Below are 144,179 nucleotides of genomic sequence, written 5' to 3' on the forward strand. Positions count from 1 at the left end.
TGAAAACAAGCTGGTTTTTAATATTTCTCCACAAACCACAGTTTGGGAACAACTGCAGTGAAGAAAGCTTTGAAAAAAAGGAACAAGAAGAACCTATTGAGTGGGATTTTAATTTGCTTCACTAAGTAAATTTAGCTCACAAATACATCTGCATATATTTTCTCCTTTTTTTCTTCACTTCTAAAATTGTGGAGTTTTGCCAAATGATAAGAAAAAAATATACCTATTGCAAAGAGATTTTAACAAAAATATTTTCTTTCATTTAATTAAGATCAAAGTTGGTTTTTTTAATCTGTGAGTAGGAACCTAAAGCCAGCTTTTATTAATGTGTGTTGGTATACACAAAAACACCGAGTTTATGGTTACATTTCCACAGGGCTTTTTCCTTGAAAAATCATTGAGTCCAGGTTTAGAACTGCTTTATTATGAAGATATATTTAAATACAACACAGATTCAAAATACTGAAAATCAAACTACTGTGAAATCAGTATTATTAAATGTCAATGAAAAAGGAAATATTTCCATTACCATGCATCCCCCCTTAACTACAATAATTTTCAAGAAAATTAAAATATTAAATACTTTGTTCTTACATTCTACTCCTATCCATTTCTCTGGATTTTTACACGCTCTCTTTTACAATTGTATGCCTATCACACATAATCTATATTTCTTATCCTGCTGAAGCTGAAAGATGGGACTCATAAAAAAAAATTGAAGATAAAAGACCAAGACGATGGGACCCTAACGTCTTTGGCTGATGAGCTGCTTTTTAAATGCAAAAACAAACAAACAAACCCTCACCAAAACTCTCAACTTCAGAATTCTACATTCCTGATGTGAAAAAATTGGATTCAAAAAGAAGTGTGAATGATAAAGGTACATTTAGGCCTGCAAGACACGCAGGGATGACTGTTGTAATAAGGACAACTGACAGTACAAGATAAGCTAGAACTATCTATATATAGGTGACAAAAATAACTCCCATCCATTTGGCATGCAAATTTCATCTTTAGGCAACAGGTTTGGGAGCTAACATGGTACTACAGCAGCATAATAAAGATCTTCTCCCAGCTCATCTAAAAGACATATTTAAATTTAGGCTTTTTAAAAATAAATAATAATTAAAAGAATCCAAGACATGGATGATTTTGGGTTTTGGTAGGAAGAAAGGTAGAGCCTTTCCCTCTGGAAATGGATTGGCAGTGGTCTTGGAGGTGGGGAGAAGGCAAATTTTGCCTCATGCTCCAAAACTCCTGCTCAGAAGAGTCCTGTGAAGTAAGAGAAGTTGTGGATTGGCCTTGTGTCTGCTCGTGCAGAAGGAACCATACATGCCATACAGGCTGACCCCTTTGCCTGGGAGTGAGAGTCTTTGGGAAAGAACTGAGTCACTCCCAGCACCTCTCATCAGCCCTTCAGGAGTGTTTCAGGAATATGGACTCCTCGTGATCTCAACCTCTAAGTATGATTTAAGAGACTTAATAAAGCTTATTACTTCAGCCACTTACCAGAAGTGAATGAAGGATAGAATTGCACCTCACATTCTATTCTTTGAAGAGGTACTGATACTTTGCAGTCTTTTATTCTCATTATCCTGGAAGGATCTATGCCCCAAAAGGCCTTTTATACCAACAGATTCTAAAACCTTTTAATCTTTTGAGTAACTCTCTGAAATACAAGCAAAGATGATCAGCTGTGCTTTTAAAGAATTTACTCAGTTCTATTAGAAACTGACCCTCTAGCTGAACAGTTTTCTTTTCCTGATAAAATGCAATGACTTCTAGAAATGTAGTAGCTTTACTCTGATTCTGATATTTTCAGCCAGCTTTCCCAATATTCTCCACTGTCTGATACAGAGAAAATTTTCATTCTTCATATTTATATAGTACCTTTTTTTCATATAACCTATATAAACAGGCGAAGTGATACAGTAACTATTAGAGAAAATTTAAAATTAATTCCTTCTCAAAATGGAATACAATTATAAATGCTATGGGCAAAAAGTAGTAAAGTAGTTGGTTTTAAATTCAGTAACAATAGCAACAAAAATTATAATCATTAAAATTAGCAACTAAAGACCACTAACATGAAAGATTTTATGCTAATTTCAATTATGACACATTTTTTAAAATTTATGTTATTTTAATTATCTTGGTTGTACTTGGCTTTGCCCTAACAAGTAACTCAGCTATCTAAAGTATTGAAAATACTTTTTCTATCTTGCACCAGCTCACTTTCCATACAACATACCCTCTAAAACTTTCAATTTTCAGGCTTTCAAATGCCATTTTTGGACACTGATTTGAAGGATGACATTAGTCAGAAGACACTTATTTTGTGGAATAACACGTTCCAAATATTCAAATAGTCAAGCATCCAACTCACTATACTTCCAGCAAAAATTTTTAACTATTTACTGAGAAGTTTTCACAGTGTGACTACATGGCACTGCCAGGAAGGGGCTAACGATGGTGATGGAGTTTACCTCCAGCTGGCACACAGTCACCAGTGGTGTTCCCCAGGGCTCAGTATACAGGGCCAGTCCTGATTAATGTCTTTACCAATGATCAGGATGAAGGGATCAGGGCACCCTCAATCCCTTTGCAGACAATGAGCTGGGCAGGAACACTGATCTGACAGAGGGAAGGAAGGCTCTGCAGAGGGATCTGGACAGAGATTGATAAAAGTTCATGAGGTTCAACAAGGAGAAATGCTGAGTCCTGCCCTTTTATCACAACTACTCCAGGCAACTCCAGAGCTCTGGCTGGCAGCAGAGTGGCTGGAAAACTGCCCAGTGGAAAAGGACGTGGGGGTGCTGGTTGATGACTGAATATCAGCCAGTGTGTGCCCAGTGGCCAAGAGGCCAATGACATCCTGGCCTGGATGAGAAATAGTGTGGTCAGCAGCACGCGAACAGGGATTGTCCCCCTGTACCCAGCAGAGGTGAGGTCACATCTCAGATGCTGTTCACTATTAAGCTGCACCTTGAACACAGTTTTGGGCCCCTCACTAAAGAAAGAGATTGAGGTGCTGGAGCATGTCCACAGAAGGGCACTGAAGCTGGTGAAGAGTCGAGAGACAAGGGAAGATGGCCTCAAGCTACACCAGAGTAGATTTATGTTGGATAGTAGGAAAAAATTCTTCACTTGAAAGGGTAGTCAAGCATTGGAAGAGGCTGCCCAGGGGAACACTGGAGTCACCACATCTGGAGGGATTTAAAAGCCATGGAGATGTGGAACTTAGAGACACAGTCTAATGAATTGGGCAGTGTCAGGTTAATGGTTGGACTCAATCTTAAAAGTCTTCACAACCTAAATGATTCTAGGATTCCAGAAACCTCCAACACTGCATTGCATTTGAAATCAATGGACTACTGGCCTTTCACATTTCTTTGAGCTATTTCCTCACTTTTTATTTAAATCATCCTTCTGGAGTTGTAAATTACCTTTTAAAAAATTTGTTTAAGGAAGGAAACAAATTTATAAAGAAGCAGATTCCTACCTATGTGGCTCATTGCCATTCAACCCATAACTTACTCCAAAACTCCTTTTATCACTCTGAGGGAAATTCAGACTCAACAGCCATTCCTATCTTAAGGCTCATATGTCAGCAAGCACATAAGTCAGCTGGAATGCTCATGTAGCTGCAATTCTCCAATTAGTTCAGTACTAAACTAAAATCCAGAATTTAATTAAATAAAAATTCTGAATTTAATGGTAAAATCAATGGAAAGGTTCCACTGATGTTAAAATGCACTGGTCAGGCAGGTACTGGTTCTACAGTTTATATTCTGTTGAGGGATTCAATTCAGTTTCCAGCTGTTTGTTGCCAAATATGTGCTGATTTATCTTTGTAAATGCTACTGCTTTTTCCTAGTAGTTTCATCTGTTACAGTAGAAGTCTGGGTCAAAGCCACATCTATAATAGAGGTTTCAAGAAGAACCTTGCAACTTTCTCTTAGATTTTTGAATTTTCACCACATCATGTTTTCTCTGTAACTATGATCAAACATAAACTTTTTTAATTATAGGGAGAATTTACTTCTTCAAATAATACAAATGCCTCAAAAATAAACATCTTTCAAACAGTCTGAAATGTGTATTTCAAATTATGATATTTAAATTAAATACTCAAATTATAATAATTACAACATCTTGGATACAGTAATTACATGCTGGCAGTTCCACTATGACCATCTAGATGAGCTTCAAAATGTAAAGTTGTTCTTTTGCACAAATGTTTGCAGGGAAAAGCAGCTATGGAAAGCTATATCTATTCTGTTGTTCTGTAAGAATCCAGGGTTTGAGGGGGTTTCTGCCTTATGTGCTTAAGACAAGAAAAATAAATTTAATACAGGGCTATAGTATTAATTTTCTAATTAAAGGGTGACAAAGAAATAACAGAATTTGCCCAACAGGAATATTACACTATAAACAAAATGTTCCAAGCAATGCCAGAACAGACAGAAAAATAATCGTTGCTCTAAAAACTGAGAATTTACAAAGTTCTTTAACAACGTTTTATTTTTTTAAATGAGGTTACAAAACTTGAAATGCAGTTAAATTAATTGATTGAGATAAACATATTTTATTCTTAGAAGTTTATTTTGATCAGTGTAATACAATTAGGGTATTAATGAAAAAGTATATTTCTTTAAAACCGAGGAATTTAGTTCACTTCTTTAACTTCAAAGGACTTTGGTTTTGGTAGGAATTTGCATTAGCCTGATTGTTACTTCTATGCAAAAATGATGACATCACAGGAATCTGAGCAAAGTAGTTTTTTGCCCGGATATGCTTTTGTTCTATTTTGTGAATAAATGGAGCTTCATAAGTCTGAAAAGAAAAATAAATTCAAATCCCATAAATACAATTAAAATATCTAAAAATATGTGTTGCTTCATATTTTAGACATTATAAACATTTGGACATATTTTAGACATTATAAATAGTGACCCTTTAATAAACTAAGGCAGATAATTTATTTGTATATATATTTAATGAAATATTTTGTAGTTGTATAGCCCAGTAGTGAAAATTTCTCCTTTTAAAATATTAGTCATGTTTTAAAACCAGAGTAACTTTTTCTATCCATTTATCATAAAACTTCTTTATTTCTTTATTTCAGGCGAGAACATTTGTACTTACATCTGAAATTTAAATAAGGCAATGCTTAGATAGCAACACTTGCAAGGTGAAGACTGTAGGGCATACCTTGATAAGAATCAGAGTCATTATTTTCAACTAATCATGACAGAAAGTGTTTTGCAGTATTTCAGTCAGCACTTGCATGCAGTGGTGACATCTTCCCAAATTCCTAGTTATTAGTAGTAGTTTGGATGATGGAATAAATAACCAGGATATTTAATTGAAAAAAACCCTTTGCTATTGCTGTAGTCATCACTGTGAATAATTGCTATTAAATAAAATCACTATGAATAGTTACTTCTAAATAAATGGCTTAAGAGTCCTTTTCTGTTTCAGTGCATGAAAAATGATTCAACTTTCAACATTTCATCTTTGCCTCATTTTCCTTATTTCACACTTTTCATTTTCTTTTGAAGAAGAAGCAAGTTGAGTCCTCTCTACAACTCATTCACTTCTATATTTGTTGCAAGAGCTAAAGGAAATACATCATAGTTTTTCTGTAGGCTTGTGCAGCTTACCTGTTCTGACCTAACTCCCCAATCCACTGAAGCCTTGGACCAAATCAAGTTAATGGCATTTTTTTACTATGATATCCAGACCCATGGCATCAAAACAGAGAAGTGCTCAATCAGGATCTTCACCTGCTGTAATGCTGGTAACAGAAATTTATGGATGCTGAGGAGCATCACTGGATTCAGACTGTCTGAAAAGCCTTCTTGACTCACAGTGAGAGAGAGCAGTCACTGAGGGGATTTCCAGCTTGAAACCCATTTTACCTTCTAAAGCTAAAGCTCACATAAATGTGTCTGCTTGAAGACACAAGCTGGGCAGTCACACACAAAATATAATGGATGGCAAAATTCCTTTTGTCTTTAGAATTCCCTGATATATTTCATCCATAAAGCAAAACTTTAAAGAGAGTAATTAATTTGCTCTCTTTAGTTTGGTCTTAAGACTTCCAAAAAGAAGAGCAATACAGCTGAAGCTGCATTTCTGATGCACCTATATTGTGTTAAAAATTGAATTAAGAACACTCTGACAAGAACACTAGGCAACAATCACTGCAAATCACTACTTACTGAAAGGTTCACTGAAAAACTTAATAAACATTATTAAGTGGAGGACAAACACAGTTCACAGGATTCTCCTGTGCCTTACAAAACTAAATACTCGTCATATATGATGTTCCGTGGAGTGATATGTCATAGACTAGCATGTTTAGAAACTGAATTTGGGAGGATTGGTGTAAAAAAACAGTTTTGATGATGAATTTAACACTGTCTTAAGTGGTTTTAATTCAGAAGAGAAATTATGCTTCTATTGCTTAAATGCAGACTATAATTACATTGTAAGGGACAGTTAGCTGATATCTATGTAAGAAAGTAGTTACAAATTCTATGACAAATGGATAAGTTATAGACAAGGAACCATTCTTCTGTTTGATGAGAAATTTAGAAGACCAGAAACTAATGAGGCCAGAGCATGTGCAAGAGCACAGGCACACAACTATCACAGCATTTATGTTTAGTATGCTTTAGTATTTAGTCTTTAGTATGCTTTTCATCCAGGCTAGCTCTCGTCTCATCTGACCTGAAGGAAGAGCACACACATGGCACTGCTCTCAGCAGGCAGCCTGGATGAGGCCACTCAGCTTCGTGCATTTCAGGAGGTAAAATCAAGGCAAGACAGAGTTCAGGTACACGAAATGAGCTCTACATGCCAGATGCCTTCTGGATTACTGTCCATTTTGTTCAATAGTACACATGCAATCATTTAAATGCCCACAATGAGACAATTTAAACACAAGTGTAATGACTAAATTTGGCCCAACATAATTAGTCACAGGATTCTATTATGTTTTAACATAATATAAATAATGTAAAAAAATAAAGTCCATTGAAATTTACCTTCTGAAGGTTACACAGCTTAAGATGTGCATCTGCCTCTTCTTTAGTGAGAAGAATAGTGTTCCACGGGGACCACTCATGCTGCTTATCCCACCTAACCATGACCAAATCATACAGGTCATTGGAGGCACTGAGAGCTGACTGGCAGTTCCATATGTTCTCAATCAGGTACTGCATATCTGGAAGCTGAAATGAAAAACAGGCTTAAAAAGGAAGAAGCGTGTTTCATTCTACAAGTCTTTCAGCCATGTAAAAATCCAAATAAAGCTTTGGATAAAAAACAAATTTCTATGCACGTCACATTATCACTTGGTTAAAGAGCATCATGACATACATATATACTTTTTGCATACTTGTTGCAACATCTGATTCTTTGACCCGTCAGCTAGATTTCTTTAAGTGTATAGCTTGCAAACCACCTTTAGAAGTACACCTACAAGAGCTTCAGGGCTGTTTCTTTATGGAGTAGAACATCACATATCACAGGAAGAAGCTGTAGCTTTTACCCTATTTCTCAACCTATCAACAACATGCACAAAGTAAAGGACATACTGTCAAAGCCACTGCTTACTATGAGTAGCAATGCTCTTTCCAACAGTACCTGCACTAAGAAAACAATTTTACTATCATCCTGATAATCAACTTCAGACTTTCTGAGATCTTCTAGTATAAGTCTGTACTTCAGATATGCTTCTCGTTGCCGAGCCTCATTATCAAGCCGGTAACACGAGCGACATCTGCCAATGGTGCGGGAATTTGCGGCAACGGGAAACTCAGTAGATGCTAAGTAATTTTCACAGCTATGACAGAAGTATACTTTTTTATAAAGCTTTAAGGGATCTTGTGGAACCTAAAAATAATAATAAAAAACTTAGTTTACTACAGGGTACCTTTGTATTACTTGTATGTCACTCTAACACAGTCAGGATGCATTCTGCATATCTTCATGCAAGTATTTTAATATGTAAAAGCTAGAAGTATTTATTTTAAAATACCCAATAAAGTGTTGTGATTTTTCTTTGATAAAATACCAAGAGTCACTGTATTTTCTTACTGCATTTGCTAAAATCAGTTATATAAATCATTTAATTCACTTTTAAGCTATATGAAGATCCTAAACATTATGTTCCAGTGCTCTTCCTGGTGCTTTTATGTATGCAGATTGTCAGTTATTCTGGAAAGATAGTAACACTGAGAAAACAGAAACTAAATTCTCCACATTTAATTTTTCTTGTAGAATCTGCCCCTTATGGAAGAGATAAAACCTTGAGTTTATGGGCATATTAATATTTTGGCATAACAATACAAAATCATCACCTACATGTCCAGAAACAACACAGGGGAAGAAAATAGACTAAACTTGATAAGGACCTCCTCATCCCCATATTCCTTCATGGGTTCTGGAAAGAATGTAATGTAGTCTATGCAGAGGGACCAAGTCTGTAACTGCATAGTTTGAGTAATCTGATAATCTTCAGTCTCTGCTATGGTACATCTGCTAATAAACCTAGTGCAAAATTGTCTGTTAGTTGGTTCTAAATCGAACATTTGCATCTAAATCTCACAGATTCTCTACTCCTGAGATAACATTGACCACTGTAGGAGGAATACTCTTCTGATAGATGCAAAACAGACATTGCTACTTAGAGCAGCAACATATGATAGTGAATCATATTTTTATTTGTAATCTGTAGTCAGGAAAGAAAAACACTCCCACAAAACTAGCTACATCTTCTTTGCACACAATAGCAACTGATTCTAGAACAGAGGGCCAGAACACTGTTTGCTTAGGTGCAAGCTCACTAGATATGGGCAATGTTCTTCCTTTCTGGATGCATGGCATGCTGCCTCTTGACCAGCACAAAAAACAGCACTTCCCCTCTCAGTATACTGGTACCACTTTGCTATTACGTTTTACTGATACCGTCCCATAAGTATGGTATATAACTTTATAACTTTCAGATTTTTTATTTCAGACACAAGAGTTCCTGGGCTCTCTCAGTGCTGTCAGCCACTTGTCAGGTACTTATAACCATGTCTATGCCCCATGCTTCCTAATAGGACTATATAAATTTATTTGTGTGAAGCCTTTGTACTTGCTACATTTTACTTTTTACTCTCTGAGGAATTCCTCTAGCAATTCTATAGCAAAATGTAAAATTAAAAAATTGTCAATGTTTTCCATCTCCCCTTCTCTTTAATTCAATGGCCACTATGTCAGGCTGCAAAATAAGAATACCTTAAGTAACTCAGCAACTTCAGGGTTAACCTCTGGAATTTTGATATACTGAAGAAATAATGTACAAATTCTTTTCCTCAGTCCTTCCAAGTTGCATTCATTCACTTCTCTTGACATAAGATCAATTTCCCTGTCAATTAACGCCACTATTTCCTGTGTTAATTTACATTCATGTTCCTAAAAAGAAAGAAAAAAAAAAGAGAAAGAGAAAGAGGAAAATAAACTGCACAACAATGAAGAAGCAAACAAAATCATTCAACGAGACGTGAAAGCAAACTATGCATTCTATGCCCATTACCATTCATACCTCTGTATGTTCATATAAGAACATGTTCACAGAAGAACTCATTAGGATCTCAGGGAAAAATCTCCAATGAAACATCTATACAACTACAAAAGTTCTATGTGAGAATGCTTACAGATTCTGTTTTAAAGAGCCTGAGTATGTACACCAAAGCTGTGAGGAACTGGAAACCTGGAAGCTCTAAAAAATGCTTAGTAGAGGTACTCAACAAGCAAAATTTTAAGTTTTCAAAAGACCAAAGAAATATTTTTTTAAGAAGTTTCCTTTGGCTATGAGATTGGAGATGAAACCTGGATGGGTTTTTAAAAAATGCCACACGAAAACCCAAAAAATCCACCACACAAAAGGCATGGGGGACTTTGACAGTACGCCTGGAAATAAGTCTCTTCAATATTTCGAATGCTTGGCAGGAGATTCTCCAGAGAGAGAGAGACATAAGAGGTGAATGCGTTCAGTGATTTCTCAGGTAAAAGAGAGTTCTAATTTATAGAAATTCACTTGTTCACTACAGCAATATTGACTTATATTCAGATGGGCAAGAGTTCATAAACCAGAAGTGCCCTCAATGCCATAGTGGCTTTAAATCAAATACTGGCACTACTGAAACAAACAGAAAATGCTTGTTTGTTTTAATAAGACCAGGAAGCAGCATTCTATTCTAGGTGATGTCAAGAGTACCATCCTGAAAGACATCAAAACTCATTCTTTTTGTACAAGAATAAATAAATAAAACCAATATGAAAGACTAAAAAAAATGCAACCAGTTTCTAATTATTTGGGAACACTAGCAGCAGCAGTAGGGGTGGGGAGTGAGGGGCAAAGAGAAGAAGAAAAAAATTAGTATTTGCTACCCATAAAACTGGTAATCCAAACCAATAGATAGATAAGGTTTTAAACAGATATTTCAAAGAACTGAGAAAAAATAAATTGTAATTACCACATACATCCCTGCCACTGTTCTCGTAAGATTGATATTAAGTAGTAAACTAAACTTTGTACTAAAATTGTATTATGTATTAATATAAAATGAAGTCTAAAATGATGAAGTTAAAATTGTAACACAACCTGAAGACAAATATGGACATGATAAAGTGAAATATGAATTTAGAGTGTATTTGGAATGTAAATTACACTCACACATAGGTAGTATATGAGGTTCTCTAGCTGCCAGCTCACCATCATGGCACTTACTTGCCAGCAGCAACATTGGTCATGTGTCAACATAATTAAGTGACAGCATCTTTGGAAAGTACAGCTTCAAGCTAAACATAAATAGAAAACTAAACCTTACCTTCACTGTACATTTGACTGTTAGCAGCACAGATGTTCTCTCATCTTTTGGGATGTCCTTTGTGGTAATGCTGCGGTAGATTTCAAGAAGTTCTTTGCCACGGAGCGTGCTCTGTGTATCCATTTCAGTGATTTTTCCATCAAATGCTTTCCACCTCCTAGGTTGTGCACACTTCAGAAACAATTTGTAGAACTCTAAGCTATTAAAATCTGACCACCAGCTGAACAACTGCATTATGTTACATCAAGTTTCATCAGAGCAAATAGGGACTTAACGCTAACGCCTGACTAATGCAAAAGGTTAATTCTAATGTCGATATTGATACAGTGCCTCTTCCACCAAAGCAAACATTTAATTGCACACTTTATTTAAAACTGCAGGTCATGACAATTTCGACTTACAGGATATTAAAAGCAAATAATATTCTCCTACAGGGATATGCTCTACTTCTTTAAGTGAATTTACTGATAGTATTGTTAGAATACATTTGCTCAGTATTTCACTTTGCAGTCATAAATCCCATCAAACTATCAGGAAAAATCAATACCTCTGTTGACTGTGTAAAGATTGCAAATTTAGGACCTTAAAGTCTACTGCAGTAAAAGATATATCCAGGAAACTATTCTATTTATACTAGTTGCAGAAGGAATGCACTTTGTTAGAGCTAGGGCAAGGTATGTGTTTACAGTTTATCAGACACTTCACCCAGCTTCTTGTTTGCTAACTTAACCACATGCCATATGCCTTATGCTTCAATTATCTCTTGGCACAATTTTAACTTTTATAGACAGTAAGAAGTTACATGATGTCACCTGCCCCATGAGGTCTGAAAAGTACAATCATTTTCCTCTTTCCAGAAGACAGGTTTTGGTTGCAAATCACACTGTTACATAAGGAGACAGGTACCCAATTCCAGTAGAAAAAGATTCCATCATTGCATAACTCCATTTCCTTTTCTTAATGGGAGAGGTATTTGAAACCTCATTCTGTGTTTTAATTATTCTCTTTCACTATATTTGGAACTTAAGCATTCACTAACACTCACAAACTTCACCTTGCAGTCTTAGTGTGACCTAACAACAGCAACACTTCATGTAGCATTCACATGCCTAATAGTTTTCTGGACATGACCAACATTGACACAATCATTATTTTGATGAAATGGACTCTTGAATTGGTCATAAGAAATAAAAATACCAAGAATATTAAATAGCTAGAAGAGATATGAGATATTAGTTATCACCACAATCAAAACAGACTTTTCCTAACTTTTAAATAAATAAAGTTAGGTGAAGAAAAGAAAGACAAAATAATTTTCAAAATTATTTAACACCAAATTATCAACATTTAATTATATTATCAGTGGGGGCAGACCTCTAATTAAAGGAGATATTGTTAACCAGAGGTCACATTTCAGAGCCAAAACTAAGAAATTCAATAACAAAACCAGACATCAGCTAAAAAAAAGAACCCAAAACAACCAACTCTTAAGTTGGTGAAATCTTTGAATTTTTGCAAAACTAGAGGAAGGCAATTTTTCCTCTGTCATAAATAGGGAGCACTCTACTGCATCTTCATTTTGTTTCACTATCTCTAGATAGTTTCAAATATCTCTAGAAATAGTTTACTAAAACCCTAAATGAAACAATCCCCCCCCCACACACACTTTCCAAACAATAGTCCAACTTAGAAGGTCTATCATGCTGTCAAACCTTGGTATGTTAGCCTGGGACAAACCACTGTTTTCCAGGTAGTAAATTCAGTACCTACATTTGACCCTCTTCAAGGAAATCACTTAAAATAACAGAGAAGGGTCATTTGCTTATGCTAGAAAGATTCAATGGCTAGAGTAGACCCTAGGAAACAGTAAAATTAGATTCTTCTGATAATTTGCAAACCCAGTATGTGCAAGCAGTCTCGCTATCCCATTCTGCAAATGATCCTTAATACAGACCAATTGGGTTATTATAATTAATTCTTCAAAAATATATCTGTAACTTCTGTATGTTTTCTTACTACCTTATCAGCTGGATATTACATAAAAACAAACAAAAAAACCCCCAGTATTTTACAATAAAAAAGAAAGAATCTCAAGTTCTCTGATTTCAGGACTATTTTTCTGTACTCCAGAAAAAAAGACTGAGAAAAACTGAAACTTTGAGACCTTCAGCCAGTTTTCTCTTGTCTTTTTGTCTGCTGGAAGTGCTGGGGAATTTACAATAATGCTGTTATCTTATTACTTCAGAAAGCAAGGCTACTACAACTACACTCTGCTGCCAATGCATGAAAGCAGAAAAAGCACCTGAGAAGAGAAACACACCAACACAGACACAGAAAAAAAGGTAAGTATAATAAAAAAAAAATCCATAGGATGTGTGCAGAAATACTACAAAGCATGAAAGGTATTACCTGAGTGGCAATTAATAATTACACAATTAATAATTACACAAATTTCTTTAAGTAAATATGATTGCTGTATAAAAGCTTAATCAAATACTTCCTCTCCAAAGTATAAATGCTGAAGAAGAATGAGCTCAGCATAAAGAACCCCCTAGAAGAACATAGTGCACACACAACTAGCAGCAACCTTCCTAAGAGCACACATGCCTGTGGAGTACATGCTTAAAGCAGCAAAGAAGGAAACAAAGGTTTCCATGGAGAAGCAAGTTTCATACCACATTGGCTATTGCAACTTGCAGTCTTCAGATGTGAAAGATGTTATTCCAGCTTTAACTGGCAAATGTCCAGATCGACATTACCAGCTCAAAAGTCAATAAAAAACTAAATAATCCCTAATCAAGCACTCAAATTTTATACTGTAATTTAAAGTGCTTAAATTACAATCATAGCAAACCATCCATCCAATTTTGATATTTTCAAAATTATATTTATCTTTTTAAAAAATGCAGAAATTGTTACTTTTTCTCCCTTTGATTTAGAGCTATCTATGTCAACAGTTTAGAACAACACTCAAAATCGTACAGCTGACATGATAAAAAACCAGTAAAAGTTGCACTAGTTCAGAAGCTCAATAAAACTAAAAATATTACAGTCTCTTGGATGAAAAACATAATTTATACATATAAATAGGATTAAATAAATTCTTAGTAACTGCCTCAGGAGACTGTTCGCTGTTTGGAAAGAAAAAATATCTGTTGTCTCTGATGTGCCTTCTGATTCTCCAAACATCAACTGTCACTGAGAGTTCTTGTGCCGAAGAACATTTTGTTTCTGATTCTGGATGTAAGAAAACTGTACAGCTTGTCAGAATATGTGCTGGAAGTAATCTGTGAAGGACACTGAAAATCTGTCCTTATGGGAAAAGTAACGACAGAGTCAGTGAAGAGAGAAATGTATTTGCTTTGACTTTTCCAGGCTTCTTTTTCTTAGAAGGTAACAGAATAGATTGTAAGTAGAAGCAAATGTTAAGCATAGAAATGTTTCAAGGCTCTGAAAATACTCCTAATTATTTGGTTTTCTGTGGATTTTTTCATTCTTGAAGCAATGAGACAGAAAACAATCACACCACAGTAATCAATGTGGTAACAGTTCCATCAGCATTTCAGTTAAGCAATTTGGTCATAATTAGAAATGTAATAGATTTTATCAAATCATATTTAGAGTATGGTTCCCCTGCATCAGTAATGAAAAGAATGAAAAAAAATCTATTTTGGACAAAACTGCCATTTTTACTTTTGATCACTAAATAGTCAAAAATTTTAAATAATAATTAAAAATTTAGATAGCTGAAAATCATTTTTGTTGGAGTATTTCTTTTCATAATCATGTCAAATACTTTGAAAACAGCCAGAAAAAATAAACTATTGCTTTTTTCCAATCACTGGATATCTACCTAAAAGGACAAAGTTTTTTGTATCTTACATTAAGATACCATTGAATTTAATGCCATTTTTAACCATCTTTGTGAATGCAGGAATTCTCATATTTTTTATAAAGACTGAAGAATGCTTACCTTAATATCATCCCCAAGATTACACAAGAATGAAATCTCAAGTTAAATTTCTAATGGAACTGAATTTAGTGATTTAATAACCGAGTTCAACATCAGATTCAAACTCTTCTTTATAAAGGAAAACAGAATTAATTGCTTTCTTTAAAGACAGACACATGAGGACCAGAGGCCTATGCTCATTTGGGAAATCAATGACAAATTTACTTCCTGAAAGATAATGTGTTTATATTATTATAATTAACTATATTTATTGCTTATATTTTTATAGTTAACAGCCTTAATGATGTACTGTTCAACTTCCAGTCGGTCTGACAGCTATGAAATTCTCAGCTTGGCATAAAAAATTTACTGAATTGTATTGACATGAACAACCACAGCATTAGCATTCACAATTAACTGTTAAAAACTACAAAAGGTACTTTTTGTACTTTGCAGGTGTATTTTCTGTTCCTGTAATTTGGCATTCTGTATGTTCAGCCTGATTACTGACCTTACGCAGAAGGTGCAATATTGATTTTTGTTGATTTTCCAAATTGGCATCGAGTTTGTGCATACCAATGCAAGCAATGAGCTGTGTCTCTTCTTCCAGAAGGGCACAAAGCGCTGCCTTTCTTTCAGCTCCAGTAAGAGTTCTGTTAATTCGCTCAGTCTCCTCCTGCATCCATACTGCAGATACAAATATTTGGGGTATTTTTAACAAGATACTTTCCAGCAAAACTTCTGCTTTCATATTTAAGAAACAACATAATTGACTTTTCTTTCAATATTCACTAAAAGCCAGTTTTCATTTTAGGGAACTGATGGTTATGGCTATTTTCAATACATGCAAGATGGCCTAGAAATGAATGCAAATTATACAGATGTTCTGTGAGAGTATGTGTGTGTATATCAGTTCCAGACTGCCAATTTGTACTCCAAACTCAAGGATGAGTAGGAGAAAAAGAAGCTCTGTGTGAAAAAAAGAATTTAGCGCCTGTGGAAATATATGGTGAAATGGCTGCATCTTACTGTGGTACCACTAGTACTCAGAGTTGAGAATATTACTGCTTCTCCCTGCATAAATGAGTAAAATCTAAAGAAGCTTGAAGTCCTCTAAAACCAAGATAGAACTTGACTGACAGTCACATTTAGCTCTCCAGGTCTTATACTGGATATTGCAGTGGTATCACCTTTTGCCATCCAATGGAGATGAATATGCATTAATAACTCAACAGTCATTGCTTTCCTCTCCCTTTCCTCTTCTACAACATAACCCTCCAAGTAGGTGAAAGTGGCCACAGAAGAAGCCACAGGATGGTCATGACAACAGAACATGGATCAGTACATGCTGCATAAGAATCTGACCCGCTGACACCAATGCTGCCCATATACTGACTACATGGCTTTAGAGAAATCTGCTTGTAAAATCTAACTGTGTTTATTGCCTTTGCATATCCTGTAACAATTCCTGTCTTCTCTGAAGAGCCTGATCCAGTTCAAATACCTCTGGAGTTTTGTAGGGAATTTTATAAGATCCAAAACTTCAACATTCCTGAATAATACGTCAAAGTGCTGTTATCATCCCAGAACAGTTTTGCAAAAGCAAAACCTAGCATAGAAGAAAACCATCCAATATGTGATGCACTGAAAAAGCCTGTAACATCCTGGATCAGGTAAGATTAGAGGCAGGAGGAGGGAAAGGAGAAAGGCTTGTTTTCTGCCTGTGGCTTCTTATCTACAATACCTTATGTTTTCCATTTTTAAATATTTCAATTCCTTTTCTTAAGGCTCTCCAAGCTGTAATATGACAGCTGTCTGACAAGTTCTGAGGAACCAATATATATTTGGTTTCACGATTATAAGCCGCACTGAGTGTAAGCTGCAACTTTTCGTTCTTTGTCCATTCATAAGCCGCACCTGATTATAACCTGCACATTACAAAACAGAGTGTGATAAAAGGTATCTGTTCTATCACCATCTGTTGAGGGTGGGAGCAGTGATCCTTATCTCAACGGCAGATATTCTGCTAATGGGCCATCCATTGAAACCAGGAGGGGCATTGTTCTTTATCTTTTCACAACCCATCCTTCCTCCAGCGAGTCATTGTCTGCTAATGGCCCATTGAGTCCCACTGTGTGACTGATAAAATTACTGCATCCCATTGGAAGTTGCTGCAGCCAGGGGGAAGAGCCCAACATTTCTTACCAAGATAAAAACAGAGGTTTTGGGATACTAAGGGAGCCCCTTTCTCCACTGGACTCCTGAGGAAAACTGGATTTCTCCACATCACCACTGGACCTCCAGAGGGAAACTGCACCTTCTGCAGGAGCACTGCTCCAACTGAATCACATCTGTCACTGCAGGAGGATGCAGCCACCATTTAATGGGACTGCTACCAACACCCTGCCTGACAGGGTGTCAGGTTGTACTCTGACTTTGTCAGGTTTGGAGTTTGTTTCTTTGTAGTACTGTATTTCTATTTTAATTTCCCTAGAAAAGAACTGTTATTCCTAATTCCCATATTTTTGCCTGAGAGCTCCTTGATTTCGAAATTATAATAATTTGGAGGGAGGGGGTTTACATTCTCCATTTCAAAGAGAAGTTCCTGCCTTTCTCAGCAGACACCTGTCCTCCAAACTAAAACAGTAACTTTTTGTTCTTTGTCCATATATAAGCCTCACCTGATTACAAGCCGCACTTTGGGTTCGGACCAAAATTTTAGTCAAAATGGTGCGGCTTATAATCGTGAAATTACTGTATATTTTAAATAAAACCAATTCAGCAAACAACAGCATTTTATAGAATTAATTTACATGAAGCTTTATTATGCCTGAAGGGGGCAGCAACTTCTAAGGTGGAGCTAATAAATACTGTAAGCAAGTTTATACTTTCAGAAGTTAAGAAGCTGTCATTCACCATGGATACTTACCTCTTGGTTCCCCATTTAAATGCAACCAAGTTAAAACACGCCTCTTAGATTATCTGTTCTACAGGCAGAGATTTTACTCATTTTACTAATGACAATTTTTATTCCAGTTTTTATAAAGTAAAATAGTTCATACTTTTCAAATAAATAATAAATGCCTATGCAGACATGCTGAATATATAGATAGATCTCATTTGCACTATTTGTCAGTTTTGTACCACCAGGAATTGCTTGTACTGGCTGACCATGTAATAGTAACCCTGTTGTGATTGCAGAAATAACCTTCACAGATCCCTGGAGGACAATAGTCTCATTCTGTTACTGTCACAATGATTTAGCTTGTGCAAACTGTTGGCACTATAAGAATGCAAAATTGTTCCAGATGTAGGTAGGAAAAACCCCCCAATTTCCTAGAACCATTAAGCTCTATTAAAATGAAGAGCATGACTGCAAGCCTCCATGTAGAGAAGCAACTAGTCAACAACAGTTTACAATAACTAAACAGTGAGACTGATATCAGACCATTATTTTTAACAAAATATTTTTAAAAAATTCAAATACTGAAATTTGTTCTGTTCTGAAGTGGTACATGTCTTTTTCAGGTTGCTTAGATATGAAATTCGTGAACATGCTTGGCTGAAAGTTTTATTATTTGTGAATCCAAAGTCATTAAATTAAGCAAGAGACAGTTGCATAATCATAAATTTCAAATCTAAAAATATCATGAAGAGTAGTACTCTTCCATAACTTTAACTGAACTTGGTTGTTTCTACTGCAAGTAAGACTTTTCACACTTAAAGAAGTGGATCATACATCTGATAGCACACTGCTCTGGAAGTACCTTCTTGAAGAAAATATTGCAGAAAATCAGATGCCAAATAGTAAAACTTCTCATAAGTTGCAAGGAAAAAAGTACTGTTCGAGTACCTTGGCTGTTGATTACTTGGTGGGATACACCTTTAAAAGGGTTTGACACTTAGGAAGTGAAAAGCAAACTATCTACAAAGAAAAAGGAGGGGATAAATAATCCCCCAAAACCCACAAATCTCATGAATATACCACTCCAACAACTGCAAAGTTCAAGACAAGCAATAATTTTTACATTTGTCATGAACAGTGATATTTATAAATCATTTATTCATTCAGACAAAGAAATTTGCAATGCCACGCAAAGTATGACAGCATTAAAGGATTAGTGCATAAATTGGGAACTCTCGAATCGTGATCCTGAGCTCTATGAATAACACATGCCACCAAATTTATGCTCAGTTTACCCCTGAAGAAAGAGCAGAGATGGCTTAAGGAAGGGTAGGTGGCTTTGCAATGAAGTAAGTAATCCATTAGGTCAGTTCTGCTACAGGGACAGCAATATCCAAACTATCAAAGAGCTAGACCATAAAGCACTGTAGCCTAGATAACATAAGAGTTGTTACAAGTCACAGCACAAACTTCTGGTTTTAAAAGACACATTGTAATAAACCAAAATATGTCTTGCTGTTTCATTATATGCTGGTACAAGTACACAGCTTTTGACTGTCTTTATTTTTCTGAAGGACATACTCTAACATTTTTGTTCAATTTGCACCACTAGATTCTTGTGAGGTTTTATGTCAATTATCTGCAGTATTCACATTATTTTTCTGGAAAAGTTTAGAGGTGCTTGCCTGTATTAGACATCATCTACTCCAAGAACAGAAAATGTATGACTTTCAGAATGTTCTGCAGAACTCCTAAGAGATTTTTAAATTTTGATAACAAAGTTTTGTGAAACATGGAATGAACTAGAAAGGAGAAAAAGCATCAGTAGAGGACAACTAAGACAACAGGAATAACTTCTATCATATGTTGTCAAATTCTGTGCAAAAATTTAATCCACTATAAAAAAGTCTATAGCAAATTATGAAATGTGGATCTTAATACTAATTTCTTCACAGAATTGTTTCCAGCATCTTAAATGCAGACTGAAAGATAAAAGTATCTCTGATCTGAAAAAACCCTTTTTGTTCTTCTAGATGACCTAAACTTTAGACATAAATAGATAATGTTAATAAATCTGCCACATAGCACTATTTTACAAGCCAGTTATTTCTGAAAAAGGTGTGCTGGTTTTGGCTGTGACAGTGTTAATTTTTAGCCATAGTAGCTTGTAAGGTGCTGGATGTTGATAACAGGGATGTTTAGTTATTGCTGAACAGAGAATCAAGGCTTTCTTTCTGTTTCTAGTAATACATGAAAGTAAAATAATTATTTTCAAATTAAACAAATTCCACTGCAAAGCAGAAAAACATCATGGAAGTATCTATAAGAACACATAAAACCCCTAAGTTTGTTTTAAACAAATTGTACTATTTTGTTGCTTTAAGGATATCTCTTTAAGAAAACTTACATTCCAAGTCATGGAACAGTAGCTCAAAGTCTTCTTTTGTTTTAGGGTTCAGTTTTTTCTCATACTCCCTTCTCAATTTTTCTTCTTTCTCCCATTTTTTCTGTAATTCTTCTTGTGCCTCCTGTTCCAGCCTTAACCTCTTTTGTTCCTTCAGATTTTGTAGTAAATTCATAGCATGCCAACGACGGAAATTTTTCTGTAATACTATTACCTATATGTGATACAATACCAAAGAATCATGAATTGGAAACAGACCAGCATTTTGTAGCATAGTATTTTTTCTTAGCTGTTCTTTTCTCCAGCTTCCTAACTACATTTTCCAAAATTTTTCTTTTACTGAAACGAATTTAAATGTTACAAAATCAGTCATGTACTATTAGTTTAAGCACTAGTATGATTACTCAGGTAACTGCAGGAATTTAACCAATGAGTGCAGTGGATAAAATAGGTTCAAATAATCAAATGAAAATATAAACTATATTTAAATATCCATTTTTCTTTTTCAAATCTCCCCTTAAAAATTTTTTTGCCATGTACTGTTTTTCATTCTTTTCCTTATCTTACTACCAATTCACAAAGTGGAAATGTAGACAAATTTGCAAAATTTCTTATAAATTTCTAGTTACAAAACTCAACACATAGACACAAAATCAACTGCATTGTATTTGTGAACAAACAATGAAAGTGAAATTACTAATGCTGTTATGACAGAAATGAAAAAAGAAAATTAAATAATCGACCTTCTCAAGCTGTGGCTGTTGAGGACTGGGGAAATGTCTACAATGTTAAGGGAGCATACTGCACAAGCCTCACCTTCTACTGGCTGAGTTAGTACTTGCACTACAAGCAGGTTATTCAGATCAATACCATGAGATACCTAGCATTGCCCAGCATTGAAAGCTATCAAGCACAAAATCATACTAATACACTGTCTCTGGTAATCTTAATCTAAAACTTCTCTTGAATATGTCTTCAAACAGTATTTCAATATGGACCTATACTGCACTGTGCAAATTAATTAACGTGAACCAAGGCCAAGCTGACATCTCTCTACTGTGCATTATTAATTCCTTATGGATAAACTACAGATTTCAGTAAGTGTCACTAAAAGACAACAGTAAAACATATTGGTAGTCCTGAGGAAATTACTCCATACTTGGGTTCCACTTTTACAAGATGCTTATTGCCATCAGATAAAGCTGACCGATTTAATTAGTTCTTACAAGAAAACTTCTACCCAGAAAATTTCAAAGCTCTTGCCAACCATGTCAGTACAATTACCAATACAATTATTCTCCTTAGACACTTGGGGAATCAACTGTTTCTCCATGCAGTTGGATCCAGATTGTCTATTTTCAGCAATCAAATTAATAACTAGAGCATATACAATGCAGTGTCTCACCTAACACAATTCAGGGCATACTTGAGTTGGATATGCAATAGCAGAATACATGGTTTCCAAACAGCAGTGTGGAATGCCTGAATGGCATCCTCTGCACAATGAATGTGCAGAATCTGTAATGTGAATTGCTTTTATGAGGCAACTCAGTACCCCAGGAAACCCCTCAGACCCACTGCCTGTGCTTGAACAGCCCATTTCTACCTTTGTGTCAAAGCAGGGAGCTTGAACAAAATCCAAAATGGATCTGTTTGCCCAAGGTAACCTCCTAAGTCTGCTAAAGAACCCAACCAAATGGACAGCACAAAACTCAAAAGCTGAATGCAGAGCTCCTAAACCCTAACCCCAATACTCCATCTATTTCAAGCCATACGTTAAGCATGTAGCTTGGGTTCTTCCAAAAAGGTAATAAGAATGTTGTTGGAACAAGCTTGTTTTAATCCTTAATGCTCTACATGGAAACCGAACTTTCACTGTAAAACTGGAAACAATAAATTCTGAATTGTTAATATTTAAGTGATTGCAAGATGTCAAATGTCACTAAAACCACAGAGTACACACACTTCCCTGGTATTTGAAAGATGACAAAAGATGAGCATAAGAAGAGATTTTACAGTTCACTTTTAAATTCAGTCTTTGAACACTCAAATATTCAGATATCCTTCACAATATGTTATTTTACAAATTGCTTCAAGCAGATAAGGACTTACTGCTTCAAGTCTACGTTTATGGTATTCCTCCGCTGTAAAATACTTTCCAGGAGTTATTAGTTTGTCAGTCATGTTTGATACATAAAGGCCAATTTTAGTCATCTGTGTCGATGTTGTATTTCTTGTTTGTTGTCGCTTGTTTTTTTCCACAACCGTCTGGGGGAGAAATGCATGTCAGATTAGAAGAAAATACACAGAGATTTTTTTTTCCTCATTACAGTAAGTGGCAAAATTAGCTATTTGCCATAAAAATCACAAGACTAATGATATTTAACCACTAAATATTTTCATTTGCACATTTATCTTGGATTTACTTCCTCTTTCCTATCAGAAATAGTGTAAGCATTCTATTCCATTTAGCAAAAACAACGTTCTAAAAAGACATTACAAAGCCTTTACCTGTGTTTCCTTACAAAATAACTGAATTCCTTTGTCAGATCGTTTTATTGGTTTTGTTTGTGATCCTGCATTATGAAATTCCACTCCTGTTGACATGTTCCTAAATCCACCCAGAAAAGGTTTATTATAGGCAGGTCTTTCAATTTTTACATCTACTTCTCGAAATGAATCCAAACCTGTTAAAATGGAAGCTCCAAAATATAAATATTAATATTCGTTCTTTCAGTAACACATCTAGATTAGACCACAATTATTATATATGTATAGATAAACGTGGAAAACCAGCATTTACCTCTTTGTACTCTGACAGTTATGACATCAGGCATGTGGTAATTCTGTTGAATGCTTTTCCCAGGAAAATGTTTCTGATTCTTAGACTGGACAGTTTCATTAAAATTAGGCCTAGTCTTCTTAAGTGTTTCATTATCCTTAATCATGTTTGCTAAAAATAAAACCAAAATTAATTCCTGAGAAGCTTCTCAAAATAAACAAATAACTCTTTCACATTTACACCAGGATGCTTTTATTATAACACTGCAACACAGCATAATAATAGTTTTTTCCACTGGAAAGACAGTCTATTTGAAAGCTGAATTTTATATATCAAATATCATTAGATATTTCTGATATCTAATGGAATACAGTCACCACATAAAGACATTCCTAGCCAGCTACTCAGAATGAGAGTAGATGAATGCAACCCAGCCAAGAGGAAAGTAGTCAGCAAGTCCATACTAGGAACTGTTATTCACTGTGCTCAGGTGCTGAACAGGACATTCTCTGTTCTGCTCTGAAGAACTAAGAAAATGTGGTCCTGTACTGGGAAGAGGAACTTACTGAAGACACCCAGAACACTGAAGAACAGGTGTAGGAAATGACGGAGCATTTAGGGGACTGCAGGAGAAAGACAAGGCTAAAGAAGGGTTGCAAGTTAGTTAAAGGGGAATCTAAGAAAGGTAAAATAGTAAGGTGATTTCTAAAATATTGGCTAAGCTGTTGATTTGAATGCACATACAAAATATGCATACCTACTCATACACATATCTGGAAATAAGGATCATTCTATAAAATGCCATGTAGAAATGACTACTACAGTGTGAGATGAAGAATACATTTCTTAGCAGTGGAGTATGTTTCATATGAGAATTTAAAAAGTCATGGCAGGACCAAATCCCAGCAAGCATAAACAGAATGAGGGTTGTGAGGGTGCAAGAAACTATAAACCAAATTGAAGAAATAAATACCTCTTTAAACCATTGACGCCAAACATTCTAACAGCTTCTTTACCTGTCTGAGTCCCTTTTTCTGCATTCTTTGGTAGTACTGAATTTTGAGGAGACTCCTCCAACTGTGCAGTGCCTGCAGGTTCTGGAAGCAGAGGTTTCTCTGTTGGGTCCCCAGCCTCTCCGACTGCTGTCCCTTGTGAGGATGCAGGTAATTGCTCTGCACCTGACCCTTCTGATGTAACAATTTCAAAGCCATCTGGTGCACCTTCCATTTCCTAAAGCATCAGTTGCATGCTTTTAACCTTTCTGCAAGAATAATCATAGGATCTATTATAAATTGCATACTGGCACATTTCTACTACTAAAAGTATGGGTAACTTACTGTCCTGAAAAGCTTTTCCTGTATGTATTCCCAAAAGGCCTATCGAGACCAGCATGAGATCTTTGCTTCCACCAAACAGAACGCACTTTTGGCTGGTGTTTACCAAACGTAATACTGGAAGGCAAGTAGCCGACACAGTTCTTTTTACCTCTCGTTCTGTGCCTTTAGAGCAAGATGGTCCAAAAGGTCATTACCCAGAGACAGTACGCCTTTACGGTTTCCCGAGTTGTCACCGAAATGACACGGGCTGGAAGAGTCCTAAGCCCATATTCCTCAGCATAAAACCACAACCAGACCCGCAGCACACGGGACGCAGCTCCCGGCGGGAGCCCGGGGATGCTGAACAGCGCACGGTGCGCTCGGCGCACGGTGGGACCCCGCAGCCTCCCACCCTCGCCAGCCCCCGCCCCAGCCCCGCGGCACCTCCCGGCCCGGCAGAGCTCCGGGCGGGCGCTGCTCGCCCCTCGCCCGCGCGGTAGCCACGGCAACGGCCGCCAGCCCGGGGAGCGGAGCGTGCGCACTGGGAGCGGGGCCGGGCCGGGCGGGAACGTACCGGGGACGAGGGGGCCGGGCCGGGGACGAGGGGGCCGGGCCGGGCCGGGCGGGAACGTACCGGGGACGAGGGGGCCGGGAGGAGAGGGACAGGGAAGCGGTGCGGAAGGACAAGCAGCTCCGTGGCTCCCTCCAGCCCCCGGCGCCTGCACGAAGCCGCGCCGGCGGCCCCAGGGCTGCACACCCGCAGTGCCGTGCCCACAGTGACCCTGAGCAGGCGGTGATGGGCTCTTACCAGCCCATAGCGGCACTAGTGCATGACAACACCTCACATCCTTGGGCTGTAGGTAGTAGCAGAAGTTACTAAACGCCCAGAACTGTTGGATATCGAGAAAGCGTCTGGTGTGTGAATGCTGGCAGCCTCCGTGCAGCGCAGCGTCACTTCGGAGCCGTGTGGCACTGCTCACCCGTGACAGGGCTGTGCCCAAGAGTGCTCTTCTCCCACGAGGGTCCGTGGTGTGAGCACTGAGACCGTAAAGTGGAAACTAAAGACACGTAAATCAGAATGAAAACCATATTTCCTGGTGTCTGAGGTGTTATTTCTGACACGACTCCTCCAAATGTTTTCAGCATTCTACAAGAAAACTGAAGGGACAGTCACATTGCACAACTTTTGGATGTGAAATGTACAGTTCTTTGTTGCACTTCCAGGAGAATCCTTAAAAAAAAACATTTCAGCAGGCATTGAATTTAAATGGATACTTAATAATTGTATGCCATGATGATTGTTACCACGTTTCCCAGACATTGTTTGCACTTGAACGTGGGTCTGCTTCCCATCAAAAGGACAGAAATTTCCCATTACCACTGCTAATGCTGTTTTTTCTAAAACCTTGTTTGAACTCCTAGAATAGGATCACAATCCTACAGAGACTGTCATTTGTGTCACTTTGTCACTGTTATATAGCCGATTAAACATTCAAACTCATTTTCAAGTTGAAATGATTTTTCTTTTTTTTTCCTAATGAAACAGCATATAAGCTTTGAATATTAAAATAATAAAAAGCAGCTTTCACTCATCTCCTATTGGTTTTGGTTTCAGGTTCAGAACACAGCCACTCAGGATAGATTAAGCAGCACAGATGGCAGGCCAGGAAAGACAAAAACCTCAGTACTTGCTCTGCTGATGGGAAAGTTGTGTTTCTGGTGTTACTGGCTCTGTCTCTAGGTCCCCATCCTTGCCAGATAAACTACTTATTTTACTCACATGACTTCAGATAATCTCGAAGTGTTTTAAGGATCTAAAGTTTGTTAACTCAAAGCTTTCAGTGATTTACCTAACCATTTTACAACAGATAATAAAATTCTTTGCATCATCATGTATTTCCAACAATTGAAAGAGAAAAATCAAGCATTATCACTAGTTAGCCTTCAAATTATGCCTTACTAGCATATTCCTCTTGGAATGAATTAGGACCTGTATGGAGGACACATATGTGCATTTGTGGAAAGGAGAAGATGAGAGCGTGCCTTTATCTGTGAAATTAATTTTTAAAAGGCCATATATCAAATTTCAGCAGCAGTGAGCCATGAAAATAACTTGCTCTCCCCTGGATCACAATAATTGAGCTTATAGGAGAGCTGTTTTAAATCACATGACAAATACATCTTTAGAAGTAGAGAAAATAACTGCACAAGAAGAGAGTTTCAGCAAATGGATGAGAGTTCAGTTATGGAAGAGTAGAAAGAACTCCAATAGTTGCTACCATATTCCTTCCCCCCCTCCTCCTCCTCCAGTATTTCATGTCACTGTCATTCATACTAGACTTCAGGTTTTTAAAATTTATTTATTTTATTTTGTTTCCCCTCAGGTCAGCTCAATACTTACTACTGAAATCCATTCATTTTCATTACTCATGTGACAGCATTAGCCCTCATTCAGTCTGTAATCCCTTAATACTTCTCATGTGAAAATTGTGTTTGTTAACTTTAGCAAACTCCTCTTCTGGAATGCCATCTAGTGGTTTTACTCGGGAAAAGACCAGCTTCTACCTTGGTCAAGACTGAAAAATCCTTCAAAACCAAACAATGAAAATAATTATTTTTCACTTTTTAGATTTTCAAAATCTAAAAATTTCTGCAATTATAGTAAAAATAGTTGGAGGAAAAAAACCCAGTGCTAAAGAATGCAATGAAAATAGTTTCTGGAGTGAATACCTTGGGAATACTATTGACCTACCCCTCCAATACCATTGCATAAAATATAAATTTGTAATTAATAATTTCTAATAATGATGTCACAAGTAAACTTACAAGCCTAAAAACAATGAAAAAACAGCTATGACTAATTATGTTGTGCAATGTAAGTAGTGCATATATAAATGCTTACCAAACTGCAGACTTTTGTGATATAGCTATATTCCTGTCTTTAAACTTGCAAGAATGTTACTAATGGTCTGGAAAAAAACACATGAGTAAAGGCAAAAAAGCACAGTACCCTTAGATCTAGTTTGGATATTTTAATTGGGATTTGTAAGATTAAATCTCTAAAAAAAAAGCTTTCAAAAAGAGTCATAGAATATCCTGAGTTCCCAGATCACAGAATATTCAGAGTTGGAAGGAACCTGCAAGGGACCATCAAGTCCGACTCTTAAATGAATGTCCCATCCAGGGACTGAACCCACACCCTGGTGTGATTGGCCCCATGAGCTATCTCAGTGCTCAAACACCCTCTGATTGAAAAACATTTCCTAATAGCAAACCTAGACCCCTCGTGATACAGCTTCATGCTGTCCCCTTGGATCCTGTCACTGGATCCTGTCACCAGATAAGAGTCCCTGCTCTTCCACTTCCCCTTGGGAGAACGTTCAAGACCACAATGAGTCTCCCCTTGGTCTCCTGTACTCCAGGCTGAACAGGCAACTGACCTCAGCCACTCCTCATATCGCTGCCCCTCATCTTCCTTGTGCTCCTCTGGACACTCTCTAAATGTTCTTAATATTTCTTGGGGCACCGAGAACTGTGCCCAGCACTCGAGGTGAGGCCATCCCAGAGCAGAGTGCCACAATCCCCTTGCCCATCTGGCCATGCTGTGCCTGATGCACACCAGGACAGGGCTGGCCCTCCTGGCTGCCAGGGCACTGCTGACTCTTGTTTAACTTGCCACTGACCAGGACTCCCAGGTCCCTTTCTGTGGCACTTTTTCAGTATCTCATTCCTCAGGCTGCCAGTATATCCAGGGTTGCCCCATCCAGCAGAATCCAGCACTTGTCCCTCTTTAACTGCCTATGGTGATGGCCCATCTCTGTAATCTCTGGAGGTCACTCTGCAAGGCCTCTCTGCCTTTGAGAGAGCCAAGAGCTCCTCCCAAAGTAGTGTCATCAGCAAATTTACTGAGTATCCCTTCTGTCCTGCATCTGTCATTGATGAAGATACTGAAGAACACTGGGCCTAAAAAAGCCCTGTGGGACCCAACTGGTGAACAGCAGCCAGTCTGATGTCTGTCTGCCTAGCCATTTACCGAACACTTAACACTCAAGATGTCAATCAATACAAGTCTACACAAAGACTTTCTAAGATCCCAATCCCACAATTATGTTTGTGCCACAGGTGTTATGCCAAGTATGGTAACCTACCCATTAAGAAGAAACCTGTTGCTGCCATCAATTTGAGTCTTCTTTCTCCCCCTCACTTCTCCAATCTTCCCAGTGAAAAGCAAGCCAGAAATAGTTTAGTTCTGTGGGCAGCAAGGTCAGCCAGTTCAGGACAGGGATTCAGCTGAAACCTAAAATCCTGTTTCTTTTCAGAAGCATTAGATCCCTCACTGCAGTATCTTCAGGGCCATTAAGACCCTGTCAGGGAGTAGCAAAAATACACAACCAAAGGTGTGACAAAATCATCATACTTTTCTACAAAATTGGATTTTGACTTCAAGTGTCCTGTAATGTCTGTATTTTTAAAACACAGATTATAAAAAAATTACGCAGCAGAAGGCACAAACACCCAGTTAATATAAAATACAAAAATTAAATAAACAAAAGGTTGCAGGAATGCCAGAAATAATTTTCTTAAAACCATTTTTGCAAGAAATTGGCAGTAGTCTTTAGATTACTAAAGATAAGTGGACAAAAATATATTTTAATGAAGTGATTATCTTTAATTTAAAGACAACTGACAGTAACAATAGATTAATAATTATTTTTTCTCTTTTTACTTTCAAGAAGTTACATCATTTTGAAAATTATATTGGCCATCTCCACTGGTCAGAAGGAGGTTCTTCAACTAGAGGTTCCCATGGTTTCCACTGCATCATTTTTCTTGCCAGGAACAGCTCATTTTCAGCCTGTTAGTAAACACCACACACAGTCTTAAATTCTTTACAATTGCCAAAATATTAAATTATTTCTATTTCAGTTAATTACCTCAGTGATGTCACAATCTATCGTTACCACAGACTACCACAAATTTCACCTATAAATATCAAAGGAACTGTATGGTTTTTTTTTAAGAAAATCACATCACCCCTAAATACCCAAGGAGACATTCTGTTCAGTGAGACATTCCCAATGACAACTCCATGATCTTTTCCACTCAGTTTGGATTACCCCCCATATTATTCAATCCTCTTCTGCCCTTTTCACTAATTTAGGCTCTGTAAGAAGTAATGTAGGTATACATGCATATCTGGAAGCTTAATGCAAGAAACAGTTGTTAATTTGTTAGGTTCTAGCAAGGCCATCCATCACTACATGACAATTTGTTTTCAGGACTTTTTTCCTGTTTGACTGCTCTACAGCAAAGAAAGATACACAAAACTTCCAATTTTCTGAATAAAAGCTCAGCCAAAGGACCACTAAAAAACAGTGCTACATGGGTATTTCATCTCAAATTTCCCGTCTTTACCTGTACAATGACTTCTTCTATCTGACCACTATTCAGTTTTTCCTGTAGTTTTTGCACATCACTCTCCTGTGTGTTCAAATACATATAATATTTTAGTGAGAAGCAGAAAGCCCATAAAAAACATGAAAACAATAATTTAACCAGATTACACTCCAGTCATTCTCTTACTATCAAATTAGCTGGCTTATATCATTGTACATTATCAAAGAAATCTCATACTTATTTGTTACTGAAAAGCAAACATCAAACCCTCAATGATAAATACAAAGAATGAATGCTATTTAATGAATCCAAAGAAGTATTAGCAGATAAGCTTTAGCTTTTATCTTGGAAGAAAATCTTGTACTTAGATTTTTCTAGAATTATTTGCAAGGTTTCAATTATCACCTTAAATAAAGAATACCAGCACTGCACAGTTTAATACAACAAAAAGTGGTTTTAAATATTGAAGGCAAGGATTGTGCTACTACACTGACAACAGTACATATGTTTTTCAGTACAAGTGTGAAAATGACCACTTTCCTATGAATCTTTGAAAAAAAACCTGTTTGCTTCTAATTTTCACAGAAGATCAGGAGGAAATTAAGAATCCCTCTTCATATGCCATCAAAATATCGCAGTCAATAACAGAAATAAACCTCAATACTTCAATTGTTTCTGAACTGATACCTGAAAGTTAAACGTCCACCTGAGAAACAGCCAGGCACTCCAAAAATCACTTTTCTCATCCTACAAAATTTTATGTGCAGCATTAATGAAATAGCACTGTACTTACCTTTTTCACCAAATCAAATCGTTCATTTACAATCTGCTCGGTGTATTTCCTGTAAGCTGCATCTTTGGGAATGTTTTGCAGGACACCAAGGATTTTTGTGTACAGTATTCGCAGACGCTGAAGTGATCACAAGACATGGTTAAAATACGCAACTACAACTATTTAACTTCTTGTCCTATTTTTTGTCCTACTAAACCTACTAAGCTACTATCTATAGACAAAATATGGTACTCAATCCAGAAGTGTAAGATTAATTATTAAGTCTTAGCCACTGAAGTCCATCTTGGGTAAAGCAAAGATTTATCAGGGCTGAAATATTACTGCTGTCACATTCCTCAGAAAAACAAAAAAAAAGAAACCAAAGAAACAAAGACAGTTGAAATCTGAACACACTCGATGCAAAATGAAAAAAACAGTAAAGGCTTTAAAGTGCTCTTTAAAAAACAATTTAAAAAGAGGCAAATTCATGTCTAACCCACCAGACACTGAAAATTTACCTGTGGAAGATACAAAGAGGTTATAATGGAGGCTTTTTTGTCACTTTTCCTCCTGCTGGTGCAAAGTTCTGAGTAACAAATAGCTTTAAATTAAAAATTTTTATTGCTGGATTTAAATGCAGAGATAAAGGACACATTGTAGTGAATAAATTGACACTTTTGTATCGGGTAATTGTATCTACCAGACAAAAAAGAAAAAACAGAAAACAAAAAGACAATTGGCAAAGAATCTGAACTTAAACTAAAATACTGTCCAGTACTTTACTCTTAGATTTAAGTTGCTGAAAAAACGAAAATGAAATGTACTAAGCTCACCCAGAAGTGTCTGACAAGGCTGGAGAATGAGCTAGAATAATTTCTACCAAACAGTAGTGATTTTTTCACGGGTTCTTTTTGACAGCATTCTTAAGTATTGGAGTCAAAAGCATTTTTGAAATAGAACTGTTTTATAATCAGAAATTTGAAAGTGGAGAACTTTAATTACTGAAGTTCTTTCAAAGCTAATGCCCCTGAATAAGCATGATGTGACAAACACACTACTTGAGCCTGAGGAGGTAAAAAGAAAGCCATATATTGCTATGAGAACCACCTAATGCAGGTTCTGAGTACCACTGAAGTACTGCAGTCTCAGCACTGCTTGCCATCACTGGGCCTTGGCATGGCTTTGCACCACATGGCTAGTCTCTATCATCTAACACTAGACTATTCCTTTAGTATAAGTTATTTCAGTACTTGGGTACATAGCAAAGCAGCAAAAATATTTCTGCCTGTGAATCAGGAACTATACTTACGAAGAACTGAATATAAAGAGTTCTTTGTTTTGGCATTACTGATGAAAGAAATCAAATATTGGTTCATAAAGATACCTACACTAGAGAGGTTTTTGAAAACAGTGCATGCCACAAAAAGTACATGTGCAAAATAACCTTTAATGACATGCATTAAACCTTTATCACTGTGGATAATTTTAATTGTTGCATTAAGCTCGCATGAGTTTAAGATAGACTGCATACCTACACATGTAAACACATCACAAAAACCTTAGATCTCACTGAGAGTTTCCATCACTACAGAACGAGATGTATGACATACCTCATGAGGGTTCTCAGCTACAGCCAATCCTACAAGTCCAGTGGTCTGCAGAGAGAGCATAAACATACTTAACACAGCTAAGCATCCATTTCCACACTAATTATTTTGTTTTTGCTCAATATACACCTGACAGGGACTATTCTGTGACACTACCCCTGCTTCCTGCTATATGCCCATTATCCCAGAATTCCAGTGCTCCCAGAGGGAGCAGATCACCTGACCAGAATCAAAATCACATAATATCCTGAGTTGGAAGGGACCCACAAGGATGATCCAGTCCAACTCCTGCCCTGCACACCACCATCCCCAGCAGTCACACCCAGTGCCTGACAGCATTGTCCAAACAATTGAATTCTGGCAGGCTGGTGCTGTGACCATAGCCCTGGGGAGCCTGTTCAGTGCCCACACACTCTCCGTGTGAAGAAGGTGTTTCTAATATCCAACCTAAACCTCCCTGAGAACGTCAGGCCATTCCCTCCGGTTCTGTCGCTGGTCACCACAGACATCAGTGCCTGTCCCTGCTCTTCCCCGCAAGAAGAAGCTGTGACTGCAATGAGGTTCCCCCTAAGCCTCCTCTTCTCCAGGCTGAACAGACCAATGACCTCAGCCGATCCTTACAGCGCTTCCCCTGCAGGCCCTTCACCATCTCCGTTGCTCTCCTTTGGATGCTCTATAATAGCTCAGTATCTTTCTCAGGTCGCGGTGACCAAAAACGCACACAACACTCAAGGTGAGGCCGCCTCAGTGCAGAGCGGAGCGGGACAATGCCCTCCTCCGAGCGGCTGGCGATGCTGTGGCTGCCGGGGCAGCCCCGGTTCCCCGGCTCCGGCCGCCCCGCACCGCGGGCCCGCCGCCCCTGGCTGCCGGGGAGGTGACCCGGGCCCAGCTCTGGGTGCCTCTCCCTCGCAGGCTGCCGCTCATTCTCACCCCGCGGCTCGGGTACTCCCTGCCCTCCCCCCAGGAAGGACGAGCCCGCGCAGGAGCAGGACGCGGCCCAAGGCCCCGGCGGCGCCTCACCTTCCTCAGCGCCCCCGCCATGGCCGCGCTCGCGGCGCCCTCAGAGGACGCAGCGGAGGGCGCCGGGCTGCGCATGCGCCGCAGCGGCCGCGGCCCGCGGGGCGGCGCCAGTGCGCGTGCGCCGGGGGCGCTGTGAGGGGCGGCCGGTGACGGCAGCGCGGAGCGGCGTGTGCACAGGGATCGCTTCCTAAAGAAAAAACACCCTAAAACACAACTAGACAGGATGTAGGGAACGTAATTAAGGTCCTTGAGGTAGAGACAATGGGACAAAAGAGCAATGAAAAGACAGTTTGAATTATTGGTAGAGGGGAACATGATGTTCATTTGAGGATCCCGTTGTCCCTCTATTAAGTCTTAGGCTTGGTTGCTGACTTAAAGAGCGCGCGGTAACACTTTATAATAATTATGTTTATAATAATTTTGTAAGTTTATATGTTATTCTAGACCAGTTTTTTTCTTTATAATTCCTTTGCCCTGCTCTTGAGCTCCTGTTTTCCATAACCAGTAAGCAAACTCCACAAAGTTAATTTCCGAATATCTTTGAGTTCTCCCTGGAAACCAGTCTTTAAATAAAACATGCACTTCCACCAATCTGCAACTAAAGCAAAGTGGTTGATACAGTTTATATCAGCGTTCAGGGTTTGTGTTTCCCTATGCCTGGTTCTGTGGAATTGCAGGGGAAAGAGCTGGAGTTTCTTTCCAAGGTACTGAAATTCTTTCTCTTCCCGAAATACCAGTCTTTTAAAAGTTCCTGCCCTTTTTTTTTTTTTTTTGTTTTCTTTTTAGTTGGATCAGCCCTGTACTTTGCCCTTCTCTCTGAAGGTCCAACCAGATGATCTCTCTCCTGATCAAACGAAGAGACCACAGCACAAATGGTTCTGTGCCTGGCGATCTTTTAACACAGTCAGCATCATTCCAGCAGCAGTTTTGAGGGACTGTTCAGACAGCCTAAGCACGTAGGAGTCCTCGCCACATTCTAACAAAGGGTGAAAAACAGTAGGCCTTGTCAATAAAAATGTTCGTGAAATCAATCTCAAAGTGGTACTGTGGGAAATTCTCGAAACTGGTCAAATCCTGTTTCAATACATGACTTATTTTAAAATACAACAAAGCTGAAATGTACAAAGTATTATCAGTGTACAGCCAACAACCTGATTTTGAAAACAAACAAACAAAAAACCCCTGAACCACCCACATAGCATTTCACAGTTTATTTATTATCTGTTTTACCCTGAGGATTCTGTTAGGAGTATTATACAATGTATTAATATTCAGTATGTAGGTAACCTGAGAAAGTCTTGCCATAGCTCTAGTCCCATGTGTGTCTCACCAATGAGCTTATCTCATGGTATTTTATCTCAAATTGCCATGTGGTTTGGTATCTGGACAAAAGTCTTATTTTTTCTGCATGAAGCATAAGTGATGGATTTATATTTAGTAATTATGTAAGAGTGGAATCAGGCATTTAATGCAGAATACATAATGTTATTAAAAATATCTGCAAATCAAAACAAGACCATTTTTGTAATGTGGATATGTACTAATTCTGATGGTGTCCTTGTTAAATAAAGGAAATTAACTGAAAGTAAATAATTACAACATTTGTGGCTTTTATTTGTACTATAAATACATATTTTTCACTTTTTAATTAGATAAGAGTATTTTTCTGTTCATATCGTCTCATAGCCAGCAGTAGAGCAGGATCTCAGCATTGTTTCTGTCTGTTATACTAGGGTTTTTTAGGGGATTGCCACCTTTAGTTAGATTGCAGTGGCCGAAGATGTTGCAGTGAATATTATTTATCATCATTAAATTTTTTGTTGATCTTGTGTTCAAAGACTGAAATGCATGTAGTGCCTTAGTTAAAGTTACACTTTTATGGTTCTATAAATGCAAGTGAGTCAAAAGACATGGAGGAGTTCACTGTAAAATTTAATTTCATTAGAAAACAAAGACAAGTTGGAGTTTGGAGGGGGTTCAGTTTGTTGTATACCCTTATTGTCTGTTCCTTGTGGTGAAAATGGTAACTAATTGGTTAAAAACAGAACAACACAGAGGTTTTGAATCAGTGGTATTTCCAACTTCTTCCTCACCCATGCCTGGGTTTAGCTTGCTGGGTACTGCTGTTCTTGATCTTACTCTGGGGTTATTCTGTATTTTCATCACTGCTGCCTGTGGTGCCATGCCTCCTGCCTCTTTGTCCAGCTTCAAGTTACTAAACTAGTTAAATAAGTACTGTAACTGTCTGTCATTGAATCTATAAAGCTTTCCATCATGTCAGCCTCAGAGAGAAAGGTTAGTGTTTGGTGATGTAATATGGTGGGATCTGCAACTAGTTAAAGGCTAAATCTTCTCAAATTTGTTGTGATTCATGTAAATATGCTCCCATATGTTGTTAACATGGTGCTTGAGAATAATTGGCAAATAATTAATTTTCTTAATGGGAGTTGTTTAACCAATGAGGGCACAGATAATCCTATATCCCCAGACCTCATGTTACATTTGATGAGATTTTAGAGAAGTCATGTGTAATACTTTCCTGAGGGTCAAGTCTGCTTATGTTACAGTTGTACAAGGTCAGACCTTAATTTATCTAGCAACTGCGTATTTAATTTTAGAAGTATCACAGGACACCTCAGCTTGCAGGGCACCATTCCTGGCTGTTCAAAATGCAGGCCCCAGAGTAACTCTGGCAAGATAATGGGTTGAAATGGTGAGACTGTGGAGTGCTCGCCAATTAGACTAACAGAGAAATACTTTAAAAACGTAAGACTTAAGAGTCTGAGTCCAAATTTAGATTGCTAGTAATTATTTTGTTGCTATGAATAACCTCTGTGCATGCCTAAGGGCCTTCTATTTATAGAGTAAAGCTAAGATTTTCTAGTTTATTTTAAGGATAGGAAATTAGAATAACATTAACTCTCACCTAACTTTATGTGTTTAAAAGTAATAAATGCTTGATACATTTCTTTTCAAGGAACGATGCAACTTCCATTAATTGCAAGTAGTTAATTTTTTTTCCCCTAAAGAAAAAACAGTAATTTAGAGAGGAGAACATTTTTCTAAGTAAAACATCCTGAAGTAATGTATGGCTTTTCAGGTGTGAATATAAAAATCAGAAAAATACCAGGCTACTCAAAATGCTGTTTAAGGAAAATATTCTTCGTAATATGAAAAACTAAAACTCATTTAGCAAAAGGGTTTGCAATTGTTTCCAGTGATGTGTGTGTGGGTCTGACGACTGAGGAACTTCCAAGGGTGAATGGAAGAAGGTTTTCCTGCTGAGCTTTGTAGCCTTTTCACTGCCACATCGCGTAATGTAGCAGCGATATTTCTGTTGCTGCACGGTGTATCAGCCGTGCTGTTATGTTCCCCTGTGATCCTTGTGGAACATCCATGCTTTGCTCAGACCTTGTCAGCCCAGCACAGTGTATTGCCAGCAGTGATATAGCAAATCAGGCTCTTGAAGAGTGTGTAGACCCTTGGCAGTGTGTCCAGGGCTTCTGCTGTGGGGAGCTCTCTGCCTTATGCTTACTCTACCCTATTACAGTTACTTGCTACCTTACCAACTTTCTCATATCACAATATATGAATTGTTGTGGGATAAGATAATTTGAAAACAGTACACACAGCAATTCTGAAACACTGCTCATCAGAGACCTTTCTGGTTAAGTTTGTGTTCAAGAGCTTTATGATACCTGTGGCAGAACCACTCGGGGATTCATAGAATCGGCATAATCAGAGAAAATTTTCTGTGGTGGCCTCTAAACTGATTTATTCCTCTGATCTTTTGGAGAGAAAGGAGTGGTAGAAAGGAAATACATGCTAATGAAAATAAAATATTCTATTACTAAAAATCTATCTTGCTTGATGTTCTTAACTCTTCCTGGAAACAGTGATGATGAGAGTGTATAGATCATCTAGCAAGAATGGACCATATGTGAACATCGTTGAAAAGATTTTGTAATACATTAAACTGACTTTTTTTTCAGAGACTTTGCAATATGAGGTTCTGATCTAAGGTCTGTGTAAATCTTCAGGAGCCTTTTTGGTTCTGGCTCTGGGGTAAATATAATATGATGGGCTGGAATATAATAATTCTCAACTCTCCTAAGGATAGCAACTTCAGTAAGGCTGGCAGGGTAGGAAGGTCCATCCCTGTGGCTCCAATAGGGTGATCTTGAATCATTAAAAAAAAAGTTGTATCAATGACATGAAACCTTCAAATGGAGGGTTTTCAAAATGAAAGGTGTGGGAAAAAAAGGGAAGGTAACTTTTGTCTTAAAGCAATTGTGGAGGAAATGAGATTATGGATGTTACATATCTTTCCCTAAAATATTATCTTACATAAATCGACTTTCATTAGGAGCACCTCTTAGCCAACAAGACACTAATGTCCTCTAAAATGTAATTTCTTTTTAGCTGATGGCAGGCTGAGGTTGTAGTTATGTTCATTGACGTAATACTTCTGAAACTGCTAGTCCAGGAGAGATTTTATCTTTGCTTTCTAAAAGGTTTGTGAGTGGTCATAACAAGAGTGTATTTGTGAGTTAAATGATGGAAACTTTAAGGTGCCATCAGAATTTAAGTAGTGTTAATGAAAATGAGAGGAAAAAGGCATAAAAGAACCTTGCCTCAAAATTCTCCTGCCTGTCAGTGGAGTGCATTGCCCAGAAGAGATGAGGGAGAGTGGTACTTGTGTCCACATTGTGATGAGCAGTTCATCAGTCTAATTTACGTGTTAAATCTTCTTTTGGCCCATTATGCTGAAAGCTTGACTATGGTCACAATAGGAAGGGATAGAGAAGCTTCCGAAAAGCTTGTCCTTTATGAACAACATAAAGGTCTGTTTTTCCAAGCCCCAAATGAAAATGTGTTCGTGAACTCTTTTTTTTATTCTTGGACTCCTTTTTTTTGTGTTCAGAGATGGCACTCAAGGTCCAAGTTGTGGGGATTGATCTTGAGATTTTTAACATCTTCCTTCAGATTTCTTTTCTTGCAGTTAAAAACCCAGGCCATGATTCCAGTACACATTGAAAGAGGTGAAAAACTGTATTATGTGGGAATCTGAATCTGAAAGACCTTTGGTTTCTGAGTCAATGTGAATGTAAGACCTTACTAATTTAATTTTGGTTTTCAAGCTTTATCATAATATTCTAAGTAGTAGGGTATTTTTGGATGGGATTATAATATTGGCTATGGTACTTTAAGTGATTTACTGCTTGCAAGAGCAATGCAGAAACTAGTCTGAAGAGAAAGTTGATTAACACTTCCCCTTGAGAATAAGTTTCAGAAGATTTCTTCCAAGTAGTATTTCCAATGTTCTTTCTCTGTTTGCAGGATGACTAGAATCACGATCAACAGGGACTTAGTATAATTTTGTAATATTTGTGCAAAATTTTGAAGATAAGTGTTCAGTCTGGTAGAAAGAGCACATTACTGCACTGTGGGAGTAGTAGTTTAAAAATTAAAAAAAATTAAAAATATTGAACAGGACAAATGTGTTAAGCCACTAAGATTGAATCAAACAGAGAAACTATTAAACCCCAAAGCTCATTTGGGAAAACCTAGATAGGTACAGCATATATTGACTTCAAGCTTTTTTCTTTCTATGTTTTACAACATACAAAGACTGCATTTTACAGTTCAAAAACCTAGAAGATGTTGTAAAAAGCAACACTCCTCACCTTCCTGTTATAATGAGAATTTGCTAGTAAGATGCTTGGTTGATGTGATATAATGAGGAAAAAGCATAGTGGACATAAACCACAGTTACAGTTGGTGATATGAGCAGACTGAATTTAAGTTGATGACTATAGTTAAAAGGTTTGACGTATTCTGTTACTAATCCACTGAGCATTTCAATGACTCTCACACCTTGAAAATAATAGCTGGCATGGCTTGAACATCACCTGACCTTGTGTACCAAACTCATATGAATGTCCATTAAACTTCACAACTACAGAAGTAGTGCAGGGTGTCCAAAGTCCTTTGTCTTTTTTTACTAAACTGTGCTTTGGGCAGTATAAAGATAAAACAATATTTGTGAGTGTTTGTGGTATGTTTTGAAGGGTTTTAACATATTAAGGACCATTAAAAGAGGTAATTAATGACATGAGATGAGACCATTTTATTGCCTTACCTAGTGAGAACAATAGGAAAATTGTAACATCCATGAAGCTAGGTGTCTTGGGGTGAAAACAAAACAAAAATAAATTAAAAAATAAAACCCCTAAAATAAAATAAAGTAGTCCCTTTGCAAATCTGAGCTTTTGGTGTATTATTTTTTTCGACTGCATCATGTTTATCTGTTGAAGTTTCTAAGGTATCTGGGCTTCAAGAATTTGTGAACCTGACGTAGGCTTTGAAGGACTGATCAAAGAGAATGGTTTCCACTGCACAAGGTTGCTGCTCGGCCAATTCCACAAGTATTTGAAGTCACTTTAGATGCAAGAAAGGTTAAAATACCCCATAAGATAAGGGGAGAAGCAAAGAAACAGGGAACAACAAACAGGCTAGAACTATAAACTGAAAGAAGTAATGGAGCACCTTGCTTATGTTGTTTAAATGTTCAGGCAAATTTTCTGGTTTTGGAAAAGTTGTATCAATTTACACCAGCAAATAAGCTGGATCAATTTTAACATTTTGTTCAGAAGCTTACAGACGAGCAAAAATTACTGTTCAGTATTCAGTGTGTTTGGCAGTACTGGTTAGGTTAACATAATTACAAATACTTGTCATGAAAACTCAGCATTTAAGGATTTCTGATGTATGTGTATGTGTTAACAGCCTTGTGCTTTATTTTGATTTATCTTTTTTCACTTTCGTATGAATCAATGTGGAAATACAAAACATACAATGGAAAAATAGCATCAACTTTGTTGGCTTTGTGGAAAACAGGCAAGTGGAATGATCCTGGAAAAGGGTGTTTATCCCAACACCATTAATTACAAGGAGAAACTCCACTTCTTTATTGGTAGCTCCTCTCTTTGGGTTTAAGCAACATGACTTCTCTGCTCAACTCACCCCAGCACTCCTGTTGGCTTGTGTGGTTTAGCTGCTACTCATTATTTTAGGTGAAATGAAATGCCCAACCTGGTGAACACTCAGCATTCTGTTCAGCACTCATCAGCTTCACGTAGTCACTTTAGATCATCTTTAAGATTCTCCTCATGTTTTAGGGGAATGCTGAGCTGTTTCTAGGAAAAGGAGACCAATTTTTTAATTCAAGGTACTTTCTTTGGATGATCAGGTGCTACCTTGACCAACCTGGTCCTATTCAACCATCCTAGGGTAGAAGTAAAATAAAAGAACAGTCCATTGTTTTAACTGGAGTGTGATTTTTCTGGAGATCTGGAGGTTAGTGCAGATTTTTGGTTTTATCAGATGGTTTCTTGAGGAGTAGGCAGGTATTTTGGAAAACCTCCTGTCTTGTGCTGAAAACAAGAGACTTAAGTGAGACTTCCTGTACATGAGTAATTTAGTTATATTAGCTTCCAGTTTCTGTTAAATGTCAAAATATCTTTGTGATTCTGAAGAGAATGAATCTGTGAAATCAATATGAGAAAATACTATATACAATGCAATTATCAGTATTGAAATAATCGTTTATCTGACTTTTTATTAACTTTCATCAGATGCAAAGACTGTATTATCATTTTAAGACCCTGAGGCATTTATAAGGTGTTTTTCAAAAATGTTTTACTGACAGTTCAGTTGTAAGTCTGTGAAACTACATTCAGCCATTACTTTTAATGAATCCTGCAGAGAGTTAACTAGAACTGATGAAAAACGTATTTCTTCTTATAATGACAATTTAATTCCCTAAATATTTCTCTATACAAACTCCTGAAAGTGAGGTCTGTCATCAGTGTATTGTTTATGTGATGCTTTTTATGTTTTCCTGACACTTAGCACTGAAAATGTGGATGTGGACATTGTTGAGCATCATACATTTCAGTCCTAGTTTCAGTGAAACAGAGGATCAGGCACTTAACACTTAATAGATGATGTGCATGATTCAGTTACTCCTTTTAATTTTAAAACTCTGATAAGAGGTCTCGAGTAGAAAGGTACATGCTGAAGAAGTACCTGTCTGCTGGGATGATCTAGGCTTCCAGGTGTATTTGGTCATGCTGTACTTCAAAGCAGTTGTGGGTAATAATGCAGACTGTTGCCCTCTTGAAAACCTCTTTATATAATGGGACATTCACAAAAGTTAAATTTGCTAACCCTGTGGTGGTGATCTCCCCCAGCTGCCCACCAGTGATCTGCTATTACAAAGCTATTCTTTTCAGAAGTAAAATAAGATTCTTAGTCAGCATCACTATTGTATATGTAAATAATTTGCAAGAGTAGTTATCCATGAAAATCATGGAACCTCAGAGCAACAGGATATGGCTTTTAAGTATGGCAGCAGATGTCAACTGTACTTTGGTTGACAACAACCATAGAGTACACAGCAGGATTTGAGCTACCAAGTGAAAAAGAAAGTCACAAGTGGAATTTTCTCAGGACACTGTAATGTTTGCAACAACTTTAAAAGGACCATATTTTAATATTATGTGATTTTCATTTTTGCTTTCCTTGTGATATACCTGCTTCTGGATTCTCAGAATCAAAGTAGATTTTGCCTTCCACGCTCCAGACTGAGACTTGAGCTTGTATTTGAGTACTTTGTTTTCCCAAGCAGATGACATTACTGTTTATTTGCCCTATATTGGATTCTCAAATTTCTAGGACTAGAAGTCTTTTTAATTTTCTCAAATAGAAACACAAGAAAAGTTTTTCTAAAGTTTAGAAAAGCTTGGAAAAATTATGTGCATAAAACATTGGTCAGCAATGCAAGAAGCTGCTAAAGAGATGCAAAGACATTTTTGATGATCTGAAGAATGATGGAAATGCAACATTAAGGACAAATATTGAGGAACACCATTAGGGGTTACAGCTGCATGTGGTCACTGCAATGTGCTGGAGCATCTTAATAATAATGCTTTGTAGTCAGGAAAAGAGAAATACACCTCTGCACTGGCATACATCTTGCCTGACTGCTGAGGTCTTTCAGGGAAGAAAGAGGAAATGAGCTAGAAGGAAAGGAAACATGGGTGAGCGTTTCTGCTAGACTGGAGTGATGCTTACAGGTTTGTGTAATGTGTGTGAGAGGAGTGGCAGAGTTGTAAGCAATCCATTTCAGTCAAGGAGAGATTGTTATATGTGCCCTTCTTTTCCTTCTGTGTTTCTCTTTACTCCACTCCCTCCCTCACACCTGTCTTTCCCTTCCACGTATGGTATTAATTAATGTTTGAAATATGCTGGTTTGAAAGTCCTCAGTTGTAATGCTTACAATCAAAGCAGAGCCCACTCAGGTGAGCATTTGAATTGGTGTCTGTACACGTCTTATTTTGCTTTTGAGTTTTATATTTGCCACAAAAAAAAATTGTGCTTTAGTAAAGTTTTAACCTAAATGTATCTGAAAATAAGGAGGAGAGTACTCTGTGTTTGTTTCTGAGATGATCTATAAATCACTTTGAATATAAATATAGGTTCTGTATCCTCCTTTGAGGTGGAGAAGTCAAGACCTTAGATGATCGTGCATCAGTATTGTTTCAAGCAGCTGGAGGACGTATTCTAACTGCACAACTCTGTTTTTGAAATGTGGAGGAAGTGGCAATGTGCCTGGTGAGGCAGGACTGCTTCCCATACACAGTGACTTGTGAGGGGCATTGCCTGTGAGTATGAGCTTGGACTTCACATTTTATCTAAGAAACAGTGTGGCACAAAGTCACATCAAAGATGGCTGTAGTAAACTTGCAAACATATATTTATATACATTACAATTTCAGAAGTAGCTCTGTTAGATTAGATTTAATTAACTTTTATTTTTAGTATAAACAAAACAGAATGCAAAACAGGCTCTTAGAATTAAGTGAAAACCACTGAAACAACTTAAACACAATATCTTATTTGACAGTGTTTAAAACAGTGTTTTGATCTTTTGTAAAATGTCTAGGTGATAACTAAGAATGTAGATGAATGAGGGTTATTTTCTTCCTTCAAGGAAGTTACTCCTCCCTAGTTTTGTTCACTGTTTTAGGGGTGGAAAGTATATCATTGCAGCCACATCCCAAACTTTAATCCAGGATAGTGGGTCACGCACTCTTCACTCTGCTGTGGATGGCCAGAACCAGTGTCTAGAGCTTGTAATTGAAAATAGTTTGGATGTCAACACTCTCTTGTCTGAACACATAACTTCAAATACTTATGATGACAGAAGGGACACTGCACTTTGTTGTGCTGTTTCTAATAATGAGATTCTTTATACCAAAATATTGGTCAAAGAAGGAGCAAATCTAAACAAGGATCCTTTAAACTGTGCTCTCATGGCAGTGAGAGCTGACAGCCATGGAATTGTAAAGCTGCTCTCTTATGGAGAAGATGTCAACTGCTAATTTTGTTGCTCAATGATACTCATTTCCCCAGCGCATTTGGTATTCTTAGACTGGTGACATGATGCTGAGGCTGTTGCTCAGCCATGGATATAATGTGGAGATGTGTTTGGACTTCATGTGTCAGGGTATCTTTAGAAATTCTTTTGTGTGACCAGCTCCAGAGCATGAACCTATTCCTGGTAGAACTACTTTTTCAATAAAGAATAAATTAGTAAATACATACCTTCCTTGCTCCTCATCACTTTGCTCTTTTCATTAGCCAGACTTATACATTCCAGTTTATGGTGTTGAATTAAGATTAATATACTGTCAAAATTCTTTTTTGAAAACACTCTAAAAATAAAATCTGCATTTCTCATTTTCTACTCTGAGATAAAGTGATGTACCTATAGTGTTGATGGGGTTTTATAATTGCATATATTAGAGATTTAGAAAGGAAATTTTACAAAATCATGAGGTAGGATTCTGGAATTTCTATTTCTTTCCTAACCAGTGGAGTAGAAGTGTTTCAAAGAAATATTTCTGTTGAACAAAACAGTGCCACAGACTTCACCAGGTTTTTTTCTTGTTGCTTTCAGGCTTGTTTGCATAAATTAAGGGTTCACGAAGGTTAAATGTGGAAGAAAATGGCTTTTAAAGTAACCTACCTAGGTATCAATTTGATTATTGAAAGCCATTGCTAGGACTTTTTAAAAATTATCTTCTGTAATTGCTTTAAAATGTGTTCTTTGGTATTCCTCTGCACAGATTTTGAAATTATGTCTTATGTGTTCTCTGTTTCAGACCTGTGAGTTTATTGCTGTTCCATATTTGAGACATTTATCTGGAAAAGTGACTTACGTTTTTATGGATTACTTAGATTATGTGCCTCAAAGCACAAGAATTCAGTTTTCCATAGAAGCACAGGAAGAATGAACAGACATACACAGACTCGGTAAATATCTAACTTCCAGTTAATAATGTTATGATTTATTAAAGGAAATATTAATTGCTTAGGTCTGGTCACATTCATCCAAAGTGTTGTAGCTTACTTTGTACATTAAAGATCATGGTCCTATAGAAAATTATTCAAACATCTAAATTATGATTTTTTAGGTATTTTTTCAAAGTGTTTCCTCTCAGATACAGCTTTTGTGTGTGCATGTTTCAAGGCTGGGCAAAGTTTACGGGATTTTAGGTGGAGTCTTTTAAACGAAGAGTAGATTTGATGGGCAAACAAACCAGGAAATCAAACAGCATACCCCCTTGGTTAAGAAATATTGTAACTTTAATTTTGGTTCCTTCAGAGTTTTGGCAGATCAGTTCTTGAACAGACTCACCCTCAGTCATGCTGTCATGCACTGCGCAGTATGTTTCTGCACATTTAGAGGAAAAAAAATCTGACAGAATAAATTTAAAGATATTTAATTAAAAATTGATTGCAGTTCCTCCCTTTGTTTTTCTACTATCCCTTCCATCTTGAGGAAAGACAAAAAAATACAAATGCTACCAACTAAGAAGATATTTCAATTGGTAGATGTCAGAATTACATAGGGCATAATCCATTTAGCTAAACCTGCAATTATTAAATGATTGTGTTGGAAGGGACCTTAAAGATCATTTAGTTCCAACCCCTGCCACCATGGGCAGTGACACTTTCCATTAGAGCAGGTTTCTCAAAGCTGTCTCCAACTTGGCCCTGAACACTTCCAGGGATGGGGCAGCCACAACAACTCTGAGCATCCTGTTATTTGAGAGATATGCTGGTTATCACAGACATACATATTCATACAAACCAAAGCTCAGCTCCACTATGCTTCTGCCCTGCCCCCTAAATTGGCTCTCCATGTTCTTCTGAATTTCTCCTTATTTGATGAATGTCATTGTAATATAAAACATAGTTTGTAAGACAGAGATGTAAATTCCACTTCCAAAGGCAGCTATATTAGTCCTTTGTGTGTCTGTCCTTTGTCATGGTGGATTCACTGAAGCAAATGGAAAAAGTGAAAATTTCTGGTCTGGGACATGAAGAAGTCTGGGCCAGAGCCCTGACAGAAGGATGCCCCAGGTGACTGGTGACTGCAGGCATGGCCTGAGCACAGAGTGCTCTGTGAAGCCAGCACAGCTGACTGCAAGTCTAGGCTGATACCTCCTGGACATAACAGGACAAATACATGCATGCTTCCTAACCTATAAACTGATATTTCTTTGTGGGAATTCTTAATCAGAAATATGGGCCTAATCATAATAAATCTTAAATTGTGGTAATTTTAATTAATACAGTGACCACAACGCAAGAATCTGGGTAATCGCATATCTGATACTGTATACTGCAACCAGCAAAGGAAACATGATCAAATAAGGCTTTGGACAGGAGATTTTAAACCCTTTCTGTGGCTAGAGCCAAATTCCATTAGTAATTTTAGTTCACGGGCAAAGGTTTATATTTAGGACTTCATACAAGTATCAGGCAGTAGTTACATTGCCTGCAGCATCAAAGCATTCAGATGTAGCACTGAACATTGCCCCAAGTGTTTAAAATACCATGAACTAGTCCTTTCAATATCATTAGGTGAGCTAAAAAGACATGGTATTGGTTGTGTTTATCTTTTAATCAGTACAGCCAGGCCCTTTTTTTGTTTGGTTGCCTGTTACAGGAGGTGGACTGATTCTGGGTTAAAGCTTTTCAGTCCTTCATCATTGAAGTTGTTTATTTATTGAAGATTTCTGGCTGCCCTTGCTTCCCTCCCACCCCCCACCCCTCTCAACACTAAAGCAAGTACAGCATTATGAGAAGGCGTCTTTCATATTTTCAAGGTATCTGTTAACTGAATGGAGGGAGAAGCAAAATTTTATTTTAAATCAAGTATGAGATGAGATAATCATGGAATGGGAGCTGTTTTCCCCAGGTCAGGTTTATGGCATAGCTAGGAATTGAACACAACTCTTTTGACTCCCATATTTTGCAGCCAGACCATTTGATGCTACTTCTATGGACTTGACTATGTGGTGGTAGAAGCAGGAAATGTAATTGGACTAGAGCAGGTGGTTGTGTGAAAAGACACAAAGGCATCATCCCCAGCTGGAAGAATAAATTGGTAGGAAAAAACCTTTATTTTTTCTAGTTGGACTGTGATTGAACCCTTGCAACACTAGAGTTTAATTTTCTTGACTATTTGGGTGTGTCTCACAGGCTGTTCCACCGCAACCCAATTCCATGGCATGCCTGCCCCCGGGCGATGTTGTCTGCAAGTAATTAAATGCCCTGGCACTGATTCAGGCATGCCGAGGGATAGGGACTCCTATCGATTTGGGGACAATGTTTGAAATCAGAGGTATAATTTGGTTTCTGTTTCTCACAAGATCTGACACAAGCAGCTGCACCAGGCTGTGAGCTCTCCAAGGAGCCGGACATTCAGCAGTGGTTACATCAGCCTTTAGCCTTTTCCACACCCGTGGGATGGACTTTGTAGCTGTGAGTGTTTTCAGAGCTCAGTGAAGGAGGGAGCAAACCATAGCCATAAATCCTGTATAACACCAGCTATTCCCTGTAGAAGTCCTAATGTTGTGTGTGGGTCATCTATCAAACTCCATGCACTGACTACCACCTAATTTTGGGGCCTGGCACAGCAGAGCTTGTTCTGGGTATCAAGGTGGGGGTGAGGCTGAGGTGGGAGGTGAGCAGCAGTTTTACTGCAGCAGTCTGTGTTCTGGCATGGGCTCCAGAGTGCCTGAGCTGCCCTTTCTCGGACTATTGTCATCAGTACAGGAGTCACACATGGAAAAACAGAGTCACAAAGTCACAGGTTCTTTTGCGTCTACACTGGGGTAAGGTAAAGGGATTTTTTTGTGACCCTTACTTGGGGCAGAGAAAAACCCATGCTAAAATATCTGTGTTTTGGCTATGGCTTTCATGGTTATACATTTGTGATGACTTATCTCTGTAGAACAGGTCTTACCTCTTTGTTTTTCTATCACTTCCAGGAGCTGGAACATAAGTCTTATGAGGAGTGGCTTAGGGAGCTGGGGTTCTCCTGAAGAGCTACAAAGATGTATTAGTGAATGGTTAGTGGTCATAAGAATGATATAACAGTGTAGCTCTAGTGACATGTGAAATGTGTTTACATTTAATTTTCAAAATTCCAATTTTCAGTGGAAATCTCTACATCTAATTGGGAAAACCCATTGCCATTTGTCCCCATATGATGTGCATGGTAGATATTCCTAGAACTCCTTTTATCATTAACAATATGGACTAACAAAAAATAAAACCAAAACAAATCCCTGATCTAGTTAAAGAATTTACCTGGTTAGTACTGCTGCTTGTATTTAATTCCCTATGAAGCATATAACTTGTTTTTATTGCTGGTATCTCTTTTTTAAAAATCTTCATAAACACACACTCTTTAAAAAAAAAAAAGTGACAAAGCAAATGCTAAATATAGTAAGTACCTGTTTTACTGTCCGTATATAAAGAAATAAAATAATTTTTTTAACTGAATGACCAACCGTAGGTTTGGCTAAGTTGCATGGGAGAATTGTCTGGGACTCAAGTATTAACAAAGGATGAAATTAATGCAGTTTTCATATTCACTTATAATTTAATAACTGCTTAATATGGACACACATATTAGAATGTATTTGCAAATATCACCACAAATAATATAGTTCTTAGATTGATAGATTTTACCTATTTTATTATGCTTTTTTTTAAAAGGTAATAGGCTAACTGCATCCCAGTGAAATTACCCTTCCAAACCCCACATTTTTTGTGCATGCAGCAGTTTTTCTGTTACTTTCTTTTCAATACAGTGGCCTCTACTTCCTTTCCAAACCTGTTGAGCAATATTGCGATGTAATTCCAAACAGCTGCTGTAGTCACCCTATGTCTGTACATCAGTAGCAAGTGAAACGATTTCTATATATAGTTTGTAAATCTGTTAGCAATGTTTGTAAAGCAGACTGAGATTCTTCCTGAGGAATAAGAGCAGCTATATGAAAAGCGAGAGCATTAAGACCATCCTTATGTACAAAGCAGTTTATCTTTTTGGTGTGCAGAAATGAGGAAATGGTCAGTCTGCAGAGATGTGAAGAAGCACTTGCTTTGGGCAAAACCCTGGCAGGAATAGTTTCTGCTGTCAAAGATAAGCAGGTTCATCTCACACTGTTATTACAGAACATGACATTGTACTGACAAGAGATGATTAAAAAGTATTGGCTGTGTAGGAAAACTGAGAATGAGAGTGACATTTATTCAATAAGATTTTTTTAGTGTGATTCAGGTATGCAAAAGGAGCAATAAACCCTGAGTCTGCTGCACCTTTGGCATGCAGCAGCATCCTCTCTGTATAATAAAATAGACCTCTAGGATACATGCATAAAAGTGCCTGTGCATTGTGAGCAGTGAGTTTTCTTTCTCTTAATTAAAAGTTGAGAAATTTGTTAGTTCATAAATGTTTTTATTTGCACTCTTCCGTATTTTTCCCCTCAGTCCTTCCCTGCAGTCAGGTTGACCTCTTGACTCCCCTTCCAGGATGCATGTGTACTGTCTTCCCATCAGCAGTATCAGAGCCCATTCACTTTTTCACTCCCTCTTACTCTTCTGTCTTGATAAGTAAGGCAATGCAAACACCCCCACCACTGAAATACGTTAGATTAGTGGTTGCCCTGTGGCTTGTTGGTATATGGTGTATAGTTGTACCCCCAGCAACTGTTGAGAAAGCTGTTTTCAAAACTGATCTGAGCAATGAGGCAGCCCACATGCACATGTTTATGGGTGAAAGCTGATTACTGTTTGTGATGGTCCAAGCTGCTACAACAAACTACAGCCTGGGCCTGGAATCTGCCCTCCTAGGGTCTATGGTGTGTTGCAGGGAATCTGTAGGAAAAATCTGTCTTTGATTCCCAAGCAAAGACTGGTTTTGAATCATGATTATTCTTGCATTTACCCTACTTTGTATTCCCTCAACATGAATGACAGAAAACATCTTTTTCTTCTGTGTGGCTCCCTGTTTACAGCATCACCCAGAGTGATGGAGTGAACAACAGAATCATCTGGCATTGAGAAAAGCAGCTGAAAAATTTTTCTTCAAATGCCTTCAGTGCATGCTTCATCCCATTTGCTCTGCTGATACCACTGTTAAATGTAGGTGATGACACATCCTTTTCAGGCACAGTACCGTGCACACGATTTTCACAAGTTATGTGAGTCTCCCAAGGGAAAGAGCTGCAGCTTGTCCCATCAGTCTGCCTCGTGGTCTTGTGTACTTGCCAGGCTGCTTGACCCTGTGTCTCTCCAGGATGGTTTGAATTCTGCATTCAACTTGGGCTTGTGCATGCAGCATACAAAAACTGATATATAGAGAGATAAATACATACATATATATTTTTTTTTTTTTTTTTTTTTTTTTGCTATAGTGGGAGGGGGAGAGCAGGCAGTGAGGAGCATGAGGACAGGACAGAGGAGACATGCAAGAAGAAGTAGGAAAGAGAAGTCAGCAAACAGGCTTGCAGGGAAAGCAGGAGTGGGGAGCGTGCAAGACCACAGGTGAAGGCAGCACAGCATCAATAAGGCATGAAGAGAGAACTTGGGTGGGTACCCCAGGGTTTGCTGGAGTGGACAGCACGAGTGAAGGAGTTGGTTGAGGAATGAGGGCTGTAAAAGTGGTGGTGGGAGGCAGGAACAAGCAGCACTGCAACAGGCAGCAGGAGACATGGGGAAAGCCCAGCGTGCTGTGGTGCATTGTTTTTAATGTGCTCTATGGCAATTGGAGCTGTTCCTACAGCGTGGGACTGAGCTCGGTATGAGCCAGCGCATCTGTCTGACAGGCTGTCCTCGGGAGCCGGGACTGAAATAGCCACTGTCCTGCGCCTGAGGACAAGGTTGTACAGCCCTTTCTCTGCCTGCCTGTGGCTTTCCCTGCTCTGATCTGAGTGGAAATACACATTTAACTGTGGGCTTTGTCCTGCTGAGGGGTGAGCACCACCTGCCACATGTAGCTGGTGGCCTTTAAGCAATTGAGCCCATGTGCCCCGAGTGTAGAAAGGTGAGAAGCAGAACAGAGTTCCCTAGGCTGCTGATTTAAATAGTTAATTGTTTGGAAAGGCAAAAAGGAGACTTTGAAGGGTTTCCTTTTGTAAAACCAAGAAAATAAATAATTTTTCCACCAGGTTAAGAAAGATTGAAAGTCTTGTCTGAAATCTATCTGCTAAAAGCCAGGAACCCTGGGTGCCAAGATCAACAATGACGGAGTGAATCCTCCTACCATAAAGTGGATGCTTCCAGTTCTCATTTTCTCTCAGCTCAGATTCTGAAGTGAACAAACCTTTTAATAATTCTGTTGAATGAGAGATGAGTTTTCATGGCCTATTAGTGGAATGTAAATTCCCTGCATACAGGATTTCAGCAGGGTATTAGGGAGGTGAGTTTGGGTTTTCTGTTAGGAGTTAGCAAAGCACTTCATCAAATCACCACAAAGATCTTTTAGGTCACCAAGTTCAAATGTTAACCTAACGCTGCTAAGACCACAACTTAACCATGTTCCTGAGTGCCACATCTACACATCTTTTCAATACATGCAGGGATGGTGACTCAACTACTTCCCTGGATAACCTGTCCAATACTTGACATCCTCTTCCATGAAGAAATTTTTCCTCATGTCCAATTGGAGGATTCATCCTAAACAGCAGTCAGTGTAGCCACTATAAATCTGCCCTCCTGTACTAGACCTGGTTCATGCTCTACTCACAGTCTCCTGTGATGGAAGAAAGCTCACTGTGCCACTTCACTAGCACACAATGGACTCTTCCTAAACTGTTTATAATGGTGTGATTGAGAATATAGACAAGGGAGATAGGACAGTTTGCTGAGACTGCTGGGTTTTTTGCTTGTTTTTTTTTCAGAAACAAGAACACATATAGTGCCTGAGAAAGGAGATTCTGGAACAGGAACAAAATGCTTCAGGTAAGAATGCTAATAACAGGAAAATACAATCACTCCTGTCTTCACTTTGAGTTCCTCTTGGAAGTTGGAACCTGTAATCTGAAATGTTGTAAGGGTGGGAAGCTTCAGCCATGGCTGATGCCCACAGGAACTGAACCCTGATCAGCTGAAGTCCTCCTATAATGCCAAATATTGCCAAAAAAGGAATCCAAAATTCCAAATTAGAGGGTGCTTTCAGTCTTAAGGTTTCTGTACCTCTCTTCTTCTTCCTTAAAATAGTGGTACCACTGTCATGTTCTCTGAAAGGCCACTGGAGAATTAAAATAAATGATAGCTTTACAGTGCTGAAGAACAGGGGCAAAATAAAATGCTGAAAGGCTGTTAAATGTGTGTGTTCTTTCCCATGCAATGAAGAAGAGTAAAGGTTCTGAGTACTCATGTGTCTAGGATCAAAGTATATGATTACAGAACTATGGAATTAAGGACTATGTTTTAGTGCTCAGCAGCAGGCAACAACAAATACTATTCCCACATTTTCTGATCTGTGATTACTTTTCTTTACAGTTTTAACATCTTTTTTTTTCCTCTATGTGTAATTTGCCATGTGCTGCAGCCTTATTATTTTTATTAAAATTGTCCTAGAAAGTGTTTGTGGCTCTTCACCTTTGGCCATTCCCATGTAAAGAATAAGTCCTAAAATACCATGAGTGTCATATAGGATCAAGAAGGGACACAAGCCTCTCATAACCTCACCTGACTGCCAATTTTCCCCCTGCATTAGGGAAGAAATGTACAAGAAAATACCTTTTCCATCTTTATTAATATCTTTAAATTATCTTATCTCATGGCTAGAAGGGACACTGTTGGCATTTTGTGTAGAAAAACATCTGGCCCAGTGTTATATCATGTCTCAGCAAGGAGTAGCATTGAAGGTAATATTAATGTTATTTAATCATCCTTTGGAATATTATTTTAGACTTGAATAATACATACTGCTTTTTGAAGTTTCTTTGAGTTTGGAAAATTTGGTTTATGCACAGAAAACTTTGAATAGATAATTCAGGTATCTGCATGTTTGTACTTTTGTATAATGGACTCTCAACACAGGAAAATGGAATGACTTAAAATTTTTTTTGTACCTGACAAAAAAGGAAAAGCAGAAAGCTGAGAGTTTTCTGGAAAACAGTATATTTGAATAGATTTAATCTTTAACAGCATATTTTTGCTTTTAATATTGTACATATCGGTGTTGTACATATCAACATGGTACTAATAAAATATAACATATTTCTAAGAGCATTTCAGTTTCAATCAGTATTTTCCAAAAGAAAAGCTGTCCAGTTTACATTTCCTAACTCCATCAAAAAATGTTTGCAACAAAATGTTGTCAACAAAAATGCATTCAAGAAAGATAACTTTATTTTGCTGCTTCTCTGGATAACTCCAATGATGTGAACCCTTGTCCTAGATATATTGGAGTGCAGCTATATACAGATAATTAATACCTATGTCAGCTCTGCCAAAAAACATTTATGATGCCAAGTTAAAAGAAAAAAGATACTTTTTATATTTTCCTACTCTTTCACATTTTTCAGAATTTGACCCAGGCTTCATCCTGCAGGTGCAGCTGAAAGAGGGAACAGAACTCCTATGGACCCACTGACTCATCTATGTGCACTTGACCCATCATGGGACCTTGTACCATGAAGGTATAAGGGTGAAGGTAACACTCATAGCTCCATAAGCCAAGCATCTGCCTCCTTTTTATTTCGTCCAAAGATTCTGTCAATGTAAATTACTTGCAAATATTTATTTTATATTCAGGTGTACAATATTCTTATGTCTGCTTTATTAATATATTTTGTAGGTTAGGAAAGACTAAAGTTATAAGCTTTCATACCATTTCTTGATCAAAATAACTGCATAAAGTCTATATAGATAAATGATCAAAGGAAAAATATAATTTCTTTATCAAATCTTTTTGAAAATCATGCTCAGTCTCCTCTCTCCACTGTCAGTAAAGCTGAATGCATAATAATGAAACTAAATGAGCAATCTGGCTAAACAACATATGTCAGTTCGGGTGACCAATCCATACTGATCAAAAAAAGATTATGTTGGACAAGAACAATACTTCAAATTATGGTCATTTACATTTCCATTAAATATTGGCTTGACTATCTAAAACACACTGTGTGTTATCATATAAGAAGGTTGATATATCTTGTTACAGATGTGTTCCTACTTCCATATACCAAAACCTCCTCTGTTCCTCTCCCTCCCCCTCTCTCACAACACAGGTTGGCAGGTATTGCTGGCCTGCATGTTTCAGAAAATATTGCTAGTTCACCATCATTCACTGCTAAACAGGAAAAAGAAGAAAAACAAAAAAACAACTACATCAGAAAAACAAACAATAAACAGTACAAAGTTTAATCTTTCTTTTTGTAATTCTTCTTACTGAAAGATGCTTGTAAATAAAAATAATGTCAGAATAATGTATCATCTATTAGCAGAAACTATAATGTAGGTATACATTTAGAATAAAGAATTGAAGGGCACTCTCCAGGTGCACATCCGTCAGTGACAGCAAGCAGCAGCCATTAAAAGAATAGCCACTAGAGGCCTTCAGTTGCTTGGCCTGTCAGAAGTGATGAAGGCACAGTCCCCCTCTGCCCACCCAGGGCTTGTTACCCTTAAATCTCTGGGTGAATTTGTCCTTTCCCCGCAGCAGAGCACAATTCTGCATGTGAAAAAAAATCTCACAGGTGCTCCAAATGGACACGTCCAGCTGATTCTCACTCTGATAGTCCTAGAAAAAAATAAGAGAATTAATAAAAAATTCAGTGGTGTGATTTGTGACAAGCAACATGTGACACTGAGGGAGCAGTTCTCCCCACAGCTGCTGGCATGCCGACTTCCTCCACTTGGCTGCCTTTCCACCGATCCCAAATGCCTGCAAACACCTTGGTGGGATAACAGCATTCCACTAGAAAACCGTGAAAGTGAGAGGAAGTCCACTGAACAACGGCAAGGGTGTTTTATTTCCAGCCCCTGTGACAGCTCTGGATTAAATGGATTTTCATTGTTCTTTCCCTGCTGCAATTTGGACACGATGCCAGTGTAAGTGCGCCCGGGGTTTTATTTGGTGCCGCCCCCCCGTCTGCGAGGCTGGTATTCTCCCACTAGCTGCCTGCTCTAAATATGGCCATGGCCAGTGTGTCAATAATCCCCCTCTTTAAGGGACTTGCAAACATTAGTGTTGGGACATTCTTGCTGTTCAGATGTCTAGCTGACGTCTGCTGCTTAAAATGGAGCATGCTTTCATCCCTTCATGCATTGTCGTAAGCCCCCGATGATTACTCTTAAAAGGGTGCCTCTGGCTATGCAGGGAAACAGTTGCTGACCACACCGAGACACAGCTTGCTTGCTTCAGCCTTCTTGAATGCCCAGTTACTTCAGCTTTGTACCAGCCTGACCAAGCAGGACCATGTCTACCTTTGGGTATAGAAGAGAGCTCAGTAAATATGAAGACATTGATGAAGATGAGCTCCTGGCTTCTCTCACTGAAGAGGAGCTGAAGGAGCTGGAGCGGGAGCTAGAGGACATAGAGCCCGACCGTAACCTTCCAGTGGGACAACGGCAGAAGAGCCTGACAGAGAAAACACCAACAGGGACTTTCAGCAGAGAAGCTCTGATGGCCTATTGGGAGAGGGAGACCAAGAAACTCCTCGAAGAAGAGAGGTTGGGTGCGTGCGAGAAGGTAAGATGCTGAGGCATTTGCTGTGTCCTAGAGATAATTGGTTATATTCTTCATTGGCATGATCTCACTGACTGACTTAATTTCTTTTCAGTCTCTTGTAGCATTTTTAAGAACATTGTTAGCCATGCCTCTGTGCCTGCTACAGCGCTGAGTATTAGCTCAGAGCGGTTTTGCTCTCTCTGGAGGTACCTTAAGTGCTCAGTTCAGAACAGAAGAAAGTGCCTTAAAAACTATCATTAGTGATTAGAATAGGAAAAAAATTAAAGGGCATGTTAGAAATTATTAATAGGTAGAGATGTGGGCTTTTGGATAGCATTTGATTTTTTTGAGAAAGCTACACAAAATGCCTTTTCATTTCCTTAAAAAACAGCCACTGTTGACTGCTGAGAAGCATGTAAGAAAGATAATTTTGAATACATGTTATGTCAGAGGATACCAGGCTTTGTGCTTGCTGGAAGAAAGCAGCTTGTGTTGCTTTGTTCCTGCTGAGGATCCTTGGCATGGTTCAGGAGTCTTCTGGCAACTGTTGTCAGAGGGCAGCTGTACATTATTTAAAAAGTGGCCTGGGATAGCATCATCAATCAAACCATTTAACTGCTTTCCCAAAAAACTCCCAACCTACAGTGTTTGTTAGGCAACTCATCCCCCAAAATAAAAATGTTAGCAATAAAAGCCATTTCCTGAACTGCAAATGACCAGTACAGCTGGGCAGGAGTGAAGGGCTCAGTCTTGGCAAGCAGTGAGCACTCAGTCTCAGCTGATGTCCACGTTGGCACTCCTGATCCTTGCTAAAAGTATATGTGATACTGAGCCCAACCAAAAACCAACTTCTATTTTCATGATGGCTCCATGCGATTCAAAGAAAAGTGGGGACTTGGGAATTTTTAAGCAGTATTTCATACCAAGCTCTGATTGTGTTTATAGGGACACTTTTCCCATGTGTAAGCAGAAAGTAATACAACAAAGACAAAGACAGCAAAACTGAACTCAGAACCTCTAACAGCCTTGATTCAGGAGCTTATTTCATTTGCAAGGAAATAATTGCAGTTTATACAGTAGAAAAAATATTCTCCTAGAAGAAAGTCAGAGGGATTAAATTACCCTGCAATATCCAGGATGTTTTTACATGTAAGTAAGTATTTTCTCTTGTTTGTGAATGGTGGTATTTTTGCAGGCAAGAGCACAGACCAGTAGCTGTCATCAGACCATTAGTATCAGCTTGCAGACATCGACTTCACTCCCTGTTTGTCAGTCCTAGAGAGTAAATGGCAAGATTAATCTTTGTTTCCAGCTTAGCCTGGAACTTGAAACCTGGACAGTTTAAAAAAACTTGCTGAACAGGTCTAGTTAGGTATCTTATACAATGGCAGGATCTTTCTTTTTTTTCCTTTTTCCATGCATTAATGATGAGTACTGGCTAAACCTCCAAGTCCTGACAAAAGACTCTATACATTTTGATCTGAGAAAAAATTTCCTAAATGAATCTTAAAATAAGAAAAGTTTGATATGCTGATGTAGGGGTCATAACAACTCTCTCCACTGAAGGCTATGAGAAAGCTGCTTGAAAACAATTTTCTTCTTGCTTTCAACTGTTGGAAATTATGCACCTTTATCTAGGATGGTTTTTCATGCTCCTTCTATAGTAAGTGGTGACAGATCAGCTGGTCCAAAAGGCAAACAACTTGCAGATAGCCTTTTAGGGTGAATAACTTGTCCTCCAGAGATATTTACCCTGCATTGCCTCTCAGTCCTAAATTTTCATCAAATTACTCCCACAAATTAAGGTGAAACCCTACAGGCTACCTGCAGCAGTCCTATACCACTGTACTGCCATAGTAAGAACACATCTCTGTATTCAATTTCAAAATCATCATGCACATTATTATAACACCAGACAATGTACGGGGCAGGCAACTAAATTCTTTGACCTCAGAATTGCCACTCAAAAAAAAGTTAAGCATGTTTTTATTAATCTAGCATCACAAAACATATCAATAGTGCATTTAAGGACACCTCCCTCTGCTCATCTGTAGTGTATATTCCTTGAGATATAAAACCAAAGCTATGAAGACAGGGTTCTGGTACCTGGTGTTTTCCAGTCTTAAAGCCCTACACATATATAGAAAATACAGATATAAAGCTTAATCCCTCTAGGTAGCACAATATCTCTCAGCATAAGGGCCTTGCTGCACATGTTCTACAGGAGAAGCCACAGGGCAGAGTCCTATAACATCTCTGTGTGCAGGCCAGTGCAATCAGACCCTGCAAGACCCAAAGGTACTGAATGCTCAGGAACATCAGCCAGAAACAGCTTAATGTCCTGTTTCATTAAGAATCACAGTTCTGCAAACATTACAATCAGCATCTTTCTTGCATATGTCCCAGCACAGAATTATACTGAAAATTGTGAAACAGTACCATGCATTTTAACAGTTCTCTATTTTCAGAGCCAGATAAGTAAGCAAACCTAAAACTGCACCAGTTGTCTAAAAATAGGCTGTCCTGTTAGTAACACTTTTGTTTTCCAGAAACAGAATCACAGTGTCTCTGTAGAGTGTACTCACTTTGGAAAATACACTCCAGTATTTTGCAGAGGTTAAAAGACTGTTAAAGTAGTGCATATGGAGCAATTATAATTAAACCAAAATTTTATTGACATTTACATTGTAATGGAAAGTGCATATCTATAGTTTTTCCAGTAGACAAAACATGACATGGAAGATCTGTTTGAGCAAGAGGTTTAAGTTGGTTGTAGATTCTGGATTCTGTCATGCCCCATAGATCCCCATCACACTCCTCCATGTGGAGAGGGAGCCTTTCCTGGGGCGAAGATCTTTTCCTGCTCCTCTGCAGAGAGGTCTCTTTTGTCACAATAACTGCTGAAGGCAACAAGCAGAGCTTTGGGGTATGGTTCCAATTTTGCCTTCCTGGTACCCACCAAACACACTAAAATAACCTTGTGTTTCAGAAAAACAATGCATTTTCTCTGTAGACAATGAGTTATAGCAATTTACAGTATAGCAGCTGACCTGCGACAGCTGGTGGTAAGCACCAGCTTAGCTCTTAACAAAGATGAAGAAATTCAGGGGTTATTGACATGTGGTTGCATGTTACCTGTGGGAATGCATCTCAATCCTTTCTTCACAAATAGTTTTTTCATATGTACAGCCCATGTAGTACATTCAAAGTATTTTTTACATGACTTCTGTAATTCTGTATTGTTTTGCATGTTGATATACAAGTCTACACATGCAGATGCTGTTTGTATTTTAAATTCATTGCAACCTTTAATTTTTTAAACATACTAACATATGCAAGCGAGCCTGAGATGTCTAAACCTCATGAAATGAAGAAGCTTGTGGCTCGTGTTCATTCTGAGTTTGTTGTCTTATGTTTCTGCTGTCAAGGATCCAAATTATATCCCCTTGTAGACATGCCAACACATAGAAATCCTGAAGTGTGTCTGTGTCATAATACCTTGTATCAAGTTTTCTCCTGGCAGAAATCACTGACATTGGTAAAGTACTTGTTAGATGAAACATTTTCTGTTCTCCTAACTGTATCTGTTTGCTTTTAGCTTTCAATGTTAACTCATATAGTGTCAGTATTATTGTTCCTGTGCTAAAAGGCAGTAGTCACATTGCTTCAATCATGTTTAACATCCACACCTACATTCCTGTTCAGGATTCTGAGCAAGAAGAAGACAATTCAGAAGAACTTCAAGAAGAATGTTTCACAGAAAGCAACAGTGAAGTGTCTGAGGAGGCATATACTGAAGAGGATGATGAAGAAGATGAGGAGGAAGATGAAGATAAGAGTGATGATGAGAGTGAGGAAGAGCAAAATGCTGCTGCTGGCAGGCATTCTGACCACATCAGACACAAAAAGTGTAATGGTGCAAAGGACAATGAAAACTTCCTCAATGGCCATGATGGAAAAGACAATGATAATCGGAGCTTAAAAAGCAGTGCCATCCACCCTTGTGGAAATCCAACAGTTATTGAAGATGCTTTGGAAAAAGTTAGGAGCAACGACCCTGACACCACAGAGGTCAATCTGAACAACATTGAAAACATCACATCACAGATGCTTATACAATTTTCTCAAGCCCTGAGGGACAACACAGTGGTTAAGTCGTTCAGCTTGGCTAACACCCATGCTGATGACAATGTGGCAATAGCTATTGCAGGTATGTTAAAGGTTAATCAACATATAACTAGTCTGAACATTGAGTCAAATTTTATCACGGGCAAGGGCGTGCTGGCCATCATGAGAGCTTTGCAGCATAACAAGGTTCTAACAGAACTGCGGTTCCACAATCAAAGGCACATCATGGGCAGCCAGGTGGAAATGGACATAGTCAAACTGTTGAAAGAGAACACCACTCTGGTAAAGCTGGGGTACCACTTTGACCTTGCTGGCCCAAGAATGAGCATGACAAGTATCCTGACAAGAAATATGGATAAACAGAGACAAAAGCGCATGCAGGAGCAGCGGCAGCAAGAGTCAGGTTGTGACGGAGCTATCAATCCAAAGACCAAAGTTTTGCAGAAGGGGACGCCTCGGTCCTCGCCTTACGTGTCTCCTAAAAGCTCGCCATGGTCTTCCCCAAAGCTGCCTAAGAAAGCACTGCCAGTGAAATGCCAGCCTTCAGCACCTGCACCCCCACCTCCCCTTCCCCCCTCGCCGCCGCCTCCCCCTCCTCCTCCCCCTCCTCTGGTTATTCCAGAGAAGAAGGCACCTACCAGGAATATAGCTGAAGTGATCAAACAGCAAGAAAGCTCAAGAAAAGCCTTACATAATGGACAGAAAAAGAAAAAAGGCAAAAAAAGCAGAAAACATGAGAACAGCATATTGAAAGAAATTAAAGATTCCTTAAAGTCAGTCTCAGACAGAAAATCAGAGGAAGGTTCACGGCCCTCCACCCGGCCATCCACCCCACAAAGGTCTCTCCATGACAACCTCATGGAAGCAATTCGGGCAAGCAGCATAAAGCAATTAAGGCGGGTAAGTAAGAGATCCTAGTGCAGTAACTGATTGTGGTCCAAATATAGCACAAGCTCTGTTAATTTTAGTACACACATTTAGTTAAAAAAAAAGAAAACTCTTAGAAAAGTGAACATAATAAAGCACTTGGGAGGAGGCTTCCCTCTGATTAGGCTTTTTTCAGCACAGTCATTTTTGTCTGATTGTGATTTTGACAGAAAGTGGGGTGCTTTCCCAGGCTCAGTCTTGTTATGGGAGATGATGTGTAGCACAGAGCTCTTGGCAGTGTATGTCTGGCAGGAATTTCAGGTGTTTTGCCATCTAGACTGTACAGCAAGTGTAATGAATGCCCTTCACACCCTGTTTCATAGGTGGAGGTACCAGAAGCCCTTCGGTGAAAGCCTGCATGACAGAAGAAGCAGAGCAGTGATCGAGGGGAGGCTGCTTGTCCTTTCACTGGCGGTAACAGACTGTCTAGAAAGCTGCTTCCAAAGTATACTCATAGATTCAAGCCATTTCTCTTTTATTTCAAAGAAATGAACCCGCTAAATACAAAATAATGCTTTCAGGATTCATTTGCATTGTAATCTGTAAATATGGAAATAATTTTCTTTTTTATTTAATGAGATTTATATTGAGAAATTGTTGCTTATTTAGATATTCTTGTCAATATCTGATTGCACATCACTGGACAAGTTCTTTACACTGAGATGTAATAGCTTACCAGCCTGTGGTTTCTTCTTTTTTTTTTTTCCATTTATTTAAAATAAATGTGGTTTGAAGCTTTCAAGCAGACACATAGTCCTGGATTTCTGTGAGTGAAAACCCATCAGATGGTTGCATCAAGTTCATGAGCATTCAGGAAGTCTTCTGGAAAAGAACCTGAGGTCTTTCTCAGCTGCACCTGAGCCTATGTGGAGGATAGTACCTGAGCCCATATGTTAGTGCAGTTTCATATTTGCATTAGAAAAAGTGGTTTATAAGTCTATATACCACTAAAACTAAGCTATGGGTTGTGTCAGGTCACCAGTGTTGCACACCAGGTCCTGAACCTTGGCCTAAAGAACTGGTAGATGAATAGAGCTGTTGTTCACCTTGGCTTATAGACTGATAGTTAATGTCAATATTTTAAGGATGCATCAGAGTTATTCAAGTGAGATCCATTCAGTACAAGTGCTGACTGTAATCAGAACTAACCCCAGTGCAGACATCCAGTCAGACAGAGAAACTTGAAAAGCAGCCTACCATCCAGGTGGAAAAAAGCTTTCCTATGGTATCAGTTGAACAACAAGCAGAGTGTGAACTGTCAATATGATACAGTGGAAGCAGAGCCAACCTCACTTGGAGATGAACGACTGGAGGTATCACATCACAGGCAATGGCACAAATAGCCCTTCTTCATGTAGCACTAGACATCTCCCTCTGTCAAATTAGTTATGGTTCTGGGTGCTTTAGCTAGTGTGAAGGCAGTGATAACATGAAGAAAACTGAGTAGTGGCCAAAATGTTGAAAGGCAAGAAGAGAGATCTGTTCAGAAGCACTTCTAAGTATTAATTAGTTTGCTCATTGCAATATAAATAACAGAATTAGTAGTTCTTTTGTATAAAGCCACATCAATGAGACTTACTTAGGCTTACCAAGTAGTGGTACGGAAAAAATAAAGGTAAACTTGCACCTACAACTATTAATAAGACAGATTTTCCCAGAATTAGGAACAAATTTCTGGAGGAAAATTGAGCCTAATGGAGAGGGGGGGGGTCTTCTGATGAACTGTCAGAAATGTTACTGCCATGGCAAGAAAACAGTGAAGACACCTTTTTCTTTCGCATTTATTGACCAAAATGTACAAAAGCAATTTATATCTAATTGAAACACTTCCCAATAATTTTCTTCTTGCTCAGGATCACAAAAACTCATGAGCATTTCTAGATCCAGTTTTACAGGAAATATGGTATGTATGATTGGTTTTCAGCTACCTTTATAACTGTATAGCCTCCCATAGCATACAAATTGACCTGTGGTCAATCTCCCATGACCAAATGGAAGCTGGGGCTTGGGATCTTCTGAGGATAGAAGCAATACTGGAATTCAGACCACATTCAGGAGTAGACCTGTGGCCCCAGACCTTGTATGCAGAAACTTGAGGATGAGAAACATCCTGGATGTTTAATGAAATGGCAAAGCAGCTAAGCAGCTGCAAGGGAAAATAAAAGGCAATGAGGGAACTCAGGGAAAGCACGATGGAGAGGATTTGGACAAGACAAGTAAATGTTTTTAAAAAACAATACTATACTTTTGAAGAAAGAAGTAGAGTGAAAAGTGAGGAAACTGTATAAGAGGTGAAAAATTAAATAGAAAAAGGAAATGATAAAGAAGAAAATGAATACTAAAAAGTGGTAGATGAGAGAAGAGAAAAATGTGGAAGAAGAAAAAGCCTAGTAAAAAGGAAGAGGGTAAAATTTGTTTTTCAGGTTGGCAAGAGCTGTTGGAATTACCCTTTTGCAGAAGGAGAGGATGATGGGCACAGCTCCTATGAAGCTTTGTCCAGAGCTACTGCCTGTGGTGGCTGCCAAGTGGCCACCAGCCCTCTCAGGTGTGAGCCCTGCTCCGAGGTGTTGAGCAGCAGCCACGTGTGGTTATCGAAGCTCCTGTGGCATGTTCCCTCACCAAGTGTCAAGTGCTGTGCCTTAGCCAAAGTCTAATCTGGGCAATTACCTTCTGCCTACTTACATCTCACAGCAGTTTCCTTTGGAGGCATTTCAAGGCATGGCTCCTATTTGCAGAGCCACAAGGCACCCCCAAACCCCCACACACCTTGTTAAGGTCTTGATGCCCCACTGAAAGGAAAGCCAATCCCCTTCCTGCGGGGTGTCAGCTCTGCTGCCACTGGTGCTGAGCTCCCTCACAGAAGTGTCCAAGAAGCAATCTCTTCTCCATTCAAACAGGCAAGCAAGCACTGTATGACAAGCATTCCAACCCCTCTGGGAGCTACTGTGCTGCTTTCCTGGACAGTAATATGGTTTAGCAGGAGCCAAGAAGTGCCAAGCCTTGGGAAGAGATAGACCTGGGCCGTTTCCCCTGGGTCCAGGTCCTGCCTGTAAGCTCAGTCCACATTTTGGTCACAGGCAGACCACTGATCTCTGCTGGAGGCCTGACTGCCTCTTGCTTGACCTGCAGGAAAGGTGTCCTAGAGTCAGTTCCTGCACATCCAGTGCTATGCTCCCATCAGAGTTGGACACGGGAGCCCCAGGATGCAGGCATGCTCCTCATTTGGACTCATGAGGCTCCTGCCATTTGGATGGTGGCCATCCATTTTCTCTGAAAGGCCAGTCAGAGAAATGAACACATCAAAATCCATCATGTGTGTGTGCATGTATAACATGGGACAACTCAGCACTGTGAGGCTGCACCTCGAATCCTGTACACCCAACAGCAGGAAGGACATTGAGGGGCTGGAGCATGTCCAGAGAAGGACAACAGAGCTGGGGAAGGGTCTAGAGAGTGAGTCATAAGGAGTGTCTGAGGGAGCTGGGTGTGTTCAGCCTGGAGAAAGGGGAACCTTTTTGATCTCTATAACTACCTTACAAAAATCTGTTGCCAGGTGGGGGTCAGTCTCTTCTCCCAGATAAGAAGTGATAGAACAAGAGGAAATGCCCTCCAATTTCACCAGGGTTAACAACTGGTTAATAAGAAAAAATGGTTATTAAGAAAAATTTCTTCATCAGAATGGCGATCAAGTGATAGAATAGGCTGCCCAGGGAAGTGGTGGAAGTGTCCCTGGAAGTGTTCAGAAAATGTGTAGGTGTGGTGCTTAGAGACATGGTTTAGAGGTGAATCTGCCAATGATGGGTTAAGGGTTAGACTCAATGATCTTAGAGGTTTTTTCCAACCTTAATAATTCTGTGATTCTGTAAAAGAGCTGACCTTTGAAACAACCAGAAATACCAGAGCCTGACTGCTACCTGTAAATCAGTATGTGGCCCTTGAGCATGTGCCTCACCACTTAGGGAAGTGTCTGAAATTATAGAAAGAAGAGGAGCTCATAAAAGAGCAAGAAATTTTATTTTCACATCTTCTGGAAGTTTTGCTGCCTCCTTCTGAGTTGCCTGTTGATATTCTGAACAGTGACCCACCTTGCTAGGGCTTGGCTGAGGGCAAAGGTGCTGGTCTGACTGCCCTGCAGAGGTGAATCCTTCCCACCAAACAGGGCAGTGGCCATGGGGACATTTCTGGAGGCCAAGTCTGTGCTGCACACAAGTGGGGAGCCAGAAGAGCTGGTGTGGGACAGTGCTGCATGGCGTGGTGGGAGAGAGGCTGTGAGGCAGAGAGGAGTGAGAGGCTGTAGCCAAGGCCTCTCCCTTGCCCACATGGGAGCACAACACAGTTAGGACTCCTGTAAAACACAGCAGAAGCTGGGAGTATTGCAGACTTCCACGTCACCACTCGTACATCTTTCTTAGAAATCCTCAGTCCAGTGGCAGTAATGATTAAGGCAGAGCAGCTCCACACCCAAAATAGAGAGGACTTGTCTGCAGGCTGTTTAGAGAGTGACAGGAATGACCACCATGGGTTAGCCATGAAGGGAGTATTTGCAATGCCTGGATGTAAGGGGAGAGGTATCTCCAAACACTATTTTCACAGGTGCGGGCCCAAGTGAAACAGCATCTGGAAGGGTGTGTACAATTTCAGTAACTAACAGCCAGGAAAAATTGTTTTGAATTGGAAGAGGGACAGAAAATGGCTGGGATAATTGGGGAACTGAAGAGGCTGTCCTGTGAGAGAGATGAGAACAGGTGGTGGGATCAATCTAGCCAAACAAAGGCTCAAAGGGATTTCAGCTCATGTCTATAAATACTGCAACGTGGAAAGAGCTACAGGACATAGTTAGCAGTAGAAAAAAAAAAATAGAAACTGTGCACGACTGCATTTGGATCAGAAATCAGAAGACGTATCCAAACCCTTAGAACAAGAAGGTGCTTGGAACAGCCTTCCCATTAAAAAAAAAAAAAAAAGAGCAAATTCTTACTGTTAAAACAATGCAAGAAGCTTATGAAAATAGTGGTATGGTTTGGTGTTTTCAGAAGCAGAAGCCTGAAATTGGTAACCCAGAAGCTGCCATTATTTAATTAATGCTCTTAGAAGTGATAACTCCACAGAATCTGCAACCTGGAATAGCACTGAAAGTTGTAAGAATCTCCTACAATTTGTAGTAAGATGCTCTATTTTCAAATCTATCTAAATGTAACTTTAGACAAAGACTATCACATGGAAACCAAAGTTTTCCACCAGATCCTGGTTTAATTCTATCCACACTTAATGCCAGCAGGAAACTAATAATTTACTAGAGGGAGTAGAATTTGGTTCACTTATTGATAAGCCCAGCACTGCATGTACAGTCTTTGGTTCGGACGGATCCATTTGTCCAATGCTGCACTTATGACAGAATTAATTTTTAGATTAATTCCTCAAAAGTTATAAAACAATTTTGCTTTGACTTGCCAGTTCAATTACTTGATTTTGAATTTTAGGATTTTAAGTTCTTAAATAGGATAGTGATAATTGTGCCATACACCCAGGAAGAAAGCCTTGCTTAGAAAAAAATATGTGGCTGTATCACTGAGAAGATGCTCTTTAGAATCACCTGGTGATTTGTGGTGGCCCCTTTTGTATAAGTAGCATGAGATGTTTTCCTTTTCACATGTGAAATATCTGTCCACTTGCAGTGTTTCAAGTTAGACATGAAATGAAGTTTCTGTTCAGGACTGTGATTTTTTGCTGTATTTTTAGTAATTTTACTTTATATGACAGTTCTCTTGCTCTGGGAAGTACAGAGGACTGATGTTTAAGAGCTGTTGCTCAGAAAACACCATTATCAAGGGAAAACATCTCAATATCCTCCCAGTTCTTGAGCTTCCCAGTCTTCAGGCTCACCCTTAGCTGCCAAGACCTGGGGCCAGAAAGGAGGAGGATTGGGGACAAGGGGTGCTGCCACAGCTTGGGGAGGCAAGGTGAAGCTGTAAATCTGCACAAAGCAAGTGGGTGGTTGGTAAGGAGGAGGTAGCTCCCAGGATGGACTGAGCATTTGCCCCAGCTCCACTCTGCTCCCTGCCTTGCCAGGGCTGTCCTGCAAGGGCAGCATGGGCTGAAGCTCCATGCTGGTATTGGGGAATGCAACCTTGTGCTGGAAGGCAAAGGAGAGAACGGCAGTGAGAGCACAAGAGTTGAGGGCTTTCTTTCTGTGCAGATAGTGGAAAAACAGGGCCACTGTCATGCGTGGGCTGCAGGGTAGCTGGGGCACTCAGTATGTAACTGTTCTGTATGAAAAGGATGGACTAGACCAAAAGAAAAATGGAGATGTAAAAAAAATTTCTTTCATTGTGGAAGGCAAGGAAACAGTCTATCTGCCAAATGTATTTATTTCTATCTGTAACCTTTGACTGCTCTCAGCTTCAAATGAATATGAATTTTATAAAGTCTTTTTAATGGCAAAAAAAAAATTAGTTATTTTCTACAGAACTATAACACAGGGAAAGATGTGGGGTTTTTTCATTAAAATACCGTCACAGCAAAAATTCTTACTGAGTGTCTGGTGAGAGCCCAGACATGTATCTCAAAGCCAAGACTGAAGGTTATGTCCTGGGCTGTTTGTGTACTCCGGGGTACATTTTTTTATTTGTTATGCCTCTACTTTTCCTTGTCAAGATCAGTACTGATCCATCTCACAGTGCTGCAAGATTATGTTCACATAGACTGAAGTGTGCTCCAAGATCCTCAGGCATCAAGTACTATTGGATTCATTTTTACTATATTTATTTTATTTTTGCTAACGTGAATACTTTGACTGATGGAATAAAAGTGAATATTTCTAAATGGTGAGAGAAGCACAGCCCATGATCCAATGCAGGAAATTTTGTAACTGCAGATGAGGCAAGCCATGAGGACAGGAGTCTCACAGTTGACCTGGCTGTGAAAGAATGCCTGTGAAAAGGAAGACACGCCATTTCTGCCATTTCCTCAACTGAGAAAAAAGCATGTAAGGAAAATGCTCAGAAATGTCAGAAATGCTTATGCACTCTGAGAAAGATAAATTTGGGAGAATTCCCAGGAGTGGCCTAGAAGACATTTCACCAGACTAACCAAGTATAGCCTCTATGCAAGGGACTATTCTTCTTGCATGGGACATACTTGACATTTCAATTCTATAGGTAAGAAATTAATTCCTTCTGCACCCCATTATGCCTTTCTGCTGAAAGAATTAGGTCAATGCACCTATGAAGGACTAAGTATTTCCTGGGCTTTTCTTTCCAGTTTTTTTCCCCAATAAACATTTGGAGCTATAGCATTATTTTTTAATTATCACACTCATGAATGTTCTTGAGGGCTGTCAATGAGCTACAGTTAAAGCAGTGAATTTTGCAGGCACCTGAAGGAAGTGTTTATGTGTACACAGTGTGGGGTCACCCCTGTTGCTCGGTCTCAGCTTACTGCTCTCTAAATCTGCAACCCATGCATGTGTTGCTGTGTTTCACAAACAAGTTGGAAGGCAACAGTGATCGGGTTTCATGTGTTCTTAATCACTTCTGCCAAATTCCAGCCTTTTGTTTTCCTCTCCAAGTGTGCCCGGACTGTGGCAGGTCAGTCTCAACTGCTGAAGATGGGCAAGTACAAGCAACCTCTGCCCAAATTGTGAGTGGTGAGACAGGCACCAGCAGCAGTCCAGAAGGTTTGTGACTGCACAGGCAGCACCCAGACAGGGCAAATACTCCTGCCTTTCATCCCAGTTTAGCATGAGTTTGGGTGTGTTACAAGCCCTTGTGACAAGATTTATCTATGTCATCACATGCCAGGATTATCCTCTGTCTAGCCACTCATGAGCTAAACTTTTTAGTCTCTGCTATAGTTTAAAGTGACTAAAATCAGTTTGAGATCCAATCACTCCAAACATCCCACTAGCTGGATTTTAGGTGCAACACCAGCTGGTGCAGCTCCAGGACAATTTTGCAGCTCTGGATGTGCGCTGCAGGAAAAAAAAAATCAACCAGCAAAAAGGAAGACTGTTCCAGTTTGCTTCCCTAGACCTCTCACTGCAGTTTCAGAGCTGTGTTGCTGGTGCAAAGGAGATGCTGGGAACCTCTAGCTAGGAACAGAGGGAGGACAGTATTGGGTAGCATGGATTTAATTTTTCTGGATCAGTCCCCTAAGCTCTTTGTGACTACAGAGTCACAGATGTTGATAGTTGATAGCCCAGCACAGCTGAGCAGGCTGAATAACCTCACCGTGCCTCTGGCTCCCACTCTCAAATTCCCACTGCAAAGAATCCCACAGGTCACATGAAGAACTGAGTTCACAGCTGGGTGTCAGACAATCCTGAGCCCTAATCCTGCTCTGACAGCTCCCTGTTGCAAGACATGGTGTTACCTCAAGGGCACTGAGCACGTTTTGTCAGCTTCCTGTCTGTACACATAAAATCTCCTCCAGACTGGCCTTTGCTCCAAGAAAATGGCAAACATAATTAAGCTGGCATTTAAAAATGCATAGCAGATGGAGCTCCTAGTCTCCCTAAACAATGCCCATTGGAAAATCTTATTTATACTTTGTGATGTTCTCAGGTGAAAAGTAAAGTCATTAATATCAATGACATGGAGGACCATTCACACTGGATAGCTATCATTTGATTACCTCAGAGTGGCAATGAATGGCCGTATCTGTGAGTGACTGTATAGCATGTCAATACTGCCACTTGCTGTGTCTCATTCTAATGCTTAATTAAACACAGGGTGACCAGACCTATCCAATGCAGAGAGCACCAAGTTCTCAGCCAGTCACCCTCAGGGCCCTCAGCTCCCTGCCCACGTCAGCCAGCTGTGATCCCACCTGCAGACTGATTCTGCAGGTCAGCTTTCCTCCCTGCAGTGCATTTCTCCTCAGCTTTAGTCCCACACCAGAGATGTAGTGCTGAGTAACTGGGAAAGTGGAGTCCTTCTCACATTTGGGGATCTGCATCACCCATGACTGCTCTCCCATCACTTGCTCTGCCTGTTGATTGTCTGATACTGTCTCATCATTGTATTGACACTAGCAGTGCCACCTGGGATAAAGTGGCAAAGGGGTGATAGATGCAGGGTTCTTTCATCAGAGATGGGTCAATTCATCACTTCCATGGTGGAATTTCTGGGTCTCCACTGCTGCTGTTGTGGTGAGACTCACATGCCTGAGATGGCATGGCTCAAAGCAAAGACCTGAACTTCACTCTGTCACGTTTCAATGAATGTTTAAACACCTGCTGTCCAAATCAGCTTTTTTCCAAGACATATTTTTCCAAGACATATTTAACCCCTCCTCCAAATGGAACAACAGTCTCAAAAGATTTTCAGTTTTGACTATAGCTTTGTTTACAGGATATTTTCTTCTTTGAAATTCAAGGTTAATGCATCTCTTGGGCAGACTCGGGGTCTCTTTCTCATTGGATTTTAAATTAAGAGATCTGGAGAGTTCATTACTTTTGGGGCAAATGGTAAAACTTTTCAGTTCTTCAAGAAGACATGAGGTGGAAAACTGCAGGGCTGTTGAATCCTCTTGCTGGGTGTGGGGAGCTGCAATGATCTGTGAAAAGAAGATTCAAATGTGTTCACCTTGTTCCAGTATTTGTCAGCAAAAGATGCTGCCTGCTATCCAGAGGTCATGGGAGGTTTCCAGGGCCCTTCCTCGAATTTAAATGCAAGCAGTGGGCCTGAGTAGTTATTTCTGACACAGAATATCATACTTTAAAAGCAGAACATCTGGTTTAGTTGAAACCAGCTGGGGATGACCTGAAGGCAAATCAGGAGTTGCATAATTACACTTAGCTTCTAAATGAAATTAGGGATTTAGTCTGGAAATTCTGTTGAAGCTCTTGCTCTGCTCTGATCTCCTGCCTCTTACACCAGATATATTATAATCCTTCAAAATGCAGACACTGAGCTAACTGGTGCTGGCAGAATTTCCTTCACGGTATCTGCACAGCTGCTTTTGAGTGGGGCCCCCACTGTGCTGCAGAGGGGAAGGCTGCATTCAAATACATGAGGAAGAAAAGATGCTACACCCCAGCACAGTACCTTACCTTGGAGCAAGTCCAGAGGAGGCCATCAAGTTGACGAGAGGGATGAGCATCTTTCCTGTGTGAAAAGGCTAAGAGAAATGAGATTGTACAGCCTGAAAAAAAATGGGGTGACTTTGGGGTGACCTATTTGCAGCCTTCCAGTACCTGAAGAGAGCCTACAAGAAGGTTGGAGGGGACTTTTGTAGATCAGGTAGTGACAGGACAAGAGAAATGCCTTTAAACTAAAAGACAGCAGGTTTAGATTAGATATTAGGAAGAGATTGTTTACTGTGAGGGTGGTGGAAAGGTTGCTCAGAGAATTTGCAGATGCCCCATTCCTAGCAATCTTTAACACCAGGTTGGATGAAGCTCTGAGAAACCTCGTCCAGTGCAAGGTGTCCTTGTCCATGGCAGGGGGTTGGAACTAAATGATCTTTAAGTCCCTTCCAGCTCCGGCTCTATGACTCTATGATTTTATTTGCCCTTCCCCAAGTGGTGTGTGAAGGATCACCTTGCTGTGGGGCAGAGGTGAGCACCATCCTGCCAAGTGATCTGACTTCTCACTTGAAGGCCTTTCTCACCAGCTTGGCCTCCATGCTCCATAGCTTGACTATGGTCTGTTTTTCTTTTTTTCTTTCCATATCTCTTGCCATTCTTCCAATTACCACTTTCAAAATTATGGAGGAATATCCTCCATCCCTTCCATTTTCTTCTGCTGACCCTTCCCTTCATTGCAGTGTTTTCAATAGAAGAGGTTTGATTTTTTGCATGTTTGCTTTGGGACATTTGTCTGTTTAATAACTCTCTTGGAGACATAATTAATGTGATTCAAATGTTATCAGCTTGGGCTCAGGGGCTGTCATCAGTGTCAATCCTTTCCTCACATGTCTGTCTGCTGAAGTCCACATTTTTGTGTCAAAAGACACCCTGCAACCTTTTTTCTCCCCCCTCTTTAATCCTCATCTGGCATTGCTCGGGTAATGGGAGATAAAAGTACCTGAGATAAGGAAAAGCCAAGCTTAACCAATGAAGACAGTCTGAATCAAAGCTTCATCAAGCTGCTTTTTCCTTCTCACTGGCTCTGAACCAAAACAAAGAATAAGACATCTTTGCATCTTATGTCTTGCTACTGATGAAGAATATTCTCTCCTAGTAGGTATCACACAAACCCTCAATTGACATCCCTCTCTTTGTTTCAGGTAAAGGGTTGTGTGCTTGTGGTTGTGATATCAAACCCTCCAAGATCTGAGCCCCCCGAAACTTGAATAAACTGAAATATTTTTTTGTTGTTAATCAGTAGCTAGAATTGGACAGTTATGATTAAGCAATTGCATTTTGAACATTGTGTGCTTGGCTAATCTTTTAAGGGAAAGGGAAGAGAGTCCCAAGCAGAATGGGCTGTTTGGACAAGAGCCACCAGGAGTGAAGTCAGCAGAACTGAGCAGTAACTGGGGGAAAGGTAATTCCAGCAGTGGGAGATCTTGACCACCAACCCATTGACCACCTACTCAAAATGAACCCCACTCAAATGGAGGGAAAAATTGTGCATGCAGACTAATTAGCATGAGAGCTATAGTTGGAAATAGGAGTTTCTGTATTAATCAATGAAAAAAGTTATGTGATCTGTAACCAACGAATGCTGAAGCCTTTGTTAAAATGTATAAATAGCATAGTTTTGGTGATTGAGGAGCTAGCATAAACTTCAGAGGAGAAACAGTGATGAAACGCAGAGACAACCTCATAGCATGAGTCCCCAGCAGGTAGCCATGGCACAGGAGAGCTGCTCAGTGGACTCACTCTCTGCAGACTAATAACCCTACTCCTGTGGTTGAAGTATCACACCAATTAAACACATATTCTTCTCTGGGACTGAGACTATTGCTAGGGAAGTACAACTGTACCTCTGCACTTGCTGCTGCAGAGCTTCCAACCTGGCTGTTTCCAGGACATCCCAACAGTATGCATGCACAAAACAACCAATGTTTAAACTAAGTTAAAAAAATTGGTACCTCTATGAGCTTCTGCTCAGCAAGACCTTAAGGAATTGTGTAGGGCAGAAACATTTTGCCAGTTTCACTCAAATTAGCAACACAAAGGACAAAGGTTTTGTTCCTTTTTTCCTTCTTTATTGCGACAAAATAGATGCTGCTATATAAGCACCTGTCTTCACAGTAATAAAACAGAAGGTGAAATTTAAAGAGATGCACTTGCCCTTGTGTTTCTTAGAAGCCTTCTCTGTCTCCATGTTGACAGTGCAGTTGTTCACTGAAAATTATGCAGAAAGATTAATAAAATTTTAGCTGGAATCTAAAATCGTATGGCAAGCCCGATTTTTTTTAAGTAATCATGGATCATGTTGTTCAGATGCAATAGCTGACACATTTTCACTTTATGGTTGTAGTAGTTATCAAGCACAAATTGTAAAATAAGAAATGTAATGGAGGAAAGTAAATCAATCTGCCTTCAGTCATATCCTGTCACAATTTCCCCTAATATCCCATGATGATCCAGGAGGCTAGGGAATATAAGGTGACTATCATCCAGCAACAAAAATATTATCACATGCTTCAAAGCTACTGGCTGCCTTTCCTCTAACAAAGTCAGAGCTCTAACGTGCACCCTGATGAAAACAGGATGGCCCCTTTCAAACTGAGATGACAGAGACAGACGAGGCAGTAAGACGAAACCAGCAGAAGCCAGCACACACAGAGCTGCAGTAAATCTAAGCCATAAACAGAATGCCTCCTGTACTTCAAATCTTCCAAGGGCCCTGCACTTTCTGAAAGCACGGCAGCAGCACTGCTGCACCTCTGACCTTGCAGACCTACAGGCAGTCAGAGGAGCAACGACTCTGATTTTAAAATGACTCATACCCATGAAGCCATGGCTTTTCACATGTTTGGGGAGGAATGTGTGGCTGTCAGTGGTGCAGCCCTGGGCACAGCCATACGATAGGGCTGCCCACACACTGCTGCAGGACTGCCTGTTCGGGATCAGTTAAGCTTCTGACACCGTCACTCACAGTGAAGTCCTCATGGTGGGACCTGTGCTGCAAACCTGGCTTGTAAACCAGGGGATTAGCAACTAGTCTGTAGCCCCAAACCTCATGTCTTTGACATAGTGTATTAAAACATTTTTAGTTTATTAAAACTAAATCCATGGGAACTGCATGCTGTGGTGGGGTTTCCAAAATACTAAATTGAAAACCACTTTGATGCAACACTAGAGCATGACCCAATATTTTTACACACAAGTAATCAAACTGCTCAGATTAACTGCTCTACAGACATGATTCACGTTGTTTTTTCATTTTGAGAGCTTAAAAATTGCTAGTGATTCTCAAAACCAGGTCTTGTAGAAATGAAGAAGTCTTACCTAATGTTTTTGCTCTGAGAACTGAGATAAATAAATTGGAACAAGGAAAATAGCATTTAAAAATATTTTAAGTGTCACATGTCTGGACTGCAGTACATGTCTGGACTAGATGTATTTATATGCATTGTGCTATTAGCACCATCAAAAAAATAAGCAACTGAGGCACAGGGCAAGACAGATTTGGTTTCAGTTAAAACACCTGCATCTAAGTGTCTGAAGTGCAAGATGCACCTGCTCAGTGTCTACACACTCATTACAGCGGGTGCAGATAAGTAAGGGTCAGAAGAGTGACTGAGTTGGACAAATGCAGGATTCCACTTTGCACTGCATCCCTGATTGCTCAATTACACATCACATGTTTCTGGGAGAGCACAGCTACCCCTCCTGAATGCTAGGCCCTAGTGTATGGGACACCACCCCCACACTGTTCCCTGTACTTTGTGTACACACTGCTGAGGTACCCTGTGCAGGAAACCTGCCTGATGGCCTGGTGACTCTTTGGAGTCACCTTCAAAAAAGCACCAACAAAACCTGCTTGAGGTTTGACAAGATGCTTCTCTCACACACAGCAGCAGTTTCATTTAGAGCTCTGTCCTCTGGTTAACAACCTGAATTAGTTTTATGGCAAAGAATGAACAAGACAGTGAATGTACAGATAGCTTGACTTTTCTCTGTCTTTCAGAAGGCACTAGTTCCATCTAGGCAAAGAAGGAATATTTCAAGAATGGGCCAAAGGCTTAGTGCTGAAAACGGCTTGGGGAAGGATAGAAGGATCATATAATCTAGTTTTGGTGGAAAGTAAAGAATTACAAAGATCTGTAACAATTTCATACTGTAATGATTTTATATTTCATCACTCTTCTGGAGGATTTTAGAACCAACAAGAAAGGCTGTTCTGACTGAAAACACAAGGGATGTAACTAATAACTTGATCTACCACAGTATTTGATTTCAGTCAGGAGGCTGAAATTACAGCCTTTCAGAAAACAAAGATACCTTGTGCCTACAAGTAATGCTATGACAATTCACTTCTGCTTGGCAGAATACACAGGTCTCACCAAATCCTCTCCACTGCAGCGTAGCTGAAGGTAATGCAGGTAAAACCTATCATCCAGGGCACAAAGTACAAGGAATCTGCTTTGAGGTCATTCCCAATCCAGGTATCATCTCTAGACTGGACAGGCAGCTTGACTGAGGACTCATATCCTATATATAAAATGTTGGAATGATGATCATCAGCCTGACTGGTTGCTGCCCAAGGGGTACATGATTTCCTGAGGTAAGTAGCCAGGAAGCGAGCACACACACTGAACCAGGCAATGTGCCCAGCACCAAAGAAAGACTGTAGTATTTGTTTGTTTTCTATGCCAGCAGTGATCTGTGTTGGGTTGATTCCTTGAAGAATGCTTCATGGATTAGACCCATCCTTTAACCAGCCACCCACCTCTCACAGTGCTCATGAGAGCAACCACACAGTGTTTTCCCAACTGGTCATTTAGGATCGCTTTTTTTTCCACCTTGGTACATAAGCAAGACCATTTTTTTTCCCCAAAGAGGAATCCACATTAGGACAACTTCTGTTCCCTTGAAATGTGTTAAACAGCAGCTGTGTGCTGTAAGCTGCTGAAGGTATTTGTGCTAACTGTATTTCTACCAGGAGGTTTAGGGGCATTGTTAGTGAAGACAAGAATAGTCAAGTAGTAAAGCTGAGATGTGATAACATCTGAGTTATCCAGGCAGGACATCAGTGTAGTATGAGTCAGAAGAGTATCCCAGCTCCTGTGAGGCAAGTATAGAAGACACTACAGCACAAAAAAGATCCTTTAACATTACAGAATGATTTCATACTCTTTTTCTTCTACCAGCTGCAGGCCTGAGCACTGTGAACACAACTGACAGCAGAGAGGCTTGGTCTCCAAAAACTCCTACACTTCTTACGTATCTCAGAGACAGCAGGTGAGTTTCAGTAACATATTCTCTAAGGATCAGATACTAGAAGCTACTACAGGTGAAAAAGACTACTACTAACTAGCAGATTTCTGATTTAACCATGGGCCTTTCACATTCTTATACAGGAGATGAACCACAGAAAACATGTTTTATGTTAACTGGGTGTAGTTTGCTTTTCCCATTCCATTTTGAATTTAAAAATAAAGCCAAATTCTCTGCTGACAGTTGGAGAGCCATAATTCTGAATGACTACATTCTGAGGATTATTTCTTCTCTTGATTATTAAATAAGCACTGTTTTCATCAAAAGGGTTACTACTCTGTAGTATTACCCAGAAAAGAAAGAGAACAGAAAATGTGCAAGCTACTCAACAATTTGCCAGTCCATGCTCCTTGTATCCTGAGCATCTGGGAATGACCCATCCAACAACAAAATCCAGCTCAGATGCTCCAGCAGTTCCCTGTACTTTGGCATCAACATCCAGAAAAGCCAATTCCCAATTATGTGTTCCTGCCAATGTCATTTAAGCAAAATACTTTGTCTGACATATGATACAACCATTTTCCTATTTCTTAAGCTTTAAACATCAGATTTCATTGTGTTCCCAAGGTGGAACATACAAAAATATAATGCTGGTAATGGCTGCTTTTTAAGCAAAACTTGCACTTCCTCATCTAAGTAATAAATTTAGAATTCATACTGCTCAAGTAACCAAACTCAAGATGATTAAGCTTCAGGGAGGAAAAAGCATGCACATGAAGTAATGGCTCAAGAATTTCACTCCAGAAAGACTCCAAAAACCCTTTACAGCATAAGAAAAAAGGCCTTAAAGTGTATTTGTTGATACGAATAGATAAAAAACCCAAACAACTCCACAATAAAAGTAACATATCAAACTTCCTAATTTCAGGCACTGTTTATAGATGTGCAAGTCGTGCAGTTATTACCTAAAAGTATGTTAAGAGAAAAATTTGAGTAACTGAAAAATTACTAGTCTAATTCATTTTAGCAGGTTATACCTGCAAATAGTGTAAAATTCAGCATAAAATAAAATTTGCCAGAAAAACATCCCACTTGCCCAATTGCATTTGGGCAATGATTCTATTTCTCAACATGTAACTGAGTTGTTTTCAAACCTGTGATTTCAAACAACCAATGTTTTATTGTTTTTCAAGCACAATATAGCAGACAAGCCATAGAAATTTGCCAATGAAAAAAATACAAACCAAAAAGGCTCCTTTACAATTGAATAAACATCCTCAAACTTTCAGTCTTAGATGTGTTAGGTTAGTAGTCACTGACAAGGTGGTTAAAACACAGATGTTAAACCTCCCCAGCTGACTTTTTAGTTCTTTACTACCCCATCCTTTCCATCTTCTCATTCACAAGAAAATTCCAGGCAGTAAACAAATACATAGCAACAGGAGTCCCTACTGCAGTGCTAGAGGAGAACACTGGTCCTTTGAGAGACAAAGGCTGAGTATCTTCTAAGCGTCCCTAAACCATTTTCACTTTTCTATAAATAAAGCTGCTTATCACTGTACTTAAGCTTCAGGAACTTTAATTAGACCAAGAATTCCTCTAATGATTAGATAAAGGCTGTTGCAGTAGACTGCTAACAGTCTTAAAAGCAATAGGATCTTTCCTCCTTTTTCCTCTTTACAAGAATCATACTTGGGAAAGTAACCACTGTCAAAAAAAAAAAAAAGCCTCCTTCCAAAAGAATATTTTAACCTTTTTCTTATGAAGTGGAAAGGAAACGATTATATACCTCAGCTCATCCCGTAGTTAACAATTCCAGCTTTGCTTTGCACTTAAGGCCTAGAATCAGGTAAGCACTAACGTGGTGTACACTTTGTTTTGAAGTTAACAGTCTGAAATGCTGGATTCTTCAGATGCTTTAGGAGAGAGAAGTAAACTTCCGAAGTATCCTGAACTCAAACTCTATAACGTGCAGGACAAAGACTTACATCTGTATAATCCAGGTTGAGTTAGAACATTCACTGACAAGAGTTAATTATTTAGAACTTCTAGAATGTTTATTAATGATCCCATGTTTGTTTGACCTTGAAATGTTGCTGATTTACTGCACTTGCCTGCAGCAGTAGTTGTTTCCAAGGAAGCTGCTTAGCAGTGGTGAGATCTGCCAGGAGGACAGGGTGTCACATTCTTACTCATTGTGTTTACTCAACAGCACAATCCAACTTTCCAGAGACATGAAACTACTGCGATTTGACAGTGGCTATTTACTGCTTTGTGAACTTGGCCAGGTGACCAAAGTAATTTTTAAAGTGTGTAATCAGTCTACAAATCTATTTTAAAACCTGTGCTGTAATCAGCACTTAAAAACCACACAGTTTTACACTAGTTGGGTCAAATTAATTTTATTATGCTTCATGATGAATTGCCACCAGTGCAACATCCTATTCACTGTACATTTCAAAAATTCACATACTAAAAATTTCAGTTTGATAAATGGAAAACTGAATGATTGAGAAGTTCTTACGAATTTCATACGTACAAGTGGCTAACTGATATTGTCTATGCACATAGAGTGTTGAGATACAAAAGCCTCATGCTAGTTTGTTAATTGCTAAGGCTATCTGGACAGTCAATTAACCAGAATATATAAGAGGCCTTCATTACAATGTTTAGCAACAATGCACCAGTATCATGAAATGCTATCTTCTGCTTGGAGTGCAAGTGGCAGAGTGCTGAAGCATGCAGCTATGACTAACGTAACTGCCATCACAGTCTGTACGCCTGAAATTTATCATGAACAAACACTATTTTAAAGTAAATGTTAGCCTGGACCACCACAGGTGTGAGTGTACTTTTTGTATAAAGAAATAGAAAACCCAAAAACTTTCTTTGGCCAGTATCTACAAATCAAAGTTTTATTCAATAATGCAACTTCAGAGCTCCCAAAATCCAGAATAGAAATTTGATTAATGAACTGTGATGCTTAATTATTAACTATATTACAGAAATTCCAATTCTGGGAACATAACAGCTAAACATAGCTAGTAAGTAGCATGTTAAGAAAACCTCTAGGCCTCATCTGCTTAATTTTTAAATGCCCTATATGCAATAAAAATAAGAGTGCAGTGCCAGAAGTTATATGAAAGCCATATAAATATTTTCCTAATACACAAGTTGTTAACTCCACTGCCATTAGCTACACCAGGCTGCACTTGCACTTGATCCAAAGCTCAAGCCATTACAGCAGAAAAGCTAGCAGGAAGTGTTTCCAGCAGTGGAGGCCAATGTGAAAGTTACTGCAAGAAAGTGAGACCACTTGGCAATCTTTTTTTCTCAAGTAATGTGCTTAAATTACTCTTGGAAGGAAGTTAGCATCCTCTGAATAATTTAACTACCACCTTACCACTCCCACTACTTTTCAGCAACTTTCTTTTCTCCTCCTACGACTAAATTAATTTGCTAAAGACTAGGTTATAACTGGGTTAGAAATCCAAGCCGTATCATGCAGGTCCAGCCTGTCAAGATCAGGTCAACGCTGGGTTTCAGTCAATACTTTTCCGATAACTTAAATTTTGTTTACAGTCAAAGACCCAGGACACTATGTATTAACTACACTCCAAATGTAACTGACAACTAAACATTCTGTGTCAGATAATGTGGTTTTAAGAAGACTTTTTACCTGAAAATTACAGTAAGTACAGTAATTAATGCTGCAGATATTAAATACCCACGTAGCATAGATTAGTATTCCATAATAGGCAGATGTGCCAATGTTTACTGCACTACTAAGTACAACGTATATAAATGTGCAAGCTGTGAAATCAAAATCCCATTTTCTGTCCACCTATTCAAATACTATTCTTGTGAATCAGGTTCTTGATCTTCATCACAACCCTCGGTCTTAAAGCCAACACATGAAGCCAAATACTGCCATAAAGTTCAGTATTTATCCGAAGTGTGTAATTCTGAGTTAATGACTTTCCAACCTACAGGATGTAGGATTGGTGTTTCAGCATCTGCTGTGTACCATAAAGCAAAGACTGCAAAGTAATACCACTTGTGTTTATTAGTACACCAATGTCCTACAGATTTAAAAAGTAATTAAATGCTATTGAAGCAAGCCTTAAATGCAGCCCTTCAGCCTAAAAACCACAAAAAATACAGCCCCCAGTAATTTAGATATCTTCATTCTGAAAGTAAAAGCAGGGAAGAAAAAGCCAAACAAACAAAAAAGAAACAAACAAAAAAACCCACTCAAAACAAAAAAACCCACAACCAACCAACAAAACCCAACCCCGCAAAAACCTCCCAGAAATCCTCCCCAAAACCCCAAACCAAAACAAACTGACCAGACATGGAACTTGTCTGCAAAGTTGCCTTTACCACTATGACTATATAGAGCCACCCTATTTAACTTCAGATTGAGGTCCCCAATTGAAGAATTTAATTACTACTGCTGTTTATTAGCAGTCAGTAGTATAGTTAGGGCAAGGTAATTTTCACAACTAGCTGTGCATTTCTGTAGTACTTTTGTGTTATGTAAAGCATACTGCTAAGATTTTAACTGCAATGTTTTGATGTATTTGAAACCATGCAATAGTATAAACCAGCCTCAACATTCATATAGCATTGCATTTGAAATCAAGGGGCTAAATAAACTAAGAGCTGCATCACTTAAAGAACATAGTGCTATACTAGGCTTTAATAAGAAAATTTAGATACAGAAAAAGTAGGGTATGAAAATAGTGTTTTCCTTCTTGCATTATAACTAAATTACATTAAGGTTTTTGTCAGTCTCACATATTACATTTAAACTCCCTTATTGATGGAATGGAAAGTATTGACATGTACATGATCATCCAGGTGTAAACTTGCACACATTAACAGGGAGTAGCTTTGTAGAGGATTATGACAAACCTTTACAGATTAAATGAGGTATTGCACAGATTAATAAAAAAGCAAAAGGCAACAAAAATATACAGCAAATTGGTAGAACATTTACATGATAATTTTACAGAATCCATAGACAGAAAGCAGTGTTTAGTATATCATTCACCTTAAAAAATATATATATAATAATATTTGATCAATCATCCCATTCGTCATCATCCTCAAAGTCTTCTTCATCATCTTCATCTTCATCTTCATCTGTAAGATAGGAAAAGCAAGTCACTTGCATGCACAGAATTAACATGATAAAAGTATTACTGATTTCTATCACAATTTTCTGAAAAGAGAATGATCAGTTCAAGGTCGTCATGACAATACATTTAGTAAAACTCTATTTTAAGATTGCTAGACATGACATCCAGTTCAGATAGTTATAAGCTGGAAGTTAGATTTAACTTGTTTCTTTTCTCACTTTTCCTCACATAGGAAAAACATGTTATGTTCTAGAGAAAAAGAATCAGAAGTTCTTGTTTAACAGTTACTACATATTACTCTTTCTTAAAGAATGTGTAAGTTGACAGCTTGTTCCAGAACTTCAGGAACAGATTAATTTCTGGAATGTAAAAACTGTGTCCACAGGTTTAGTATATAGTGGAACTTGTTTACTTTACAAGCAGATAAAAAAACCAGCCCCCCTAAAAAGGTCTGGTGAGCTAAAAATCATCATGGATACTGGAATGTTAAAAGCTGTGTAATGAACATCAACTTCAAAGTCAATGCTTGTTGACTTTATTCAGCCTTCCACTTCTTTTATATACATCATACTTAAAAAAAATGTAGTCTGTTAAAATTAAACTACTTATTTGTTGGACAAGAGAAATTCCCTCCCATAGGAAAATACTGCATTTAGCTCCCTTCAGGTATTTAATTTATATTAAGTACCAAAACTGGCAATTACTACATAGGGCAGCATATCAACAAACCATACTGCACTTGCTCAGATGCTCTTTAGACTACATACCCCGTTCTGATATCAAAGCAAGCTCTAGAAATGTATCAAACCTAAACAGAACAGATGTAACCAAACAGCTGCATTGCAGCTACTGAACAACATTTATTACAAGCTGCTGGCATTTGAGAAATGCACATCCTCTTGCAGCCCTAATTTTTCCCAGCACTTAAGCATGGAAAGTCGATTCAGTCCTGGTACAAGCCTAGTCAAGTAACACTGAATATCTACTCCTCATCCAGGAGGTGGCAGCCAAAGCCCACCTGGAGCCACAGCACAGGAGCTGAATACTGGCAAGAGAGTTAGTGTCAACAAACAGAAAGCATCAAAAACTTTCTTCCAAAATATTTTGACAATTTATTTCATCAGATAGCTAGTAAATAAAAACAAGTCAGTTGCAACAACAACAAAGTCTTTATAAGGGTATTAACCTCGCTTAGTAACTCAGTTGAGGATAACTGCAAATTGCTATACCCTAGTAATCCAAAACAGCATGAAGGAACTGTTCAGCCCACCACCAGGGCACTGCCAAGAGCATTCTGCCCTGCACTATATGCTGGAATCCATAATTTTCATCAGGAGTAAGTTATGATAAATAGAAGTGTTAACTCTTGAAAACCTGACACCATGAGGTCAGAAAAATTCCATCAGACACACCTGAAGAATGAATGGCTTTGCTCCTTTTCTGCATAACTTCCATTAATGCACCCACAATTCCTGAGGTGGGTGCAGGTGTAGGCGGTGCACTTTCCTGACCATCAGATACCTTGGAAAAAACGTTACAAGAGAAAGATGCAGTTAGCAAAACAGAGCTTCTGTATTTTGAGGCAAATTTCCTTGTATGATTAATGAGTATATCTTCCACCAGAAGAAAGCGTGGAACAGTTTGTTCCTTTAGCTCAAACCACAAAATCTTTATTAAAAAAGTCAACATTTTTACCATATAACAAAACTGTAGTTAGCCATACCCAGGGTTAAATATTTCAGCTCTGATGAAGTGAGCACTCATTTAAAGGAAAGCTTCTTAATATTGTTGTACAGGCATGACTTGTGTGGCTGCATAACCATTATTTATTTTATCTTTGGTATATACCACAAAATATTTTTCATTGTTTGGGTTTGTAAACAGACTGCTTTGGGCTGCTAATCCCTTCTGAAGTAATTAACTTTGATAATGCCTACCTCTAATGGCAAATAAACATGAACACACCCTTACACTTTCACAGCAGAAGCTTCGAGTGCAGAGAAGTGGCAAAAAAGTACCAACAGGCAAAATAGTTTTTAAGAAATTACTTTTAAGATAATCAGTGGCATCAGTGAGAAACACTAATAGCCTGTGCTGCAGCAGGAACAGCTACGGTATCTCTTATGGGCACCACTTGTTGAACCACAGGACAGGCAGCCACCTTCTTACAAGCCTCAGTATTTGCAGTACACAGGTCCATTTTAAGATAAAAACAGAAACTAATAAATCTAGTGTTTGGCTTTCACTACCATCACTCCTAAACTCATCCCCTGCAGTTTAGATGATTTCACTCATTAGTGAGGAAAGCAGCAATCTTTCATAATTCTTGCAAAAGTTCTGTACAGCCATGATACTATGGCATCATCACTGTAGGATTTATAGATTTTACTCAAAAGTGAGACATGAGTTTGAAAGGATAATTTCATGCACCAGGACTCATCTGGTGTGAAATGTGTGTTCTTTGCATTTTCTCAGTACTACTGTTTAGTCATTGATTCAGAAACTCTAAAACTTACAATTCAGCCCCCAAAGCAGAGCCTCATTTTACTGTTCACACTACATTTGCAAGTCCCAAGGGAACCTGGATGAGAAAAAACTTTTACTCACAGATTTCAACTGTATACCCTGTCGTATCTGGTCTAGCAGTGCATCTCTTCCTGAGCAGGACACTGGTCGACTGTTCTGTTCTACCTTCTTTAACTGAGCTCCTTCTCTGATTTGATCCAAGAGTGCTGCTTTGTTTCCCGCAGGAACTGGAAGCTGGTGATCAGGCTCTGAAGGAAGGCCTGGTGGTGGAGGAGGACCGGGAGGGGGCGGAGGAGGCGGAGGGGGTGGAGGAACAGATGACCCACTTGCTGGTGGCGGTGGGGGCGGAGGAGGGCCGGATGGCGCAGATGAGGAATGCACTGGTGGTGGAGGAGGAAACATCCGGTTGGGAGGAGGCGGGGGCACTGCTACACCAGGTCTAGATGGAGGTGGGGGTGGAGGTGCCGAGGTGGGAGCTCTTGAAGGAGGTGGAGGTGGGACCCCTCGGCCCCTAGCAGGGGGAGGAGGAGGGCCCGAGCTATGGGGAGGGGGAGGTGGAGGGGGTCCTCCTCTGCACGGCGGTGGTGGAGGTGGAGCTGAAATGAAACAAAACAACTTTGAATTACTTGCTACTCAATACCCATAAGTCTTTCACAAACCAGCAGAAAAAGAACACAGGCTGTGCCTTGCCTCTTGCAAGGATCTCTGTGCCCGTGCAAATTTTACCAATTCTGGATTAAATTGGATACAGCTGTAAATATAAGCCATGCCTATAGGGCTAACCAAGTTAAACATCACCTATGTCAGCTGTGTATTTTGTAAGAGTCAACCACTGCAGGAAGCAGGTACAATAAATAGAACGACTGATAAAATTCACTAGAATCCTGTAAAATTCTGTTGAGTAAGACAGAATATGGGGAAAACTTTTCTGAAAATACAGGTAAAGTGAAATAAGAATTTACACTTTCTAATCTATCCATTATTCTATTAGGTAATTATTGAACCAAACATTTTTTGAAGCAGTTATTTTCTGGTAACTTCCTCCCCAAAAAATGCATTATAATGCAGCATAAAGCATTAACTGACTCTTAGTCTCTTTTATTGAAAATTACTTCCAACAATATCTTTATGCCAGGGGCTGTCAAAAGGAAGCAACTTTAGGGCTACACAGAGGATCATTTCTCTGTGAAGTGGCCTTGAAATGTACTTGCTTTGCTAATGGCATTTTAAATAGCACTGTTTAATTTCCTCTTCAATTAAGCATCTAATGGCTCATGGTACTTTAAGTTGTGTGGTTGCTGAACGTAACTACTTAATAATCCAGGTACCATCATATAACTAAGAAAATTCAAGATTGATTTCACATGCCTTTATAACAAAAAGGGTATTACACTCAAGAAGGTACTTCTTTGCCTCTTCTATTGTCCCCTTCATGTTACTTGCAAAGAAAGCAGGCTGGCTGCACTACCACAGAGAAGGGAACTTCCATAAAAATGGGATTTTGGGGAAGCAGGAGTTACTAGTGCCTCAATGCCTCCTTTCCCTGCTCATCTTTAGAAAAAAAGATGCTACTCTTAAAATCATCTATTATGTTAAGTTCCACGAGCTGCTGTTTTTTTTTCTACCCCTTCACAAGAACAACACAAAGAGAATTGCCTCTGAAATGCCATGTATTTCCCAAAAAACATACTGCCAGCATTCTCGATTTTAGAAACTTCGATTTTTGGCTGATGTGGCGGTAGTTCCGTTCACGGCCACTGGAGGGCGGTACCACCAAGCGTAAGCACTACAGACGGGTCTTGGCAACACCGAGGAGATACTCGGCGTGGCCACAGCTCCAGAGCCTGTACTGTGCCCAGACTTCGTACACAAGTTAGGTACTCCTGCGGGGATACGGTTTATTCACATTATAACTAGAGAGATATGCCACATCCAACCTGTGGAAACAGCATTCTGCCTGTCTGCACCCAACTGAAGTGAAATGAGACAGGAGCAGCAAGGAGAGAACACCATTAACTCATCTTCTCTCCCTTCTCCCTCAAACAGATGGTACAAGCAAAACATTAAAATAATTTTGGGGTTTTTTAAAAAATGCACATTGATCTGTACACTGCTATTAACAATAAAGTTTGGATAACTGTCTGAAGATGGTACTGTCAACAAAAAACAACCACCAGTACCAAAGCTAGGGAAAGGGCAGGGAAAACAGGAAAGTATTTTCCATCTCAGCAGAATGGCTTGTCTGCAACTCTCTAGTCAGCATCCTAGCAGGGTGAATATGTAAGCACAGAAATTCTTGCAACAAACACAGACAAATGTTTTTCAGTTGAGAAAGAACACTTCAAACTGCAGTCAAGCCCATACATCAAATAATACAATTGTGGATAAACCCACGGAAATACTGGAATATTTTATCTACCTCTATCAAAAAGCACAGAGGTAGATTATCACCATGCATATTATAGATGAGGCAGTTTTTCTTTTAATTGCATGCAAATGGTCATAATGTGAAGTTAACACATACAAAATAGAAAAAGAGGCATTTAAAAATATTTTAAGCTAGTCATAAGATTCCAAGCCAAGTCTCCTCAATCTAGTTTTAAAGTTAGCAATCTGGGATCAACAACCCTATAAACATTAAAAAAGATTTAAGATTCTATAGAGAAGTTGACAGATTTCTTACTGAGAAAAAAATTCCCATTGGGAGTTTTGCTTGCAATTTAACTAAGAAGTTTGAATGTATTTTTTAGCATTGCATTCTAACAGGTGCAGACTAAGGTATCATCTAGGAAAGAAATCACACAACAGCATGAATACTTTGAAGCATATGCTTAGATGCCAGCTCAAGTACATACCACTCCACCTTGGGGGACCTAAGGAATAAATGTAACAAGTCATTGTACCCTGATTTTGTATCTCTTCAGTATCTCACTGCTTTCAAACCGCTATAATTTCACCTTTGATAATTTTTCTCTTGAGAAGAGCTCTACACAAATTTTAAAAAGTTTGACACTGGCCGTGTAATTTTAAACTGACTTGCTATCTTCCACTAGATAATGCATCAGCTGAGGTCACATTTAAAGGTTAGGCAGGCAGCAGCTTATTTGACATTTTTTTTGCAAAGCATGCTCAAAACTAGTATTTTTAATTTCAGATTAGAAAAAAACTAACTTTAAAAAAAAAGATAAAAATTGCAGGTCTGTAGCTGTTGCAAGGCTCTCAGCAGACTGCTGCCAGGGTAAAGGGACAGCATGCGTACCTGCCAGCCATCTACTACCACTACAGCTGACAACAGCATTATGGCTTCCAAAATTTTAATTTATTTATAATATTGAGGTTATAAATAAATATTTAACGTACACAGTCTGAAAAATCTGTATCAAACATAGTGCATAGCTTTGCACTCAGACTAAGTGCTCCTGGAAATTACTTAATTGGGATAAATATCCTTATTCCTCAGGGACAAGTACTCTAATGGGTCATGCCTGAATGTTTTTTACACAGTGTATAGAGTATGGAAACATGATCCAGTGCAACTGCAGTGACATGAAGCCCAGAGAAAAGAATCAAAAACTGCTCACCATCAACAGCTTCTACTCTAATCCTTAAGGCAAAAAATACCCTGGTAATTTTTATGAAGAAATAAAAGAAATCCCACCTTGTCTGCGCAGTTCATTTTTTACAGCTTCCACACCTCCTGTTTTTTCAATGAAATCATATATGACCTTTGAAGTTTCTTTGTCTTTTAGCTGAGCCTCTGAAATTCCACACATATCAAACAGACTTTTCAGTTCTGGGTCTAAGTTGTTCACCTGCAAGTCAGATACATTAGTTTTAAGTCACTTGGGATACGGAGATATTTTTAAAATATCATTTGTATTAGGGGAAAAAATACCCACAAACCATATAGTTACAAGGAACAACAAGGTGACGTACAAGTTGGAAAGTACTACTTAGAAGGGCTAAGTACCCTGCATGAAAAACTGAAGGTTTTGAATCTCTTCCCCCCTCAGTCCTCTTGCTTATTTTCGACTCCAACATCTCTCTGATTACATAACACCATAAAACCCCAATTTATAACTATTTAATTGTACAGTTAACTTTAATGCAAATCTTTAATGCAAAAGGTCTCTGAAGTTTAAATCATTGTCTTCGGTAACTTATTAAATTACTTACATCAAAACCTGTGTTTGGGTCCCAACCAACATGTCCAATGTGTCTAAAAAAGCAGAAAAGTCCATTTAATCAGCATAAAAAGGATCTCCTTAAGTAAAGTAAGAGGACACCAAGACAACTGGAGACAGCTACCAGCTTCTAAACAATTCTTATTCCTCAGTGGCCCACTTGAGAATGGAATAGTGAAAGTTCTTTACTTTCACTTTGTCTTGTGTCCCAAAGACCAAGTGGAGAATTTAATTTCTTTCATCAGGTTACAATCTGTGGCCAAATATGAAGGCTTCATGCCACCCTGTGGTGCTTATGGATAGTGATGGAATGACTGCACAGAGATCAAGGAGAAGTTTAGCCTTTACATAGCAACTGGACCTTGAGCTATTGCCAAATTTTTCAATGCCGTGTAGTTGGAAAACCTCCTCCTCCCTGTCACCACCGTGTGTTCTCCTACCATCCCTTACCCATTCACATCTTTCAAAGGAAGTCAGTACTGTTTTCAGCTGCCATCTTCCTAAGCTTCTGGTAGCCATTTCATGTGGCTATTAAAACATTATTTTATGTGGAGCTATAACCAATTAGAACACAGATGAGTTTTGTGTCCCTCCAAGCTACTTATCCAATACTGTTATTGGATATGGAAAACAGAGCCATAATGTTACTAGAACTCCATGTTTTGTAATTCTTTTCACATATGCTGACTTTTAGAAGATACAGTTTTCAGCAAGTTGAACTCAGAGTTATAAAAAATACCAGGTGAGCTGTTAGTAGCCAATGTTGTCTAAACTTAGCTTGCTAAATTACAAAGACTGTTTGGCTGCTGTTAAACAGCGTCTTGCCCAACAGACCTTGTATTCTTGCTTGTGTCTGTTTTCATCAACAGCACAACGTAAAATACTGAAGTACAATGATCAGTTTTGGTTTTGGTATAACTATGGTTAACTACTTATTTTAAGAAGCAAGAAAAGTCAAACGTCTAATTTATAGTGACATTATGCCATAAAATAGGAAAACCAATGAAGTCCCTGTTTTGCATAATTATTTAAATGTCTTTAACTAACTACCAAAACATGGGATGATTTGTTGATTAGAGAATTCTTCATGCTAAGCTATAGCTTGGCTTCACAAATTAGACATGCATTTCCTAACAGGGTCTCACAGCTGATCACAATGTATTAACCTGGCATATGTAAATCGACATTAGTTTACCACTAATATAATTGTACCCACATATTTGGGCACATCTGTGTGAGTTGGGATGCTCTTTTAAGAGGTTGTGAGCATACAACGCAGAATTTAGTACACTTAACTGGCACTAAAGTTTTCTATGCCATAGTTTTAGCATTATTTTTAATTTATTTTTCACCCTTCAGAGTAAGATAAATTATTTGTACATATTGACTGTAACACACACTTTTCAGATCTTTTCAATACAAATACATACTTATCAGGTATCCCCAAGCCTTATGCAACTTAGAGAATGTATATAGTAATAAGTTACATTCATGTTGAGTACAGATAGCTGGTTTTGTTCTCAAAACAATGAAACTCCAGAAGGTGTTTAAAAATTTTATCTACTGATTGCAACTTTGATCTGGCATAAACAGTCACCATGTTGGTCTTCACATATATCACAGCACAAGCAATACAAGTTATCCTACTGGCTTATTTACCTAACAATACCAAATGTCAGTTTCCATATGTTTGTACAAAACCAGCAATTAAAATATCTTACGTAGTAAGATGACACATAGCTGCTGCACTCTACAGGAAACTTAAATGGCCCTCAAAGCCAGAAAGACTTTCAACAGATTTCTTTTGTAAAGGTTCACATTTACAATTTAATCTTACATTTAATGATACTGGAACATCCCTTTTGTTTGAACATCATTAAATATTTTATCACCTTACTCTCAGCTTCTCTAGGTCTCAGTCTGATAGACACCATAAATAAAGTCTCAATGCAATTTTATATCTACGTTGCTGCACAACCCCTTCCACAAACTGCGAACAGAGGTCTGACAGGATAATACAAATTTTGTCCACATATGCTCAAGTCTGCATCGGAACACTAACAACAGTGATGAGCTAACCAAGCACCCTTCACCTTTGTTTCCCTCTTCCTTCTTTCTGTATTTTTCTGTTCAAGTGACACTTACAAAGCAGCACTTCACTGATACTCAGATCAGTAAGAACAAGTTTGATGCCTGAATCTTTTAAGCAGAGTCTGTTTAGGGCAGTGTTTTAGCCCATCTTTTTTATGTTCCATCCATTATCCCATTCCACAGAGCACTGTCTCAAAACACTGTACAGTAGTGTTACTGTAACTAGTAATGTCAACATTACCTTAATGGAATTTTATTCTGGGAAAACACATCAGTGTAATGATGCAATACACCAGTTCAAAAGAATAAGACATTCACTTGGCATGTAAATATCACACTGGTTTTTCTCATGCTTCACAGAAATGGATCTCTCCTGTAACTAACTCAAGCTCTAAGTTCCTGTTGCTTCAGCAAATAAAGTCCATTTATTTTAAAAGAAGATTATTACATTGATTAATGTTCAGGAAAGCAACAGTTAATTGAGTAAAGTGACCAAAACCAAGTTTCATGAAAATTAAATATAAAGTGGTATATTGAAACTACTCCGAAAGATTAACGATAAGTAAGAAATGACAGTAAGAAAAATTCCTGAAGGATGTATGCTGCACTTTCATCACAAGATAGACATCCTAGCCTACAAAACAGAAAAAGTTTGTAAACAGAAAGCCAAAGACAAAATTATGGCAAGTAATTTCTGCAGCTATGACAAGTCAGGACACAAATGTGTATTTCACATGACAATGCACAGCTGAGTATGCACAGGTGTAGGAATCACGGTGCTAAAGAGTTGACCATTGAGGCTGAATATGAGTCTCCACTGAGTTGACAACTTCAATAAGGCACCTCTACGCAGCTAAAGTGTTTTCTAAGTTGATTTTGGATAGCAAGTTACTTTTTGCTTACAGCTGCAGGAAAACCCTCATCTGTGTATACGCTAACCTTCTTTTAAACCCCACAGCATTCCAGCTAGTATTTACTTAGTTCAGGTTACACAGATTCAAGTGTGACTGACAGAAAAAAAAAAAAAAATCAGAAAAGCAAAATGCCAACATCCCATTACCAACACTCCCTCCAAAACAAAAAAATTCCCACCCATCCAAAATCAAACTTACTGGAAATTAGATGGAGTTCCAATATCTGCCTTTGTCAATCTTCTCTTTTTAGTTTTTCCTTTCTTCTTTTCTTTGGTATATGAAATATTGTTGACTTGTGGAGTATAAAATCTGTTAGTTGTAATTTCTGGGTTTTTTATATCAACAGTTGCCATTGGTAGATTTGGGCCTGTGAAAGTAAAGTACAGGATTTTTACTACCATGTTTCACCAACACCACGTTTAATCCACAAACTTTGGGAGTTGTTTTTGAGCTGTAGAATACTTGTACTCTAGCTGTAGCTCTAGGTGCCGCATGCATCCAGATGGGTTCTGGATGTCAGATGCATAAACTAAGATATTTGCTTAAAAAAAAAAAATGTTGCTAGAGCAGAGCAACAGGAATATTTTCTGAACTACAGCTTGTTTTTTGACATATGCACAGAACACATAGAACGATGAGACACATTAAGTAAGAAACAACATAGCTACAATCCCAGATAAGATCAAAGATGTGACTTTCATAAACAGTGAGACCCAAAGGGTCAGCAGGCAGCACACTAAACTGATCTTTCAGGAGACAGAACCTTCCAGCTTCAGAAGGCTGCTCTGGACACATTACTGTCTCAAATATAGGACAATATCTGTGGAACTATTCAGGATTGCTTATGCCTTACTCTTTGACAGATTTTCTAAACAGTGACGTTTCAGATGAGAAACACCTTGCAGAGACAGTAAAAAGAGACCTAGAAGTATAATTTGCAATTTGTGAATTTCATTTATGTTCTCAAACTTTGTTTTTAATTATAAATAATTCTGAATAATTATTCTAGTTATTTAAAATGCATCTGAGTTATACTCCTGTCAATTTTAGCATTTTAATATTATGTTACTTGTGTAATACTAGCAAACGAACATACCTAGCACATGTTCCACTCAGGTTTTTTAACTTTGAGAGAAGATAACTCTTGATATAAGCAAGTGATAGAAGTACTTAAATACTAAAAGGCAATTTATCATGTACATACATATGTATACATACACATATACACAGGCCTATTTTTAAAGAAACCTACAAAAAGCACAAGTAATTTCAGTTTGGAAGAATGAGATTAAGCAGGCCATTTAAAACCAGTTTGGCCAGAAATAGTTTGAAAACATTCCCTACTTCCCTGTGAGTTAGGACCCAATGGTTAGCAAATCAATTGAAGAAAGACACAGTCTTACTGGGCAGATGATAAAAAAAATCTAATTAGACTTTGAGAAATCTGAACCTTGTTCTGACACTATTTTTTCATAACTGCATTCAGAAAGAACTAACAAGCCTTATGTTCACAGTCCAATATAAAAATCAAAAAGGACAAGTAGACAACACAACAGATAACACAGCTGACACTTGCAGTTAAACACCTCAGTGGGAAGTACAAGAGTAGAAACATCACACTGGGCTAGACAAAACTCTTTTAAAACATATGACAACTCCAACACTCCTGTAGGAATTTTATAGGGCAAGGTTAAAAACTGCATTGAAACTGCATGAAAAAAATCCAAAATGTTTTCTGCAAAGCACAAATGCTTTTATCTAGAAATGCTTTGATCTGGACCACTGTCCTTTGAGGATATCAAAACATAAATTGACCACGTAAGACACACACAAACAAATTGCACTGTTAGAGTTTCACTTAAAATTAGCACTGAATTGACTAATCATCAAATATTATCAACTCTAAATTTATTGCTAAGTTCAGTAAAATTTTCAGAATGAATGGAAAATTACAGTCCTAATCTGGTACAAAACAAAAAACACTAGGAGTTAATCTTCACTTTAATCACCTATTACATCTTCTGTTATAGTCCATCCATTTTCACCTATTATATCGGTATTTACAGTTTCAATAGTTGAACTGACATTCAAAAAAGAAACAGGTACTACCTTTATAATGCTAGTAAGTTGGTGATATTCTTCTCTCAATTACTAGCAGGCTTTGAAATGCATCTTTTTGTATACAAAATCCTGAACTAACCAACCACGGTCAGTTGTATGTAAAGCAGCAGCAATTTGCAAAGGAAGTTTTATTCAGCTGAACTAAAATCAGGGACTAATAGCCTGATTCCTTGACAATAATATTCATACAAGAGGTCACAGTAAACATAAAAGATGAAATTTTTTCTTACCATCTGGTTTAGACCTTAGATGTCCACGAGGGATAAAAGAACCTTGGAAACAATTGTACTCTTCTAGAACTGCCATATTTATATCCAGTAAAATTTTTCCCATCATTACACATGCACATTCCCCAGCAGGTGTAGACAGCTCAATAAACGAAGATGAGAGAGGCATATAGAGCTCATCCTTAGGAAGTACCTGACAATACAGTGGCCTTAAGCATCCACTGTTATCAATATCTGTGACATCTTCAGAAGGGGCTTCCGAAAACGTTGTACAGAACATTTTGAAATGTTAATTGTAGCCTGTATTTTATTTAGAAGCTCTCTAGGTATCTGTCCCAGACTACAGACAGCCCTACAAGAAATGCAAACTGGTCTAGTTGACAGCTGAAACAAAATTCTGCCACATGGTTCTTCAGGATTCCCTCAAAATCTAATACTCTGACAAATCCTCATTTCATCCTCATCAGTACTTCACTATGAGGTCAGCTCAACCACAGTAACTCTTCTTTATTTGCATAAAGAGACCTAGCTATTACAAATGAGTAGAACATAAATCCCAGGAAATTACAGACTAATACATTTTACATAACTGTTAATGCCAATTTGAGTTTAATCCTGCAATTCTACAAAAAAAAAAAAATCTTAAATCCCTATCATTGAAAACGTCATACAAAGACCAAGTGCTTTTTCCATGCAGCTTCAATATATGCAGAAAATCCAGACTAACAAGCCCCAGTAAAACAAAATTCCTCACAGTATTTCAACCATGGGTCATATGAGTACAGAAATGTGACTGTTCTTGTTTTTCAGTTTTAGAGCTAATAATACCCAGCACAAAAAAAGCAGGTGTTTCATTTTTTCTCGCCAACAGAATTTCTGAACACAAATTGCATAGAGAGTGAAAGAAAAAAACAGCTGTTATTAGAACAGGTTTATTTTTCTTTCTTCCAGTTACATGCTGATAGTATGTATTAGCTCTAGTCTTAATTCCAAATACTAAAATGCAAAGCCTGTGTAGGATGTAACAACCTGAGGCTATAATCCATGCCCTGACCATGTCTTATCTATGACTACTGAGGACATGGACACACAACTTCTCACCAGCAGAGAAGCCAGGCATTACAGAATTTTATAAAAACAGAAAAGGAAAAGGTTTTGACAGGTTTTGAAAGTGGATGTCCCAGGGAAACAGTTTATTAAAAAACAGATGCTGAAACCTTTGAAGTGATTATAAATCTGGAATACTGTGCAAAAACCTTATGTCTTCAACAGAATACTCAGAATACATTCAGCATAGGAGCAATGACTGCAAGTTTAGTATGAGAGAATTTTTCTCAGAAAAATATTGTTCCCAGATCTTATAGCACGAGTTATGGAGAGTATTTTAAGCATAAAAGTTTTTGCAGACTTATTTTTCTAAAATCTTGTTCTATTCAAGCAAACTAGACCAATAAATTGTGTTATAACACAGACTAAATTTTTTGTGGGAGGTGTTACTACATGATCACCACTGCTGCTGTAATTCCCATCTGCTCTGCAGACATTGCTATCAGGGATGTGCTGTTTAGGTAAGCAGAGAAGTTAAAACCTTCTGAAAGCTCAGAAAAGCTGGCAAGACCATCACAGATGGTATTACTATGAGTGTTTCAAAATTTAACAGCCCAGTCAAAGTTTAATGTATACTAAAAATGCCTGATCTAAACTGACGATTGCCTGAATTTCCTCAAAACTTGAAGTTTATGAAAAAGAAAAAGCAGGTTTTTGAGAAGTATTCCATAGGAGGAAGGTTTTTCTGAGTATATAAAAGGCATCGTTAGTTTCCATAATTCAATATTAGTTATTAATTACCTATTTTGATGACCTACAGAGAGATGCTTGAATGACTTGGTTAGAAAAAATTTCAAGGTTACCACCTCAAGCCATAAGCAGATTTCAGAAGATAGGTTGACTCTACCCTTGCTCAAGCAGCTAACTCATAGATACATGCTATGACCTATGATCTGGATCACTGACAGAAATATGACAGGAGAAATTCCTTTTTAACTTCAGTGTGAATTCAGAAACAAAACCATCAAACTTGGTATTAACTGCTGTGCCTTTTTATGATTTTAGAATGAACGGTAAAAAAGTTCTGTATTAAACTGATACATAGTTTGATTCCTTCCATCGATTTAATAGGAGGATCTCCTGAGGAACCTGTATCTTCATGTTAGTGATACATGCTCCTGAGAGGCAAGGAGATGCAAATAATTCTTCATTCAAAAGGAGTTTAATATTGATGAACATGCAACATCAACCCAAAAGACTGTTACATGGTTAGCCAGATATACTGAAATTGAAATATTATATTCTATTAAATCCATCATTATTATGCCTGCCATTAAGACAAATGGATTAACTTTGTACAGTGATCCTATACATGCATATTCTGAAGATCAAGCAGCAAATGCAAGATACAAAGTTTTCTTCTCAGTTAAAGCTGAAGGGCCCTCTCTCCTACTTGCAACAAAACATGCTCCTCCAGAAACATTCTTTACAAATGCCAGCTAAGCCACAAAGTTTTCAAGCCACAACTAAACAAATACCAAAGAACAAGAAACAGAAAGAATACTGTAACCTCCACTTTACTGCCTTTGTCACTTCATGACTATCCTGAACAAATCTGAGACAAAGCTACACATAAACAGTAAATAATAGCAGAAGATAAAAATAAAATGCAGTGATTCATGCAAAAAGCTTACCATTTGGTGGGTCTCGTCTTTTTTCTGTTGAAAAAGAAAAAGAGCCATTTAATCATAGGTATCGCAGGAAAAATTAATTGTAAGTTTTAGTGTCTAGTGAAGCTTTCAATGATCTTGACCTCAAATTTAGGAATCTATTAATATCCTTAAAGTCTACTTGTGCAGATGAAAAAAAGTATTACAGAACAAAAAAGAAAATCCAATCTTAGATAATAAGCACTGATTTACAGTGTACAAACTGAGCAGGAGCATAAGGCAATAGCTACTGACTTGGTTTCAGGCATTTCAACCATGAAGTAAAGATATTCAAAAAGTATCTGTTTTAAACACAACCTATCAAAGTAAGATTCTTGAAACATTACACTTTTTGATAAGCACTGAATGAAATTGTTATGCCATTTTTATCTGAAGTGTAATTAGCGCTTTTTTAGACTATTGCTTCCTCACAGAACCTGAAATTTAATTAATTTTATGCTTTATGCATAAAAGATTGGACACACAGGGGCAAGACACTTCACCTATGTTATCCAACAGGTAACTGAACAATATGGAAAGAATTAGACTCTCCTTGATAGTAATATAATATTCTGTTCACAGCACCACAGTGTTTCAAAGACCATGAAGAACCTGGTTTGATGATTTAAAATGTAAAGATTTCACACCTCAATATTCTCAGCCTATAATAGTAAGTTTCCCTTTAAAGGGAAGATTTCCCTCACTTTTAATTCCTATCCATCCCCAGTACACATCTACGCTATTTGTCCATCTCTACACATACTCTTAAGAAATTTGGATTTAGCAGCACCCATAAAGGCAATCCTAAGTATGGTAGGCACGTCAGCCGCATGACAGTCTGCTGATATTCAAGTAGGAATAAAGGAATCTGTCAAGATCATCAAACTTTCAAGGGAAGGTGACCAAAACCCATTGAGAATCAACTTTTTATGAAAAAGCCTTCCAAAGACAGTTGATTTTTAGGTCACAGCAGGTTAGTTTCAGGCATACAGGTGGAGAACCTCTGCAAAGATACCTCAGTGTAAAGTATCAGGTCTGAGGTGAGAAAAACTTTTACTTTTTGGCTAAGTACTGTGCTCTCTCTTCCTACAAGATTCAGTTTAAAAAAACACATCTTGTACTGTCCCCTGGAAATAAATTCTTAAAAAAATAAAAATCAACCCCCAACTCAACCTTTGGAGCATAATCAGAGTTCTAGTCAGCAACTCAGAGACAACAAAAGAGAGTGCAGGACTGGTTGTAAGTAATCTGTCATAGGATGGGAAGATGGCAAAAGCAGGAGGCATTCACAGCAAGTGTTAGATGGCCTTGGGAATCCTTTACAATTTTCATTATAATAAATACTTCAAGAGAAAAAATAGTGGGAAAAAAACCCCAAAACATTACATACACTTCCTGTAATTTTTACTAGCTAGATGAATTTGTGGCTCAAAGAGACTAGCTCTGCTTTTCTGTGGTTATGACTGCTAACAAAAAAGTATGAACTTTTGTTCCTGAAGTGAAGATGACCTGATGAGAGTGGCAGATTTTTGGGTTTTTGAAGATGAATGTGCTTACTGATCTAAAACAGATGAATATCAGAAGCTGCCTATGTACAAAAATCACAGCTCCCTTCAAAGAGCATTTCTGGAAATGAGAATAATCTCTGCCAAGACTTGAATCCAATGCAAGCTGAGCAGGTTAGAGATGCCCTTGTCACTCAGGTAGCAGAAACAAAAGCTGTGACCAAAGATGAAAAAAGAAAACCAAAGCAAATAAAATCCCTCTCCACATGAAGTATCTACCTTGAAACTTATGAAATCCTTTATAAAGGTATTCAGGAGCTAAAAGCTTGTGAAAGAAAAAAGCAGTTTCGTGGAAGGTCAACAGAGCTCCCACCCATGAGCTACAAGCAGGACATAAAAGCTAATCAAGAAGCCTCCAACTTCAGAAAGAACTACCTGCTGTTAAGAACAAGTGTCTGTTTCCCTTTTAGGGATGAGTGCTCAGCATGTGGAGAAGGCACTTGTGCATGTACATGCATTAACATTTCTGAGGCAAGATAATAAAAATAAAAACTAATAGTATCTATGTGCAATACCCAAAGTTAGAGTGCACTGCAGTGACAAGCACTGAGAAGAGACACACTGTGCTCACCTTGTTTACTGGGAGAACTATCTAGGATTGGTTTAAGAAGTAAATGGGGAGATTATTTAAGTAAATCTAAAGACAAAATAATGAATTATAGCAATTTCTTTCCAATCTAAGGTTAAGAATTTAATTGACTAAAAAAAACCCCAAAAAACCAAACAAAACCAAAAACCCAAAAACCCCAAAAATGAAAAGGCTAACCCAAAGCACAGTTTAGCTAGATGAAACACCGCACGATTAGAAAGATTAGGACAAGAGATCAAGAATTTTTTCTCTACCTTTGCTCCTCGTTCTATTCTCTACCTGATATTTTGTACATTTGCAAGCTTTTGTACATTCTCTGTTTGGAGCCAAACCTTGACCTCTCTAGAACTCCAGATGCACTTACTTAGGGGTTGTCTGTATATTGGAGTGCATTTCATGTTGAGTGAGGAAGAGCAGAACACTGTTGTGTCTTCTCTTAGCTGTCAGACAGTATTTTGTGTAGTAACCTCAGCAGCAAGCCTTAGCTTTGTGAGCCAGAACTGCTGTTACCGCTACCTTTCAACAACATAAGTTTTCCATAAGACTCCTGGAGAAGTCTCTAAGCAAGCCCTGAACAGTGTAATAGGCAGCTAAATGATCACATGGAGTACTTAGCTGAGTTGAAAGCATCTCAAATGGCACTGCTATGAAATTAAACATAGTTTGGGAGGTATGAAAGTAAAAAATCCCGTTAAAACAGAAAAGCATCAAAATTATCAGACTATTACCTCTGTGACTGCAAAATTAAGATGCACTGATATTATAAATGATATACAACTCTGGTATTATTTGTATATATATACATACATATGTAAATTAATGTATGTTTTATATAAGCATTTGTAAGTAAATAAAAGCATAAAGACCAATAACAATTCAGTTTTGATTTGAACAGGGCAAACAAAGCCTGTTATTTTAGAAGCACAATTAAATGGTCACAAGGACAAATACAGAACTCCATCTGGTGGCTTGACTAAGGAATCTCATAACTTTTAAATTCTTGGTATGCAGCTCTTAACAAGGAAAAACCTGTAGTGTTTTGTTTTGAGGGTTCCTGTTTTTCATTTCATTTTCTTTTTTAAATAAAAGCTGTCTTGAAGTTTGGGGAAAGTGAAGTTGTTTGTGAAAACAATATACAAAGTAACATGAGCTCTGGCATACAAACTAAGATATTAGTTCAGAGAGTAAACCAGAAAAACTTAATGTAGTCCTGTGGAAAAAAAATCACTATGTGGAAGAAAAACTCAGTGAACAGAAGGTTTGACTAACCACCATTTTCATATGAAGTTTGCTATGGTCAATAATGCAAACATACTTCTTCCCACTTCATGTCTGTGCATTGTAGCATTATGTTTCAGACATGTAATAGAGTAAAACCTCAAGAACAGTAGATGCAAAATTACTTTTGCAATATGAGTATGAGAAACTTTATAATTGCCACTTCTTAATGACCCCACTTCTTCTCATGAAATCTTATGAGCTTATTCTGAGCTGAGGGAATCTTAAAGAAGTCATTTAAGCTCCTGGAACAAGTGCACTGCTCCTGAGTCACCATGCCTTGATGAAATCCAAGTGCATACATACCGATAATGCACATTCACAGGAGTACTTGTAACAGCAGCTCTCCAGGATGAAGGCTTCCTCCTTCTACAGTAGCCTACACTGCACTGCTAGCTCAATTCCAGAATGGATTACAAAAATGCATCCTGTAGTTCACACACAATTCCACACTACATCTCACAGCAAGCCTGAACACATCTACTACTTCCAAGCCTGTATTTTATATCACTTTGTCTTTCAAAGACATATGGCTGTCAAGCCAGGAAAGTTGTTTATAGGCTTCCTGGAAAATGACCAAGACAAGATCTGTAGTAAGCCTGAGCTGCCTTTAAAGCACTAACCACACTCCCAAGGCATCTTGCAGCTGGCAAAAAGCATGCTGTGCTTCACTGACTGTCCTGTGCTGCTAAGGACAGTAGAGGCACATTATGTCTTCTGTTCTTGGCCTGAGCCAAGATCACTACTTCTGAATAAAAGATATTTCTCTACTGACTGCTGGATCAATGCCAAAAATTCATGAACTACTGAACATACCAGATGGTAATTTTTTTGTTACAACCCACTTGGGCTGGATTTAACAAATCAGTTATAAACAGCCCAGGGCCAAAAGAGAGTTTATTCAAATATGAAAACAACTTAAGATTTCTAGCTTAACCAATGTCAGCTTACAATTTTGTTCCCCCATCTGTATTTTCAAATTGCAACCTTGGGGTCTCAGCTTACACAGACACTTATAGAACAGAATACTAAGGTGAGTCATTTCAGAAAACGAATTTTTCCACACTAGAGAAAGAAGCATGGCTTAATAGCATAATTACTTCAAAACATAAATTTGGCAGTAGTGCCTCCAGTGGCTCTCAGACATAGCAGTAGCTTCCTGCCTCCCCCCTAAAACAACATAAACAAGCCTGAATTTAAGATTAATTTGAATAATTACCAGATTTTCTCTGCCGTCGTCCAAGTAAATCTGTTACTGTTTTGCGGAATAGTTTAGCTTCTTCTTCATTAGCAAAATTAAGACCAACTTGACATGTCTGAAAAACATTAATATTTCCCCTCCATGACAAAGAAAGTGTTTTAAAGGTTTTCTTAAATATTGTCTTACACCTTTCTAAAGGTATCAAAAAAAAGGAAAAAAATCACCACAAATTTGGAACCAAGTCTTAGTGAAACGTATCTTAGGAATGTCTGTCTACTAATCAAGTCTCTTAAGATCACAGCTAACAGAGATGAGCAAAATCTTGTAGCTTCAAATCAAAAAAGGAGAGGGGAAAGGAAAATTTGTGCTGTAGGAATACATATGTCATAAATATCATCTGCAAGTCAAAATGTAATTTCATTAAAGAAAGTTGAAAATAAAGAACCACATTTTATGTTTCTGTACTATATATTAGATTTTCTAGTTGAGATACCAAAAAATTCCTTTAATAAATAAGCTTTTATGAAAAATTAATATAAGTAATAACCTCAGTTACATTAAAAGAAGATACTTTTCAAAACAAAGGCATTTTAAAATAGATATTCAAAGACATTGACACTCACATCTCCAGCAAAGGTATGAAAATATCCTCTAGGGCTATTATATACAAAGTTATTGTACAGTTCTTGCTCCCACAGTAATTTCCCATCCTGAAAAGAAGAAAACAAACAAAAAAGAAAACTATTATACTTCTGATCAAATTGCAGTTTGACTTCTTTTACAATAGTACCTATTAAGAATTGGACACAGCATAGTGTTAAACATCTGCCTTGCTATTAACCCAATGGATAAGCTCAATCAAAATCAAAATACACCAGAGCTTGTGAAAGATCTGTGAAAGCCTATTCCATTGGGTCACTGTTCTGTGCAAATTCCTGAATGTTACCAAAAACTTTCTTTCAAGTTCTACAACCCTGCAACAGTGATACTGAGACCAGTAATAATGACCAGCCACAGGAATACACGAAACAGCAACAGTGATAAAGGAGGCTTCCATCTCCTGTTCTTATCTCAACCTTGACTTGAAGACATTTAACTTAAAGAGAACAAAAATCTCATCTTTTAAAGAAGTCTCATGTATTCACCCAAGGAAGAGGTTTCTGACAGTCTTAGCAATCAAAATGACCAAATCACAAAGTCGAATGCGAGTGCCAACTGGCAATTCTGAACAAATCTGAGAGACTTCAAGCACTGAATGCTGACAGATAAGGAGCTGTTTCCTGGCTGCACAGATAATGGGAAGCTTTCCAAAGTCTCAGCACAGTCAGTAGGACTTAGGTTTCTCAGCATAATTTTTGTTATTGGAAACAAATCTTGGACACTTTGTCTCTCAGATCCCACTCTCTTGAGCTGTCCTATTATAATAGCACAAAGATCTTCAGTATGAAGTCTACTTTTTGTGAGAGGAAAATGAAAGAAAAAGCCACCCACTCCAATCCCCCCAGAAAGTCAGAATACACAACTTGTTTATCCTGCAGTTTTATGCAACACCACACTGATCAAAAAGATTGTTTCCACCCATTATTTGCTTAAACCATCCAAAGTAGTGACACCTGTTAGAATTTTGACAGCTATCCGTATCGGTGACAGTGTACTAATTTCCACTAATGTGACTAACCAGATCTGTAGAGGACAGCTTCTGTAAAAAAACCTGGTATTTATTTCATCTATTAAAAGTGAAATACATGACATTATTTAAATTTAGAGTACCTGAAAACGTTGCAATTGCCTATTGATAACAAGTGCAATTGCACTGCTTAAAGCACAACACTTACTTGAGAATTTTTATGAATGCACAGCTATAACCTATACTCCTTGAATTCAAAATGGAGAATTAATAGAAACCAAATTTAAAGGCTCTGAAAAAGAAAAAGATGCTTACCTTGATGTCAAATATTCTGATAAAATATGACCTCTGCGGATTGTCCTTTACAAGGCAAGCTACACCACAGCACTTCTTTGACCACATGGCATTGCGATCTGCGGCATATATCTGAACAACTGCTGAAGACATAGTCTAAAAAAACAAAGGTAGCTATTACTTAAAAGGAAAAAAAAATCATAAATACCATAATTGATCCTTTCCCAAAGCATCTCTCAGTTTTGTTCCTTGTTCTAGGCAGCAGCTTTACTGCTTTCCCAAACAGTTAACACTATAAGGTTCAAATGACCCCAAAGCACTGTTACGCTTTAGATTTTCACTTCTACGCAAGATTTCGACACCTTAAGAACCCAAACGAATTTTTCTTTTCATTCTTTTTTCACAAAAATTAGCAAAGTGATTTTGCCTGTAAGAAGCAGATCACTAACTATGATGGTCACACAGAGTAGCCCTACTGTGCAAGGAAATGTCTGTTTAGTAATTCAAATGGAATACAAACACAATATTCCAGATGAAACTGTAAATTGCACAGTGCTGGACACACTCCTGGGTCCTGGAATGCAACTGGTTGCTTAATTGTTTAAGTGGTCTCTGGCACAATTTTAACCTATGCCAACTAGCAAACTCTGAAAATTCCTGGGCACGGTTTGAGAATTCACATGAGCTAGGCTCATTCCCAGCTGGCAACCAGAAATTGTCCTGTTCTCAAACTGAGAGATTTTAATAAGAGATGAAGATTATTCCATACCAGATTGCTTCAGTCACATGAACATTCTTGAGCATATTTTGTAGTATATATGTGTCTTACATTAAGAGTCCCATAAGGAAATGAAAATGGAAGCCCTCAAATAATTTTTATTTAGGAACCAAGGAATAAGGGCATAAAGCTTAAATGATCTGCAATGGGCCAGACCAGAGGCTACCTAGCCTAGGATCTATGCTCCAGCAGCACCAGATGCCAAAAGAAGGCAAGAATACAAGAATACACAATTACAACTATGGAAGCATATCCCCAGGAACTACCAGGTTGGAGCTCAAAGCTCCCCAGGCCAGCAGCACACACTGCATTTTTCCTTCGTAAATTTGTCTATTCACTCTTCAGACCACTGTGAAATTCTGAGCATGATAACACTGGACAGGATAGTGTTTCACAGTTTACTTATGCACTGTGTGAATAATTAGCTTCTTTTATCTAGACTTTTGCCACCTGCTAGTTTCAGTTGATTGTCCCTCCTTAACACTAAGAGATGGTGTTGATGGCTTCATAGTTGTCCCTTTATGCTGCACATCCTTTTATAGCTATCTGTCACACTACTTTGGCCTCTACGCTCTCTTCAGGAAGTTTAGGAAGCAACACTATTTTTATGTCATTCTTGGATGAAGGAAAAAAAAAAAATCGTACTACACATTACCCTTGTCACTCTTACATGGATATTAACTAGTCCTACTATGTCCTCCTCGGTATGGGGATGAGACTTATGCTTATGAATCCAGTTTGTTAGCCCTTTGAACATAGGGTCACAATAATAGTTTTATGCGTTGTTCTCAACTTTTTCCACTATCAAAAAGTTGCACTTCCTTTATCACTATGAAATACTAAGCAGAAGTTTTCTGAGATCTGTTATAGCTCCAAGACCTTTCTGGATGACTTATACCTGAGTAATGGGGTCCCTGTTAGGTTTTCCCCACCTGCTCAACAAGGATTACTTTGTCTTCATCAACACTGACTACTTGTCAAAACAGTAGACATCTTAGAATGCAGGCATGTCTTCTTGCATTGTAAGATTATCTACTAAATACCATTGTCACCATGGTCACACTTCAAATGGCTTAAAACTCCCTAAGAATAGCCTACGTTTCATTGCATTTTTTTTAATCAAAAAACTCTCAGTTTTGTTAAAATAGAGCCAACATAATATAGTCAGACTGACAGCTACATCTTAGGGAAGCTATATAACCTTTGCTCAAGCACTGTGATGCTAACTTTCACAAGTCAAGATATATCTTTGTTTCTCTTTGCAGCCACCTCGTCAGAATTTGTCAGACTGACTACTAATCTTGCTGGGAGCCTACAGAAGAAATTAAAGTATGATTGTCTGATGAAAAGAGTGCTTTGTAGTTGCTTCCTCAAATGCTCTACAGCTAAGTGTGGAGTATATAATCCTACAATAGACAGATTAATATTAGTAATTTAACCATAACTACAGTAATCAGATGAGTAAAAAGGGACCCAAGAATTAGCCATACTACCACAACAAAACATTTGTATCTGCAACAATGTCATCTAAGCGATGTCATTTTCCCCTATATGTTGCTAACAGGCAGTGACCTAATTTTGGGCACAGCTGGGCAGATTTTGTTCAAAACCTCTGCTACTCTAACAGCCTTTACCCCTCATTTCTCCAATACTGCCTAATTGTTAAATTGATAAGCTTGTAGACACAGGAGCAAAATGGGCCATTCTACAGTCCACATTTAACCACATCAACTATCTCACCACTATCTTCTTAACACTCCAAGACAAATCCAGCTCCAGTAACTTCTTCCCAACAAGACTTCTCACGGAAATTGAGAGAATGGAAGTCTTGGAAAGAATTATATAACTTAAATTCAAGGCGCAGGAGACAGTGACCTGTGTCAAGACAGGGCTCCCAATGTATTGCCTATCATTATATCTAACAGCAGAAGCACCAACTGGATTATCTGGGTAAACCAGTAACTGTTGTAACTCGAAAACTGCTTATAAAACCTTGAACCAACACCTACCTGATATGTACAGCTACCTCAAGGAGAATACTACACAGAGTGTCTCCTCATTCTGCATAATCATATTTAATGTATACTTAATTACTCTATGAGTAGAGCTTGATTAGAAGTTAGGAAACTATTTCACTGAATCCAAAGTACGTTTTGTTTTGAGGTCTGCCAAGTTTAGCGTTCAATTGTATTTTAACTTACTCGTTAGCATTGTACAAATTCTTAGTGTTGACAAGTTGCAATGAGGCTTATGCATATTAGAATATAAAGTTATAAATTCTGTTGTCATAGTACTCAGGTTGTTTTTTTTACTAAAAGGGTAACATAGGAAAAAATATAAAGTGTATTTTGTGGGGGGCAGAGGCAGAAAGACTAATAAAATCCAACTCCTTTTGCTTCATCCCCTGTTCATTTTCATTACGTAGAGCAGTGGTGCCAAGCTTTCTGCTATTCAGCTTCTGGAACAAAGATGGTAAAAGTAATCACCCACACCATTTGGAAATTTACAGACACATGGTGAAATTTAAAACTTGAGAAAATAAAACTTCATCCACTGCTATTTAATATGAATCCTAGCCACATAAATTCAATTTTAAAACTTCCAATTTAATTGTATAATTGCAGCATCTGAGAGCATTTACACAAATACTGTAATTTGAGTATTCTGCTACATTTACTGAGTGAGTATTCATTGTCCATTTTGAAGCTAATTAATATACCCAGCTCATTTTCTCACATAATTCTTGAGGAGAATATTGCATTCAAAAGTATGGCTTCTTTTCTATGTAAATATTTCTTCAGAGTTGGTCAGATCACTGATTCAACATAATGACTGTATTTTTTCTGACATGTAGTAGGCTACTTTGTTACTACTGTATTTTCAGGAGGAGGATTTTGAAATTGTCACTACTGCTTTTTTAAAGAGTTTTGGTGAATACCTTGCCCTTTTTATATAGTATATTTACAAAAGGTGCATAGGGTAAAAAAATAAGGTAGTCCACAAAAAACTGATGAGCCATGGAGGTGAAAAACCAACCCTGCTCAGTTCTCTTTACTTTTTCCACAGTCAACCTTCACCTGGAGGACATACCATTGATTCCAGGAACCTGTCACACCCTTCAAGCTGATGAGCTATGAAGCAGTAAGCCTGTGTTGTCACCTGTACACTGGCTGTCTCACTGGAAGAGCTGGTCCTACCCTTTGACCCATACTGCAGGATATGTGGTATCAACAAAAGGCTTACAAAAACATCTTCTGCCTGCAAAACTTAGCCACAACCAGTCATCACAAGCCTGCAGAACGTGATCACAAGAGCCACTGACAGTTTCTGACTGGGCAGAAGATGGCTGTGTACTTTGATTGGCTTCTGGTGTGAACATTTGCTGCAGCGGCCTGTCAAATTAATGACTTGCTGTAACTCAAGTGTTTCTCAAAAAACAGTGAGGCAAGCCAACCCAGACGGTGGCACATCTCATTACAAGAAAGAATCATTACAATGCATGGCTTATGGCTGACAGACATTAAAACACAGTAGGCCAAAAGTCAAAACAAAGAGTGGCAGTAAGATTAAAGCTGCAAGATATTCAGCCACCTCAGTATACACCAGAACAGAAAGTACGACCCATTTGAATGGGTTTTTTTTCCAGTGTTTACATGCAGCTGACAACAGGCTGTGGTGCAAAGATCAAAGGCTCATAAAATGACTTTGGTTGGACGTGACTTGTGTAAGTCTTCCAGGCCAAGCTCCTGCCCACAAAAAGGGTAATAAAAAGCCTAGAGTTCATTTGCTCAGGGTCCTGCCCAGCTAAGTTTAAGGGCTGCCAAATCACCTCTGTCCTTATTCACTCCCATTTCAGTGCTTGTACAAATGCATCTAGATTTCATGTATTTCTCTAATGGTTCAGTACTGTTATGTGTTACATCTTGACAGTACTAATGAAGACACACTAGCATTAACTTTCAACACTTTCCCAATTTTAAGAGTGAGGTGTTTTTTCTCATAAAGGGGCAAAACCCTGCACACACAAGTTAATCACACATGACAGGATTGCTTTTCTAAGTTATCCTTCCCATTCCATGAAAGTGCCTTACAAATAAAAATCAGGGAAAAAATATTTTAAAAAAGAGGATATTTTGTCTTGTAATGCATGAATGCAGGTAGTAGCAGTTGCTTCCAAGCAGAGCAACCTCTTGAAAAAACCCATGCTTATATAATGACTATAGCTTCTTCATCAAGTCAGTCTGAGGACTTTCAGCTTAATTAGATACTTTTACATTTCTGTGGGAAAAAAGCAAGCTATGGTGAATAGTTGTGTGCAACCCAAATCTTGTAAGAACAGAACTCAGTATTTCTATTCTCATTTCCATAAAGCATTATCTGGAAACATTGTCCTAATCAATACTAGAGCTGGTGAGAAGGTACCCATGGCAGGTATTTTTAAGACATGCTATGGTGGAAATCCTCATTATAGCTAAGACATGTTGCAGCCTGACCAGATGATGCTGGGTGCTCCTGGGTAACACATTTCTTCTTTGATACAAGACCAGGAAGATAGCCCATAGTTTGCTTCTAGGATGAAGAGCTGTTGCTATTCACTGGCATTACAACAGCCACAACAGTTTTCCTCACAGAGCACGGTTCAGGAACACAGGGATGCTAACATCAAGTACCACTTCACTGCAGAAATGCTTAGTAAGGCCTAACTTTAATCTGGACTACAACAACAGAAGGAAACTTCAGTACCAAAGCAATCTCTAATAGCCTAGCATTAGCCAAGTCATGAAAGAACATACAGAAACATTAAGACTTGTGAATGAGAAAGACAACTGAAAGACAAGCTGAAGTGAGACCATGCTCTAGAGAAAATTGACCTTCATTCACAGATAATGAGGCAATTACACAGAAATTCAGTGGCTGACATTTTTTCCTCCAGATGACAAATATTCTGGAGGAAAAAAACCAACTAAAATATTGCACTGACTAATCAAGCAGAGACAGTACTTTAAATCTCAGGGTTTTTTCCCAAAATAAACTTAGGTTTTAGTAATTACACTTTTAAGTGTTGATACTTTAATTAATTCATGTTATTCAATGCAAACAAAGTTATAATTAGACTGTGATAATAACTCTCTGTTGTTTTGCAACTGCCTTATCCTCAGGGTCATAAATATATGGAGCCTCCAAAAATGTAGAAACATACAACCTACTGTAAGGACCAGGTACCAGAACTTCCATCTCTTTCTCAAGGGAAGACTTTGGTGCCCTACACCACCAAGCTCTACTTGTTCTTTCTGGCACTTCAATTTTCCTTCTGCACATGGTCCTGTTTCAAGAAAAAATGTAGCTTTTTTTCTTGGCATTGAGGAGTCTATCATGTGGGAACAGTATGTTCCCTTCCTGCTAGAAAGGGTTGATAACCCACTTCCAGGGAGAATGTTCTCTCCATCACGCACTCCTACAGAAGGCATCCACTGCAACCTCTCCCAATGGTAATTTTAAACAAATTGACTAAGCCTGCCACTACCGAAATGACCCCTAACTAATTAGGCCACATAAAAAACATGCAACTACACTTCCCTAACAATTGCAACATTTTAAGCAGCAGAGGTATTTGCTAGAGTAGACAAAGAGACTTTCTAGCATTTTCACAGAAACTTAGAAGAGTTTAATTAGGTTCAGAATCCTACAGTATTTATTAGCCCTAGAAACTAGGTAAGACAACCTTATTAATAAGCATGGGTGTCTAGTATGATAGCATAGCATAATTCAGGTCTAACAGTCAGAAATATGAACACAAACTAACATCACCACCAAATTTTAAAAATCTCAGGAAGTATTCACCAATGTCAACTTGTACTTAATTTTCAGTTACAGATGGGAAAGAATTGAGATGGGAAGAAATTGGAGAGAGAAAGGACTGGTGATGCTGAAGGCATACTTGCTTACTGTTGCCTCCTTTATCTGAAGGACTGCAAGGATTAGGGCCCCAGATGACAGAATAAGTACAAGAGATGCATCTAACTGTCTTTTTAGGCTTTTCCTCTCTAAAAAAAGTGTATCAGGTTATTTATGGTTACTGCATCTTGTAAAAAAAAGTGTGAAGATAGTGTCTTGATAGCATGCACACACGTGCATGCTAAAAATACTCTTCAAGGACTCCACAATATTTTGACTACAAAATTAGATTTTCAGCAGTTAGATTTTGCAACTCTCAGACTGGTTTATAATTTATGTTTTCATACCAGGTTGCCTCCAGAATCTTCACAACTGAGTCTAAATGTGACAGCATTCATCCACACGGGATTTGATTACTACTCTATTTCTAATTTGGACAAACTGTGATTACTTCAGTTTTTGAAGTTATAACAGCTTCTAAAGATATATTTAGCAAATTATTAAGAATCTCTGCTTTAAAGACAACTGTGTATTGCAAAAAAGCTACCTTCAGATGTTACCGACATGATTTTAAACTTTTCCCATAGAAAGAAGACATACAGAACTTCACAAGTTAAGCAGCTAGAAACAATCTTCTAATTTTTATGCCATTCACAGGACATTGCTTGCCAAAGATCAACTGACTGCTCCAAAGACAGGCAAACCAAAGCAAGACTTCACATTATTTGACAGAACTGACAAAAGAAAGCCTTTTGTAAATATCCAACCACAAGCAAAATTTTATTTTGTGCAAACTGAAAAATTACTCAGCTGAAAACATGGAAGCCTCACCAGTTCTACTACTTGTGAAATTATTTGCTATGATTACCAAGGGTTCAATTTTAAGCTTATAGCTTGCTTTCAATTTTATTAATTTCCCATGATTTCTCACTGATTTAAAAATGCCACATACATAGATGCCAAGAAAATAGAAAATTTTTTCCACCTATACACAAAGTTAGGCTATGGTGTTTTTTCTTATTTGAAAGCAGAACAAAGAAAGAAATTTTTTCAGAAATAACAAAGCCACTTCAGGTATTTCCTATCACTTCTGAAACATGAGAAGGCAATTCCGCACAACACACAGCCAAAACATTTAATGAATTAAGAGACCAAAAACAATTTAAAGAAAGTTATTACCTAAGTACAGATCCCCTGTCTTGCCTGCACTGATCTGTTATCGATTTGAAGAAGGTATCAGTGATCAGTAAGCAACGTAACAACAAAAAAAGGGATGAAACAAGGGACTACAGTTTGACAGATCTTGGCCATAAAAGTGCTTGTTTGAACGTAAATCTGCTATTGTCCAGTAAAGAGATCCTTCACTGCTAATCCTCAGTCAGCCTGTTACAGACAGCTCATATTTTAACAAGTGTCTTCAGATACAAATTCATTTGCCTTTCCAGTACCTCCCACAACCCCTCAGTTCAGTTAGAGGTGGCCAACTCCTTTTCAAAACATTGCTCAATGGTGGATGACAGAAGACCAACAATTAAGGCGTGGGCAAACAGCATAGCCTATAAAGCCTAATCAAACAGCACATGATGAAGACAGACATTCTTTTATCAGACATGGCATAAAGATATTTTTAAATCCTGCAACCTCAGTTCAGGACAGCACATGGAAGAATTCAGCCTTCCTGAGATATGACACCACCATAACCACAAGTATGCTGCATATTACAATATTTCAAGCTATCTCAGTTTAGCAGATCATTTACCAGCTGACATACACAACCTGAGGTTTCCACTGATGAGCAAACTGAACACCGTCACTTCCTGTTTATCTGCACAGCATCACTCACTGAGCAGCACCTCACTGCTTAAGGCTGCTGAAACCATGGCTGGCTACAGAGCAGCACACACAGCAAAACAGTACTTGTGTTCTGGAGCTGAGGTTGTTCATATAGTTACGTTCAGAAACAGAGAATATACCGCGTACAGGCTTTCCATAAATGTGTCACTGTCTACTGCCATGGAACAGAAATTCTCACTAAAGATGACATTTTGTCTTGCAGTTCCACTCCCTCTTCAGCCTCCCAAGAAACACTCAGATTCAAAGCATGTAAGACTGTCCTTGCCAAAGTTCAGGGAAATTTCAGACAAAATGCTGAAGTCTTTGTTTCAACTTTGATCCATTTTAAACTAACAAGACTCCCAAGACTAGGATGAACCTTACACAATCAGACCATTTTACAGATACATAGATTAACCAGTTCTCAAAACTATGTTTCATGGTCATACACATAAATTGCAAATTCAAGTCAACAATCACAAGTTTTATCAAATGCACAGAATAAAATCGGCGTTCTCCTCTGTTTTGTCCTGTTCCACTGCCCATCCAGCTGTAAGAAAACCCAGCTTCTTGCCCTCAACATTCCCCTCTCTGTTACAGCAACTCACTGTCTTCATGCGCTAAGGTCCTCTTTCTTCACCCTTCAACCATTCCATTCTCTGCACAGTAACATTTTTGTGGATGTTACACACTAGTTCCATATTAAATGCAGATTCCTACAAGTAAATCCTCATACCCACTTTGAAGATATGAGAGTCCCTTGAGAAAAAACATCAGAATTCAGGCCTATGTTTTTAGAGTTAGATCCACTGCTGTTCCTTATTGACCCAGACAATGATATAGGTATCATGAAGCTCACAAGTAAAGATCTGCAGAACAACAGTTAAATTGATTAAGGAAGGATGTGAAGCATAAACCTCAGGAATTCATGAATTATCCCTGGAACACTCATTAATGAGCCCTTGGAAATGCTATTTAGCATCCACTTGGTACTCCCAGGTCCAGATTTTAAAAAACAGATTAAAAAATGAATATTTGCTTCGCAGAGATGATGTTTAGGTGAACGTTACTTATGATCTTTACACTTGAAGACAGAAAATAATATAGAACTTTGACTTCTCATACTTAGGGAAGATTGAAATAAAACAGCTTAAGTTGTTTTAAAAGAACTCTTTTATAAGAACACATTCATTACATGCCAGCATAAAACAAAAACTCCCTTCAAAATATTAAGAAATATGAGAAAAGGCTATTAAAAGTAAAACCTCTTTGAATAATAGCCAGCAACTGGTTTGCGATTGTGTATACAACTTGTGTCCTGTCTCGTAAAGCAGACTCAATCCACTTACATAAAGGTACTTAGAGATGCAACACCCCCCTCACACTTTCACTGTGCCACAATTCAACATGCATTAATTCTTCCTTGAGCAGTTCACATTTGAACAGAAGTTATGGCAATTCAAGTCAGACACAAGAAAATGTAACTGCATGTAATATTTTGTTTTTAAATATATACCAGCAAATGAGTTTACTATGAATAGTTATTCCCAGTGACAAGTCTTAAAAAGTAGATATACTATGGGGGGGGGGGGGGGAAGGCATGAAAATGTGTTAGTTTTATGACCCTTTGTCACATTCAAAGTTTACTGCAGGATAAAACATTATACACCAGCTGAATGCCCAGGAGACTGCTTGTCATCATTTCGTTCTGGCAACAAGACGTTGCACACTAGTGTTTGTTTTCTCCTCCGTGCCTCAGTTTCCTCTAACTGACCTCTAATTCCGTAAAGTGCTTTGAGAACTATTGATGAAGCATTATTATGCTGTCACAGACAAATCATTTTTGGAGGGTGTGGGATATGTGTCAATATTACCTTCTCTACTAACAGCAAAGGTTAAGACAGGTTAATTTCCACATCTCTTTTAGATAAATGGAGAAAATGGAGATACTCTTTTACCAAGGGGGACGCCCCTTGAGTCTAGTGACATTTATTACAGCTAACAGTTTCAATTATCACTGCCCAAAGGGGCTCATTCTTTGCAGGTACCAGCACTACATTTACCAACGTGCTGTGGAGGCCCAAAGCTACTCAAATTCACCTGCCTGTAAACTTTAGTTTGGAAGCAGTGTCACAGAACGATGATTCTAGATGGCCAAATGTACTTACATCTCAGGTTTACAATTTAAATCACCTATTTCCATTCTAGACAAGTCATGGCTGCAAATTCTTTGAAACAAACTTACTAATGCTTTTGTAAGTCACCATCACACTTATTTTTCACACAGTACATTTAACTTGTGAGATGGAAGACTAAAGAGTACAAAATGCATGACTTAAAACTTCCCATGTACCTGGAATTTCTCAGTGATCTACTCCATGACAGTACCTGAGCAATAATAATCCATGAAGTCTCAGTACGTAAGCATTGAAAAAAATGTAACACAATGGACCAAAAAAAAAGTCGTTTTGAAAACTAGGCACTCAATTTCTGACACAGACCTTGAATAAGGGCAGTCTCATCATCCCCATATATCTAGGTTCATTTACAAAGAATTAAGGCTACACTGAAAAATGCTAGGCAGAGTTTACTTTAGCTTTTGGCATTGCTACCTGGTCCCCAAAACTTCCCTAATAGCTGAAAACTCCACTGTAGCATGGCCTTTGCAGCTCAAGATTTGTGTATAAATTCTCAGGTCAGGTATTACAAACATTCAATTTCTACTACTAAAAAAAAGCCCCCACCAAAAAATAATTTGTGTTTTTTTACACTCTCCCCCTTGATTATCTAAATGACTAGCACAAAGGTAATATTTGAGTGTAGTTTATCGAAGGGAAAAAACACCCAATCTTAAAGAAAGAATTGCTGAAATTGCAATATGCAATTTCCAGGGTGAAAACAGAAATTACAGTAATTTCACGATTATAAGCCGCACCATTTTGACTAAAATTTTGGTCCAAACCCAAAGTGCGGTTTATAATCAGGTTTGGTTTGTATATGGACAAAGAATGAAAAGTTGCTGTTTTAGTTTGGAGGACAGGTGTCTGCTGAGAAAGGCAGGAACTTCTCTTTAAAATGGAGAATGCAAACCCCCTCCCTCCAGATTACTATAATTTTGAAATCAAGGGGCTTTCAGGTAAAAAATATGGGAATTAGGAATAACAGTTCTTTACTAGGGAAATTAAAATAGAAATACAGTACTACAAAGAAACAAACTCCAAACCCTGACAAAGTCAGAGTACAGCCTGACACCCATCAGGCGGGGTGTTGGTAGCAGTCTCATTAAATGGTGGTTGTAGTCCTTTTGTAGTGACAGATGTGATTCAGTTGGAGCAGTGCTCCTGTAGAAGGTGCAGTTTCCCTCTGGAGGTCGAGTGGTGATGTGGAGAAATCCGGTTTTCCTTTGGAGTCCAGTGGAGAAAGGGGCTCCCTTAGTGTCCCAAAACCTCTGTTTTATCTTGGTAAGAAATGTTGGGCTCTTTCCCCTGGCTGGAGCAACTTCCAATGGGATGCAGTAATTTTATCAGTCACACAGTGGGACTCAATGGGCCATTAGCAGAAAATGACTCGCTGGAGGAAGGATGGGGTGTGAAAAGATAAAGAACAATGCCCCACTTGGTTTCAATGGATGGTCCATTAGCAGAGTATCTCCCACAGAGATAAGGATCACTGCTCCCACCCTCAAGAGATGGTGATAGAATAGATACCTTTTATCACACTCTGTATTGTAACCCAAGACAGTTGCTAACAGCCGGACATGTGGTTTATAATCCGGTGCGGCTTATAATCGTCAAATTACTGTAATACACCTGAGTTCTGCCAAGTTGGGACTTAAAAAATCGTTCACATTAAGAATTATTTTGAAATTAAGATCTTAACAATGGAGTTGACCATTTCTGAACTTACTATCTACTATCTGAAAATAAATGCAGAGGGCTGCTGAATGGGAAAGCTCCTTCACTGAAGCTAAAATTCTTCTGTAACTCCTTATGGTTTCTTATAATGAAGTTGCCTGCTGTACTGAACACACCTAGGAGAGCAAAAACTGTAAAGAATCTATTTATTTAATGAAAAAGTGTTCATTTATACAAGAAAAAAGTTGTAGAAAGAGGGCAGCAGCATGTATTTTTCCACTGCACTTAACACTTCAGTGTCCACATCCTGTCAACAGTTTCCAGACAAAAATGAAAATATCATGCAATACTTATTTTTTCTTTCACTGTTGAGCTGGTAGTACAAGTTCACATAGAAAGGGGAGGAACAGATACAGCGATATTGTTCTCAATGTTTAATTATTAAATATTAATGTCTGAATGAGTAGAAAAAAATTACCTTCATCTTCATTTGAAGATGGCTCCCCATAACTGCCGTGTTCCTGTTTGTAACTTCTGAACATTGTTTAACAGCAGTAACATACATGCTACACGAAAAGTTACATGTACCTACGTGAATTTACAAGTAATTTAAAAATCATTTCACTCTACTTACAACAGTACTAATAGTACAAGACTCATGTGAGAAACAAAGCCTACAGTAAAGAAAATTAATATTTATTAGACCAATATGAGTTTAGAATCCACAAAGTCACACCAATACAATTAACATGGAACTCTGTAAAGATATTTTAACAACTCTTAGGACAGAAAATATTTGTTTCAAAGAACAGCTAAAAAACATGTGATCTGAAACAGACTTTTAATTTTTTTGGTGAGTACTGTCTGAATTAATAAAATACAGGAAGCTAAGCCAAAATATTAATTTAAATTAAAAAGATCTTAAGATAGCTTTGCTTGTGATCACAGTGAAGTTGTAACACTGACAACCACCAACCTGTATTGGACTACAGTCCAATTAGTCAGTATTATTATCCCAATCAAGCATCAGATTTGAAGCATTACGTGCTTCAGTTTCTGAACTATTTTTCTGCAAGTCTCCAAGTCTGCTCTGGAGCTGACAGAGGTTAACATGCTCAATGTTACTGCTTCCTGCTGGCTTGGGAGAACTGGGAACATCTTTTTTGTCAAGTCAAATGTTTGTCACTATTCTGAAAACCTCCGCCTATGCAATATATTACAGCGCTTTTCTAACAGTATAAAATCTGCAGGTAAATTGTTACACCATACTAACATAATAAAAATGTACATAATAAATATTATACTAGTTATAATCATTGAACAGATAAAAGTTATTAGTGACATACTGATTTTTATTTCAGATAACACTTTTAGAAACAACACATTCCTCTGATGCACCTTAAATCCCAATGACTGAAAGAAGGTAACCCTTGTCAAAGCAGACTTTTAATTTCCAGTTTTTGTGTGGATATTCCCTTTCTTTGTGATCAACTAACTAGATCCACTGCTCTGAGCACCTGAACAGCCTCAATCTGTTAGTATGGAAACAGAAAACTCCTGATGTTGAGTATATGACAGATAATATCACTCCCATGAGTATATTGTTTAGACAAAAAACAAGCTATCTCAATAAGACAGAATTCAAGAAAAAATACACCCTACTCAAGAGACTTTACATGAATATAGAAATAGGGTACCTCTCCCAGTCTCCTGCAATAAATTATCACAGGTGTGATACACTGCTAGAAATTTAGTATAGTTGATTATACGCACTTCAGATTTAAGTCCGTATAACTGGGTCCTCTAAAGACCTAGGAGATAAATTGCCAAAACTTTAACACTGTGGTACAAACACTTCCTATAGGAAGATGGTGTAACACATGTGGATCTTGAGAAAGCCTTGTGGGGTGGGGGGCAGTTTGGGGCAAATAAAAAAGTCTTGATTTCCTGATAGTCTAGTATTCATTCCTGGGCATAGAGAGCAGATTAACAGAATAAACTGAAAGCTAGTCAGCTTCATCAATGGAAGTGTCCCATTGAACACATTACTCAAAAGCGCATCCTTCAGAAGGCCACAGCCATCCACCACATTATGTGCAATATGAAACACAGTTTGAGAGTTTTTGACTAGATTATGTGGAACTAAGATCTCTAAATCTGTCAATTGCTACATAAAAGCTTCAGTTCTGCAACAAATGCAACAATCCTCTGCTGCTCCAGTCTGGAGAATTCCAGACTCCAAGAAGTAACATGTCAGTCAGCTCATTCCAGGACGAGGTTATTCTGACAAAATAGGCACCATGCTGCACCTAAAGTGCCCAGAGTGCCTGAACTGAAAAACAGCCTTGATGATGCATGGCAGACATCCGTATTCATGGCTGATTTGTTTATTTGGAATAAGCCAACTACGTAAAAGCCTTTGCTAATTCAGACTTGCATCATAGTGATATTTTTTGTATGCAGTGACTTTGGAGAAGTTATTTCCAGTCAAATGGATACTGGTACTGCATCATTTCATTGCTAAAACAATTATTGCAGCCAGAATTGACAAGCAACTCACCATCCTGAAATAAAGCCTAAAACCACTCAGCTTCTAAACCCATGACAGATTGTTATCTACCTTCTGCTCTGAAGCAAATCCTACCTGTTGTAGAAGAGAACTGCTTGCACAGCATCAAGCCTCACCAGGGGACCAGTTCCTGCCAGTGCTTACTTATAAAAGTGACATTGGGAAAATATATGGCCTGAAGGGAGAGAGGGAATAACTAGACACTCAAGGGGAAAAAATAATAACTTGAGAGAAGTGTTAACAGAACGGAGGCATGCAAACACTATCTGTCAGATCTTGTGAACATAGAAGACAGAATGAACTTTAAAGTTCCCTGAGCTCATACCTTTTTACCCCAGACAGAACCAATGATTAAGGTGAGATACCAGAACAGTGTATGTGATGATTAAACTATCACTAATTACATTACTCCACACCCTAGAACAGTCTCTGGAGCTCAATCAGGAAACAAATTATTGCATCTGAGCAGACAGTAAACTGCTACAACACTCCAAAATGCAGCTTCAGGTGAGATTCCAAGAGAACTAAGTACATCCCTGGAGGCTCTGAGGATGCACAGAACTTTTCTTAAATTACTTACTAACTACTCATCAGGAAAGAAACCTTCAGACAGGATACATTTTCTTGGTAGGCCATTGCTCTGCAAACAAGAAGTGAAAGAAATGCAGCATCCTTTAAGGTCATCCCTGCTGTACCTCACGCACTTTGTAGAAGCACAGCTACAAGTCAGCTACATCTCCTTACCAGAAGGCAAAATCTCTTTTTTTATCTCCTGAAATCAGAGATCAGAAACCTTATGAGCTTGTGTTCACAGTATCAGTATCAAATAGACTTGATAATTTGTCCACTGCAGCAGGTGATTACATGCACAGGCACACTTTTGTCTGCTGCAAACTTCTAGGCACTTGCGTTTCCTCAGGTTTTCAGAAGCAATTTCGAGGAGCAAAAAGACAATATTGAATTTTGCTGCTGGCAGGAAAACCAGGTTTGACTTAATGTCAAAGCAGATAGTTACGTGCACAGCAGCAGAGCTGACCCTTATTCTGCGATCTACATGCTACTGACGATGGTAAAACAGACAGCTCACATCTCCCTGTCCCCAGAACTGCTTTTGTCTCCTCACAGATTTCCCTGGTTGTGCAGATAGCAGTTACTAACACCTGGGCCACTTTCTGCATATGATGGGAAATGGTGCAGAATGCATAAATGCATAGTGAAAAAACTCTCTTCCCAACACAACACAAATTGGGCAATCATGGCCCTACCCCATATGATGTACCAGGAGCTATTTACACCATTCTAATCTCAAAACCACACTTATATTAATTTGAGCAACTACTAGGTTAGCACACAAAACTGTGCCCGGAAGAGTGTCAACAAACTGAACACCATGGATGGTCACAGAACAGTGCTGAGTTCATGCTACTGCTCCACTTAGGTTTGTTAGCCAGCAGTATGTTAGCACAGCTGGTTAACAGACCAGAGGTGAGAAAAAGGATAAGATGCACCCTTCTGCCACCAAGCTTAAATGTTATTAGCAACATAAAGCTATGGTCCAGACAGGTATGGTCAGTGTGAGACAGACTCCTTGGTAACACAGTGTGAAACCTACAGCAGCAGCATGAACTTTTTGATAATCAAATTTCATAAACAATATGAAAAGAGGACAAAGAAACAAACAGGATTTATCATTTACAGGCAGAAAAGACCAGAGTTGTTCAAAGAGGCTGTTAAGGAAAAGCCTTAATGATGAACTGAAGCATTCAAAGCAAGACCTCCTAAATGGCACAAAAAGATGAAGTTAAAACCATGACATGAAGTGAGATCTACATATCCCAGCAAAACATTTAGCACCAAATCCATCTCCATGCATCCTATCAAACAAAACTGTAACACAACTATAGGTATGTTGCATCAAGATGCTTGAACTAAAACAAGGAAGGGCATGTCCTGAACAGAGAAAACAGCTGTATTATCAGTTTCTCAGGCACAGAAATACCGGAACGTGAATATGATATGGACAAATCTCTTAAAACTATTTTTTAAAATAAAGAAATGGTGTATTGAATCGTTACTGAGTTCCAGAAATCAAGCGCTACCAGAATTTTCTGTTGCAATCAGACTTCAAATTTAAAGCTATACAAGGTTTTAAAGTTCCAGCTAGACAAACTGAGCACAGTGCTAACAGTACAGTTCAAAACAAAAAGGCCAACATTGTTTAAGAAAGGTCAGAATTACAACACCTATCGTATAGCTAAAAAAGATTGGTTCACACAACCACACAAAATTAAGCCCAAACCCTAAATTTTTTAGAAGTGTTAATTATCAGGTTGCTAAAAATATAAATGCTAATAAATGCATGTCCAGTTATAAAATCAATTTCATATCTAAGATACTGTTAACTAAAACCTAAAGCAAATAAAGAAAAAAACAGCCCTGCATTTAATTTGTTAGACACTACTGCTTCCTTCTCTGCAAATGCAAAGGGAAGCTTTTGCCTGTGGTATTGCACAGAACACACACCACTACAGGATGTTCATCGTTTTCTTCCTCTTTTCAGTTAACCACAAAAATCAAGCATGGTTTTACAGAGAGAAGTTTATTTGGATGCCTTTGTGTATATTTAGTGTCATAAGCCAAGTGATGTTTCTGTTTGCTTTGGCTGACTGAGGGGGAGTTAAGGGAAAAAATGTCTACTTAGAAAGAATGACCACATCTTAGCTATGCTCAGAGAGAGCTGTCACATGGTTAGAGGAGCAGGAAATAACTTACAGTTCAGTCGAAGCAGGACTAAGCAATTCTGTGGTTTCGAATCTGAGCCTGCAGAGTTGCTGAAGCTGTATCTTCCAGTATACAGTTTCTTTATATAGCAGCTTACAAACTGGAGAGTCCGGTCCTGCCTGGAGAAGCAGCAGTGAAGGGTGGAGCAGTGCAAAAAGCCTGAGGAACACCATACTCCGGTTTTTGTGTACCCTTCTCATTCACTAAAAGTTCTCTTCCCTATAACAACACTAACAATGACTTTGGCCAGTGAAGACAACATAGGTGAGAAATGTGCAATGGCCAGGTCTCAGGTTCAAGTGCACTCCATGTCTACATCAGCAAACAGCCGCCTGGCATGGACACTGCCTCCTCTCTCCTCACGACTTGTGCAGGGCTCTGCTGAGCTGCAGTACAGCCATGTCTATCCCAGCACTGTGTATGGGTAGGACTACACATTTGATGAGACACAAATCAGACCCTCTGTTCAGCCTCAAGAACAAAGCATTTGAGCAACTGATGGGTGGGAATAAGGGAGTGGAGGAGAGAATGATGAGGAAGAGAGTCAGTCCTACCTGGAGATCTTTGTACAGATTATGGATGCAGGAGCTGAAGGGAGAACGGAAGATTCTGGAAGCACTTGATGTGCAAGAGGAAAACAGGAAAGAAGGAAACTCTTACTGGGACAGGACAGAATTTACTAAAAACATAAAAAAAGGCATGTGCGTTAAGAAAGTACAAGGAGAACATGATGAATGCAGAGACGTGAGATTTGAAGGGCAGAGGTCATTATGCACGACTTCAAGGTACATCAGCAGGATGGGGTTTACAGAAGAAACAGTGGTTAAATTGATTCTTAAAATAGAAAATTGCTTTAAAGTTAATAAATTACTGCTTCTGTTACAAAATGTACTAAGGAGGCTGTAAAAAAAAAATCTCACTTTTCTTTATCCCCAACACAGAAAAATATTAGTACAACAAACTAATATTAATTTCTTACCCACAAATCACACACAGGTAAATTGGCTGTGACCTCGAGAGGGGAGAAAACATTTTAACTTTACTGCCAAATTCCCACTTCCATATATTCTTGTTCCTCAGCCTAGACAGCAAGACAAGTACTAGGGTTTGTTACTTAATCTCAGCAAGTGCTGGCTAGCTTTTGGGAAACCATTATCATCAGTAACACTTGAAGTAAATTTCTTTTTTAAAAGGATTTGCAATCTCAGAGGCAAGAGTTATCTTTGCATAATTGAGAGTTCAAATAACGAAAAAGTTTGCTGTTCAAAAAGGTAAAAGTCACACTTTCTTTCGCTAGGTCAGTGTTTCTCAAATTTCAGGCACAGTACCTTCATGTGCAAAATATGTTTATATGGGAACATACCTGTGCTCACTAAATACACCACCCTGATAGTGGAACAAGGGGAGATAAATGCAAAATAACACATCTGCATTGAAGATGCAGAATGCAGGGAAATTCTGATTTACGCAAAGCTCTACAGGGGAAAATGGTATGTGAAACTGTCTTACAGAAATGGAAACACAACCTTAGTGTGATCTTTCAGCTTTAAACTGGACACACTGGAATTGTATTAACACTGAAAAACATATAAACACTGTTCCTCAGAAAACCTAAAAAGAAAATGCTGCCTTAAGAGTCAGGATTTTAAGGACAGTTAAATAAACAGTAGAGGGAAAACAGCCTCACCAAGGTGGGGATGCATGTATGAAAGTAAGTGCCTAAAGTGAGAAGCAATCTGCAAATGTGTCATTGAGCTCTGCAGCAACAGTTTCCTTGCCAGGAATGATCATCTCCATGGAACATAATGTCTACAGGAATTGAGTAATTCATTTAATGAACTTATTCCAGAATCATATATTCTTAACACAGACATTCTAATTTGAGATGCCTAAAGTGTCATGTATTGCACAAAGAGGTGTCAGCAAAACTGTCTACCTTTAACTCAGAAGTGTCTGAGAAAACACTACATTTTAAGAATTAAGCAAGTGAGCAGCTTTCTAAGAAAGTGTCCCTACAATTGTTTGAATTGCATCTTTTCTTTTTCTATTTGGACCTTCTAGAACACTGCTCCTGTCATATGATGATCACAGTATACTTCAGGATCTTCAAATTTAACTACAATTGCCCCTGAAGGAAACTGCACACCTACTGTTCCCATTTTATTGGATATCCATCCAGGCACCAGCAACACGTCTGGAAGCCACAAAAGGTAGTGTGGCAATGTACCCAAGCAAATACCCCAATAAACTAAACTATCTTGTACAGCATCTGAGTAAAGTAGAGTGGGTTGTTTAAAACCACCCATGAAGATATACTTCTAGTCCCACTAAATCCACTCTGCAAGATTTACTGTTACAAGGAAAACAAACTAGCCAATAATTAAAAAAAAAATGTGCTAGGTAACACAATGTCAGCCTTTCTTCAGGAAACTGTACCCTAACCAACCAATAAGCAACTCTGTCTAGTGCCTGTGACACATTTTCGTTACTTCCTGTACTTTATTATCTAGGTATTAGGTAATGAAACCATAAGTCTCCTGTATACTAAGTTTTATTTCTGTACTACAAAGATTCCTCAAGAGACAAGCCTATGAAACACACTCACTGGAGGAGAGGACACTATAAATCTTACCACACAGCTTCAAGTCAACAGCAAATTTTCTCAGCAAACAGAGTGTTTAGAGCTCCACAAACCCCATCTGCTCTGCAGATAGTTCTGCCTATAAAAGGTCAATGATAGGATCAGACCTTTTTCCACATTGATTAATGAACTAGTCCAAAGTTCCTAGGTGGCACTCGCTCATCGCATACAAATATCTTCAATGCTTCACTCTACCCATTCCAGCACTAAGCTAGAAGCTGCCAGTGGCAATTGCTGACACCTGCAGCCACAGTCCGTGAAAGCAGTAGATGCTGACACCATTAAAAGTTGAGCAAGAAGGGTCATAGGAAGTTCTAAAGAAAAAAAAAAGTTCCGTTTTTACAGGCAGAAATACCAGAACCTTTAAAAAAAAAAAAGAAATTTAAGGTCTGAAATTACAGCATTCCCCATTATCATGTTTTTAGCCCAAAACTACATGGTTCTTACAAGATGGATCTCACACTCTTCACTTGTGACAAATTCAGCTAGTACTAAATCTTTCAGAATCCCAGAAAAAATAACCAGAAAGAAAAACATTCTAGCAAGAAATTCAAAACAATATTTACAAGCAGATAAAGTCAAGAAATTGCATCAATTTTCCATTAAAGGAAGAACAAAGTAGTCTTCACATTTACAAATTCACATGAAACAGCAAACCAAATCTTTATATTCCAACAAGAACCTAGCTCTTCCTTGAGTGTTCTCCTAAGCAAGGGCTATCTGGACATCTTGGTGAAAAAACTTGCAGTCAAAACTTGACTTTTCATCTGAACCCTATAGTAAAACTTTGCCCTCTTCCAAATTCCTTAATATGATTCCTAGCTGTGAAAAACCAGTTAGTTACAACACAACAGCTTGTGACTACAAATTGTGTTCATCCTGTTGTGCATGTATACCATAAGATTCCAGAGCACTTATCAGTAGCATGAGTGGCATACTTCACCATCTGATTAATCACAGAGATGCTGAGAGACTTTCAGCACTTGACCGCCTCCAAAACAGATAAAATATATCTACAAAGATGCTCCGAAGAGAATGCAATAATGCTGAAGCCTTAATAGAGCGAGGTACAGGTTCCAGGTCTATCTTTGTAGACCACCCTTCACTCAGCAATACATAATGCTTCACAACAGAGACAGCGACTGAAACTTGCAGCTGGACTCACTCCTCATATCAAGACCCAATTTGTCTAGCACATGAGGTACAAGAACGACCAGGAGAGATAAAACCACTATGATCACTGAAGCAAAGATAGAAGATCAGCCAACAGAAGATTTTATCTTAAAGTCAGTTGAATAGGAGATTTAGATAATTGACAGAGAGGTTTATTGACAATTATGAGATTTTAACACCTATATTTCTGTCTTTTACTCCTTAACCATATCCCACACTTTGTGAATGATGCTTTGTCTCAAATACATACATCTATGAGATACAGTGCCTTCTAGACTGTCCCCAAGTGGTCTCATCCATGGGTAAATAAGCTAAGGCAGTGAACTATGCTGTAAAGACTTTAATAGCAAGTTGTGAGGAGAACGAGCAGGAGAAACACACTACGATAAGGACAATGATTGCACCATTTGCTCTACAGCATCTGATATGACCCATTACTGTGAAAATCAGCTTTGTAGGCACAGGTTTGGTTCAAAGGAACTGTCAACACTCCACTGTCATTCCCTCTAGAATGGAAGATTATCCCTGAGAAGTTGTTCAGGGAACTCACTCCAGCGGATACTAGCGAGGTGTCTAAAGATGCTACATGTCTTTTGTAGAACAGAGCAAATCTCAAATTCAGGCATAATTCTTAATAGTCTCCTGTTCCACAAAACCCCATCCTTTAAATTTTACCTTTTCCCTCCACATCTCATTTAAAAACAAATGCAAAGATGAAAGAATTGCCACTGAATTAATGACTCAGTTCTCCCTACTTTTACAGGGGATAAATCCTTTTTAAACTGTAATATCAACGGTTTTGGGTCTACAGACTACAGCCTAAACTCAAATTGAGGAGTTCCAACACTTCTCAGACATGTGAAGTTACCCATTACTTAGACCTGTAGTCTACCTTCAAGCCTTATAAACACAAGTAATCTTACAAGTCCCTTCCTGATAAAACATTTAATTCTTATCAATTAAGAGCTATAACTGCCATTCAAGTTTTTATTTTGTTTTATCTCAACTATTATTGCAATTTGTTCTTTGGCTCTGATATACAAACTTATTCTGGTCACATGCACTTGTAAAAGCAGCCAAAACAGTTTTCTTAGCTTACTGCTGTGTCACTTCTCTTTCTGCATCCATCACCAATTCCTGTTTACCCTATGAACCATGGTGGGATCTTACGAAGAACAACATATTCCTAGTCTTATTCACTACACTTATCCCAGTGTTGAGTCCCACTTCCAAGCAGCATAAAATATCCATACTTCATTTGACTACTTCTCCTGCTACCAAGTACATACTTCTAATTTTTTTTTGTTTCCTAAGGCCTCTCAAAAATTATTTCTACAGAATAAACTAGTTTTTCATTACTGACATCCCTGACCATTATTAAGCACACAAATTATAAAAGTTACTTCTTTATTACAGATTATAAAAGGGATACCTAGCATTTACTTTTTTCTTACAAAACTCATAATTTAATGATTTGTAGCTAACCAGAACTTCCACAAAACTTCTAAGTTGCGCATAACCACAAAAAAATCATTAATATGCGCATAACTAATCTCATAGCTCCCCTCAGTATAAGTGCACATAAAATTTTTTTTTTACATTATTATTAAAAAGTTATTGAAAACCTTTTACAGATAGCAAATTTTACACCTGACCTAGATAACAAAGGTCACAAACCTCAATGAAAATTAGTTACATGCCTAAATAATGGAAGCCCTAAAGGGTTTTACTCTGGTTACATTCTGTAAGTAGTTCTATATCTGGACTCATATTTCAGCCAAATTAACTATAGCTACAGCTTTGACTATTACTCAGTGGTTTGGTTTTGAAAGACTGATCTGTCATGGGCAAAGGTATTTTAATTGCTTATAGATTCAGATAAACATTTTACAGTTCAGCAAGTGGAGGGGAAAAAAAAAGGTAGGGAAAAAAAAACCAATTACCCTCTCTATGTACACTTGCTTACTAGTGAGCTTCTTGAAACACCAGTAGTAATTTGCAAAATATTATCAACCTCAGCAACACACAGAGTGACAGCTATTAACCATTTCCCCCACTCACAGGAAATTTTTCTATGAGGCATCATCACTTACAATGCCATAGGAACTATGTCCATTTCCAAGTTCACAGACTGTGAGTACTCAATCGAAGTTATACTACTAGATAAATTCCTTTGCTTTTCCATAGAACAAAAATCAGATAATTGAATCCTCAATGTTATTTCAAAATAGCTGCCTTGTTACCAGTCAGAAACAAAGGAAAGACTGAAATAAATCAGCTCCAGAGCACCGCATGCTTCCTTAACCAAGCCCTTCAGGCCTGATAGCAGCACTGTGGTATCCATTAAGAACTCTGTAAATTATTATACAAAGAGTACCTCAGGAGCATAGTTTAATGTCTCGATTTTCCTCTGGTGTTCATTGCAGTAGTGATCTAAACACAGGGTCTAGTCAAACAAAATCTAAAATTATGTCAATGTGGCTGATACACATCACATCCAGTAGCCTCTCCATGCACCAGTGACAGAAACATCACTGCAGCAGCAAGGCAGCTCAGATATTTCAGGTGACTGCAAGAGCAAGCCTTTAGCATCCTACAGAACTCACAAAATTTTCCTTTCTTAAAAAGCAGCACTTACAGTCTGAAATTTCACTAATGAGTAATTCAAATATGGATATTATGAGATCAAGTATCATGAACATTACAGCAAAAAGGCATTTATCAGCATAGCATGTTGAGTCAAGCTAAAAGGTCAAGAGTACCAAGAGTCCTACTGGGCTCCAACAGATACTGTGGTTTCAAGCTAGACAGCCGAGGCTGTTATCATCTCCAGGTACTCATTCCACTTCTCTGCTTAAGACAATGCCCTCCAAGGGACAGCATATTCAATCTGCTCACTTGTTTCTGAATTTCTGACTCACACCACATAGTAAGCCAAAAAAGCCTGGTTAGATACCTCTAGACCATCAATGCTCAAGTTATCAAGATTGAGCAAAGAGCCTCAACTGTACTAAAATTAGCCTATGGTTAACTTAGAGAGCATAAAGGGCTGGGGAAAAGGGGAAACAACAGACTACAATTATAAGAACCTCAACTGCAAAGTCATCCATCCTAGATAATAATGCAGTGTAAAACAGAAGAATGTGTAATTTCAAGCAAGTCATAAATCCCATGACACCCAGATTCTGTGATGATATTTACCTCAAGTCTGCTTTGAACATAATATTTATGCAGCAAAGTTGGGAGCTTAACTAGGTGAGTTTTACAGCTGAGTATAACAGAAATTAAAAGTTCATTCACCTGACAAGAAAAAAATCAAGTTATAGAAAAACTGGAAATCAATTTACTGGAAATCAAAACATGAATTCATGCACTTTTTTTTTTGTATTTACAGAAAAGTTGACACAGTTTTTTTTCTTTCTTAGCAAAGAAGCTGAAGACATGAAACATTGCTTGAAATTAACTGAGGCATTTCTATTTTCCAAAACATATACTTTAGGTTATATACCTTCTGACACACAACTTAGTTACTGTGACAGCATCTTATCTAACCCACCCCAATGTAAATATTCTCTACTTCCTGTTCAGTTGCTGCATCTTATGTTCTCCTCGCAGCAGTCAGTTTGATCAACAATACCATTTCAAAGTCCTGAGAGCTATGTGGAATCAGTATGACTACACGGATATCCTGCTTTAAGTCACAGTTTTAAGTTCATGAAATACCCTCCCATAGCTTTACAGCAAGTGCCTAACAGTATTTTAGGTACTGGACACAAAGCACCAGGATAGTCATTGTTTTGAAAAATACGATTTTTAAAAAAGCAGTTTCTTTTCCAATGAAAGTGGTTATCTTTTGAAGCTTTCAAATAGTTCTTTAATACAGATAAATAGTTTCACGTCACAAGCAAGAAGATATTCTGAAACCGAACTTATTGATAGAAAAATAAGAAAATATACAGCATTTGAGTTGTATTTGAATATACGAACCTGTAGTTTAGGTTAAGAAAAGTACAGGCTAAACCCGAGGCAGGCCTAGCACCTTCCTACAACTTCGTCCAACACTGTTTTGTTGTACCGTTGGTGCACCTGGGGCCGTTCCAGCCTCGTCGGGCAAAGGAACTTTCAGCCCCCCGAGCCCCGCGGCTGCTCCTTGGCAGCCGGTTCCCCTGCAGCGCACGGGTCGGCTGCAGGGCAGCGGGAGCCCCGCCGGCCCCCGGCAGCTCCATATGCCGGCGGACAGCGAGGCGCGGAAGGACGGCGCCCACTCCGGAGCCCGCGGCTGTCTCGGAGCCGCCCGGCTTCAAAGGGAGCGAGGCCAGGCCCGGGGCTCAGGGCCGGCAGCCCCGCCGGACCGGGCCGGCCGAGGGGCCGCTGCCACCGTTCATCGCTCCCCGCCCTGCGCTGCGGGCCAGCCGGGCAGGCAGCGAGGCCTGCGAGGGCCGCCCCACTCCCGACGCCGGGACGGGGCAGTGGAGCAGGATGAAACTTCCGCAGCCTCAACTTCCCAGCCCCCGGCCAGGCTGTCCTCACACGCCCCCGCCCGCCCCGGGCTCCGACCCGCCGCGCCCTGGTGGGGCGGCTGGGGGTGCCCTGGTACCCTCGCCCCCGGTCGGGACTTACCACGCATTTCTTGCCGAGGAAGCCGAAGAGGCTCTCGTTCTCCTGCGGGGTAAGCAGCAGCGAGCCCACGTTGGTGACCCGCCGCGGGGGCTGCTGCTGCGGGGCGCCGCTCATGGCCGGGGCCGGCCCGGCGCTGCCCTCGCCGCCCTGCGACCGATGGCGCCCGCGGCCCCTTCCTCCCCTTCCTCCTCCGCCGCCGGGGCCGGGGCCTCACAGCAGCCGCATCGCGGAGCCTCCCTGGCGGGGCCGGGCAAGGAGGGAGGAGAAGAGGGGCGGCGGGGAGGGTGCCGGGGAGGGGGGCGGCCGGGAAAGGGGGTGCCGGACAGCGGTGCAGCCGCGCCGGAGCCGCTGCGCGCCGGAGCCGATCCCGATCGCTCCCGCCCCTAAACTTCCAACTCCGGCCCGGCCCCGGCGGCCGCGCGATCCAACATGGCAGCGGGGGCGGGCGAGACCACGGCGCGCGGCAGCCAAGGGGGAGCCCGGCGAGCGCGCGGCCGCCGCGACCATGCGCCGTGCGGGGGAGAGGGGAGGGCGCCGCCTTCCGTGCCCGCCCCCTCGGTACCTGCCGGGCCGGGCGGTGCCGGGCACTGGGGGCCGGCGGGGGCGAGAGGAGGAGGAGGAGGGTTATTGCAGCACGAAGAAGAAAGTCTAGAAAATGACGAAAAGGAGGAGCGGTCGCCGCTGTAGGGATGCAGCCGCTGTCCCGGAGCCGTGGGAACCGCCGGGGCGCCGTGAGGGGCTGTGCCGCCCGCTGCTCCGGGCTGAGGCTGTGGGGGGATCGCCCGGAGCGCGGAGGGGCCCCGGTAACATCGCCCGAGCGGGGCATCCGGACCGCCCGCGGGGATACGGGAACCAGCGTGTGCTGGAAGCCCTTCAGCTGCCAGTGGAGCCCGGTACAATCTGTAACGCAAAAGTCTTTTCTCGTTTTGTGGCAGAAAGGAAGCTGCTGCCCGCGCAGGTTGCCCCGCCGCGGTGTCGCTGCGCAGCCAGCGGGAGGCCGGGCGGGTGTTCCCCTCCCCCGGCCCGACGCTGCCTGCCCCAGCCGGAGGTGAATAGTAGGTATTGCACGCACTCCAGGGACTAGCTGCTGAGAAATCGCGTATACAATCAACAGCCTTTGTCAAACAGATTTTTCTTCCCCCTGCTTCTCTCCATGTGTCAGCAACCAGCTGCGATGAAGGTTGAAGGCGTTTCAAAACCTAAGGACCCAAAGCGCTGCTGCTTATACTCAGCTTTCAGTTGTACAAAATAAATGTTCACGTTTCTCACATGCAAAGGTGGAAAACAGATATCAAAATGAGCACCTTGCTAGTTTTCTCTGGTTTTAGGTGAAGAGTGTGCCTTATCCTCTGATAAATTGTGTGTGTGGAAGGTGCTAGGTAAAAGGTGGAAGGTCCCCCACTGTAATTTACTGTATGTTGTAGAGAAGAGCTGAAGGAGTGTAAGAGGAAACGAACCGGGGAAGACAGGAGAAAAACCTGGGAACACAAGTCTTTGTATGTATAATGCTGTACTGACTACGTATCTTCCAAAAGATCAGGCAGGATAGCAGCACCTTCTCTGCTTACAAGCCTTTTGCCTGTACTTTAGAGCTTGTAACTGTGTCCTAAAGTGTAAGGAAGGGAGAATATGGAAGAAAATCCTGATTTTACACCATAAAAATAGTTTAAAATGCATGCCTATACAGGACTCCTCAATCTGCAGATCTCTGGGAAGTGACTTGAGTCTTACTATAAAGGAAAACCAGTAGGTACCAAGTGCTTCCAAAGTACAGTAATTTCACGACCATAAGGCGCACCGGACTATAAGGTGCACTTCCGGGTTCAGGGAAAAATTTTTGTCATAAGGGTGCGCCTTATAGTCGTGAAATTACTGTACTTCTCAGCAATCCTACATACTTCAGTTTTACACACTTTCTGTAAGGTACAGGTTTTCTGTGTAAGTATGTGTGTATTTTAGTGGAATGGGAAATGCTTAGGCTATAGAATATGGCAGCATTTCTTTCATTGCAAATGTATGTAAAAAGATAAAACACTTGGAAGCACTTTACAAGATGTTATTTTGTGGGATTTCTTGTGGGGTTTTTTTTTTTTGAGGTTTGTTTGTTTGGTGTTTTTTTAATTTCATAAACCAAACAATTATAGCTGAAGCCGTTTTGGGAAAATTTACATGGCTCCCTTGCTGGTGGTGTAAATAACAAGAAATACAGTACAACTTCAAGGTATATGCTGGTACTATCCTCATTTTCTAATCACTTGATCCTTGATTATTTTTTCTCTGTAAAAACTTTGGATGTTTGTTCCTGTGTAGATCTTGCCATACTGCCTGGGTGTTACAGGTGATGCATTTTGCTTCATACTGTTCTTTTCACACCAGCTGGCTGGGAGTTATTCTTAAGGACCTTTTAACCTTCAGGCTCTATTGTTAGGATTTTGTTTGCTTTTTTAATGAGGGGAGGACGGAAAGGGAAGAAAAGAGGTCTATTTTCAGTCCCTGAGTTTCATGAATTATTCAAAGGCTGTTTCTGTTTTCATATCCTGGTTAAGCATCAAGTCCTGAAGGGAAGGGGAAATACTAATATCTGTCGATGAATCCAAGGGACCCAGTGAAAAATAGATTTTTGCCTTTGATATGTATGTTTGCAATAATTTCAGCGAAAACTCCTGTTTCTGCATAAAACATCCAGTTTGAAGCAAAGTTCTCCCAAGGAAAGCCGTCAAGTTACCTTTCTGTATTTTGAAAATGTAGGAGTGCTCTTGCTGCTGTTTATTGGAAGCTGTCCTCTGAATTTCTCACTGTGCTCCTTAGGGTTCAAATTGTGTTACCCATTGCTGATGTCTAAGAGCTTCTTGGGAAGCTGCTCTTCTTTTGTATTTTTCCATTTCAGGATACCAGCTCTTAGCACCAAGGTACTGGAATACATTGGAAATTGTATAATGCATATCAATATAAGTAAGCATTGTGATGTTAAAGATCTTTATTACAAATTCTTATTTAATAAATAGATTTTATTATCCTTGTCAGAGTTACCTTTGACAGAGAATTGAATTTTGTCTTTAAATGTGAACCTCTACAGTAATAGTTCATACTTTGAGTTTCACAGTTTAAAATAGTCACACAATTTCAGAAGTGACAGTCTACAATTGAAAATGGAGTAAGAATGTGAGGAAAACTTTGTACCTAAAGTTAATTTTTCTAGTGCTATGAATCGTACTTTAAAGATTTTATTAATGACTGAACTATGTAAGTGGGAAAAATTAGTTATCGAAGGATTCATTTTTTTTCTATGTAGCATCACTGCATTTCCCAAGTCTTGATCTTGTCACAGTCCTTGTTTCAGGTCATGATTTGGTTTTCTACTTTTCCATAAAAGGAAGACACAGTTGATTCCACCAAAGAACAAGCAAGGGTAACAGAGAATATGTCTTTCCAAGGAAAAAAAATATTCCTGCCATCTATTCCATCTCATGTTATTTGCAGTGTGAAGTGCAACAATCTGGGATAAGTGCAAACCTCGTTTCAGTGACCAAAAGAGCATGGCTGGAGGAGATCAGGAGTGAGAGGTTACTGTGACCACACAGGAGGGGTATGTCAACAGGGCAGCCTGGGAATGAACAAAAGTGAAGCAAGCTGTCTTTCCCTCAATACCCTTTTTGGTTGGCCCTGTAGAAGACACCAGTCTGCTCACTGCAAAACCGCTTGTGGTAACTGAAAATGAGGAACTGTCTTTGTGGTTGGAAGTGGATTTGCAGCTGTGAGGACACAAGTTCTCTTTTTTGAGTAAATCATATTTTTCTCAACAGAGACACTGTTGAAGAGGATTGGGTTTGCACTGTTACTGAATCGATGTCAAATATCATATTAGTTATTTTACTGTTAATAGCCTCATTCTACTCTCTGTGTTCTGAGCCTTTAAAAGTTGAGGAGTCGCAGCCCTGAGAGTTACTCCTGAGATAACTGAATTATCTATTAAGTAAGGGTTTATTTCAGATTCAGTCACTGAATTTCCTTTCTCAGAAATTTTGCATTATCTGTTTCAAGTGAGGAGTAATCTAGAAGAAAGAGGATCAAACCCATGATGTTTTATTTTCTCTATATTGTATGCTGTAGGTTTCAATAACAGAATGACATGATTTAGCCAAAGCTGATGGTTAAGTTTTATTTTAATTGGTCAATAAAGTTTCTGCTGATTCCATGTGGATGTGGAAGTGTGTCAGTAGGAAGCAGCCTCCCCTTGGTGGGCAGGCTGTGCAGCAGTGTCCTTGCTGCAAGAGTGAGCAGGCTGCAGCCTGACAACAAGTGCTGTGGTACAATAAGTTCTTTCATTTCTTGCACAAATCTTGTCTTGGGTACCAGCTAAAACTTTTCTCTTCCTGTAGTGCCCATTGTATATGTAATTTGTTTGTATCTTTTCTAGCCCTCGTTTTTGACATCACACTGTTTACTTGAAGAAAAGTAATTTGTGCCCTTCCAGTTTACTCAGCATAGGATAAGGTTGGTTTTGATTTGGATATAGAATTGTAGTTTGGAGTTATGGGGATATCTTACTCTTTTCAAGAGCTCCTCAGCAATTCCTTTGTGTGAAGCATTGATCAGACTGTATTGCTCACCTTTTCAAGACTGTGAGGAAGATGGACCACAAACATACTGGAATTTGAGGTGTCCTCTCTCTCCTCTTACTTACAGATCATTGCCTGCAGCAGCTGTGCAACAGTTCTATAGCTGCTCTGCAAATTAGAGGAAAACATTTTTCTTTCCCCAGCCCAGGTAGCATCTAGCCTTGAATTAGAGCTCATCTTCAAAATTGTATGGCACAGGCCTTGTTAAAGCACTCTTTTTATTCTCTTTATAACTTAGCAACGGTGTGACTTCTTGAATTTTACACTCAACAATAACCATGAATGGAGTAAATAAGTTAATCTTGTTTTATTTGCAGATATTAAATGGAATATTTATTCCTTCCTGTAAGTTCCTGACATTTTTTGAATTCAATGTAATGAAATCCCCCTTTGGCCATTAATCAGCCACCATGGTGCTCAAGAACCTCACCAGTTAAAAAAAAGCAAAGAGAAACATGTTCTTTCCTTACTGGGATCTGCACATCTGTTAGAGTACATTTCCTTAACAACAAAAATGTTACTCTGGCTTTGAAACGTCAGTTCTTATTTGCAGCGTGACTGACCTCCCACCCTGATCAGCGTGGTTCTGACCAGGAAGCCTTGTCTTTACTGAGAGGAGGGAAGCACAGGCAAGTGCATTCAAAATCCACCTTTTTTACTCTAAGTGCTAAGAACAAAGTACATGCTCTCTAAAATCTGCGTCGAGGTCAATAGTTTACTCCCAACAGATCAGTGAGCAACTGGCAAATATGTAATGCAACTCAGCAACAATTGCTTTTTGGATCCTGATGGATGACTTAATGACTTTTATATAATTGTTATTTATTATTTTTTATTTTAAATTTTTTTCTTTAATTCTCTATTTGGCATGTAACAACCTTAAGGAATAAGCATGAACTACACCTTTGTTCTCCGTTGAGGTTGTGCTGGGGCTCGCACCAGCAGATCCTTACTGCAGCCCTGTGGTATGTCAGGGCTGGCCATATCCTGGCAGTCCTGCTCTGCTGCTGCTGTTCTCCAGGAGGCCAGAGGCTGAGATCCTGTCAAAGGACAGATTTGGGTTTGGACCTGGGGCTTCTCTGTTGCATCATACTGTCTCTGGTACTTCTTGAATTGTTTTGGTTCTGTGAGAGTTTCACCAGTTGATGCAAATATTTCGGGGGAGAGGGAAAAGAGAGAGCAGTGTTTATGCATTGGCGCTCTTGCAGGTGTATGGCTCCACTTCACAGAGCAGGACTGAGAACATGTGTATCTTGATCAGCCTGATTTTTGTGTTTGGGAAGGTTACTTGCATAAACTGCAGGCCAACTGGTATTATATTGTTTTTACAGGAAAAAGAGTATATACTTTAAAAATCTAAAAACTTGATAAATGTATTCTATAGGAGTTTTAACATATATAAACAGAACAAAATCGAACATGCTACAAACTGGCTTGAGAAGATGGATAAAAACTATCAAATCAATTGTTTTTCAAAACTACTATGTTGCTTAGTGCCTATGATCCATCAATAAGAAAATCTGTAGTCTGCAGTTGTTTCACCTCTGAGAGAATTAAGTCTGAAAGTATTTATTTGTTTTTGATTGCATTCTAGTAAGTAAAGACAGTTAAATTTTCTTAAGACCTTAGGAATATCTGGAATTTAGCACAGACAGCCGAGTTATTTTAATTTGTACTTTCCTGGCTACCCTATTATTACTTTCAATTAAGGACTCTTCCCATGGTATGTTAGGATGGCACATACAAATTATGTCAGTGTTTATGTGGATATCTACTTTGCTTATGTTCACTAACTCTACCTGAAGGAGAAGTTGTCCAATAAGAACATACCTACCTGACTTTTTCTTTTTGTAACTAAACTGCTGGTACGTGTGTAGCATAGTATTGCTTGAAGCCTTGTATGGTTTTGATGCCCAACTGCCTTTTAAACATGTATGAAAACTCAGTGGCTGATCTGGGGAGGGAGCTGTTAAACTTGGAGAACATCCACAGCAGTCCTCCTCCTAAAACTAATCAGCCTTTAATAAATACTGATTCTGTGTGCTACAGCCTGTAATTGTGAAATTTAGTTCTGTTTCTATACTTTGTGACAAATAATTTTTGGAAGATGTGAAACTTTTTTATTCATACATATCATAGTTCTTCAAGCCTATCATTATATATATGTTACATATATATATGTATACATATATATATGTATTTGACAGCTTCAGACATACCATTGTGAAATGTAGATTTGGTTTTGTAGTGTTTGCTGCTACAGCATAACATGTAACGCTGACTTGTTTTGTCCGGGTAGCTTCCGTGACCTTGAATTTTCTTGTGTCTATTTAAAATATGAAACCCAGCATTTTTATTTAAAATACTGTCACAATAATTAAAGTACAGTGAGTTGCTGTTCAATAACTAGAAACCTACAGCACAGCTAATAGGGCTTTCTGAGAACATACTTGCTACTGCTATAGCAACTCTTTCACAGAGGTCATGGCAGGGAGCCAGAGGAGGTTGGTAGACAGCTAGGCAACCAGAAAAGAACAAGTTTGTCAGCATGTACAGCTGATTAACGTGAGGATAATTTTCCATAAGCATAGCCTGCAGTGTTTGCTTAAGGTGGGGGTGTTTAATTTTTCACTAAACTTCCTAAAAGCTAAGCCATTTTTAACTGTGGTAGAAAGAAATTTGTACAATTCCAATGGAATAAGGTTCCGTAAGATTTTTATACTATTTTTACTCTGCCTACACGGTGCGTTGACTGAGGTGGATTTCATATATAGGCAATACAATGTTATTCCCATGAAGATACATTATGACAATTATTTTTGGTAAGTGGTTTTATTTCTACTAGTTAGAGTGATCAGAACAAGAAAATATGAGAAACAATTAGTGGCAGAAGAAGCAGCCTTTAGTTATTATGCTCTCCTGCTTATGAATGTCGTCTGGATTGCCAACATGTAATAGGAAATAAATTAACTTGCTTTTCTAGGTTGCTTATTGTTATAAACATTTAATAAGGCTGTGGGAATATGTATGGTCTTCTAAATTTTATGTTACTCTGTAACCCAAAATCTCTGTTCAAGTATAACTAAATTTTTGGGTAGTAAAAGAGCCTGGCCAAGGCTACACCCAAGATGTGTGAAACAGTTCACATGTTTTCACTCTTGTATAAGTTTTGGTCCGTTTACTTATTTGGTTAATTGTCCACTTACAGATTCAGGTAATGAAGGCCCATCCTCCCAGATTGCTCTCCTCAATTCACTGTTTATACTTTTTGGGCCTGAAGTTGCAACGGTGTCCTTTTTTGTTGGGCTGGAAAAGGATTGTTTTGTCTGACTAAACTGTGAGGAGAACTTGCTATCACTTTATATGAAGTTCAGAGTTACATACTAAGGCAGTAGAGAATCTGGAAAGTATGGACGCTAATGCTTAAAGCACCGATAGTTCCCGTCTCCAAAGCAGGTTTAGGTGTATTCAACTGCTGCACTGAATTTATACTTCTCCTTTCTGCAGCTGTCTCCATATGCAAGGTGAAGGCTGAAAGGAGAATATTATCCAGGCCTGTGTCAAGCAGAGACTTCCTTCTCACTGAAATAACCCAGTGTTTGCCTGAGGAATGGTATAAAACAGATAGACTAAAATAAATGCACGAACTCTAAACATTCAAAAGAGAAGACAAAAATCAATTCATATTAACACTGTTGGGTTTTTAAAAATGAAATAATAACTCACTAAATTCTTAATATTGTTCTTGAATATACAGGATATTTGCCAAAGTCTATAACTAGGTATGGTTTATTTCAAATATGATGCAACCCATAACCTACATTCTGATTAATTTTGCAGTATGAGCTGTCTTTATCCATTATTTATTGTGCTCAGATATGAGGAGGATCAGAATATTAAACAGAAAGAGCACAGTGGCTTTGAGGATGAATTGTAGAAATGAGGTGAAATGGAATAGTAAAACCAGTAGTGCTTAAGTGTCTGGGTTGAGAATTACTGAAGGGGAGATCCAGGAGTGGCTGGGAGTTGCCCTGGCAATGTGGCCTTGGAAAGGTGAATGCAGGTCCCTGGGGCTTCTGGTGAGAGATTCCCACTAAAGCCAGGGAGGCATTAGTGCCATTGTGCAAGGCCCTGAAGCACCTTATCAGGAATAATGTGTATGATTCTCTCTCTCCATTTTATTGAAGTGAATTTAGATTGGAACAGGTTCAGAGGACAGATAATGTGTCTGGGAGAATAGAAAGAGGAGATGAGGTATCATGGCAAAGCAAAATGACAGAAGACCAAAGAAAAGATATAAAAGTTTAAGTATAGTATACTTCCTGATCAATAAATAGGTATAGTTTCTGTTGACTTGATATAATTTCTGTTCCTATATGTAATTTCTTAACAAGCAATGGTGACTGCACTGTCATTTTTCAGGTGGTGAGGGACTTTATGAATAACAGGGAGGAAATACTTTTATTTTAAAGTAAAAGATCATGTTAGTTCCAGAAAAGTGTTTAGAAATTTGCAACAGATACCTTTCTAGAGAAATTTTGTGTTTTAAATGTCTTGCCATCTGAAAAGTAATAATAAACCAAATCACTGCTATGGAAGGAATTTAAAATCCTTCTGTCTGAAGTTGTCTAAAACTAATAATGATTTGGGAGTCTTTTGAAGAAGAGTAGCTTCTAAACAAATCTGTCAAATATTAAGCCTCTGTTTAGTCTAGAGCAGTGAAATTGCTTTGAATAGAAAATACATGATAAAGTATGTGTAATGGGTCTTGTCAAAAAGCTTTTTCATTCTGTTTTGCATTTTCCAATAACAGACAATCTCCACTGCATTTAATAAAACTTCTGAAGCCAGAACTGATTGCTGGTTAATTTAAAAGAAAGGAAAGTTTATTACCTCTCTTTGCAGTATACTGCTCATTCTCTGAATCTAGAAGTCAGTGGTTAAATAAAGTCTCTCTGGGAGGAATTTTCCATTGTGAGTCATAAGCATTGGATTGACAACCTTTATAGAAATTTAAATGCAGTCCTATTAAACAGTACACTTCTATAGATGCTGAGGGATAAATTTCTTTCACGGGGTGCGGGGGCACTAAGGTTCAGTATCTGAAAGAAAGACTAGTAGAAAGTTCATGTAGCTATGAGAAGCCATAAGGCTGGAATCTGCCTGGCTGGAGCACCTGTAGTATCCCATTAGGAGGACAGGATATCTGATGATACAGAGCCCATCAACCAGCAGCAATTATCTAAATGGTGTTTGCCCACAGGAATAAAGCAACGGCCACAAAAATAAAAAATTGCTGGGTTTCTTTCAATATCATATTAGAGCTGGATATTGCTCTCACAAACATCACTTGAAACACGTATTTCACTAAAATGAAAATAACTACCACAATACTTCCTGGCCTGGATTTTGAATGTGCAAAATTTAGAAAAAAATTGTCCTCTAAACTTACTTTGTTTCCTCAACTTTTTCTCCCATAAATATCAGTATGGCTTAATTTTGAGTTTCTCCAAATAAACTGTGGGCAACCTATAAGTGAAAAATGTAAATGTGTCAAAAATTATTAAAAATTTCAAACACCACTGGCTGTCACCAAAAAAAAAACCATAATGCATAGGGGAAAATACTGTTTCCTGTATTTAAAATAATTGACAAATGTAGTGCCAGTTGACCCACTTGGGATGCTGAGCACACACAGGAAGGAGAAAACTAGAGGGATCACAGATGATACTGTAGTGGTGCACAGGAAGAATGCTGAGAAGAGGATATGCAGAGATGCTGGGCAGCTTTCTGGAGCACCAGAGAAGGCATCACCAGCAGGTGTTTTGGGAATGTGTAGCATCCCTGTTCTGATTGAATCTGAGCACTCATAAATGCCAGTGTGTGACCACCATTTTGCGAAGCTGCCCCTGGTTGCTGGCTGGACTCGTGGTAAAGTTTTTGGACATGGACTCTTCTTGGTGGTGGCAATTCTCAGAGCAGTTCTACACAGCTACATGAACTTAAAAACCCCTCCCAATATAATCTCTTCTGACATCAGGTCAGGCACATGGCGTTGTGCAAGTTATTTCTTCTTAACCTCTAGATCACTTAAGATCTGGCACTGGTAGTACCTTCCTGGGGAAGGGCATTGCAAGGTGATTGCAAGCTACATGTGTGAACACAAACCCCATGCAGCTCAGGACTGTGCTTCTCAGAAGACAGGAGTGCCAAAAGAGAAATGCAGTGAGGCCCTGCCGCTGTTACAAGAGTGTTACTATTTACATTTTCTGTCTTGTAGTAATAGTTTTTTGTCAGTGTCCACTTCTACATGTTATTTGTTAATTTAAAGCAAATTACTGTGTACTGCAAGTGATCTGCTACTCTAACTTTCACTTCTCCCTCAAAACCAGCTACTAATAAAACATAAAAGATGTACTTTGCTGTACATATGTTTTTCTCTTTGTAAAACTGAATAGCTGAAGTTATGCCAAAAGTTTGAACAAGCAAATGAACAAAACTCAGTAAAGAATCTACATAAGTGAGTTGTGTTTCAACACATTCTTCTGAGCCAGCAATCAGAGACTTAAAGTATTTGGAAACAAAACAATTGATTAACCAATGTAGTCCATAAAATTAATCAACCATAATATACTTCCTAAGATTAGCAGTAATTTCCCACCGGCCGTAACCTCTCTCCCTGCAGCAAAACAAGCACTTTACAGGTCTGTATCACTCCATATCTCATGCCAGCCCACAATCCAGAGAGCAGCTATTTAAGTTGGTTTCATTAAAGTTGCTGTGTATTGCAGAAATGAGAGCATTCGTGCATGTATATGAATGTATGTATTTTATGTATATATGTATGTATTTTTTGTATGTATATAATCAATGATTTTTTTGTCCTGCACTTCTATTCCAGGAAGGATGCATCCTGTCCACTTGGGTAAAGGAAAACGATCATGAGAGAACCATTTATTTTCAACAATCTTGTAGAGCGTCACTTGTATTTGGCCTTTCCAATGCATTTTATACTGGAACTTCTGCAGCAGCAAAGGCTGTAGCTGAACTTTTAATGTGGCTTTGCTGTCTGGATGAGGTTTTATAGCCCAGGGCCTTAGGACAGGCAGGATTTCCAAGATGCATTTATTGGAAAGCTGTGGATAGCTTGGATTGCTTCTTCACACGGGTTTTTGAAATCACTGCTGTTCATGCAAGATAAGTTGAATCCAAATGTCTCACTCTCAAAGTTCTGATATATTTGTGAGTTCTGTAAGCAGTTGGCCTATAAATGTAAATCTCTGCCTATGGTAAACATTTACAATGAATCAAAGAGATCTGCAGTGGCTGCATGTTGACTTCAACAGATGTATGAAACTTCAAAGACACTGCACATGACTGGTTCTCCAGTGAGTAGTCTTACCTGCAGTGAGATAGATGATATTTTTACTCAAAATAGGTGTGGGAATATTTCCAGATCCAAAACCAGCCATAGCTCAGTACGCAATTCTTTTGTATTCTCTTTTCAGTCACTGCTTACTTAAAATTCTAGATTATTCTATGAAATCTCTTTTTAGTTTGTTAGCAAGAAGACTTATGCCTGTCTTGAGTTTAATTGCAGACAGTGGAGGTACAGAGACTTGATCATCAGTATTAAGATTTTAAAAATGTATTAAATGTATTAAATGAAGAAATTTCAAATTATTCTGCCTTGTTTGTGCCATATTTTTAGAAAATAAATCTGGATAAATCTTCTGATGGCTTCCCTTTCATATTATGTTTGTTTCCAGTGTTTCTAGTGATCTCTCACTTTGCCCCAACAAAAATACTGAAAGAGAAACTATTACAAGTTGTTGCTGATTCTAGTGCAGGCACATCAAGGAAGTGCAGAGAGCATCACAAGTAGCGTGGCAATCACTATACCAACTGATGGTGGCGATGCTTTCTGCAATTACAAACCTGGCTCTGAGTTCTCTCAGACTCTTTCAAAATTCTGTTCAAATTGATGAGGCAAAGTTCAATGTTCAGAGGATTTTCCGCTGAAATTATGCCCTTGTCTTAATTCTGTGAGGGTGGGACAACAATGGCAGGAGCAGAGATTTAGGGAAAGGCGTCACACTTGCTATCAGGCCCAGGATATTGCAGTTTCTAATCTTGGTGACATTTTCTACTGAAGAGGCACAGCAGGAGATAAAAAGGTGGGTGGAGTGGCTGGCATTTAGATGAGCCAGACTGCTTCTAACATCAAGAGAATTTCAATTCAATAATTGGCCAAAGAGTCAACCAGATTTTTGCCTTGCCTAAGGCAGTATTTCCATAATGGTTTTGGTCTGTGCAAATTGCTTTCATACAAACATGGAGTCAGGGAGCTTAGGCAAATGCCTTAATTCTTAGAGGGCTTTGCGTGTGGCTAGGAATTGTCATTTCCTTAAACATTGGACATGTAATTACAGTTTATCTTCCCAAATTATGTTTATTGCACAATTCTAGTATCTTTCTCATTGGTTGAATAATTGGGCTGGTTTGCAATAAACACTTTTAATCTATGTTGCCTACTTTCTAGGTAATTATGGTCTTGCTAAATAAGTTTTTGTGGAAGCATTGTCTTATGATTTTCCTTTACAACTTTATACATATATATATGTATATCTGTTTATCTATATGTATGTCTCTATATTCTTTTCCGAACTGATTTTTAAGTGGCGCCATTGTATTTCAGTGATTAAAAAGTGCATTTATTGTTACTTCACGCATTAACCTTTATTAAGTCACTTTCTACATATACTTAGAAAGGCAAAATGAACAGAAAGTGCCTCTAAATGTAAAGCAACTGGTGCTAAAATATATAGTTCCCCTCATAGGTTCACCACAGAGGATAATGCCAACCTGCTGACACAGCATGTGTAGTACTATATTGAGCTATTTTAATGGCTGTTCATTTGTTTTTTATTTTTAGAGGCTGTTTTTGAAATACATATTTAAGATTTTCTGTTTAAAGTCATTTGGAGTTCTGAATTAAATACCATCCACAGGGCTCAAAAAATCTTGATAATGTTATTTTTATGAGGCACAAGAGGTAGGATTCATTTGAGTCTGTGCAGATCACTGCAGGAGTTATCTGCACCTATGCTAATCACATCATTTTCCCTTTACAACCAAAGAAAAGAAATGAGTCAGATGATTTACTTCTGATATCTGATACAGGATGAGATGAACTGCACCTTAAAAGCAACTCTTTCTCCCTAGAGACTTCAAAACAAGCTTTGATGACCAATTCAGGTATAGACATTTGCACTGGTGTTATCAAAATAGAGGTGAATCCCACCAAGGTGACTGGCAGTAATTATGAGCATGCCTTTAAACAAACTTGAGCACTACAAATTTACTCTAGCTGTACAGCTGTTTGCATATTAAACAACCTGGTAATACTCAACTTCCACAACATCTTTTTATTTTTTCTTTTTTAATCTTTACAGTAGATTGCCGACAATTCTAAATAGTCCTTTAAAAGAAGAAATTCAGGTACTGAAAAAAAAAAGTCTGCAACTTTTAAGTTCTGAGAGTGAAGGCAGAGGTATCAGTGTTTAAGTAAATTGCTATATAGCTATATTATTAGCTTTAAACTTACAGGAACTTTACTAATGGTCCTGAAAACTCATGAGTAAGGGCAAACCCACACATTATGCTTAAATCAAGTTTGTATAATTTAATTGAGGCTTACATTAAAGGCTTAAATATGTAAACAAATCTTCTACATGTGGATTTGAAGAACTTTGACTCATTTCTTGGAGTAAGATGTTGCCACTGCAAATGTAGGCATTTTTTTCTTGATGAATATGTTTTTGCTAACCTTTTTTTATTTTTTTTTTAATTTTATGGAGCTGACCTCAAAATAATTTTTCAATAATCTTTCTATTACATTAACCAATTTGTCAGGAATCTATGTGGCATAGTGGGTAATCATAGCATTGTGCATTTTTTTGCATGATAGACCTTAGCCTTGTGCTAAAGTATTCTGAAACAATGAATAGTTTTTAGACCCAAAAGGCTGCTCTGTAGAATTATGAGAACCTAAAAAAAAAATAAAAAGAAAGGGGGGAAAATAAAAGTGAAAACTTCATTTGCTAAAGAAAATACACTTTCATTTTCACCCACAAGGTGGTGCTACTTCCTCAATTTAAAGCACAATTTTCCTTTGTAAGCATTATAAAAATGGCATTTACCAAATTAATCCCTATAGAAAGGGTGAAGGAGGAGTCCTACTAGTGCCTTTAAAATAGCATTTAATTGGCATTTAATTGGCATTTAAATGACATTTAAAGGACATATGGTCCTTGTGCTGGCCCTCTGCAGAAAACTAGGATACATCCCTGACTGAATTCAGGCATTTGCTAATTTGTGTGACAGAAATAACCTTTTAGTGCATATGGTCACTGCCAGCTCTTCAGCAAGTCATGGTGCTCCATCTGAGTGGGTTTCAATTTCTTTCTGTGCACCACAAAACTATTATTTAGCAAATTTCAAAGTTTTATATCGAAGTAAGTGTACTGAAGGTTGGTCATCTGCACAGATACAACTGAAATTTAAGAAGAGTGAAGCTGCCAGTGTGTGGCTGAGAATCCATCTGACCCATTCATTCAATATTCTTTTTAGAGCCATTTCAGAAAAAGACCTTTTGGGATACTAACTATGGTTTATTATTCTTTTCACCTTATATAGGTGAAAACCTGAAAGAGAAAGAAAAATACCCAATGGTTTGTGCAGCACTTTGTCTGTATAATTATCTTGAAATCAGATGCTGCAAGAATAAGAAATGGCAAAAGAGGCAGTCCCTTGGCAGCTCTCTGTCCCCATGCTTGGCTCCTCTTGCTCATCCCCACTGGTCCCACTTTGCCCTGACGTTCTCCAAGAATCTTCTACCTGCTTCCCTGGTTGTTTGCCCTGTCTGCTTCCCCTCACACTCATTTGGTAGCTGCTTCCTCTGTGGTCACCCCCGAAAAGTACAGGGGAGCAAAAGAGCATGGAGTGTGTCCCTGCCTTTACTAGGGGTTCAAGTACCCCAAAAATAGGATGTAATGATGCAAAAATATTGGACAAACTTGACATGTGCATCATTACTAGTGCAACACATGAAGAAACTGTTTTACTTTACTAAGAATAGAGGTGTAAAGTGTTTTATCATGGAAATCTTAGTTTTTATTTAAGATGGAAAAATCAACCTTTCATTCAAGTGAATTGTCTGAGCGATTCCTGCTGAAAGTCAAAACACGTAACCTCCTACACCTCTCAAGCAGTCTTGTGAGGCTTATTTCAGACTGTAACCCAAAACTGCTTCCCTTCACATGGATAGGAACAGAAGTGTGACTAACTCAA

The 144,179-nt window shown here is 38.7% G+C and overlaps 5 protein-coding genes across 12 annotated transcripts; 2 read left to right on the forward strand and 3 right to left on the reverse strand.

Annotated features, from left to right (window-relative positions):
• Positions 1-535: 535 nt before the first annotated feature.
• IQUB (IQ motif and ubiquitin domain containing) lies at positions 536-28,794 on the reverse strand. Of its 8 annotated transcripts, XM_033057756.2 has the most exons (13): positions 28,397-28,794; positions 25,057-26,834; positions 23,949-24,193; positions 22,954-23,103; positions 22,662-22,837; positions 22,263-22,418; positions 20,154-20,364; positions 15,353-15,528; positions 10,890-11,060; positions 9,295-9,471; positions 7,657-7,905; positions 7,056-7,241; positions 536-4,836 (listed from the first exon to the last, which is right to left on the reverse strand). In XM_033057756.2, the coding sequence occupies exons 3-13, from the start codon at positions 24,157-24,159 to the stop codon at positions 4,675-4,677; spliced, it is 2,025 nt and encodes a 674-aa protein (XP_032913647.1). In that variant the 5' UTR covers positions 24,160-24,193; positions 25,057-26,834; positions 28,397-28,794; the 3' UTR covers positions 536-4,674. The 8 variants fall into 8 exon arrangements, 7 of the variants coding, with proteins under 7 accessions (XP_032913647.1, XP_032913649.1, XP_032913643.1 ...); XR_004417697.1 differs by lacking the exons at positions 25,057-26,834; positions 28,397-28,794 and having other exon boundaries at positions 536-1,504; positions 1,543-4,836; positions 23,949-24,647; XM_033057758.1 differs by lacking the exons at positions 25,057-26,834; positions 28,397-28,794 and adding an exon at positions 24,883-24,992.
• Positions 28,795-28,894: 100 nt separating this feature from the next.
• On the reverse strand, positions 28,895-33,133 carry NDUFA5 (NADH:ubiquinone oxidoreductase subunit A5). Its single transcript, XM_033057761.2, has 5 exons — positions 33,045-33,133; positions 32,028-32,072; positions 30,439-30,555; positions 29,664-29,729; positions 28,895-29,103 (listed from the first exon to the last, which is right to left on the reverse strand). The coding sequence occupies exons 1-5, from the start codon at positions 33,117-33,119 to the stop codon at positions 29,002-29,004; spliced, it is 405 nt and encodes a 134-aa protein (XP_032913652.1). The 5' UTR covers positions 33,120-33,133; the 3' UTR covers positions 28,895-29,001.
• A 564-nt stretch (positions 33,134-33,697) lies between these two features.
• Positions 33,698-46,944, forward strand: ASB15 (ankyrin repeat and SOCS box containing 15). The gene is given in 14 exon segments (XM_033058447.1): positions 33,698-33,748; positions 33,831-34,000; positions 39,415-39,495; positions 39,868-39,945; positions 39,947-39,990; positions 39,993-40,020; positions 41,954-42,034; positions 42,605-42,663; positions 42,666-42,756; positions 43,120-43,487; positions 43,490-43,528; positions 43,531-43,703; positions 44,276-44,426; positions 46,835-46,944. Coding segments are annotated over 14 exon segments (1,524 nt in total).
• A 7,959-nt stretch (positions 46,945-54,903) lies between these two features.
• On the forward strand, positions 54,904-60,599 carry LMOD2 (leiomodin 2). Its single transcript, XM_033058626.1, has 3 exons — positions 54,904-55,176; positions 58,861-60,183; positions 60,534-60,599. The coding sequence occupies exons 1-3, from the start codon at positions 54,904-54,906 to the stop codon at positions 60,558-60,560; spliced, it is 1,623 nt and encodes a 540-aa protein (XP_032914517.1). The 3' UTR covers positions 60,561-60,599.
• Positions 60,600-80,075: 19,476 nt separating this feature from the next.
• Positions 80,076-128,686, reverse strand: WASL (WASP like actin nucleation promoting factor). Its single transcript, XM_033058115.1, has 11 exons — positions 128,209-128,686; positions 102,086-102,220; positions 100,767-100,853; positions 100,162-100,258; positions 95,496-95,519; positions 90,605-90,773; positions 87,394-87,436; positions 86,876-87,029; positions 83,299-83,813; positions 82,104-82,212; positions 80,076-80,695 (listed from the first exon to the last, which is right to left on the reverse strand). Exons 1-11 carry the CDS (start codon positions 128,320-128,322, stop codon positions 80,634-80,636), a joined length of 1,509 nt encoding a protein of 502 aa, XP_032914006.1. The 5' UTR covers positions 128,323-128,686; the 3' UTR covers positions 80,076-80,633.
• Positions 128,687-144,179: the final 15,493 nt, after the last annotated feature.

Source organism: Catharus ustulatus, chromosome 4 (assembly GCF_009819885.2).
Source record: "Catharus ustulatus isolate bCatUst1 chromosome 4, bCatUst1.pri.v2, whole genome shotgun sequence".
NCBI lineage: Eukaryota > Metazoa > Chordata > Aves > Passeriformes > Turdidae > Catharus > Catharus ustulatus.

What these genes read in the sequence shown, in the direction of transcription:
- IQUB (XM_033057756.2), bottom strand. Translation starts at nt 24,159, where the DNA reads ATGGAAGGTGCACCAGATGGCTTTGAAATTGTTACATCAGAAGGGTCA. An exon ending in CAGTCAAATGTACAGTGAAG is followed by an intron (nt 9,472 to 10,889) that starts GTAAGGTTTAGT and finishes CTTTCTTTTTAG; the next exon opens with GAACATGAATGTAAATTAAC. An exon ending in AGCTGTGTAACCTTCAGAAG is followed by an intron (nt 4,837 to 7,055) that starts GTAAATTTCAAT and finishes TTTTCTTTTCAG; the next exon opens with ACTTATGAAGCTCCATTTAT.
- NDUFA5 (XM_033057761.2), bottom strand. Translation starts at nt 33,119, where the DNA reads ATGCGCAGCCCGGCGCCCTCCGCTGCGTCCTCTGAGGGCGCCGCGAGC. An exon ending in TAGCTGAGAACCCTCATGAG is followed by an intron (nt 30,556 to 32,027) that starts GTATGTCATACA and finishes TGATCACTTCAG; the next exon opens with CGTCTGCGAATACTGTACAC. An exon ending in TAGAAGAAGTCATTGTACAG is followed by an intron (nt 29,104 to 29,663) that starts GTAAAGACGGGA and finishes GTTTACTAACAG; the next exon opens with GCTGAAAATGAGCTGTTCCT.
- LMOD2 (XM_033058626.1), top strand. Translation starts at nt 54,904, where the DNA reads ATGTCTACCTTTGGGTATAGAAGAGAGCTCAGTAAATATGAAGACATT. An exon ending in GGTTGGGTGCGTGCGAGAAG is followed by an intron (nt 55,177 to 58,860) that starts GTAAGATGCTGA and finishes ATTCCTGTTCAG; the next exon opens with GATTCTGAGCAAGAAGAAGA. An exon ending in GCATAAAGCAATTAAGGCGG is followed by an intron (nt 60,184 to 60,533) that starts GTAAGTAAGAGA and finishes CCTGTTTCATAG; the next exon opens with GTGGAGGTACCAGAAGCCCT.
- WASL (XM_033058115.1), bottom strand. Translation starts at nt 128,322, where the DNA reads ATGAGCGGCGCCCCGCAGCAGCAGCCCCCGCGGCGGGTCACCAACGTG. An exon ending in ACGACGGCAGAGAAAATCTG is followed by an intron (nt 95,520 to 100,161) that starts GTAATTATTCAA and finishes CTTTTTCAACAG; the next exon opens with AAAAAAGACGAGACCCACCA. An exon ending in GGAACTCCATCTAATTTCCA is followed by an intron (nt 87,437 to 90,604) that starts GTAAGTTTGATT and finishes CTGCTTTTTTAG; the next exon opens with ACACATTGGACATGTTGGTT.